The 105182-nt window shown below is 40.6% G+C and overlaps 1 protein-coding gene across 1 annotated transcript; it reads left to right on the forward strand.

The window, feature by feature from the left end:
- Window positions 1-8394: 8394 nt before the first annotated feature.
- On the forward strand, window positions 8395-100387 carry ahrra (aryl-hydrocarbon receptor repressor a). Its single transcript, XM_074693692.1, has 9 exons — window positions 8395-8611; window positions 8972-9067; window positions 11328-11509; window positions 77721-77839; window positions 85402-85491; window positions 93296-93437; window positions 93619-93752; window positions 94642-94850; window positions 97504-100387. The coding sequence occupies exons 2-9, from the start codon at window positions 9006-9008 to the stop codon at window positions 98636-98638; spliced, it is 2073 nt and encodes a 690-aa protein (XP_074549793.1). The 5' UTR covers window positions 8395-8611; window positions 8972-9005; the 3' UTR covers window positions 98639-100387.
- The last annotated feature ends 4795 nt before the right edge of the window (window positions 100388-105182 follow it).

Here is a 105182-nt window from a genome sequence, read left to right on the forward strand (position 1 = left end):
TGTATGTTGGAGATTAAAACCACTTCCCGCATTCGGTTTCACAAATACACTGACAGTGATATAACAGACAGATGAGATGCATAGTAGGGGAACTGTCACAAATTTTGAGTGTCTAATAGTCCACTAGTAACATTTCATCTTACTTGAAAAACATTCATCAGCCAGAGTCTTAAATGAAAATTAAATCTTATAAAGTTACAACAGGTTTTGCAACATTGCTGCACTTCTCGAATAAACAGAAGTAGAATCCTGAGATCTAAAATGTTCCATAATAGAGGCTATTTTCTGTCAGAAGTGTGAACACACTTAAGATTGTAGTTGAAGTCTGGTGTCCTCTAAACGCTCAGCTCTCTTACCAGCTATCTCAGTTTGTGGCCATCACCCTCTGGCTGTACAAGCTAGCGCGGTTTCCACGTTACCTAGGGCAATGACTTTACTTTAGTGTGTGTGTGTGTGTGTGCGTGTGTGTGTGTGTGTGTGTGTGTGTGTGTGTGTGTGTGTGTGTGGGTGTGTGTGTGTGTGTGTGTGTGTGTGTGTGTGTGTGTGTGTGTGTGTGTGTGTGTGTGTTTGTGTGATGCCTGGTAACGCTCAGACCATGATTTGGTGGGTAGTAGAGATTGCAGAATTGAGCCCTCTGGAGCTTTTCACTCTGTGCACACTGACCACATATTTTACGCTCTCCCTCTCTCTGGGGTTGTGTCTCGTACCCACTCTCTGCCCTTTCTGGCTGCAGACCCATCATCCATCACACTGAACAAGCTTTAAACAGCTGTTAATTAAACCTAAAGCGGGGGACATAACCATCATAGTTTTGTATATTGTTTGTGCAAACGACGTCCAAACAAACAGTTGCTGCCTGACCTCACATCAGCATTCCTCTGTCAACATTCATCCTTGCTAAAGTGACTCAGTTGCTCATTTCCCAGCATCCTCAGGGTTTCACAACAGGCTGCTTCTGTGTCCTCTCCTCCCACTCCTCTCTTCCACCGAACCACAAACAGCAAGAGGCAGTTTATAGACACACTGAGGACAACCTCCATCTGACCCTGGAGTGACCCTTTGAAAAACCCATGTCTGAGTGTCGACAGAGGATTATTCTCAAGAAGTTCTGAGACAGTTTCCCCTCAGAGTGATTGACACAGCACTCAATACTGAATGCATACAATCAACAGCTGTCAAACAATTACTCTTTTAACCACAGTTTCTTTGTTTTACTAGCTAATCATGATTGATTGCATTTTAATTGCTTTTTTTAAATTGATTTTTGCCCCCTGAACCTGTTTTAAGGTCTTTATAACAATGTAAAGCATTTTTTACCAATAGAGGAAACTTTTGATTACTCAATGAATTTGCACTCTCTGGGTTTTCCAGTTTAGCTGCTTTCTTTGTTATGGTCCTTGTATACATAAAACTGTTCTCATACTGCGACAGTAAGACATATGACCATCATAATGTACCTTAGACCTGATTCTTCCACAGCGTTGACTGACCTGGGGTCATTTTCCAACCATTTAGCAGCGCTGTTGTGAGCTTCTTTGATTTCTCATCCTCAGCTCTGTGCTGCGGCTGCCTGCTGACATGAGTCTGATTATCTGCACCTGTATGCTTAGCGCATAGGTGCTGGCTCTAACTCAGTGCACTTCAGTAATATTTGGATTCAGTTTGACTCAAAGTGAAGATTACTTTGATTTGCCAGCTGAGCTGTCATAGGTATTTTCTAAGTAAAATGTGACTTTTAAAAGCACAGTGTTGTCATTATTTCCCATCACTGAAGCAACAAAAGCAGTAAGACTCAGTTTAACCTACGGTGAGCTGAAAGGGCCAACAAAAACACACTACCTTCCTTTCAGACTGTAGTTGCATCAAAATCAACATATTGATGCCGACAGCTGCAACTAAGATATAAATGCACACTGTGCTCAGAAAAACTAAAGTGAGTACTGATCAACTCAAAATCCTTTTAGGAACGGTTGTTTATGATCTGTTACACACCATCCAGAGTATGCACTACTTTAAAGACATTATTAAAGAATGGAGAAAATGAAAGAAGCTAATGGCCAGAGTTCCATGTTTACATATTTTTAGGTCTAACCAAGTCAAAAAGATTCAAATTTGATGTAGTTAATTGTTTTTCAGGTATGAAACAAACTGTGTTTGCTACAACATGATCCAGGTAAGATGCACACAAAGTTCATCCACTCAGATTTCTTGTGATTGGGTCTAACTGGCCCAGGTTGTGTCTGAAGTAGGAGTTGTTTACCAGCACATCAGGTATAGGTCTTGATTGGATAAGCATGTAATAAGAGCCAGCTGATGGCATGAGTGTTCAGTCACAACTTGGTTTATGTGGTCTTCCTTGTATACTCTGCTCACCATCTTCATTCTCAAGAGACACTGAGGTTGACTGTTTACCTTTCACTAGAGTAACGTAAACATCAAGAGGAAGGCTTGCTACTTAGCATAAGGAGGCTTATGAGAAGAAAACAACAGCTTTCCTGGTGTTTGCAGAAGTGATTTGTGATGCTCTACCTTGTAATGAAGCGATGCACAAATTTAAGAAACAGCTGTTAACCATTCCATGATTTTATTGGGCCGGGTTCTGAAGTTTTTGGTCTACCTCTACCTCCTTTTGATAGTTTGTTGGTTATTTTGTGTGACTTTTTTAGTTTTAGAATAGAATAGAATAGAATGTATATTATAACTAAAGTAACAAAAGAAGAAAGAAAAAAGAAAGCCGTGAAGTACTTCTGTTTTTTTTTTTAAGTAGTTTTCTTCTCCTCTTGAGGCCAGACCTGACGAAGCTTGACTTCTGACTAATCTGCATCATTTCAGCATTATTTTCAGCAAACGCAAAAGCTGTTAATGGCAAGAAAACCTGTTTCTTGTCCAGCTTCCTACCACTGAAGGAAAACGGAGCGAAGCCTCGGTGAAACTTAATGTTTACAGCCAAAGTGATATCTTCTTAAAACTGATGAACAAACAGAACTGTGGTGGATGTCATGGACAAAGAAATGACGGGCTAAATTTACTTTCAGATGCAGACACTGCACTGAAAAGGAGTCTAGGCTAGGAGCTTTTAGTGCTAACTGGCTATTCCTGAATATCTGCTAAGCAGGCATGTGTGCCCAGAGGTGAGTATGGCACAGCTCCTTTAGAGGCAGATTAATGTTAAGAACAGAGATTGGTTTGGATCCAGGACAATATTTTTGTGTAAAAAACATGCTTTCATCACACTCTTCTTTTCAAGGATTACACAGCTTGTAGAGCCTGTGAAGATTTTTGCACCTTTTAGTGAGTGAGTCCCTGAAGTTTGAAGAAAAAATCAGGTCCTAGTCTCAAAACTTCAGATTTGCCCTTTTAGCCCCTCAGAGTTGTACAGCTCCCAAACCCGCATAAGATTTAAAATGACATCATTTGAATATCCAGATGGATAATCATGGATTTAAAAGTTTCACAGTGACCGTATTTTATTTGCAAACTGTTTGTCTGTACAGCCGCTTTGGACCTCTTAAATTTATCATCTAATATGTTCCAGGGTTGAACTCTCATGGTCCCACAAGGCCATAGCCAAGCTGTCCCTTGCCCTCAATAGAACAATCTCTTTGAATGTGGAATTAAACACTTTAGGGTCACTGTGTCGACGTTTGCTCCAGAATTCGTGGAGTGGATGAGTTATGACAGTAGAACTGTTTTATGTCTGACAGAATGTGTGTGCATGGACATGTATGTTCAAGGTATTTCCTGACTGACCTCACAGGACCTCCTGAGCTGGTCTTGTCCATTAAGAGCTCTGTGCTGTCATGGATTATACTTCAGCTTTACTAATCCTCAAAACACCGTTACTACTTTACAATCACACCAGCTTCAACAATGACCTCTGCTTCAGCTTAACAAGTTTACTTTTATACCTCTGGTTACCCAAAATTCCACAACCATGATTCACCTGTGTATGCAATAGCGTTTTTTTTTTTTTTTTTTTTTTTTACAGGTTTACTGATTTGCATCCACATGTTTGAGGACAGTAGGAATATAGTTTCTTTCTAATAAAAAAAAAGGCAAACCCTTTCTTAGATTTCAGTTTTTTGCTGTGTAAATAATACCTGTGTTTGCGTCAGGGCCCCCCTAAATACAGAAATAAATATAATTTTTTTTTACATCTATACCAATGCCAATTAATCTAAGGTCAGGCCTCATGCGCCTACATCTTAATGATTTGGCAGCATGGACCTTATGCTCATGTTCTTCAGTGTGTAAAGCCTATGCATTCAAATAAGGAAATCAATGCATACAAATATCAAATATTTTTTCTAAATTATTGTGATAGAGTCAGGCTTTCTTTGTGTGCTTCGGTGTCAGTGCTTTTGTTGCAGTAATAATGAAGCTGCACCTTATCGTGCAGCCTTCCAATGATGCTCTCTGTCCAGTATTGACCGCCCCATCAATAATGAATGTGCATTAGAATCAGACATGTCACAGCTCTGCACAGACATCTTAATCAATGGAAACCACACTATTGCACCTGGCAGATGGCTCTCTGAGGCTTGTTGGGCTCTGTGGTCATTATTCTGAAATGTGTATTAGACCACACATGCACACACACACACACACACACACACACAGTGGACACGGGTATGCTCTCACCCACACATACAAGGTTGCGTGCGAAGGTCTGCCCCTTCAGCGTTAGCACGGCTTTAAGCTCAGGCTAATCTGGATGGCAGCTTGGATAGGGTTTCTGGTGGATTTGCATTGATACCAAAGCTCCCTGTGGCTTTAATGGCAGCCACTGACAGTGTTAACGGGACCCCAGGACCTCTGCAGATCCTCAGCTCAACCTGTCACAACAAACAGTAACATCACCCATGATGGAGGCCTTTATACTTGGATAATCTTATTGGTCAACCTAATTTAAGGAGGCAGAGCTGCACTACGTCTTTGCTATGTCACACCACATTACCTGAATGAGTGAGATTTAGTGGGTGTAAACAACATGAGATAACTATAATTAATCAAAACAGGATGAAGTCATACAGATACAGTGTGTGCCTAATCTATCATCAGATAAAATGCATTTGTGGATATGTTTAAACCATAGACATGATTACATTCATTGTATCTGCTGTTGTGTCATTTTAACCATGGTCCCTCACATTTTCTATATTTAAAGATGGACATTGTTTAAGACATTTAGTATTCATAATCAAATCCTCAGTCACAAATGGCAGAAAAAAGCATGTTTATTCATCTGTTTATTTGGATCCAAGTAACTACAAGTTAAGTTTGCCACCACTATTTCTTTAGTCCAAGCAAGTTACAATCAAAAAACAGCAGACAATTTGTAATTAATGAATAATGGACGAACCAGAAACATCTAGGAACAGATGTTATTACTTCCCTGATAAATCTTATAAGTATCAAAACTTCAAGTTGTCATACTGAAAATTCACCCATACATGATTTTTATGTTGAGGAAAACATTTGCACAGATCCTTTAAATAATCACCCTTTATACCTCAGTTTTTCTTCTTTCTGTTTGTCGGCGAGTGTAATCGCATAAAAACATCCATGAGAGGATTCTCTTCTATGTCATTTTTATATCAAGAAGAAGAAGCCATGGGCCTGCATGATTAAGTTCATATAAATACACAATAAGAGTGCGTTCACTGGGGGAGGGTACACTTGACTGTTTGTAGTGTGTGAATTTGTACTCCAGGGGGCAGTACAGTAAATTGTCTTACTCACAAAATATTGTGCCTTTCATTCTCAGACTATTTAAGCCAGCACAGAACAGTGTTCAAAAGTAGTAAAATTTATTATGTTAAAATGCACATGTGCACGCAATAGAATGAACAAATAATAATCAAAACTGTACAATTCAGTCATTTTCAAACATATGGTACAGACAAAACATGTTGGGTAATGATTTGCTTTAAACTATGTATTTGTTTGGTTTGATAAGACACGGGCCTAACCTACAATCTCCATGTAAAAACATTCACCATAATAAGAGCAAAATCACAAGAATACAGAAATAAAGCTGCTCGTCCTGCAGCTATCTGCAGTAGGGGTTGTGCTTTGCAGCTAAAACGTCCTTGGCTGCTCATTCTTGCATTTGTTACCTGTTTTGTTACTTGTAAAAGTAAACATCTGACCATTTAGCCTACATAAGTCGGTGTGTTTTCAGTGGCTTAAATCAGGTTATTTTCTTACGTTGTAGAAAAATTTCAAGTCGTAACGAGAGAATCTGAGGATTCTGACTCACACTGAATCAAGCTGACATGACACCTATGTATTCCTCGGGCTATGAGCAGACGTGACCGTATGTACAACAGGGGTCATCAACGTGATGCCCGTGGGCACCTGGGCGCCGGCAAGAACTACATAAGGTGCCCGCGAGACATGTTCCAAATAGCACTGGTCACAATGGAGCTACTTCCTACCATTGTCCTTGTGTAATTCATTAATAATAATTGTGAAATTGTTAACATTGACCTGTGAGCAGTCTCTTCACATAGTATTATCACTTCTACTATGATTAGTGTTATTGAAAAGTGATCTGTGTAGTGTTGTTAAGGACGTCTGTCTCAGACAAGTAGCCCTTCGTGCCACTCATTTCCTGTGAGGTAGCCCTCGGTCTCAGAAAGATTGGTGACCCCTGATGTACAACAATAAAGGCGTGTATCGCATATGTCCACCATTAATTATTTATTCTAAAATATTTTACAGTACTGAAATCCAACGCACGCAGCATTTCCGGTTATTGATTTCAAAATAAAGCCAAGCACGCATTGATTTAGCAGCTAAAATCACTTTAAATTTAGCACAAATCTCTTTAAAAAGATCTCTCTAATCCTTTCTGGATAAATAACAAGTACTATGTAGCACACCCAACACTCAGCACAGTGCTTGGCGTGCCAGCTGACGGTCTTCTGCACGGAGTCAGGAAATTGAACGGCCAGATTGATTCGTTCACACTTACAATTTATTCCAATCACTGAAGAGATAATCCAGCTACACTGCTCACATTAAATCCATGACATATTCATGCATTTGATCATTACAGGAATTGTATTTCCGGCCTTTGTACGTAACTTAACGCATATTTTCCCAACAGGTCAGCTTGTTTTCGAAAACCACAATCCATCGAGTTCGTTCAAACGATCCACTTCCCATTCCAGGCAGCCTTATATTCAGGATGAATTCGTAGTTCTGCGTTCACGGGAGCCCTCCGGTCCGTGAGCTCCGTCGCCCGCGTGCATCCTCGATGTAGAAGCGAGGAGATTTGTGCCTCAGCTGCCCTTCGCGTGTGATCCCTCCTCCTCCTCGCGCTCCCCACAGAATGTGTGTGTGTGTGTGTGTGCTGCGCGCGGCTGCAGGCTCGGGTTGGGTAGGCTACTGCTGCCTTCATGGTCCGCCCCGCAAATAAGGAAACAATAAATTCATTTAAGTGGCGTTGAAAAGAAAATACTAAAGGCGAGAGAGTAGCATTCATTCAAAGTTATTTATGTAGACTAAACATTAAGACCACCAGATTTGCATTAAGAAACATTTAGACGTACGTTTACAATTTAATTAAATGTGACATGCAGGAATGAAAAAGGACTTGATTTGATCAAATTAGAACAATTAAAGAGTATATTTTCTAGTTTTCCTGGCCACTCAGCACTCAACACTTCTCTTCACATTCACACCCTTTTCCCACACACTGTAGCAGAGTCTGCTACAGACCTTCAGTATCAGCTGACTCATTTATACACATTAGCAATTGTCTTGCTCAAGTTCTTAAGCTAAAGTCTCCGTTATGATCAGTTAGTCAGTCTCCCAGTTTCCTATGAAGAATTTTCACTGAATAAAATGATAATCCTTGATAAAGAGTATTTTAATAGCGGTGGCTCACATGAATATTTTTACAGCAAAGGAATTTTGTTGAGTGCATGAAGTTCATTGAAACAAAATTCTTCAGGCTATAATCAAGCGCCTGGCTGTATGACAAATCAAATGAAGAAAAACAGGATAAATCCAAGTTAACAGGATAAATGCCAAGTTCTGTGTGTAGGGTATATTATTAGCAAACTATGTATCAGAAATATTTAGTCCCAGTAAAAGCTGTCCAAATAGATTTATTGAAACTCAAATGAACAGGGGGGACCTGAACGCAGCACATGCTAAGCCTCGCTTGTGTGTGTGTGTGTGTGTGTGTGTGTGTGTGTGTGTGTGTGTGTGTGTGTGTGTGTGTGTGTGTGTGTGTGTGTGTGTGTGTGTGTGTGTGTGAGCCCTCGCGCTCCGCTGTTTGTGAGGCACAGAGTTGCGTGCGAAGAGCTCGACATGTCATTCAGAGGAATCCGCCACCTGAAACGCGAGGAAGTGAAGGCGACTCAATTGGGTATAAAGCATCAGCCAACATCTGCCCCGAGCAGAGCAAAGCTGATGAAAACATCAGCTCGGAGCTCGAACAGGACCTCTGTGCTCTATTTTATTTCTGTTGGATTTATCATTTGGCTTCACCGAGCCGGTGCACCGGGGGAGAAGCATCTTTTTTGTACAACTTCAAATAAGAGTGACTCCACAGCAGCTCTATACTGGAATTAACTCAAATCCACCGAGATTTCGGGTCAGTCGCTGTTATTATTTGAAGCTTCGTCCGTGAAATTAATGGCATTATTGTTTTAAGGGAACAAGAATGACCAAAATATTGATTGGAGAAGTTGCACCATGCGGGATTCTTAAAAAAAATGAAACATACTATTCTCAGTTTTGTAGTGATTTATGTTTGAATATTTTTGTAAATCACATGCTGTTTTGTTTACATTTTGACTGAAGCTCATTTGGGGCTATTTTGCGTTAATATGGGTGCACTTAATGTCACTCTTCAACCCATAACGTGCACAAACCATAGTGAACGTGTTTTATTCTTACATGTGTAAAGTTTGCTGGCATTCAAGTGAACGTGCTGTGTGTGTCTCCCCTGCAGGAGCGCACCTGTTACCTCCACGGAGCGCAGGATCATGATCCCTCCTGGAGACTGCATGTATGCGGGCAGGAAGAGGAGGAAGCCCATCCAAAAACAGTTAAGACCCGCTGCTCATTATGATACCTAAGGTTATCTGTGCAGGGGGCACCTCACTCTCATGGCTTCTATACATTAGCAAATTAAAAAAAAAAAAAAAAAAAAACAGCTAGCAGCAGCTCTGAGGTGTGAGGATAAAACTGTATGACACTAAGTTTTTTATGTTATGTCTACTAAAGTCACTTACACTCCATCACAGAATCAGTTCTTGCCTTTTTAGTTCACATAATAAAAACTATTAAAAGGGTGTTACACGCTTCTATTTTAAGGAAGTTATTTATTCAAAAGATAAACTAATTCTATATGTGCCATCCATTTAATCCCTAATTCTTGGCAGTGAAGTTACATTTAGCAGTATCAGTTATTTTTATTTATTTAACTCTGTGTGTGTTTACAGTCAGAGTAAACAGCGTGTGAGTGTTTGATGGTGCTTTAGGTGTCTACACTTTAGAGGGCGACTTTTTTGGGGCAGTCTTGTCAGCTGATGTGATAAATAATAAATGGTAGGTTATATAAGATTTTAAAAGAGGACGAGGTAATGTAACAAACTCTGTGGCATTTATAAAGTTTTTATGTTTTTACCTTTGCTGCTGATCTGAGTGGATTTTTTTCAGCGTTGTTTATGCTGCACAGAAATAGTAAATTAAAGTTATAGTGTGCTGTTTCTACAGATATTATAGGACCTCAAACTATAAACCAAAGCCTCCACATTGATCTCTCTTTGTTAATCAAAACATGATTTTTGGACTTGCACAAGAAGTAAACTTGAACTCTGCAGAAGATAATCTCAGATTTTATGTATGTTTCTCAGAAGATTTTCAAACTAGTGGATGAAATACAAGTGCATGTGGATAAAGCAGAATAAAAGTCACTGCAATGGACAGAACCTCTCAAGTGTGGAAACTGGAGCTGACCGTTACGTGTTCAGATCATGTTAGGTTCAGCTGACGAGCTGTGGAACAACTTATTAAAATACTCAAATAACTCTAAATGTCAGAGGGCAGATCAGTCTGAACCTCTCAGAAGGATAAATCCTTAATATATTAAATAACTGTAATATCATTAGTTAGTAATGAGAAGTTCACAGCAACAGAGTGTCCAAATAATTTTTTTTGAGTGGATAGATACCCTGAAAGTCTTTTAAAGACATTTTATTAACTTAATTTTCCCATAATAAAGGAATAAATCACGTGAGGAGACTTATTATTGTAAGAAATGTAAATCAGTGTTGTGCATGGTGTACCCTTTAAACATAGTGTGGTTTATTTGGTCATATGTCTCAGTGTGGGCTGCCAAACTTAGCACGAGTCATAGAATGTGATGCTTTAATAATAAATATCAGTTAATAACGATAGGCATCTAACTCTCTGAAAAAAAAAATCTTATACTAAATGAAATGTAACTTTCTTTCTATTAATATTCCCTCATTATGAACCCAGATAAAAAAAATTCTAACTGAAGACCTGTGAGGCAGGAATATATGTTGAAGGCCTTATTTGAAAATTTTCAGCTGCACTTTGTTAGAATTTATTTTTTATGTGAAGATAAAGCAAAGCCAATAATCCCTGAAATATGAAGCTGTTTTAAATTTGTTTCCCGTCCTCTGTTTGTCATCTTTGAGTGGCTTTGTAGTGGCATGCCTTCATGCTGCAACTGTAAAATATTTCCACATCATCCATCATTTTTTTCCATTTTTTTTCAGGCGTCATGAACAAAATTTTCTGGACAGTGTTGAGTTTATAGTTTCTTGCTGGATGTTTTTGTTGTTCCCTAAAGTTAACCCTTGTTTAGAATACCTGTGACCTGGTGGCCTTAAGCAGGTTGATGATTTAGTGTCTTGCTTTCAGTGATAAAAACCAGTCTTGATGAATAATGTCGATATAAATGCAGAATCTTTGCCAGAATTTGGGTCTATTTAGAAAGTTTATATGGCTGAAGTATAGTCTTTTGGGCCTTGAGGCTCTGAGAGTTGACCTTTTTTGAGTTTTATGGGTTTGTTGTGCAGTTTTTAAGAGTTACAAACTAACTTTGCAATAAACACAAGCTGCTAAAAGTATTATTTGAAAAAGTATGTTCCTGTCCCTGAGCTGCTGTCAGTACCTGTTTGCTGAGTTAGTAAAATCTGTGTGAACAGAGAACTAAAATTACAGTTACACTGAGGCCTTTTGGCTTCAACAATTCTTGTTTTTCATCTAAAAGCATGACCCCTGACCATCATGGCTCTTTGTGTCTGTCCCCTCTGTGGCTGTGTCGTTATCAGGAAGCCGTCCTCTGCCAACGAGAAAACCAACCCGTCCAAGCGGCACAGAGACAGGCTGAACGCTGAGCTGGACCGGCTGGCCAGCCTGCTGCCGTTCCCTCCGGATGTCATCTCAAAGCTGGACAAGCTGTCGGTGCTGCGCCTCGCTGTCTCCTACCTCCGCGTCAAGAGCTTCTTCCAAGGTAGACACCAGAATTTACCATTAATACAAATAAAGTCATAGAAGCATATTTACAAAGTCACGTGGAAAGCAGTGTGCGACTCAAATTGATGTGTGTGACTCAGATTGATGTGTGTGTGTGTGTGTGTGTGTGTGTGTGTGTGTGTGTGTGTGTGTGTGTGTGTGTGTGTGTGTGTGTGTGTGTGTGTGTGTGTGTGTGTGTGTGCGCACTGTCTTGACTGAGGATATTTGCTGCCTTGATCTTATTTTGTCACTTATATTGTGCTGATGTTTTTGGCTGTTAATCTGCATGAACACTCAGTGGCTACCTCATTACATACACATGAGCATCATTTGGTAAAAATGCTGCTCTTAGGAAGTTTTTATTTTCCCGTTCTGTTTTAAAAGTTCAGATCCCTCCTTATTATTGTTGAGGTGGTAGCAGGCATGAAACATCTAATTGAAAGGTTTTTGCTCGTTTCATCTCATGTTTGGAGTTAAAAAGTATGAAGTCCATTAAGTTATCCAAACTATGGTGCAGATTCATCATAAACAGAGCTTTTTATTTGCTGTTTGATTTAAAGCCGGATGTAACAAAAACTTGCAGAAACATCTTTGTCATTATGTTCAATGAGGCAGCAGTACTGTTTTGTGCCAGATAAGATCTAGATGGAGTAAAATCAAGGCTTCAGCTCTTGAAATTTTGCAGTTCTTTACATATTTCCTTTTTTGGACACCAGAAATATCACTTGTATGCTCTACCAACCCTTAAACTTAAAAAGTCAAGCTGCTGTTGTGAGTGAAGGTTTAGTGTGCAGGATTCAGGCTGATGTTTGTGGTCGGACATGGGCTGAGTGGCTGATATGAAAGGAGCGTCTTCCAGCGTGTTCTGTTTTCATCATTACTGGATCAAAGAGGAGACCTTTCAATTAAAAAGAGATTAAAGGAGAAATAAGTCGTAGTGATACATCCCTGTTTAGTCATAATCATCTCTGAGAGTCTTAAATGATTATCGGATTCTCACTGACAAAACAAGGTGCAAAAGGTAAACAGCACAGTTTGCATCGTGTTTGCTGTGCAATTACGATTTTTCAGTCACACCCAATTGACTGTAATTGCTGAAAATGTGTGTTTAGAGGTGTCTCATCTTTCTGTTCCCGCCTATGATCTGTAGAGTGTTTTCTGGTTACAAGGTTATCATAACTTCAAATACTTTGATACTTTTCAATACAACATACTTTAAAATGATAATGTGTCAATTCAACATTACAAAGTATCAAAAGGTCCTGAAGCGCTTCAAAAAGTCAGACAGTTGAAGCTGCTGTGAGCCAAAGAGAAGCAGTGGTGGATTTACATAGAGACAGGAGCAAAGTTAGTGAGCACCACTGATGAAAACAAAAATGTCAAACTAAAAGTAAGACAAACTGTAAATGTTGGCCTTTGTTTAACGACTTTTTCATAGCTGGCAGTGTTTGAAGTGTGGTTTCTCATAAAAAGTTACTCAGTCATGGATCAGACACTTATTAGTGCTTCATTCTCCATTTACATCCTGTTTGTACATTTATTTATATTTTTTTATAATGTCTGAGATACACTGTTGAAGAATGTAAGCTGGATTTTATGAATCATACTTTCGCTTACGCTGCCCTTTCAGCTCCTCAGGAAAAAACAGACTGAGATCACAGTTCACAACACTTACAGCAGCTTCGTAGCTACACACACCGAGCAGGTTGTTAAGGGAGAATCCTTCGTATTTTGTGTAGCATCACTGTGCAGAGTAAGGCTTCAGTTAGTGCTTTATAATAGCTAATACATGCTTTTAACATTCATGCTAATGATCATCTATTTAATGATGAGTATGTGCTCCTTATGGAGAAGTGTTGGCAGTTTATTTTAATGAGAGTTTTATCGATTTATTGAGGATGATTTGTGAAAAGGTCAAAGTATCAAAGCAGATACAAGGTGTAACCTGTTTATTAACCTGAATCTCCATCGCCTCTTCGTGTCTTGTAGCCACATTGTAATTAAGAAGCACAATGAAGCCCACACTTGTTTTCCCACCCTCCTGCTGCCCACTGTACACCTCCCTTCCTCTCCTCGTGTTACTCCACGGTCTACTTCAAATATTCATGGGTCGCTTTAGAGCATGTGTCGTCCTCCAGTGGCTGCTTTTTCTTCACAGATCTCATTGGCACAGCTGGTTTTGCAGCTGGAGAGACGAAAGGTGGACTTTTGAATGTGTGTGTGTGGAGCAAAGGCATCACTCTGCCTCAGTGTGGATGAAGTCTTGTGACACTCACTGTCCTATGAAAGTCTTAGTGTTTGTTGAGGTGTTTTTTGAGACTCTGACCAGCTGAAAGATTTGCAGCCATCTTCCTCTCGACACATGTGGCTCTCCTCTTTCACCTTCCCCTCCTCTGATCCCTGCAGCCCCCTTAATCTTCATCATCTGCTGCCCTGCTATGGCATGGGGCCAAACAACTGGCATCCTGTTGGCCTGAGTCATGCAACATGCAAGAGTCAAACACACAAACACACACACACACACGTTAACTTGTTTTACCCTGAATGCTCATTTAGCTTAGCCATCACGCAGAGTCACAGGTGCTAATCGGACTTATTAAAGGTGCCTTTCCTGGATGAGGGATCACGCAGAGATAAACTCCACTACTGCTGCGTCGATGAAGAGTGATGCTGAGGAGGCTCAGTGCCAAGAGGGCGCTGTCACACTCCTCCATATAGGGAAACAGGAGGATCATTCATGTGTGTGAGACTGCTAAAAGTGTTGAAAGGCGTGTTGAAAGTGAGATGCGATGTTGCTGGTGTGTTGTTTGACAGCTTTAATAGCTTCCAGAGGTACAGGATGTTTTTAGGCACCTATTTAGGATGTTCTTCTCTGAACGCTTTACTTAATGCCAAAGCCCTATATTTGTTCGCTCCACCTCTGCTGGACGCCTTGTTATCAGTGGCAGTAGTGACCAGCTTAACTGCCCTTTGATGCTCTGCTAATGAGATTAATCAGAGTGGAACATGAGGGATTTTGGCATGTGCAATCTCTCCCTCCCTCCCTCTGTTTGGTCAGTGCACTCACTCCACTCGCACAGTTGCAGATTTTCAGCTGATCTCTCAGCGCGTAGTGTGGCCTGAGCCCTTTAAGATAAATCTAAGATGATCAGCGAGTACTTTTCCACATCCGTCCTGTGGTTTGGAACAACAGTCATACTTGTGTTTCTATTTTTTCAAACAGTGAGTCAGTCGCTGAGAACATGCTGTGAAACCACAAAATGAGCAACCTTAAGTTTCATTTGCATTGAGGAAGAATGAGTATTTTTCTACTTCTTCTGATGCACTTCTGCTTGTTGTCCACCAGGGGGGACTGAGGGAAGACTCAGTAATGACACACTAGGTTTGGCTGCAGGTTAGACTGAGCTGTTTGTATTGAGCATTAATAAAACCTGGATTCACAGACAAACTGGCTCCTTTATGGGATATTAATCTCATGCACAGAGCAGAGGAAGAGCTAAATCAGGGAGCAGGTGTTGTCAGAGAAGCTACCTGTTGTCTCTGTTGCGTGACTGCTCAAGGGTGGAGCTCAGCGAACAGTGTGTACCTATGAACTGTATGCAAATATCCCCCCAGGCTGTGTGTATCTGTGAGTGCGAGTGTGTGTGTGTAAGAGAGTGTGTGTTTGTAAATAAAAAGCAGCATCAGACAGAGATTCAGCTGGTTTCCCTTAGTCATCATCTTCCACAAGAGTCAGTTATGATGTGTTCACAGGCAAAGTGAGAAATATGATAAATGTGAGATACCTCACACTCATCTGGAGTGAAAAAAAAAAACAGAAATGGAGCAGTTTGTGCACAGCGAGGATCATATAAAGTTTCTTTGTTTAATAGAATTTAGTTCAGTCTGCCTGCAGGGTGCAAATATCCACAAAAACAAATACGTTTGTGTGATACTCGATATGCTATGATTTATTGCTCTGTTGTCAGCTATAAGATTGATGGCCTTATTGTCCATACATCCATTAATCAGTCTGAGTCATGGTCTTAAGAAAAAATGGACTGAAACATGAATTATTTCCATTTTCTTCCCCTTTTTTCCCACAACAGTGCAAGTCATGCTTTAACTGTTACAGAAATTTTTTATTCTTGTCCACGGAGGCTGCAGCTTACTTTTAAACCCCTTGCAGTGTCTGTTTGAGTCATGACAAGCAGCTCTGTTGGTGTCAAGGCCTTTTTAAGCTTGTACTGGTTCCTCATTGCTCTGGTCAAATGGTTGTATGTCAGTTTAACCAGACACAGCCTATACATCATTCTTCATTCTTTATTTACTGATTAAACCACACCACACTACCAGATGATAACTGTCATCTGTGACTGTTTACATCCAGGTGGTAGAGCTTCAGAGCGTTATGGCAGCAGACCTTAACCTGAGCTACAGCACTACAGCTGAGACATAACATGTGGGCAGCATTTCAGGCCTACAATAATAAAAATATTCTAGAATATATATATATATATATATATATATATATATATATATATATATATATATATATATATATATATATATATATATATATATTTTACCCCTTTTTATACTGTCAAGCCCTAATGAGTCTCATAGCTTCAGGTGCAGAGGCATTATCCAAAATGATGCTATTAAAAATGGCACCAAGTTAAACTTGCAAATAGACTATGAAACCTTTATAAATGTTGAACAAAATGTTTGTAGTATCTATAACTCATCAGACACAGTCTTACAGCCAAGCCTTTTACTTTTCCAAGAAGTTTGTCTTTGGTTTTGTAATGTTTACTGTAAACAGAGAAAATTACAGCTTTCACCTGCTGTCATAAAATTAACAACAGACACACCTGGCATCATCCTTTCTGCACACAATAAAAGGGAAAGCAATCATGTTTGAATATGACGATGTGTCAGGTAAAACACACCATGAAATCGGGTCACAGGCCCAGAAGGGAGGACCAATCCATAAATATTAAAATTGTGATAATAAAACAGAAATCCAAATGATCAGTGTGTATCCTGCAGCCTGTGAGTAGCTCTTTGTCCTGACTTCGATTTTAGGTCAGCATATTTATATTTCTAACATTTTTTGTGGATTTTTTAACCGAGTGTGTCCCTATGTGTGTACATGTACATGAATGTTTGTTGACAGCCCCCTCTCCTCCATGCTAGGTTTGTAATTGCTGAGCTTGTTAAATATTTACCCTGAGGATTAACTCCACCTTCTCCTCGCTCTTTCTGCCCCGTTTTTCTTCATTTCTCCTCCGGTGTGTGTGTGTTTTTTTGTCTGTTTTTGAGTGATTGTGTTTTGCTGCCCACTCTCATTATTAGTGACTGAACTCTAGCTCTGTTTTTAATCAGGTTATGAGCGTAATTCAGACAGGATCAGGTAATGAAAGGCAGAGCTTTAAGGGAATATTTCCTCTTTAATAAATTTGTTCTTATTTCTGCTGATGGGCTGACAGGGGGACGTTTTTTCAACTTCAGTCACAACCACCTCTCCCTTTCTTTCTCTTCATTTCTTTATTTTCCTTTATTCCTAATCATGTGTTTCTAGACCAGTTGATAAAAACAAGCTTCATGAGTTAGAGGTACTGAGCTTGAGGTTAGAAACAGAGGAAGAAAACTTGAACCAATGTTTGCTCCCTGCGTGAAATCATCTTCTTGAACTATCTGGAGAATAAGGAATGTATACTGTCATATTGTATATGAGATGTTACAGGGACATTAATTTGTGCCTTCAGCCTGCAGTATGAAAGAGGGCATTGTTAAAGTACCAAGGGCTGATGACGGCAGAGGCCTTATGACCCCATAAAGGGTGGAAGATCAACAGAAGAGTTTTAGACTTAAGTTTCTTTGCAAATGATGCTTTAAAACTGTTTAAAAAAATCTTTACCTTTCAAACTGCAAAGTTTCTAGAGCACGTTTTATCCCCCAAAACGGAGAAGTTCTGGTAAATCTTTGGTTTTGGAAATGTGTTTGGCTTGAAAGGCACCTCCTCCTAAGAAAAAAAAACAGCCTGTGAACCTGGGCAGACCTGTAACCATTAAATCCTGACAGGTACATTCAGGTTGATATCATGTAAGATATTGTCTATCTGCTGAGCGTGTGTGTGTGTGTGTGTGTGTGTGTGTGTGTGTGTGTGTGTGTGTGTGTGTGTGTGTGTGAATACTGTCCTTGGTGCTCTTTCAGACTCTCTACTCTGTATATTTGACGAGGTGCTACGACGGCTTATTTTTGTCGGCGTCTGTCACTGTCTGGGGTCTAAACCCTCATGGCTCTGTGATCAGATTTCCTATCACAGCCCTTTGAAAAAATCGCACCACGGGCACAGCGCCATGAGTATTTCTCACAGCTCCTATCTACTCTGCCCATCCTCCAGCCCTTCCAGTGGACCACCTCACCCTCAGTACTGACTCACAGGCGTATGCTTGTGTGGATATTTCAAGCATAGCATTTTTACTTTTTGCAGATTTTATATCAAATATCATCAGGAACTTTAATCCGAGTTGAATGAGTTCATTTTTTGAAAATTTTTATTGTTGTTTTGAGTTTGGGAGATGATGTGACCAACAGCACATTACAGTGGTAGAGAGAGCTGCAGCATTCCTTGATAATCTTGACCTAAGAGGGACTATATTCCACAGTAAAAGCTTTACTATTCAGTTTTCTGCTGTTGGGGCTACTTTGAAAATTGTTTTCTAAAAAGCTGCTGAGTTAGTTTGTTAAAAGAAGAAAATGTAAGGGATGGTAGGGCTGGTGTGCCATGTACAGAACCTTTATTCTGTGTCTTACTGATCAAAGGAGCTTTAAGCAGCCCCATTATGATCTAGCTCATGTCTCCCTTTCTCTTGACACATTTCCTGTCTCTTTTTTGAGCTTTTTTTGATCTAACAAAAGGAAAAGGACACAAAACATCTTTAAAAGGAGAAAGAGTAATTGAGGGTTACACACACAGCAGACAGGAATGTATCATCATAGGAGATTTCAGTTGAATTTCTGGAGATATTTGGTGCCTATGTCCTGAAACAACGCATTGGCACACAGCCATAGCTTCATAACAAGATTTCCAAAGTTGTCTCACAGAGTTGAAATCAGTTTTAAAATGCTATGTGTGGTTAAAATCCCCCTCCCCCTTTTTTGTTTTACAGGTTGTTACAATGAAAACATGAAACCTATTAATTGATATCTTATTGTAACTTTAGCAGCAGCCCTTCACTTGAAAATTTACTTAACTAAAAAAAAAAAAAAAAAAAAAAAAAGAAAATTTACTTAACTGATGTGGTTGGCTCTTCTTCTTCAGAGACCCAACTGATCGTTGACAAAGATTTAACCAGAAGACCCCACCCCCTTTTTCCCGCCTGAGTCCTAATTTTTTTCCTGTAATTAAAAAAAAACGTCTGGTTCATTCTTCCAGCTGCTACAGTTACATATCATAGTGTGGTTTCAACATTTAAAACTTTTAACAGGTGAATCTTTGCAGCCTTACTGAGTGAATGTAAAAACGGCTCCTACCAAAGCACATTACCCACTGTACAGCATCACAAAAACAAACTGAAAGCTCTCTGTGAGTTGCTCTGCAATGTTTTCAGTAAATAATTTACTCAGAAAATCATATAACCAAACAGTACATCACATCAACCCTTAAAGCTACCACCAAAACAAGCCTCCTGCCCAGATATGCTTGTGGTGTAAATGAGCCCACATCACAGAAAGGTTTATGTGTGTGTGTGTGTGTGTGTGTGTGTGTGTGTGTGTGTGTGTGTGTGTGTGTGTGTGTGTGTGTGTGTGTGTGTGTGTCTGTGTGTGTGTGTGTGTGTGTGTGTGTGTGTGTGTGTGTGTGTGTGTGTGTGTGTGTGTATATCTGTGTGTGTATCTGTGTGTGTCTGTGTCTGTGTATGGTGTGTGTTGTGTGTGCTTTCATTAAAGCTCCACCTTCCCTTATAGCTGTTTGAGCAGTCAGGGTGATGACAGTGAGTGAGAACACGTACACGCTGATGTGATGAGAGACTTTAGTCTAAGTGTACCATTCACGCCAATCTACTGCCGCACACAGTCCTTACAGCAGGGTTTGAATCTGCACCATGCTAATCCGTGGACGCGTGCCAGCCACTCTCAATACATGTGTTGTTTTCTGCTTCTAACTGCTGTCTGAGCTATAATGAAAGAGGAAGAGAAAGACCTCAGAGCCGCAGACTCACGCCAGGCGTACGCCACTCTTGACGTCAGCCGGTAGACAGGAGATGGTTTTGAAACTAACCCTTCATAGTGCAACACAGGAAGAGGGTATGCGGCAGAACAAGCAGGCTGGATCATTACTTTCTCATCTTTGAATGTTATGAGACTTCATAGATGTGAGCCGCCTCTCTCTGACTATTTGGGTTAATCCTTTTCATGTCAAATCTGTATCTAATCGAGTCAATACAGAGTTCAGGCCGCTGGATTTCCCAGAGAGGGAAGTGCTGCTGCGTGATAGCTGTTTCTGAATGGAGCCTTTGCTCAGGGGTGAAAATGGGTATCAGGTCACATTATAGTCGGACTTCGTGTTTACTAAACTCCAAGTGACCCCACTCTTTTTCCTTCCCCATACTCAGCAACCCAAAGGCAGACAAGACGGCAGGGCAGAGGCCAAGACAAATCAGCAGGCTGCATACAGAGCATAAATGAAGTGAAAAGGTTCAGCAGGAGAAAGGTCACCATGTGGTCAATGCTCCGTTGTTTTCTAAACAAATGTCTGAATCATTGCCTGCAACCCACAGCGTTCATGCTCTTCAAAATACTCAAAGATACTTTCCAGCTTGGTCACCTTCAGTACAGATCTGTGCATGTTGTTGTCCTGAGTCATCGTTTGGACACTCCTTGAGGCAAAATTTGCTTCTTTATTCACTTCTCTACTGAGGGAGAACAGATTAACCCCACCCTCAGCCAGCTCTCTGCAGAGCTTTAACGTTGACACACCTTTGAAGAGAAATTAGGCAAATGCCCCAGCCTTGGCTCACTTCTGACAGTTGAAGTGACTTTGTATATATCAGCAGCTTAGAGATGCTCTCACCAGCTCTGCTGTGGTTGTCTGGATTGCAGGACAGGATGTTGCTCCACTTTTCTCTGTCAAAGATAGTTAAGGTTCACTAGCTCCTCAGGCTGCCCTCCTACTGTGCCCAGTAACTGTCAATATTTCGCCACTTTCAAGACCAGCCTGAGACAGACACTAACCTTTTTACCAAGGAGTCAACTGGCAGTGGGGAGAATTTACAGATAGATTCAGTATGATGAGTGTAATCAGGACCCTTACAAGGCTGAACCCATATTGCAATACTTTCACGACCTTTGATCAGGATTTAAAATTATCCAACTGCTCCTTAAAGCTGCTGTTTATGCTGCTCTGCTACTGCCAGACACTCAGTTTAATTTACCTCCTGATTTGATAACAGATATGCTTTTATTTTGAAAGGATGCAAAGGTTTATTTATCTGGATTGTTATGTAACAGCAGCAAATAAAACCAGCCAGAGGAACAATAATCAGTTGGATGAGATAAGTATATAGGTTTAGCTTAGAAGAAAGGCTAGGAAAACTGAAATTATGAAAATGACAAAACAAACAAACAAACAAACAAACAAACAAACAAACAAACAAAAACAACTAAAATGCATCGGTGCCCCCAATGATACAAAAGCCATAAGGCGTTTGTACTGCAGCCAGGGCAGACAGTGCCCTCTGCTGTTTTAATCGTAATTGCGTCTCAGGACATAAAGTTTTTCTTTTCTGAATTCTGATTCTGATAAATAAAGGGATAGATATTCATATTTCATCTCTCTGCTGTCTCATGATGTGCTGTTGCATCCCTTACTATAGGAAGTGCGCTCTTAGGGTTTTGTGCCCTTTTGACAGTTTTACCCAGTTTTATGTCTTTATGGGAAACTAAACTAAACAAAGCTAACCTATATTAAGCTAAACGTTCGTTAGCTAGAGTTATGCACCTTTCAGAGAACACAGATCCACCTCTCACCTGTTGACAGAGTGTCATTTTGGTCTGGGTGGAGGTTTGAGAAACACCTTCAGCGGCTCCATCAAAGCATTCATCCTCCAACCAACACTGTTTCAATATTTTTATAATGTATGTTTGTTTGCTTGGACAGAGGGCAGAGCAAAAAAAGCATCAATGATATTTCTTAATTGGTTTGAACAGATGTTATGACTCCCAATAAAGCGCCTGTTAAAAGTGTCTCTTGATACTGATGTCAATCCTAGTATTTATGACATTGCTCCTGTAAGTCAGCTTCTTATTTGCACTGGTTTGGATAGTAACTAAGATATTTCAGCATTCATTTATGCTCCACCATCTAGTCAAATTCTCCAAATATTCGACATCTACAAAGCTGCTAATGTTCCTCTTTGATTCTTTCACAGAAACCCTTAAAGTTGACCTGTGGCACCAGTATCATCATAAGCTCTCAGGTTGTGACTGCACACTGAGAAATTGGCTGCTCGGCTCATTAACCCATTTGTTACGTCTGTCTATACCTTTTTTGAAGTGAACACTCAAACTCAGTGCAGGTCAGACCCTTTAACCTCTCCCTCAGCCCCCCGTCGTTTGACTCAATCTCAGTGTCAGAGGGGGGAATCAGTTAAACTTCTGCAGTGATTAGTCTCAACTGGAGGAGCCTCTGAATTTAATGCTTACATGCTGATTTTTAATGCTGGACAGTGGCATATTTGAGTCCTGCAGCACGCAATGCATCGAGGCCCAAAGGATGCTGGGACTCTAGCCACTCATCAGCCCATCATATCAGTTAAATGTCATGTGTCACAACAAGCCCGGAGACAGATACAAGCAGGCTGGCCAGTGCTTTTCTGGTGTTGGTGGCACGACATCTGCAGCCCTGCCTGAGCTCTCACATTACTTTAACATCATGAGCAACACAAGGTGATGCAATGACTGACATTTTTAATGAAGCAGTAATCCTCACAGGTCTTATTTCATCTATTTGTTGGGAGATTGATGAGTGCACTTGCATCTTCTCACCACAGACTTCTAAGCTCTTTGGATGCATATTGATTAAGGAAAATGCAGAGAGCCGATGACTCCCAACGTCTTAGTCTGTGCGTGATGCAACTGAAGCAGATCAAATTTGCTCTTATGCGTGATTATCATCTCCAAACGGCAGTACAGAATCACCCTGTCACCCCGTTTCATACATTTCTCTCCCCTCCTCCTCCTCCTCCTCCTCATCTTCCTCCCTATGGGGTTCTGCCCTTCTGTTTGTTTCACTGACCCCTGTAGAAAAAAAAATCACCTCTCATCTCCATGTGCTCCACGAAGAGTGCGTGATCAGGCTAAATGCCAGCGCTCAGGCTTTTCTCCTTCCTCTTTCCTACACATGCAATGTCTGTGATTCCGTGCAGCAAGTTCTGTATACAAAGGTAGATGTATGGCTGCTTAGAACACTTGCACTGCAAATGTTAATGTTTTCTCATTGTTATGACTATAAGCTAATGCCAGTGCTCAGGGTCTTATCATTCCTGTCCTGTATTTTGGCATGTAAAAGCCTCGCTCATTTATTGTTGCTGGAAAAAAATGGGTTACTTCATTGCAGTTGCGCAGATATTTGGTTTGGACTTAAACCAGTGACAGTTATATGTAGGATATTAATAAAGCATCTTATTATGTGAGTTTAACCACACTGAAGATACCAGTTTTAACTCTGTTATTCTGCATCATCTGGCTTAGTCATCAATCAAATCTAAGATATTCAAACCTGTTGTTTTTGATTTTTAAAGACACAGTATTAGTGTCAGCTGCTGAAAGGGATTAAATTTCTCCAGGAGTCTGTGACAGGACAGTTTTGAGTTAAAACTTGAAGCTGTCTAACTGAGGCTGGGTCAAAACAGCTGCAGAGGAAAGCTGCGTCTAACTACCGTTTTTATCAACTGCAGACTGTCTTCTAATCCTTTCTGTTTAAAATATATAAAAGAAAACATCCAAAGTCAAAAATGACATCTTGAAAGTTCTTTTTCCTCAAATTTAAAAGTCCTGTAACCAAAGATACTTCATCATTTACTATGGATAGGACAAGGATGGAGAAACTCTAAACAAATCACAAACTGGATATAGAAAAAGTTTGACTTTTTGCCTCAAAAACAGCTAAAACAGTTTTTTCATGACCAAAATGGAGAAAATTGATTTTCTTTTAGTTGCCTAATTGATTTATCTACTACTTGATGCAGCTCTAACTCACAGTGGGTGATTAAAGCTTTAAAACTACATCACCACATCCCTTTATATCAGGGCAATTTAGACCCAATTGCGACATTTTGCTAGTGCGAATAAGAATTAAGTTCAAGGTGTAAATCTTTTTAAGACTCTTGGGCATCAAATTTGATAAAATCTTCCAAGAGTGGTCAAAAGAAACTTTGTATTTGAAGTTAAATATTGCATTGTGTTGAATGTTACAGCTAACATACAGTTAATACCCGCCTAATGATTCATGCCAAATTACACATTAGTTGCATGTTGGCTCGGTCTCCCACCCTCTTGCATGTATGTTGGCCCTCCTGCTGTAATGAGTCACACAATAGCTGTTAACTAGTGCGACAGGCCAGCCATGCAAATCCCTTGTATGTGTGGAGAAGCATGAATGGAGGAGCCGCCTTATGCGTTTAGGATCCTCACAGCTAACTCATTAGTTGCTTGAATCAAAGGCATGACACTGGCTTTGTCCCTGCCTGGCCTCTCGTGCCACAGACACTGAACTCGCTTGAGTGGAGTTGGACTGTGTTGGCCTGGGGGGCCCGTAGAGCCCCCTGGGATCACAAAAGGCCATAAGTGAATTACTCAAATCAGTGCTGAGGGGGGCCCACCGTTAGACGCTAACTGTAACAGCTAATGGCGGCAGAGCAGCAATGGGAGGTGTGCTTTTTGTGCAAGAGTGTGTGTGAACAGACGGGCAGAGTGTGTGTTTGAGTTTGAGTGAGTGTGAATAGACAGCCAGGACTCATGCGGAGGGAGCAGAAGCCTTTGTTGGCCCAACACTATTGTTGGAAGCTGTCTAGTGTAATTACTGCCACAGCTACCGCCTAGCGCGCCCCTCTGCCTGCACCGAGCACACAGGGACGGGGAGGGGAGCTACCAGCGCTGAAAAGCCCCTGGAGTTTAACTTGAAAATTATATCATAGAAGACCTTTGAGTCTTTTCTGAGCTACAAACACTCAACAAATCCCCGAGGGGGTTTTACATGGTTTCTAATATGGTTAAAAAAAGAACACATGCAGCTCTATAGTCAGCTATGTTTTGTGTGAGGCGTTGGAGATAGGATGATGTCCCAAATGTTGATGACAACTGTTCTCTGTTTTGCTTAATATAAATATAAATAATCATAACATCCTTTTATCTTCAGGTTTAACTTTAGATTACATCAAATCAAATTCTTACTACTATTTTTTTGCCGTATGAAATCCTATCCCTACTTGTTCATTCTTTTTTATTGTTATATCTGTTCTTTGCACTTTTGTGGGCAGAGCAGTAGATGGAGGAGAAAACTGGGGCGAGAGACCCGAGACTGACACAGAAGAAGAAGAAGTTAAGTCATTTGATATCTGGATGTCAATCAGAGAGACTGATTGATCTTATGACATTGGCAGCTTAGTGTGCAGCCCCCAGGGTCCCACTTACTTCTATTGGAGTGACTAATAGTCAACATAAGTTAACTAATTAAATACTTTAATTAGGCTATCAACTTGGTCCTTTTGTTGAAGATGAAACAAAGACCTCTGAGGATAGTCATAATGAATTTCATTCCCTGGACTTTCAAACCAAGAACTTGGTGATTGTTGAAATGAGTAGCTTAGTTTGTAGCCCCTTCTGAACTTGCTATTTGAAGTGAAAACATAAGACAGCCACATTCCTGGTTTTGCTGAAAAATCCCCAACTTAATTTGATCAAAGCTCCTGAGAAGAGCTTTTATTAGGTTTTTTGACACACTAAATTTTTATAAAAATGATACCTCTCTGACCGTCCAAAACAAAAAGACAATCAGCAACAAGACTGATTCTGTGTTCAAAGTTATTTGGAGTCTCAAACTGCTCAGTGAGGGGTGGGTATCAGTCAAGCTAACAAACCACTACTGAAACATCGTATTTCCCGTGGCAGAGATATCCAACAAGTGATGTGTATTTGAGGTTAAAATAATGCAGGTTGAGTTCTTCTGTTAGAAAACACAACAGACACATACAGGACAACAGCAAAGAGATGTGGTAACAACATTTGTCCACAAGGGGCAGCAGAGCTTTAAATGAAGGAGAGACTCCAAAACACAGAGCTAATCGCTTTTATGGTGTCTCATCTCAAAGCCCCACACAGCTGCCATTTTTTACCAAAAGCCTCAGAGAATCTCAAATTTTCAGATTCTTTTTTGTACCATGTTTAGATTTCCTTAAGATTTGAAATCAATCTTAGAAAGTTAGGTTAAACAACTTCAGAACATGTAAGGTAATCCTAAAATGAAACTAATGGACTGTGGTTTCTCTTGACATCATTATTGTATATCTATCATGTGATAAATATTGGTATCTTTCAATAGACAAAAAGACATTGATCACATTTTGTTTCACATTTTTGAGCTGTTTTGACTTTAAAGCGTGCACACACTGTAGTTATTCAGAGGGTACGGGATGGTATTGCTACAATCAGGCATATTTCTCATTACAAACATTTGTTCTGCTTCTGGTTTGCAGTGTAGCTGTTCTATTTTTAAAAGCACATCACTCCAGAACCCTGAAAGCCAACTACAGTCGTTTTGGCTTCGATAAACTAATTTCACATTTATTCTCATCCCCCCTCACAACAAACAAATGGACTCTGTTGATCTCCATGCGAACATGCAATATGGCTCACAGATCCAGCGCTGCCCAGAGCCACATGTTGAAAGCACATTTGATAACTCATTAAGCCTCAGAACAGTCTTTCTTTTATTTGTTGTGACATGCAGGCACAGAAACAGCTCCCTGAGTTTAGGGAAAGTTTGGGGTCTGTTTATTGTGGGATTACTGGATTTGAGAAAAGTGAATCCACTTTATAACAGAGCTGGAATGCAAATGAACATGGGCTTATATTGGGCCTTGATTGGAATTGAGCATTGCAGAGCTAACCTAATCAATAGCAGCATCCAGGAATCAGACTTTCTTTATGCCAGGACTGTCTGTGGCCCTCTGTTGTCCTGCTTGCATGCTTAGAGACCAAACACAATGAGCTGATTGATAAAAGATTCACTCTCCTGAGCTGAGCATTGGCTGTCATCCTGGCTCAAATGGCCACCAGTTTCCTCCCAGTGAACACCCAGGACCTATTAGCTACAGCACAACCAATTTAACATGGCCACCCGCATAAAAAGCTCACTGGTGTCAGTAATGCGATCTGTTGATGGCTAAACCGAGCGGATGGAGAGGCTATTCACAGTGGCTGATGAGTGAACTCAGTGACACTGCTGCTTTGGCACGATGTGGATCAACACCACACACTGGTCACCAGCAGGGAGTTTCAAAGACAGCGCTTGCAATTTAAATGTGCTGCCAGTTTTGATATATTATTGTGGGTCTGAATGACAACAATAAATTCAAAACAGGTCAGTAGATTACCTCAGCTAACAGCTGGACAATAAGCTGTATCAGCCGTACTCAAATCTAGCATAGTATGTGGCTAATTTAAGCCAAGATATCTTACTACTGTCTTTTTCAGCCACCTCCAATTCACTGATCCAAATAAAACATCTCATTAAGCTACTATGAGCAACACTTACTCATTGCAAGCAGCCTTGGCCTTCTTTTTTGCTCATACTGTCTTAAGATAATATGTTTTATGTAGACTTGTGAAGTGTATGTGGCTTATGTTAGGAATAATGAGTTATATTGACCTGAAATTAGACAAATACAGTCAGTAAAGTCAGAGTTTTTGTAGCATAACCCTACAGTAGGGTTGTCCCAAATACAGACTTTTTAACCTTTATCCTGTACAATTTTTTCATGATATGTTTTGCTGATACCTTTCTCTGATAAACCCTGTACTCTGTTGGGTGATTCCATTGTAAATGATCAATCATATTTGTTGTATTAATGAGCCCTGTTGCTTCCTCCTCAAAGAACACACACTTAACAAATGTTGCAAGACGCTCTTTTAACTATCACTGCTTTCCAAAGAGAATTAGTCCCACACAGCTGACTTGTTTGCAACGTGGTTTGATTAACAGCAGCGGTAAAGCGTAATGGTGCTGAAAACATGGGAAAACTGGATCAGTCCCGATCCAGTAACAAAATGTGATATTATCTGACCCTCCAAAAATAGCCATACTAGGCGTCGATACCGATCTGGGAATTGGATTGGGACATCCCTATCTCAAAGAGTGTTTATTTAGACTTTTATTTTTTGCACATTGGGTTGAGATTGTTTTTTCTACTTTCAGATGAAAAATGAAATGATTAATCAAATCAAACACAGCTGTTATATCAATCTCTAAAAAACTGCGAAACTGCTCATAATCTGTAATTTTTCTGTAATTTTTGCACACAGAAGTTGTTGGTTTACAGCTGTAGGATTTGGCCAGCTTCTAGGTGTTACAAGTAAAGGTTTTGTTTTTTAAATTGGCACTAGACAACACCAGTGCCACACCACAAAAAGAATAAGCCATTAAATAAAGACAGCAGTAGCCCAGCACATGTGTGTCCTGCAGGGTTAAATAGCTGTTTTCGTCAGTGGAGTCAGCTGGCTTTGAAGATGTGATGTAACAACAGTCTCTGGTTTCAGGAAGGGAACACATAGACCCCAATCCGCAGCCTCACCTGAATGCATCATGACACTGGTATCCAACACCCACAGCTGAGCCAAAAAATGTGTAGAGTCCTGCAGAAATCACCCTCCTGCACTTTGTGCTTAACTAAGAACAACTGACTAATGGAGTGGTAGGATCATAGGAGTCAGGTTTTTCTCAGAAGGGTTACTAATGCACAAGTCTTCAGTGTGTGCCCACATCAGCTACCTGTTCCTCCTGCACATCAGACCATTTGTTGAGTCTGTCACCTCCGTTTGTCTTAACTGCAGCATGCCTCAGTGTGCAGCAGCAGCAGCAGCCAGTCTCTGTTTCCTAACGTAAATCGATACGTTTCCATGTGGTTGGAAAGATCACTAAGCAAAGGTGGCATCTGACCCGATCCAGCTCAATACTCTAACTACCATCAACCAGATGAGGTCCCCTTTCATCATGCTTGATCCCGGACAACAGGAGCGTGTTACTCGCCTGAGTAAAAATAGTTCCTTGGATCATGTCATACAAAGTTAAGGTGATTTAGAGCAGCTCTCTGAGGGGCTTTCTTTTTGAATATTGACTCAACATTTTGTTAATCCAGCCAACATATTTCAACAAAACATTGATTCATTTCACAGAGAGAGGAGCTAATAAATGAGGACTTGAGTATGTGAGGCAGGCGTGTTTTAAAAGGGTTCGTGTGGTTTTATTGGCTGGCGGTTTCTGCTGCACCCGCCGCTCAGTCTGAACTCTGATTGAACCCCAGCTCTCTGCTGAATTATGATCGAATGAGTGAATCTGACCGAACATTTTTATGGATGGAGACATGAGCAGAGGGTATACAGCAAGAGGTAGACAAGGTAAAGACGGTCTTTCCTTATGCTCCACAGGCTTAAACTCAGAGACATAGTGAGGCCGAACATCAGTAAGCAGCATGATGCTTTCTGACTTGACAGCGTCCAGGCGCATTGTTAAAGAGGAGCGGCTCTGCAGGGCCAAATGTCTCACCCAGGCAGCCAGGTACCCAGTGAGTCAGGATGGAGAAAGAGAGTGTGTGTTTGTGTGAAGGGGAAAGTGACTAAGAGAGAGAGAGACAGAGAAGAGAGAGGCGGTTGCGTGACTTGTGCTTGGCTCAGCTCTTCAGCCCCCCAGGCTTTATTTGTTAGCCAGGAGAAAGGAAGGTATATCTTAAGTGTTCAACAGTAAACAGAGCCACGGCAGAGTCCTAACCCTTACTGGGATTTATTTGAGATGTGTGTGTGTGTGTGTGTGTGTGTGTGTGTGTGTGTGTGTGTGTGTGTGTGTGTGTGTGTGTGTGTGTGTGTGTGAGTGTGTGTGTTTGAGCATGTATGCATGTGTGGACAGCAAAAATTAGGACTCATCATGCATCACTTTATTTTGCATTGTTTAAGTTAATGAGGATAAAAATTATGGGGGGGTCATTTAACCCCTTAATGCCTGAATTGACTAACAGTTATAAAAAAAGATTGTTTTTATGTGTTTTTTTTTCATTCTTACAGATGTTAAATTGAGTGGAGATTGTAAATTTTAGTAAAGAACACACAATAGTTAAAACTAAGCTTTATTATATTTACAGACAAGAGAAGTTCATCCCCTGACAAATAAATTGTGACATAATGGATCTGATACAATCTTTGGTATGTGTAGAATATGAATCAAAAATTAATAATGAGATACAAAGGTCTTTTCAGTTGCATCAAGACCTGACAGGGTATGTCGCAAATTTGTGACAACAGGCATCAAGGGGTTAAGCATAACCCTATATGTTTACACAGTTTACACACAAACACATGAAAGTGAATTAAATGACATGCCATGAGCCATGACGCTCATTTCAGGAGTATTTCCTGTATTTTTAAACATGCTGAAACCGGCAAATTCTTCACAGTTTCCTGATAACAATAAAAGTTTGGTTGCTGGCCAGTTTTTTTTTTTATATATATATTTGTGTGTGTGTGTGTGTGTGTGTGTGTGTGTGTGTGTGTGTGTATGTGTGTGTGGGTGTGTTTGTGTTTGTGCCTGTGTGTGATGGATTGCTGGCTCTCTCTGGAGGTTTTTACAAACATCACCAGCAGTACTAAATGCTCTCTGGGGGAGTTTGTGGTAAAAGCGCTCTGAGGATTTCTAAGTGGCTTAAACTGTTAAAATAAAGGAGGAAAACTGTGCAGGGGGTGAATAATAGAGGAGAGGAACGCTATTTCCAAAGTAGAGTTGGAGTCTTTTCTTGTTGTGGTTTTATTTTGTCTGTTTGGAACATTTTGGGCAGATCTTAGGCACCAGCAAGTGAAATTTGCACATTAAACACCTCAATTAAGACCTTGAAACTTTCCATCATGGGGTACTGAACTAATTTACTGTGACATTTCTTTTATTAAAGGAATAGTTCGACTAACTATTACATTTAAAAAATGGAACAAAATCCATAAACATGACAAGTGCCTTACTCACCCTCTTCTTTATCGGCTGTTAAGGAAATCAAAGCATAATAGCGTGTTTTAAGTAGAAAAATCTTGCCTGCAACAGTTTCAGTTTACTCTTTATCTCCATCATCCTGCAGGTCTTTGGATCCTGATTGAAACAAAATGCCTCTCAAAGTTTTTCTTTAACCCAAATTGGACTTTTCAAGTCATATGTGTTAAAAGGTAGATAACACTTTGACCTTGAACAGTCTTTCAACAATGCTTTGTGCATCTGTATAGAGCACCAGAGGGAAGCTGTAACAGAGCTTTAGTATGTGATCATCATTGATGTGAAAAAAGCCATCAACAGGGTTATCCCTAATAAGTTGTGCAAAATGTTTTAAAGGTTTCTCACAAACTATCAGAAGAGCTGCTGAAGTATTCAAGTTAACATCTGTAGAACAGGTAACATTGTCCTTTTGCATTTTAGCGTCATTAATGATAATAGATGAAAACAGTCAGCAAATGGGGCAGAATGCAGTCTGCCCAAGTTAATGGTCTTCTCACTGAAGTTTATCCTTAGTCTCTGTGCAGGTAGGTCAGCAGATGTCAGTAGCTAGCCAAATAGCCAATCACAGTTCAGGGTTTTGGGGTGGGCAATAGGCTAACCAGTCTCATCTCAGACTCAAACTTTACCTGACACATTGAGCCACACTTCTACCTGCAGCGCATGAAATCAGATCAATCAATCAATCAACCCCAGCTGCCTTCAGTCTTTGTCTTTTCATCTTCACCTCAGCTCAAACTCAATCTCTTTTTCCAGCGTTTTTCAGCTAAATATAACCTCTCTATTGCCAAAAAGCCCCAAAAATGTCCAAGAGTTTCCTCTGTCTGTCTGCAGGGATCTGTTGTCTGTCAGCCGGGTGCTTTGTGTTTGTGACCTTATTAGAAAAGAAGCCACAGGCACCGAGCCTCCGGACCTTTCAGGGACGAGCTGCGCGCTGATCTAATGACTTATTCATGGGGCACAATGGCACGACCTCTTAAAGACGCTACATGACAGAGAGCACAGGGATAGAGTCAGATCATCATATCAGGTGCAGGAGCTCATCACGGCTAATGCAACCAGATAAGTGAGCTCTGAGCAGGCTGGGTGATGGATAACCGGGTGTTTGTTGAATTCAGAAGCAGTGTAGCGGATATTTTTCGACAAAAGGGAGCAGAAAGAGAAGGAGAGAGGGAGAAGGAGAGAAGTGGAGAAAATGACAGAAAGAGGTGGTGAGGAGAAGTGTCAGACTGTGTTTCTGTCCCAGAGGATCGTGTTTAAATTGGCATGTTGCAGGGAGAGCACTGTTAGACTGAATTTAAACAGCTGCCGGCTTCACCCACAGCCACACACACATTACACACACACACATTACACACACACACACACACACACACACACACACACACACACACACACACACACACACACACACACACACACACACACACACACACACACACACACACACACACTCAGTCATGCACACACACACTGGGGGCCCTCCCCTGCTCTAAGTTTGCGTGCAGAGCCGGGAAATTCTCCATGCTAATGTGCCAGGGTTTGTTTTCATCATCAAATTGCAAATGTTTTAAATATGCATCACACACATTACACACACACACACACACACACACACACACACACACACACACACACACACACACACACACATACACACACACACACACACACACACACACACACACACACACACAAGCACACTAACTCTACCCACGTTTATCCAGTCGGGGCATTGACAGTCTAATACTTGTTTTCGTACAGTCTGTCAAATAAAAAGTTGAAGTAGCTTCCACCCATATTTATTTTGCAGACACCACTCCCATCATTTTTCACTCATATTTAATCTCCAACTTCTCAACCTTTAATACCTCTCTGCTCTTTCCCCCTCCAGATTAACACGTGTAAGGGCTTTCCACAGAACAATAAGAGAACAGGGAGATTACAGAGGAGTCTTTAGCTTGTGCATGGACACAGGGTAGCAGGAATACCCAATGATTACTCAAAAAACTCCAAGTCAACACGAGGTCATTGTTATGTTTTTAAGATGAGGCAGGGATATTTTTTATACTTTCAATCTAAATTAATTTTAGGTAGGATTATTCAAGACTTTCTAGGTTTTGTTGGGTCTCACGTGTAACATAAAAGTGTATTAAGCTTGAACAACCCATTTCAAACACCAACATAACAAAAACACACAAAATACATGATTTAGGCAGCTGTAGAGGGTTTTTTTGCTAAATCCAAAGTGTTGATTATTGTGAAGGTATTCAAAAAAATAATACCATTTATAGTTTTATTTTCATTTAAAGTACGTTCATTCCCCCTTATAATAATAGTAATACGTTCCCCATTTTTTTCTTTTGTAATCAAACATCAACAGCCTTAACTTATTGTGACAGTGTTAATGTGGAACAAGCCTCACCTCTATGGGCTCAAAACAAACAGACAAAGTAAGTGCTGCTTAAATTCAGTCGTGTTAATCTGAAAAATTAAAAGTGATAAAATTGTCACTCTGGAGTCTAACCCAGTTTCTCTCTGTCAAAAGTTAGCGCTGGCCCTGCAAACAGGCTGACACTGAAAAGATGTTGATGTGACAGCCTGTTCCGATGTTGAAAGAGAAGTAAATATAGCAGCAAAATCAAACCTGAGTCACATCCACTCCTCGTCCATACAGCTGCCACCTGCGTCATTTTCACAAACCAGGACTTCCATATCTGTCTGATTTAGTTCAAAAAGCTGTTTCACTTTTCTCACTGTGCTGTACCATCATATTGTACAAACTTTGGGTTTGAAGGGATGATGTTGAACTTTGCTACCCCTTGCTGTCAAATATTCGCTGGGAGCTTTATTTTGATTTTCTGGGGAGAAATAGCAAATCTTAGCTTTAAGTTATGGATAACCCAGTTTAGGATGAGGGAGTGTAAAATGCTTGTTGGCCCTGGGTTTATAAAGTCCAGAGAGTTATCATTATAAAAGTATTATAAGCCCACATGTGTGGAGTTACTTCAGAGCTTTGTTACACCCTGCAGATTAATCATTTTCCCCTTTCTTTCTTTCTTTCAAAAAAAAAAATATTATTTTCATCCTAAAAACAACACTACATCTCCATCCTAGGGCAAAGTCAAAAAACACAACAGCAGAGCACGTAAAGCAGCTGCTGTATCGTACACAGCTTACACTGCAGCTAAACAAATAAGACTTATTCTAATGAAGCCGCCAGCTCATGAAATTAAAACCACAACCTGAAGTCCTGCCGCAGGCGTGTGGGTTGGTTGAACCATTTTTAATCTGACTTTTAGGGGCCGTTTACATGGCAACAGTTTTAGGATGAAACACAAAAGTATTGTTGTGTATCAGCCTCTCCTTTACACGGTAACAGCATTTCAGTCAACCTCAAACTCAAAGTTTTGGAAAAGGCCTCCTGAGAAGATTTTTTCTGCAGTGCTGTAGCCAACATTGCCGTGTAAACAGCAGGCCAGCATTTTGTTTTCAGTGGAGACACCCAACTCTACTCTGGTGGAGATCTACCAAAAGCCGCTTATGGACAAGACAGTTATAGCTCCAACTATAGGCCTGGCATGCTCACTACAGCATTTTCAGGCCCTCTGCGTTTCCGCGTAAACACACAATTTTTTCCCTGCATTCACGCAAATATTATCTCTGCTGAATGTGGCATGAGCATCACGGCAATGGGCTGTTGACTCAATGCTGCAAAGAAAAGAGCCGCTGCAAGATCTGTATTTTTAATTTCTTTGAGCATTTTACGTGTCACAATGACAAAGTCTATCTATCTATCTATCTATCTATCTATCTATCTATCTATCTATCTATCTATCTATCTATCTATCTATCTATCTATCTATCTATCTATCTATCTATCTATCTATCTATCTGTAAACTGCTTCTAAATTCTCGATGGAGCCCATCTGTGATGTGGGAGTGTTTAAGGAGAAGGCATGGTCCAAAGTCAGGGCAACACCATGCTCATTTACCATAAAATCTAGCTGTACTTGACATTTGATCTTTTTCTCCTATCATCTCATTATTTCTTCCTCTTCTAATACTAAAGAGCAAAACAGACCTTTACAGAGCTGCACTCATCAAAAAAACAACTTCATCTTTTATGATTTAAGTTTTCTATGTCATTAATAGAGATTTGGACTAATGCTGCATTTAATAAGTACTTGCTCAACAAGGATGAGTTAATGCCCAGTTCAATATTTCATTAGTTACGTCATTGTTTTTTGGTGACTTGTCTGCCATCAAAAATTGTCATCACTTGCAGCCCTGCAGAATATACTAACTTTGTGTTTTCTTATGTCAACGTCACAACTATGGGCATTCTCCACATGTTCAGTTTTGATGTAAAATGAGCTCAGTTTTCCAGCTGGGTTCACCTGCCAACCATCCCCGAAAGGTTTGTGTTAGAGGCATTAAATAGATGTTAAATTCATACGAGCTAATACATGTAAGTTTAATTATGTTTAGACCTTCACCGCTTAAAGCAGGCATGTGTTCATATGAACATCTGTAAACACAAACAATAGGAGCTGCTAACAGAAGATGACTTATCTTCTTGACATTGTGCTCGGTGATATTTAAGCTTTCCTCTCATCATCCTCACTTTTAACAGAGTAAACAGCAATAATGACGTTTTTTTTTGAGAAGATGACAACAAAAAACATCTTCTGTAAACTGAAATAGACTCAGCGATTCCTACCATGAGTAATTTGAGGGTAAACAACAGATCACTGGAGACTCCTTCCTTGTGACTCATGAGCAACAAGTTCTCAGAAAGAGGAGAGAGAAAAGGGGGAGGGGGGACCATAATAACATCATTGTGGCTGTTTGAAGTCGCATCAGGCCTATTTCCCAGATACAGTAAGTACAGGCTGTCTGTATGTCTGCTGGCCTCTCGCCACTCAAAGGCCACATTCATGGAGGCGCTGCCGCCCTCACAGAGGGCAATTGGATCCACCGGATACCCTTCCCTTCTCACGCAATGTTGTGTAAACCCGGGGAAAATGACCTCAATATGTCCTAAACGAGTTAAGGATGAAGATGCCGCGCCCGCTCACATGTCTCAGGCATGATAATGTGCTGATAGTTTTATAAATACCCCCCCACACACACACTCTCTCTCTCTCATTCACACACACACACACACACACACACACACACACACACACACACACACACACACACACACACACACACACACACACACACACACACACACACACACACACACACACACACACAGGGGCAAAGATTGAGTGTGTCCATATCTCACTACAGCTGATGTTGGATGTCTTCAGAGGGCTGACAGATCATCTGCACCATCTGTTTCGTCCTTTATATTTCAGCAGAGCAGTTATCTGTACCCTCTTTTTGAAAACACACCACAGTACTTATGATGGCTTCAAGTTATTCTTCAAGTTCCTGGGAGGAGTTGTCATCTGCTGAATAGACGGAGAATTAGTAATGCACAAGACACATTTATGTAGCTGATACCAACCAGTGATAACCTGCTCCTGATGGGTGATAGTCAAATTAGCTTTTCAGACCTGAACCGTTTTAGAAACCAGGCTGTGAACATGTTTTTTAAAGGAAGTATTTTCTTTTTTTATGACTTGGTGTGCGCGTGCTTTCTGGCTTTTGTGTATCCAGCCTTAAGCGGATTCTTGATTAACAGCAACTTTTAGTACCTCTTCTTATTTCTTCTGGTCACTTTTGTGATGATGAGTTTCTGGTAACTTAGAGATTCTTTGTGTTCAAACTTGAGGACATTTTTCCTGCTCCAAAAACTGTTTTTAATCTCTGAAACACTACAATAACCAACCACGCTGATGCCATTTTACTCTCTGGTCAGGTTGTTGTAGCTGTGCTTGTTCTTGTTATATAGTCTTGACTGGACTTGATATACACGCTATATAATGAGCTGCAAAGCTAAGAGGACCACTGCAATATGGAGCAGTTATTTTTCTACGGTTGTTTTTGATGTCTAAAATCATGGCCAAGGGTTGTTGTATTAAAGTTGTTGTAAGTAAAGGTCATTAATCAATCACTCATCTTTTGGCATTTAAGACTCTTGAAGAGTGATTAGGTGCTTTAAAATCAGCAGGGTGTGATTTTTAAAATCAAAAACCCTAATGCAAGCATCTACTGGACAGAAACAGTGGATGGAAAAAGATCTTCTCTGTCCACAGGGGGCGCCACAATCAACACAAACTGAAAGTTCCTGACAGGAGGTTTAAATTAGAAAGATTGTTGAGAAGGATTGCAATTTTTTTGTTGTCAGAAAGCTTCACTGGAAAAATGATTTACAAAATCAGCTTTCAAATCCAGTTCAGACACAATAATGTAAAATAGCCTGACATAACTCAGCTGATTTATCTGTTGGATTACCTTAATTCAATCACAACTTTACTGTCTTTATTCGATTACTCTACTAATTTGATCTCTCTCTGCATGTTGTTCCCAATCAATCACTTCATTGTCGTCATTGTATTCAGACCTCAGGGCAGCTGGATATTTGATTTTATTTTTGTTTGGCCATCGTTGGGCATGTTAATCTTCCGTTTAATCCTCCCTCTCATGTGGAGCCACCACTCCTCGGCCTGCAGGCCTGGACAGCCTCATTCTGAGGACCTGTGGGTGTGGCTTCAGCCCCACTTGAACTCCTTCTCCTACGTTAACATTTACTCAAGTGACTAAAACTGATGACTTTATTTCTCCCTCTCACTTTACCTCTGTCGATTTAACGCCTCTGTAAACAGTAACATCACAAACAGGATCTTTTTGCAATGAGGTCACACTGTAATTAATTTATGATTCAATGAACGATTTTAACTCAGTGCTGTGGGTGACGGGGGAGGTGTAAAAGGCAGAAAAGAGGAATAATATAGAAGGAGAGGAGCCTTGTTGCATAATTTATGAGCATCATCACAATACTAAATCCTTTGTTCAAACGTCAGATGGACCAGTTCATGTAGAAACTCCCTTTGACCTAATTGGCAGCAGAGTCATATGATCACTCTAACGCTGTAACACAGTTCTGATTTCACACAAACAACGATGATCAGGACACGAGGTTGTATTTCTATCGGGGAGTTTTATGATTCTCAGAAATAATCAAAAGAGCAGCAGATTATAGAGATTACTGCCTGTCTGTCAGGCTAATAGATTCTCATGTAACACCTCCCGTGGTTTTAGTCAGCAGCTGGATGGATCGCAGAGTCAAACACCTGCCAGAATCCTTCAGGCCTGAGCCTTTCCTCTTGGCAGGCTGCTCCTCTCTGCTACTTCAGGTCCTACTCCTTCTCATGCAACCTCTGCGGGCCAAATCCTCCATCAGTTTCCAGCCCAAACCGAGCCTGCTCTGTGGCCTTCTCTCCACGGCCGCTGATGTCATGACAAAAAACACAAACTGAGATTTGATGAGCTGGAAAATCTCATTCTGGCTTGTAAAGGATTATTGTCCACACTGAGTGGAGTGAGTGTCAGAATGTCAGCTGTGATTATCCAGTCAGAGAGAAGGTAATGATGTTTGAAAGGTGTGTGTATATTCATTCATATTCATACATACGTTGGTATTGTTTATGCTAATACTCCTGCTCTACCTCCCTTTGCCAAAGCTGTAAATGTTAGCATTTCCAGCTAGCTTTCTGCCCGTAGCAATAAGATGACAGATCTGTACTTAAAGGGGCCTTTTACTTTATTTAGAGTCACACCTGTAGTAAAAACCTGCAGTTTTTCCTCTCTGCAAGGGAAAAGGTGACAGATTGTGTGGTTGTAGTCTTTAAGAGTGTTGGCACTGGTAGCAGCTAAGAGTTTAAAATCCACTTCCTGCAGCCAAAACTCTCACCCGACTCACATTCACCAAACACACCGTTGAACCCTAATCCAACCAACTTTGTCTCTTCTCATTTAACAGTGAAAGATCCAATTAAATCTAGACTGTTGACATAAGATATGAGTCCAAATTCACTGTTTACATCAACGCTATACGCTAACTACGGCGTGCATGTTCATGTAGAAAGCATTTAATCTGAATAATCTGATCAGATGTGTGTGGTCAGTCAGTGCCATGAATGATAGAAGAAGAATTTCCTTTCTGCTGTTTCAGGTGTGGTTTTCAGTATTCATAAAATGGAATTTAAAAAAAGTGGTTTCTTTCCATGACATTTGAAAAGTTTACTGAAACTTTGAAACTTTAAGACCAAGTTAAACTTTCAAAGTTGTTATGTTGCTGTTATGAGCTGTGCGAAAAGATGTGTGGCAAAAATCAGAACAGTAGTTGGTAGTTTTGTAGGTGTATTAGTGGTATCAGCAGGAATATTAGAGAAACTCTATTTAGACATATTTAAAGAAATAAAGAATAATTATATTTGGATCAATAGAATTGTTTCTTGGAGTTTCTTTTTAAGTTTTTATCTTTAACCTTTAAATATTTGCAACACAGGCTTGAGAATTTTTTGTAAATATTAAAAAAAAAAGGTAACTGAGGCTAAAAGTTTTGTCGTAAAATGTAGCAGCAGCAAAATTATTCAAGGTATTGTTGTTTTTTAAGATTAATTGAGACACATTTTTGGGTGGGTATGGGTTAACAGCTTTTGTTTTATGTTAAGGTGTAAATTGTGTCCTATGATCTTATAGAAAAGTCAGAGCAGTTTATGAAAGGATGAGATTTGGTTTTTTTGTGCACAGCATGCCAAGGTCTCCTTCATGTATGTGAGACACCAAACAAACCAACATCTGCAGGGATCTCTGAGTGTTGTAAAGCAGCAGTGTGAATGATTGCTTTGTTTTCATGTCTTCATGAACCCGTTCACTTCCCTCTGCCCGCTCTCTGCTCCCTCTGGCCCTCTGTCATCCTCGGTTACTGCATATTTCTCCCCGAGCTCTCCTGGTGGTGAGGAGGTGATGAGAGGCAGAGAGGTGTTAGGAGAGGCAGAAACAAGAGGACAGGGAGGAGGAAGATGGAGAGGCCGGGTCAGAGCAGGACAAGGCTCAAAGAATAAAACCGCTCCACAGAAACAGAGAGATGTGCTGCTCATAATGTCCGACAGGGAGGAAGAGAAAAAGCTTCAGTCCTCAGCAGCTCTGTTAGTCTCACTTAAATGATTCACTGGCAGTGTTTGGTGGTGTTGTGCTCCTTTGAGATGCAGTGGCCTGAAAAAGAAATCATTTTTTCAGTCTTTGGGATCTTCATTTTTTTCTTGCTCAGTAAAAACAAACAATATCTGTTGAAAAGATTTAGATCTGATTAGAGTCAAATCTGATAACAAGCTTTCCCTGGTGTTGTGTTCCCCCCTTGCAGCTACAGGTTGCATGAAGTGATTCCTGCAGCGGAGGAATGCTTTGAGCGCAGAGAGCCAAAAATAGACATGCCGACCCTTTAAAGTAGAGTGTGTAACATGTTGTGGCTGCAGGGGAGAGCCACACACTGCCTCTTTAAGGCAGGCTCTTGTGTCGTGCAGTGTAGTATTTCTGTAGTAGTATGTGTGCATATACCATGTGTGTGTGTGTGTGTGTGTGTGTGTGTGTAAGCATGTAACGCTGACTGAGCAGGCAAGGGATTGCGTGACTACAGCAGACGAGGCTGTGACCTCAGAAAAGTGGTTATGAAAACGATCTGTCGAAGCGAGCGGAGAAAGAGAGAGTGAGTGTAAGAGGAAAATGAGCGAGAGACAGAAACAGAAAGAAGGAGAGAGAGAGAGAGAGAGACCAGGCCTGCAGAAATGAGCTCATTTGTGTTATACTATCACTGAATGACACTGGAGAGCTGCCACACACTCATATTCCTCAAGGTATTCAATGCATATGCACACACACACACACATGGTTTCCCCTTATGCTGCACACACTCTCCTCCTCTGAGCTATACTTCAACAGAGCTGAGAGGGAGGACACTGTAAAGGCCACAGGGAGCGTGCAGCGTGCACAAACAGAAGCATAAAGTCAGAGATAAAAGATGAGCAGCAAAGGAAAATCTTTTTCTATGACCAGTGGAAAAAAGAGGAAAAGACGGGTTTTATTCTCCTGCTGAATGAGAGTCCAGGGGAAAAAATGCAGAAACATGGGAGTTTAAAATACAGTATATACATTTAAAATCATGAAACAGCTGCTCATTAAAGATTTTTTTTTTTAATATCCTGAGTGTATAAGTATGATTTTACAATTTTAAACTGACATTTTTCTTCCCCTGGTTTGAAGCAACATCAGCATTTTGCTGTTTGAGTTACTTTGCTTCACATATCAACTCAACTCAACTCAAACTTTATTTATAGAGCACATTTAAAACAACCAACGTTGAGCAAAGTGCCGTACAGATTAAAAGCAGCAAAAGTAACAGAATACAATACTAAGATATATAAAAACATAAAACTGGAGCAAATATAAAATGAAATAGAATAAAATAAAATAAATACAAAATTAATTAAAAAGTATGCCAGATGAAGATTGTTGTGGAAATTTTCCTGTTTCTTGTGAAGAATGAAATAGAGATTTATGCCGGCCAGCAAGGTTTTATTTTTCTTTGCAAAGAAGAGAGAGAGAGACGCCCCCCTATGGTACTCTTTACGCCCCTCTTTCTGCTGCAGGAATCCATACTGCAACAGAGCCTTGTAGTTGGGCAGAAGGTGTGAGAGGTCTGGACATAAGACAAAAGGGTCTGGAAGCTTCTTGAGGAATCAGGATATGGGGTGTCTCAAGGAAGCAGGATATGGGGCATCTCAAGCAGTGAAAACAAAGGCAATACAATTACTATTACACCTTTCAAGCTTTGACTAAAAGCCAGGGAGAAGAGGCGAGTCTTGAGGGATGATTAAAAATCTCAATTGACTTCCCAGAGCAGATATGTAAAGCAGGATGTTCCACAGGCAGCCGACACAAAGGCTCTGTCTCCTCTAGTTTTGAGTCTGGTTTTGGGGGTGACCAGAAGCAACTGACCAATTGATCTCAGTGTCCTGGCAGGGACATAAGGACAAGGAAGTTCAGTCAGGTATTTAGGAGCAAGGCCATGAAGAGCTTTAAAATCAAACAATAATTTTTAAAATCTATTCTAAAAGCAACTGGGAGCCAGTGCAGCAAAGCTCAAACAGGCAAAATATGGTCCTGGTTGCGTTTTCTGGTGAGAAGATGGGTAGCTGCATACTGAACCAGTTGCAGACGGTGTAAAAGTGAGTTCTCAAGTCCATAATACAAAGAGTTACAAAAATCCAATCAAGGGTTGATAAAAGCATGGATCATATCTTCATTTTCTTCTGCCTAATTTGAATAATGTCAAAACATCCTTTAAGCTTTAATAAAGACATACTGGCATGAAATTAAATAGTCTGCAGATAATTCTATTTAGCTGACAAGCTGTAGGAGCCTGACTTTTATGCTCTATAAATGCTCCAAAAAGATTGGCCCCCAAAGATATATTAGATAAATATACTGTTACCTTTGATAGATTATTATTTTGGGTTGACATTCACACTGGAGTAGTAAAAAAGTACTGACAGTAATTACTGTCAGCTGGTTGTAACGAAGCAGCAGCAAGAAATGAAGCGACATGAAAATGCAAAAAAACAAACAAACAAAAAAAAACAACCTAACAACAATGTAGTTTTTTAAGATTCCTGTTGAGGCTGGCTGCCACCACCGGAAACCACTGACAACAAACATGTTTACACCTGGTTCAAAAAGCAGCCTATCTCTGACAACATCATTCCTATATCGGCACACACTAGGGGGAATTTTCTTTTAACGACTAGGCAGTTTAGAGGATATTGAGATCACAAGTTAAACCAATCAGAGGCACAACGAGGCTGACTGGCAGGCGGGGACTTTAGCTGTTTGTGAGGAGTTTCAAAGCCCACCACAAATTCAACATGGCCCCCACCAACAAAAGGCTTCAGAACGCCATAACAGAAACAGACAGGTGGCGTCACAGAAAGGATGTCCATATTTTATACAGTCCATGATTGTAACTTTTTTCCTCAGAGTTTTAAAGCATACATACATACAAACAGTTCCCTGATGAGTTTGCACATTGAACCTAAAAATTGGAATCCAAGCAAGTGTTCATCTTGTTTTCATTAAAAATTGTATTATTAGATTTACATAACTAATTACATGAAGTAGCCATTTGAAAAAGCATAACATGGACACACCATATCACCCAAATTATTGAATACCATAAAGCTTGCTGTGACTTGAAACCCCGATGAGTATTTGAATAAATATTTCAGCTGCTGGCTTATGAGATATAACCTCATGCCTTATCAAACCTAATATGAGCCACATTCACCTGACAAAAAATAAAAAGATGTTGAGAAAATGCATTTCTAGCTATTAACAAAATAATTAAAATGTGTGGATCCATGACCTGTTAGAACTTCCAAAGCACAGTTCAGGGACAAATCAATAAAAAAATAAATAAAATAATAAAATAAAATAAAATAAAATAAAATAAAATAAAATAAAATAAAATAAAATAAAATAAAATAAAATAAAATAAATAAATAAATAGATAAATAAATAAATAGATAAATAAATAAATAAAAGAGCACGAGAATAAATAAAACTGTTTTCACACTAAATGATATAATAAAAGTACTTTTTTAATATTGTACTCCACACAGTGAAGTACAAATAAAGTGCACTGTGTTTTAATCCTGCAACCCTTCAAACTAGGAGGAGGCTTAATCAAATGTGAATGCAGCTGCAGTTGAGACCTGAGAGTTTCAAAAATAAATTGAATATATATGCTTTAAATAAATGCCATGCAGGTTTTGAGGTTCAACCCACAGAATATTTAGATCATTAAAGGTTCATTTCTTCCTGAATCAACAGATATTATGCTTTTTTATATTTCCAGTAAAACAATTAGAAGAAGCAGGTTAGTTTCCACTCTGTGACTCATACAAGACCAGAGAGTGTGAACCTACTCTGTCACCAAAGAAGATTTGAAATGGTTATTTACTCCATGTTTTTTAGTTTAACCCAGCAGAGAATTATTTTGTCCTTATTGTGTTTATGTCTGCAGAAATGTCCAGTGATATTTACAGGATGAATATATGTTTATACAAGAATGAAAAAATTAAAATATTCTCTTTAGAAAATAGTGAAAGAAGCAGTTGAAGTTTTTCTGATGGTCCAGCCACTCTGCCTTTAAAAAGAGCTTTGATAACATGAAGAAGGGATAAAGGATGGAGAGAGGGAGGGAGAGGAAGACGTATCGGTGTTGGGTGAGGGTTGCGTGTGAGCAGTAATGCTAGCCTTCAAAGAGCACAGAGGAGCACATTGTATCCATGCATGAGTCGCTCAACAGGGACAGCAGCATGATGGAGGGAGGGAGGGCACACCAGGACAACAGCCCAGAGAAAGATGGAGGGAGAAGAGGAGAACGAAAGAACGGCCCTGCAACATGACAATTGTGATCTTTGTTTTGAGTAGAGCTGCCAACTCTCACGCTTTTGGCGTGAGATACACACTTTTCCGCTCAGATTTCCCCGCAGTGTGGAGATCAGCGTACGGGTCAAACGGCAAAGAACAAACCTGAGAACTGGACTGTGCAAAAATATAAACTCGGAACGAATCAGCCTCAAAATATAAATGAGCTCCGTCAAAGAGTTTTTTTTTTTTTTTAAGAGTTTTTCTTTCCTTTGAAATACTACAACACAAACTCAAAAATATGACGTTTATTTTATAATCACAGATAAGCTCACAAAATTACTTTGTCAGAAGAGTACAGAAGCTTGGTGTAAGGCATATTATTTAAAGAGTAATGTATTAAGTTTCTTTTTTTTTTTTTACCTTAAACTCTGAGGAAATATCTTTTGATATCACTGCAGTGAAAAATACATTTATATTAGTTTTGGTCTAGATCCAAAGTATGGGGTTATAATAATGTATAAAGGATTCTAAAGTTTACATTGAATAGTCAAGAAAATAACTCAAAAGCCTGGCTAATAAGTTTAAGGTATTAAAACATTCAAATGATTTCTTTCGTAAAAACACGATTATTCACAAAATTTCTAATAGATGACAACAATTCGTAGCATATTTAGAATGTTATATTTTATACCAAGAAAGTTTCAGGTCCATATTGTAAAGGTAAAGCAACTCCTCACAGATTTCACATAAGTTAGGAATCAGAGGAATTAAATGATCTTGCTAATTATTTTTTTCAAAAGCAGACCTTAATTTTTCACAGCAACCTTTTTATTTTAATTTTCAATTTTTATTTGAACTTTATTAAACCAGAAAAATGACTTTTGAGATTAAAATCTCTTTTCCAAGACAGCAGCTGTTTAAAGTTTGTTTTTTGTAGTTGGCCTGGCATCCCAATGTACCCCAAATGTCCAGTCTCTAAAAAAGAGGAGGAACGCTCTGAGTCAGCTGAATGATTGGCCAGCAGGCTGTGTTTGAGGCTCAATTCAGTCAGTGACGGACAACAATACAGAACACTTTGGTTTTGTCAAGAGGAACATCTAGCAAAGCTGCAAAGGTGAACTTAACAAAGTACCAATTTCTTTAACCAACCACATCTTTACTGTTATTTGCTTCCAAATTTTAGTTCAATTTCTGGGACCAAAAAACTATTACTGGCCAAAAGAAGTTTACACTATGACAGGGCTATAAAGTCTTTTTGGGCCATTCCACCAAATTGGTACAATTTGCTTATTTCAACTCTCCAAAATTAGAGTTAATTTTTTTCAACTCTAAATCAGTTAATATACACATTTAACTACTCCAAATATGTACCCACCCATCTCAGGCAACTTTATTTAATTTTTTATGAGGTTTCTGAGCCAAAGATGGTTGCATTTTTCACAGTCCTGTTACCAAAGCTTGTGTTACACCCAAAAAGCATGTTTAAAAATTGTCATTTTATTTCCAGCTGCTTTTTTGCAGCACTTTGTGGTACCTTGGGTCCTTGGAAGTTTTATACTAACATTGTGAAATGGATATTAAATCTCAACAATTTAAGTCATTAAAACTCTAAAATGTAAAAATCTTAAAAATCAGTATCACGCCATCTCATCTTTAGGAGTAACACAAACATGTAAAAAATATTATGTTACGTTAGGATTTAGATTGTTAAATTTCATGGTAAGGTCAACTTAAAGGACACAGACACAGGCAACAAATGCTATTTTTCCAGTGTCCAAGGAAGTTTAAATCAATCGTTCAAATTGTTTTTTATTCAATATACAAACCAATCACTTGGCTTAAACAAATGTATTTTAAGTTGTTTTATCAGGCATTTTTACATTTTATGACCTAGGGATGCAAATGCTTTTGTTTGCATCCTTTTTTTGCAGTTTGGATTTGTTTTTTTATCTTAATATTGTTGAGAGTAACACTTAAAGTTCATGATGATGCACAGGTTCATTTTTTTCATTGTTTTTTTTTCTTCTTGTCTTAAAATGTCAGTTTTCTTCTGAATTTAAAATCTAATAATCCCTTTCCTCCATCGCTTTTTTTTCCTGCTTGTCATTAAAACTCTCCTGTTCTCTGTGCTGCCCAGATTATAAACATCCTTTTAGAAAACACTGCTTCTGTAGAGAGATCTGTGTGATGAGGTGAGTCAAGGTGAATGAAATATTACACCTGTGTGAAGCCTGAATCTCTGTTCTCTTGGTCATATGATAGCCTCCATAGAAAATTGTGGAGGGGAAAAAGTAGGCTCAAACTCTTGGTTTGGTGGCTGAAGCTAGTAGAGAAGCTTTGCATGTTCATGCCCAGTAGGTGACAACTGCACAAGTTGTTAAATCAGCCTGATTGTATATCTGTCAGTGAGAAAATGTTTTACAATCTCTCATTTCAAGTCCTCACCAGCACAGCTTCATTTGTTAAATCATGGCCCCATTTACAGTCAGGGGCCGAGCTTACTGTGGCCATTGAGATCCTTCTTCGACAGCCGGATCAATGTCTCATGGTAACAAGCAGCATTTCTTGAGGGTTAAATGTGGGAATTTGTAGTTGAGTGACAGGTTACAACTGGTTTGAAAAGGCTTTAGCACCAAGAATAAGTGGTTTAACTGGCATTTTCTATTCACTATTTCTATTCATCTCATTTAATAACTGAAGATATATTTCTGTTACAGACAAGACAAATTCACATGCTGAGATTCAGTCGTTGTTGTGCTTGTCTTTGATTTAATGGTGCAGAAAGGACTTTCCTCTCATTCCTGACCCAATCTGACAACTGTGTGTTTACAACCTGTAATAATTGCAGGCAATATTCAGCACCAAATTTAATACCACTGTAAGTTATGCATGTGTCTACCACTTGAACTGTTAACATAGAACTTACAAGGCCCTCTTTCTGCTTAACATATATTGTATAGATCAATGGCTTTTAATTGGTGTTAAAAACCAAGATGGTAGATATTTGTCTTATTTAAAGTCATTTAAGGGGAAGCCTAATTATACTGGTGTTATAATTGTGGACTGACAAAATAAGTCTCATACAGTTCTGAAAGAACAACATAAATATAAAAAAAGCAGTGTGTAGATCAGAATTTAAAGAGAACGGCAACAATTTCACACCACTTGTTATGAAAACAGAGGCCTTAGCATCTCCTTTAATTCTTACTCACTCTTTGTATCTGCTGATAAAGTGATGCCTGTGTGTGTGTGTGTGTGTGTGTGTGTGTGTGTGTGTGTGTGTGTGTGTGTGTGTGTGTGTGTGTGTGTGTGTGTGTGTGTGTGCGTGTGTGTGTGTGGTTTGAGGGTTAGTGCTGAATCTTGAATGTCCCTGAAGATGGTAAGTAAATCCTCTCTAAAACAAGAAGTGAAGCTTTAGAAACCAGCGTGATGTTTATCTCAATAAGAGTCATAGCTGCTGCATTTTCCAGTCCACTGGACAACTTGTACCGAGTGGGTTTCTGTGTGTGTGGCTTTCTGTCTTTGTGTGTGTGAGTGTGTGCAATATTGTCCCTCCCGCTGGTAGAAAAAAACAATACAAACACAAACTCAATACACACACATTGTGCCCTCTTCTGCAGGGTCAATATTTACAGTTCATCTTCTTCTGCAAAATCATTCTGTCACAAAGCCTCAGCATCTCTCCCTCCCCTCCTCCCCTCCTCCCTCCTCCTTCCTCCTCCCCCTCTCTGCTCTGCCTGTCACTTTTACTGTATGTTTCTATGGCTGAGCGTGATCACAGCCAATTATAGCTTGTTTTGAGCGTGCAGGGTATCCTGTGGAAGCAATACATTACTGCCAACTCGTGCCAATCCACCTCTCTCCCCATATGTGCATCCCTCCATCCCTCATGCTTGTACTACATGTATTCATTCATTCTCACACAGCTGTTGCATCCTCTCTGAATGGAGGTAAATGTGACTTTAATGGTTTAGTATGTACATTGGAGCATTCTGGGGCACAGTGGAGGATGTTTAATACCCTGCTCATGCACTCTAAAGAGGATTCTTGTGTTTTCGTGTCTTGCACAGCAGACTGGGATCTGGAGACCAGACCTGATGGAGATGCACCTTTTGTACATTTCCTCCCTGGATGTTGCAAAAGAGAGTTGTTTCAGAGTCACACGAGACAAATAAGAAGAATATCTCACACTCAGCATCAGAAACACCTGGAGTCTGATTCACACATGAGCCCAGTGTTATTGTGAGAGTGGACAGGAAGTCATAAAGCAGCTTGGTGTGAAGATACAGACAGAAGATGAGACTAAATCATAACTTATACTGTTGACAAAGCAGCTCCCCCTGCATACAGAAACATGCGCTCAGGTCCAAATTCTAAGTTGGTTTTAAGTTGGTTGGTATTTAGATCTGCTGTTGCTGGTTAAAGGCACAGACCTTCAGAAAGGGGGTGCAGAGGTTCAAAAGAAAAGCCACTTCCTCCCGTTGTGTGTCCGTTAAGGTGGAGGTGCTGGTGAGGAAGGAGGTGTTGAAACACAGCGACACAATGGTAAGGTTTCCCTCTGCTGCTCCACAGGAAGCTGTCTGCATGTACGCACACGTCCAACAGACAAACACACACACACAGAACAATGGATTCACACACGCTGCTGCTTTTTTAATTTACAGCCTCTGTTGTAAACAAAAACAGTCCATTGAGTCAGATCAACTGATGGAAATCCACACGTTAAGGGACCAAAAGTGGAGGAATGTTGGTGTTTGTGGCTTCTTCACTCTTCTCTCTTTAATCTATAGAAACTTTCAAGCATTTCTATTCAACAACTTTTCATAGATCTTTATATTTCACCCATAAACATTAAAACCAGGTCATTAATGTGGATTAACTCTACGTCACTTCCCCTCAGTCGTACTCTCTCTTTAATGCAGCCCTAATCAGGACCAAACGTCACATCTGATTTCTTCTACTCACCATCCTCTGGGTATTTCAGAGTAATCACTGCTGCCAAATTGGAGATGTAATGCTTATAAAATTGCATAATAATACTAGGCTCCAAAGATTAGTATAATCAAACCATAAAACCACATTTTTACCATTAACAGCTCTTTGAGCCCATTTCCCCTCCACACCAACCCCTAACACAAACCAGCTTTCGGTAACCTCTGGAGTCTGCAAGGAGGCTATTAAAAGTTATTTTTTTTAATACAATTTATGGCTTTAATGACTCTATATGAAGGTTGGGAACTGTTCCAGTGGATTGTTCCTGGAGGCAGCTGTGAAGTGAATTGTAATGGCTGCACACATCTTAAATGCACTGTAACAAATTCCTCTTGTAGGTCTTGTTTCTGTCCCTGGCAGGCTCAGGTGGTTTTTCTTTGTCTCTGACACCACAGAAAAGATCTCAGCTGAGGCAGAGCTTTGCAACAAGGGTCAACCTTCCTCTAAGGGTGAAGAATCACTATTTAACCAGTGTTAAAATGTTAACTTAAGAAGACACATTTTTCCTGAAGCATTTTAATTAGCCTTGAATTCTAAATATCCCCTCCCCCCTCAGATATTCAAATATTCTGATCATTTGGGTAAGTTGGACAGAAAAGGTTGAAACTGCAATGTGTACAAATGAAAATACTGAGCGATGTCCAGCAGTCAGATTTGAGACTGAAATGCTCCCTTGATCACCCCTTCATTTGGTGAAGCTACGGTGGCCTTCAAGGACAACAAGCTCTTGTGAGGCAAGAAAAGTCTTGTCCTCTATTTTTCAAATTTTCCCCATCTAAGACACAAACACAAATTGTTTTGAACTCCCTCCTCCTCCTCGTCCTCCTTCTACTTCTTCTTCTTCTTCTTCTTCTTCTTCTTCTTCTTCTTCTTCTCCCTCCACTGAGAAGCATTTTGCATGACCACTTACAAAAAAAAAAAAATAGTATGTTACTAGTCTGTTATGTGCTGCTGTCGAAATATGGTGGTGCAAGATGGCAGCCTCTGTAGGAGAGGACCAGCTCCTTACGAAGCACAACAACAATAAAATGATTGAAACAGTTTGTCACTCACACAAAAATGATAGGGCTAAAAAATTATATGATAAACTGATATGGTATGGATAAGCAAGTCCAAAATACCAACATGATCCCAAAGAGATGTAAAGTGGTGTCTTCTTTAAGTTAATGTCACAATATTTGGAGGATTTGTGCATGTATGTTGATGTTTTTGGACAAAGAGAGAAGTGTTTTTATTTACTCAGGCCGAGGCGCTCTGGTGAGCTTATAATACTCCAGGACAGCCCTCTCTAAAGCAACAATTACATGAATATTACACAGCATGCAGAGCCTGAAGGAAGCTGTCACATGTTTTTTATCAGCCATGAAGAGCTCACTTTGGCTCAGCTCAGTCAGATAATCCTGATCTGTGCTGTTAAATTGTGTTAAATTGTCTTTTTCCCTTTTCCTTCCTGCACATCTCTCCACTTCTCATCAATGGCTCTAAAAGTAGAAGACATCGCGTGTCCCTCTGCAGCGTTAAGTCTATTTAAGGCCTCAACTTATGTCAGGAAAAACTCAGTGGCTTGATGCTGAGCTAATAACGTCTGACCGCTTTCCCTGTGAGCTGCACAAGTGCTCCTCGGGGATAAGAGAGAGCGCGGCTGAGCGAGGTTCAGAGAGAGTGAGGAGAGGGAGTGGAGCAGTGTATGAAATGACCTCGCTGCCGTTGCGTGCCACGGTTTGTTTTCAATACTGGCCACATGTTTGAGCATTGCATAACTTCTCAGATGCGGTTTGTAAATCATGAAGTATTTTGGGGGTATGGAGGTGTGTGTGAGTGTGTGTGCTGACAGCCACCTTACCTAACAGCCTCAGCTTAGCTCTCTCCATGTAAATATCCTCCTTTATTAAAAGAGTCTGCGTCATAATGCAGTCTAAAAGCTGCTGATCACACCATTCAAAACGATGATTACTGAGTGGGAAAGTAATTTTCCGTCCTTTCAGACAGTTAATCTCTCCTCTCTGCTTCGCTCGGCTCCACAGCTGCCCGCCTGCGTCTCACTGTCCTCACTGTGTGAGCTCTGGCCCAATTAAAGGCTAATTAAAGGGCCAGTCCGTTAAAACAGGGCCTGTCTTTGTAGCGGTGTTTGCACAGGTGTTGTGCATCACATGTTGTCATGGTGTTAGGTTCAGACATCAAGGCAGCACACATTAGTGCTTCTGTGCACTTAAGACATGCAGACAACTTCAAGAGCATCTTTTCTTTTTCCTTATTGGGTTTAATTTCCAGACAGAAACTGTTGAATGGTCAGTCAAAGTGATGAACAAACAAGGCAACTAATCTGTCAACCTCCGCTGTGTTAAGACCAAGCAAGTGATGTCACATACTGGTTTCTGCAGCCGCATCCTGAAGCCTTATGACAGGGATAGCAGTCACTGTGTCAGAAATGCTGACTCACCCTGACCTCCAGCTAATTGACCTACAGGTAAAGAGGAGGAGCTGATGCAGGCTTTTATCTTCCTGTGACTTAGCTGCAACACACCCACATGTCAGTCAACTCAGCCATGCCCTGATTTGAGCAAATCCAAGTAAACTCCAAGCCCTCAGATTATCATAACGAGTGGGTTGTATCGTACTTGACCCTCTGCATGAATTAACACATAAATGACAATTTCGAGCTAACGATAAAAACCCTGTAAAATAAGTTAATTCTTTGATGCTCTTTTGCTTTTTGATACACCGTCTAGTGGGCACTTTGGGAACTACACTTCTGCATTTGCTTCACTTACGGAAAGCGGAGGATGCTGCTCGGTGTCTCAACATTATGCAGCCTTTTTTCTCAAGTGCAGTGATTTAATATAAATGAATATTCCATTGTAATCACCAGGTTATGCTGGCACGTGGCTTTCTGAAAAGCTAGCAGCCTCTGCTGACTAAACTGACATTTCTCTCACAGATTACAGGAGTCACTGGTGGACTGAACCATGCCAAGACCACAGCATTCTGGAGGGAATGGATACTTTTTAAAGATATACTTCATGAAGAGCTGCTGTGTCTCTTAAGATTTACAACCTGTAGGAGAGATAAATGATGGAAAAGTATAAGGAGCAAATGTTGAATCTGATTTTTTTGCTGTATGATGGTCATTTTTTAAGCTTTTCTGCAATTTTTCTCTCAAATGCAAAAAAACCACAACAACTTGACATGACTGCTTCTCTCCGTCCTTTCTTTAAGTTAGTAAAGAGTTTTTGGTTTTTGAGCTTTGGGCTGAACAAAAGGAGCTTTTTTACGTTGCATGTTTAACTCTGCAAGAACAAGTCTTTTATATTTTCTTGACAACAAAGAGAATTGATTTCCTCTGAGATTACCATCCAGACTTCTTTATACTTAAAATAATGTTCAGTTGCATCCCTCGTCTTGTTTTTGCTCTTGGCAGAGACTGGATCGCTCCTCAGGCTGAGGAAACCTGCAGCTTGTTACGTTTCATTACGGACCTGTTGAAAGATATTTCTCCTCCAGCAGGTCTCCTTCATGCAAAATAATCCACCTTCACAGAAACATTCCCTCCTCTAACCATGAGATTTTAACACCCTTCAAGGATAAAAATAAAGCTTCAGTGGTGAAAAACTTCAACAATAACAGGAGGAAACAGACTTTATTCATCTGCTCTGTACAGTAGACTCCAAGCTCCAGTGTGAAAACAGGCTGGAGGTGGAGAGCTGACCATTTCTCAGCAATGACATGTTTTGGTTCAGTCGACCATAATAGGCTGCTCTCTTACCCTCTGACACACACACACACACACACACACACACACACACACACACACACACACACACACACACACACACACACACACACACACACACACACACACACACACACACACACACACACACACACACACAGAACTGGTTTTTCTTGTCTGTGCTGGGATCTCTCGCAGACTGACCACCCACACAGCGGCTGAAACCTCCTCAGCATGTGAGACTCATCAGACTTTAAAAAAAAACAAAAAACACTCACAAACTTTTACTTTCTTCCTCAGGTCCTTGAAAAAAAAAACACTCAGAGGGATTTTCTTTGTTCAGACTAGATTGTGCATTTTTATTTACATGCAGTAAGTATGATTTTGTGTTCCCAGCAGCTGCGCCTAGAGCTTACATGGGATGTGCATTCCTGCTGACACACACACACACTCACTTACACACACCCAGACACACACACAGGTTAGAGCTGAGGATAACCAGACGGGGCTGTTACAGATATAAGAGGTCTTGTTTGGTCACGGAGGGAGCAGAGGTGGATTTAATGGAGATGACAGGTGAATAAATGGTCAAAATCCATTAACCCCCCCACGACAGCAGCTCACACCGGCCTCTGCACCATGAAATGTTGTCTACTGTATATGTAAATGTATATAGATATATGTGTGTAAGTGTGTGTTTGTGTGTATGTATATGCAGGGGCGTGGTTAAGCTCAGGAGTCCGACCCTCCTGCACGCGATGCCTGGGAATCCGTGCCGGTTGAGGATTTACTGAACACTCTTTAGGGAATCCCAGCGCTCTCTTTGCTTCCCACACACACACAGACACACACACACACACAGACACACACACAGACACACACACCTTTAGGATATAGAGCTGACATAAACACTGATCAGGTGGAATCACTCATACACACACACCAACACACACCAATACACACATGCACTAACTTCTGGATGCAGAACTGTCGTACCTGATACTGATCATACCAGATCACACACACACTAACACACACACAAACACACACACACTGCACTTGAGTCAGCCAGTCAAAAGCTGCACTCTTTTTCCTTTCCTTGTCAAGGTGTCTTTTATTTCCCACCTCATGAAGACTCTCCTCACAGTGCGATTAAAATTTACACCCCGCCCGAATGTGTAGGTGGAAGAGAAAGTAGATTATGAAAGCCGTGTAACGGTTTGTGTTCCAGTTGGCAGCGTTTCAGCTCCTCTGTTTGGCTCAGAGTCAAGAATAATATGCGGTATAAAAAGCAGCTAAGGCTTATTAACTCCATCAGTCTTTCATCAGCCTGATGGGCTCTCAGCTTTACATTCAGCCTGTGTGTGGAGCTGCGAAAGCTTCACTTTGTTCACTTGGATGTGTCCAAAGTCAGAGGAAAGACTAAACTTTAAATTCTTCATTCTGAAAGAAGATGAAGGTGTGAGGAGGAGTTTAATGAAGAAGAAGGTTGGAGTAGATGCTGGAGTTGTTTGGACACTTGTTTGTTTCATGCTTGTATTTGTTGGATCACTTTAAACACTCTCGTAGACCTGGCTCTACATCATATTTAACCCGTTAAATCTCCTCTAAAATTTCTCTTTTCTCAGGGTGGATGTTGTCTGTCTCTTCGGGGTCCTGAACTTCCTTTCTCATGGACATGAAGCTGTTTGAGTTGATGTTTTCGCAAAGTCTGGTCCTTTAATACTTAGATTAGAAAGCATTTCCTGGTTTTTGTCCGAGTTGCATGTTTTGTTTTATTATTTTTTAATTTGTTTGTTATTTTAACTTTGTAATTTGGTCTGTTGTTGGTTTCAATGAATCATTCTTGTCTTTCGTTAAATAACGCTTCCATAAAATGTTTCCTGGTGTACCCTGGTGTTTGAGAGCTCTGCTATGATAGCTCATTAAGCACATTACAGTTGTTCAGATGATTAGCACAGACAGAGGAAAGTCGACACATTCCCAAAATAACAGCACACAGGGTCTTATCACCGCCCCCCTCGTCATCTCGCTGCCTCAGTGATTCAGCGCTTTGATCGGAGGTGAAATTCTCTATTGTGGCACAATGAGAGTAAATGTTTAGACAGAGAGAAGCTGCCACCGTCAAAGCAGCAGAGGAGGAGAAGGGGTTGGAGAGGAGGGAGGAGGACAGGAAAGGAGAGGTGATGTCAGGCTGACTTTCACATCAGGGAAGTGTTGAAATCAGGGATGTGTTACAATATCCTCTGCATGTGCTGATGTGTTTTTCCTTGAATACACGGGTACATAAACAACACACATACAGAGAAAATAAATGCATCCAGCTCTTTATGTTTTGCACTTGGCTTCATAAAAAAGTGCAGTGAAGAGCTGAAGAAAGCAGAAAGAATCCACTAAATACTTTTGAATGATGAGGATTTAAATCATGCAGATTGCAGAGATCTGATAAAGTAAAGTTGCGCCTTTCATCCTCGTAATGTCTCTTTCAAAATGAGAAGTTATTAGTTCTTTGGTGGAAAGTGTCTCTAAATGATTAGCGTACATTAGCTGTCACTATCTCTCATCTGTGACCCATCTGTCTCTGCTGAACTCCAGCCAGACGTGATCAAGTTTAATACCGGTCCCGGTCCGCCTCAGTTAGGCTCTGTTGGTCCGACAGTGAAACTTGAGGCATGTTTGAGACACATCTGGATCTGTGTGAGTCTCCTTCACAGCGGAGCGGAGCCACAGAGGATTTCTGCTTCCTCCTAACACGTACTTTTTCATGTTTTATTGTCCGGTGGGAAAAAGTCTTTGAATCTCATTCTTTGCTGCTTTTATGACAGTTCCCACCCTGGATTCTCTTTATCTCCCCCCCTCGCTTTCCAGCTTTCTATTTTATTTTCCACAGTAAGAATTCATCTTTTCCCTCTTTAACCTTTTCCTTTGTTAGACAGTCTCAAGGGGGATTATGCTTGAACTGTAAGACTACATTTAGAAGGCCTTAAATGTCAATAAACAAGATTTCTGAGGACTGTAAGAGCAGAGCTCAAGTGTTTGAGCAATCATCCCATGTCTACATTGATTAGAAACACAAAGCTGTTTGTGAGGAAGAATATTTTGAGCTCCTGACTCTTCAAATGTCTGGTATTTTGGTTTTTATCTTTAATCTCATGGTGATTTAGGGGATAATGCTCACAGCTCTCTTTTAAATATGGCACCTTAAGAAAAACAGCATGTTACAGGAGCAGAAAAGACAGGATCAATAATCCATGGGCTGCATGTTTCAGTTTAAGCTTTAATATCACTGTCTTTACTTTCCATCAAGGATGCCAAAGTGCACATAACACACGGTTTCTAAAAGATTCAAGGTTATGTTTCAGTGTTTGTGGAAAATTTTGAGCAGGAAAGAATATTTCCACTCAAACTTTGCACAGAGAAAAAAAACCCTCCAGAGCCCAGTTTTAAAAATACCAGATAACCTTTAAGGCTCATCGTGTCATGCACACTGCTGAACCGCTCAGATCAGTGGCTTTCAGACTGCATGGTGCACTCTAAAATTTGGTCTGAAGCTGGATGTGTGTGTGTGCTTGAATGGACAGATTATAGCCGGCTATTTAAAGATGAGAGGCCGCAGTGGAAACAAAGGCTGAATGACGAGACCACACACTGTTATGGGAAGAGAGTGGTGGAGTATGTGTGTGAGGGAGAAACAGATCTCTTCTGCATCAGTATGTCTGGTCCTGTGTGTGTTGTGTGTATTTGTGTTTGTGCAGATTCAGGCATGCATGTGTGTGATTTGTCACTGATAATTCGGTTATCTGGCTCAGGATTCTTCCAGAGGCAGTGATATCATCAGCTCTGTTTAAACATCCCCGCTGTGAGCGCAGTAGGAAGCTGTCCGTCTTAAGTTACGCTCCAGGTGTCCTCTGGGCTCATCCTAACCGCTTTGGACAGAGACAAAGGTGTTTTGGCAGCCCCAAATGGCTTTGCGGTGCTCCTAATAATCGCTGAGGAAACAGATCGGCCGACTGCGGAGCTTCCTCTGAGCTCTCTCTGCTGCTCAAAGATTTGGATAAAGAGTGAAGACAAAACATCAGATTGACCCGTGACCTTCTCTGAATATCTTTTATGAAATGCTAATATGTCAGGAAAATAGCCATTGTTGTTTAGTCTTCATCCCACTGGGCTACTCCTTCATTTTCTGTCTTCCCTCCTCTCTCCTCCTCTTCTGCACAATGGAAAAAGCAGTCACAGTAATTAGTAATTATAAGCCGTGGCAGGCCATAAAAAGAATCATGGGGGGTGAAAAAGAGAAGAAACAGGTTTCTCTTTCTCCCCGTGCTGTTCTTTTTGACATGTAAAGCGTGTAAACTTGGCAGAACCAAATTTGTTGATTGCAGGGCTACTGATGTGACCCATCTGGGGCTCAAACGTTGTATTAAGTCTTCGCACGCTATTCCACGCCCCTCCCTCCGCTTGCTGCTCCCCCCCCTCCTCTGTCACATGAGAAACAGTTGCAGCTCTGTTGTTGGGTGAGGAGGATGTGGGTATTCTGTGTGTTTATTTTGTGTGTGTGTGTGTAACTGGAGACCGGCCCTCAAACGGACGGTCCAGACCCTGCAGCAGCTGTGAGCGCTGCTGAAGTGTCCTTGAGCAAGACGTCACATTCCTCTACTACTTAGACGTGAATGTGCCCTTGCTGGACTTCAGTTATGTACTTGAAGAGGATCAGGCTCTGGAGTGATGTGAGACAGTTTATGATGAAAGAAGTGGCACAAGATGAATATTTAAATCAAACTTCTGCAGCTTTTCAGCTGCTCAGCAGACATGTATTTATAGTGTTGTATATTTAAGTTACACAGATGATCACATTGATGACTGATAACACATTTTCCTCGCATGTGAATCTTTAACTTTTTCCATCCAGCGTAGTTTCTACATTAAGCAATTCCTCTTTTTTTGACATTAATAATGGGAGAGTGGTGTGACATGGGGGTTAAATATAACAGGTTAGATTTGAACAATGTGGTGAATGATCAAATGGGGCTCCCAACCTAGACCATTATGCTAAACCAACACCCCAAATTAGTGTTTCTGACAGTTTTACACTTGATTTTTAAATATTATTACTTTAATCAGGAGACATGTTTTGTCTTGTTTTATATCCTGGTTTGAATACTTGTTTTTTATGTTTATCAATGCACTTTTTCTGTCTAGTCAGTATCTTTAAGTGTAAAAAATAACCGGTCATTGTGATAAAACTATGATTGAAACATTATGAAGAGAAAAAACCCTTCACACTGGTTGCTCCAAACTTTTATTTTATCACATAAACTATTTTTTGACCTGCAGTTGTCTATCACTGAGTGCACCAACCATCCACCCATTACATGAAGCCACCTCAATCTGCTGGACCATTGTGTGCAGTGTGTTTTTAGTTTGTGTGCGCTCTCAAACAGACGACTAATATGGCGTTTTTAATCAGTGTGCCAAAATGTTGCAAAACAATTTCTCCCCAAACAGATCCTCAAAATGACCCATTTAAAACAAAATGTTTCAGCCTTTTTTTTTCCAAGACATACCTATTGTTAACATTCAAAACTATCTCTTCTGCCCTTGCAGCTTTCTGCCCACAGTTTTTAATCACTTAAGTTTCACATTTTTAATTGCCAAGTCATTACTTGAAGCTTTTTAGTGTTTTTTTTTCTGCTAGCACCTACTGTATGTTCAGTGTTTTCATCAAATTCAGTAGAAATGTGTTTATGTCACACCAGGCGAGCTTTTCAGCCATCTCTGGAGCTCACCTGGTGACTTGAGGTACCTTAGGAATAATTCAATATTCAGCAAAAAAAATCATACAAACTAGAGCTAAGATCCCAGGACACAGACGTTCTTGATTAAAATCTTTTGAATAACATGCATGCTTCATCTCATACAGCCAGTTTGAATGATGTCAGCTCAGAAAATCAATAAATCAGTTAAACCAGGCCATTCCTCTGCTCAGCTGGCAGTCATGGACACAGATCCATCAGATTTCACTACAGAGGGAAAAAAAGGGAAAGTAAGCCCCAGTTTACGCTGTCCTCATGAAACACAGAGGGGAGAGTCATGCATGCCTCGCGTGACTCGGTCACAGCGACACTGTGCTGTTTTTAAGCTGGTAATACTTTCCCAAATCAGAGATATTGCTTTTATTCCAGAGACATCCTGAAGCTATTCCGGAGGAATTTCTGCGGTCCTACTCATAAATCAAACCTCAGCTGTGAGCAGAAAATCCTGAAGCACTGAAGAGCGGACGTACGGAGCAGATCCAGAGAAATTGCTCTGCATGTTCTGCATTGCACACGTTTGCTTTTTATCTGCCTGAGAACCAACTCCTGGAAAAAGTAGACCTTTGAATACTTTTTAAATCATCTTTCTTTTTAAGAGGTTTATTTGGCCTCTAATGCAATTAATCTGAGGATAAGTCAGTGAGTAGGGTCAGAAGCTTCACAGAGTCAGAAACTCTGGTCTTTAGAAATCAAACCAGTTAAGAAACATGATAATTGCAGTTCGCTAAGTGTCCACTTGAGGCTGGCCCTGGAAGCACCAGAAACCACATACACGCCCATTCAAGAGAGCCGATCTTTGCAGCAGAAGTAAACATGTTAACAAACTGATAACCAAACTGATTTATAACATTTCTGGAGGAGGTGCTGGTGTTGAAAAAACTTCATGGGGCTCTAATCTTGATAACTTTTTCCTGTTGTGTCTCACACATGCAGTAGCAGCAATGTGCAACAGCTCTAAATTGATTGCCATAGGCTAAGATAAGTTTTACCTCTAGAAATAATAAATAGTGTCATAATGATTTGTATAGAATCCAAGGGGCAACATTCAGTTTAGAAAAATGAAGCCTATGCGGAAGTGCTAAAAGTTGCTTTTCATTTAGAATCTGCTTGAGGTTGGCTGCAGAACACACACACACTGTGTGGTGGGTGAATTTTTTTCTAGCTCTGCAGTTTGTAAGTTTTTCGTGTAAATGGTTTGATTGTCCAGTCAGAGACACGGCTCAGTTCACATGACTGTCTGACACGCTGTAGCTGTTCGAAAGGAAGCTCAAAGCCGGGTCATATCCAATATGGCTGGGTCTACAGTTTGGCTCTATTTCACGGTATCAGAGGCAGACGTGTGATGTTGCAGAGACTATGTCCATGTTTTATACAGTCTATGATTGACTCATATGGTAGAGAATTGTATCCTGCCCCCCTAATTCAGGCTCATAAGCCTGATAGTGCAGTTTTAACTGTACAACGGGAACTATTTTTTTAATAATTATTATTCCTGCACTGATCCAGAATCAGAAAGTCTGCACAAATATCAGGCCAATCAGACCAGTCATGCAGAATCCTTCCAGAAAGGAGTCAGGATTGAAACAGGCAGCACTAGAGTCACAGAGAGGAGGATGTGGGCGCTGGTCCAGCGGTGTTTCCCGCAGGTCTCAGCTGCAGGGCGAGTCTAAAGAGCCAGCGTGGAGGTTTATAAGCTGCAGAGCCCGACAGTGGTTTACTGACACAGGTTGTAATGTGAGCTTCATTAGTGTCGAGGCGATAATTGTAAGGTTAGTTTAAAAAGCGTGCTGAGCGTTAGGTCTTTGGCCTTCCACCTTCACAGTTGCTGTAAATCCCAACCTTTGACTTCCCTCCATGAATATTTTCAGAAATCCTCCACAAGTCTCGTCAGGAATCTGTGCCCTAACCGTCACTGTGTTTAAGTCCAGCTTTAGAAACATGGAGGCTAACTGTTTGATTACATTCCTGTATCCAGCTTGGAAACAAAGCTCACATGCTCATGATCTCATCCTGCATTTCTTCCAGGATTTCTCTAAGCAGCTGTCTTTATAAGTAATGCAAATCCCAACAAATCAAATTATATAATGGCTGCGCATTACCTACTGCTTGCATAAATCAAATTAGCTTTTGATATTTCCTCAGAAACTTTTTCCACATTTATTTCTGCCTCAGCTTTACAGACTTGCTCATCACCAGCTCCAGATTTGAACAAAATATATGAGTAAGAAGATGAAACAAAACACATCTTCAGCTCAGCTTTGGTGCAAAACTTCAAAACCTAAACAGATCCACAGTGCAGAGAATACATAAAAATAAATAAATAATAATAATAATAATAAAAAAACATAAAAGAAAAGAGTTTTATGTTGAGAACCAAAAAGTGTCTAAAAACCAGATACCTTTGGATCCTCCACTGCACCGACTGATGTGAAGCTGCGCTGCAGGTTAAAGGCAGAGAAACCTGTTAGTGATTGGGATTCAGGGACACAGAAACTTTTGGGTCAATTGACAGAGAAACTGGATTCTGTCTGCTGACCCCTGTGTGCCTGACTGCTTCTCTGTCTAAAACAATTCTCCTTTTCTCCACTGATGCACACACACATACACACATATAAACACACACTCCCTGACCACAGCCTCTGACTCTGCTTTCGTGACAAGCAGAGACTTGTTTTGGTGATAAAAGCAGCGTCAACCACACAGTGATGAGATCATAGACAGGTTGCTGCAAACTTAGCGGTGTACATGGAAACAAATAGTGTGGCTCATGAGTCTGCACACACCAAGCACAACTCCTCAGAGCTGCTCATTCACACAAATAAACTCACTTAACCACATCTGATGCATGCACAGAATCTTTGTCTTTGTTTCCCCAAACCACCTGCTGCAGATTTGGTGTTAGCTCCTTCTGTTGCATAAGTTTCCAGTCTGCTAGCTTCAGTAACACCTCTCAGAGTTAGGTAAGCTGGTATGAAAATGACGGCCAGGAGACACAGCAGCTCAAAGAACAGAGGAGTGGTTTCTTTGATTAACCTGTCAGGCCTGTTTTGGTATTTGTCCATTGAATTTTAGTTATTATGTAATCTCAGAGCCTCTGTTTGGACCAAAACATCTTTCTCATGTTTGATTTAAATTAGACAGAAAACTAAAGTCTTGTGTGGCTCATTCTTTTACAAGCCTCAAAGTACTGAACAGATTTTTATGTGATTCATTTAAAGATAATCCAATAATTTTGACACTCATGGGAGACAAATTAATAAAAAGAAAAAAAAAAAAAAAAGGAAAAAAGAAAAAAAAAAAAGAAACATTATATCAGAGAAAAAAAGCCATGTTACCATGACTCCAGAGTTTGTTATTTGAGTACACTGTAAAAAATATCACCGTAAAATTACAGTAAGTTACTGGTTAATAATTGCATTACTTTCACAGCAAGTTGCTGCAAATATTTTCACAGCAATTTACTGTAAGTAATTCACAGTAGTTTACTGTAATTGTTTCACAGTAGTTTACATTGAAACAACAACACTTTACTGTTAATTCACGGTTGCCAGGCCCAAGGAATTACCGTAAAACAGGACAAGCAGCCTATGCTGTGGAGCACAACCAGGCAGCCAGACAGCTAATGTCACTGGGCACAGCCAGGCAGTCAAGACAAGCAGTCTATGCTGTTGAGCACACACAGCCAGCCAGCGCAGTGGCCCATAGACAGCTAGCTGGTCCATGCCATGGAGCACAGACACACTTGCCCTGCGTGGTATCTGAATGTGCATCAGGGTCTCATATCCACAGTGTTGCCTCCTCACCCATGGTTTTTCCTTTCGGGTTTTGCAGATTATTGAGTTGAAACAACTGAAAAGTTTAAGTTGGACTGATGCAAAATGTTGATTTGAGAAGAATTAGAATATTTAGTTTATTTGACCTATGAAGTTGTGTTAAATGAACTAGTTTATTTCATTTCAAAGAACTTAATTTATTTAGGTGTGACCAATTGAAGCAATTCATTTAAGTTGGTCCAACTACTTCTTTTTATTAGTTGTACTAACGCAGAATTTCAAGTTGACATGATCCACAAAAATACATTTGAAACCTTAATCTAAAAATTTTGAGTTGGAATGATTAAAAAAATTACATCACCTCAAATGACTAGAGATTCCCTTTTCACAGTGTAAGCTGACATACAGTCTTTGTTTCTAACGTGATCTAAAAAAGATTTTGTACTCCTATTATTGACAAAGGAACAGTTTACATCTGTGCTGGGAGCTGGCCCACACGGTGACGCGCTTCATGGCCTCTGATGTGCGCCCCGATGGTCAGTCTGTTCTCCCGGTTGCTGAGGTAACAGAGGCTCCGACCGTCTCCGCTACCCGGTCTTTCCAGCACACTTTTTCCGCGCTGGCATGGATCATCCAGACCAAGCAGTCGCTGCGCCTTGGCCGCAATAAAAAAGCGTCAGAAAAGCAAATAAAAAAGCGTCAGAGAAAAGAGGAATTAATATGGTGAACTTCACACTAGTTCAAAATGACAATATGTAGATAAGGCAAAGGTGGAAAACAAGGGTACAATAACTTGACAGAATATGTTAAACTTACTTTGGTGGCATCAACCTTCAAAATGTTGAAAATATGCTGCACGTCCCACAATTCAGTTCAATTCAGTTGCTGTGTTTTTGCAGTGGATAGTCTTAATACAGCATTTCATGGTGAAATAATGCAATAAACTGCTGTAAAATCCTGGTAATAATTGAAACAGCAAATATCACAGCAGTTGACTGTAGTAATACTGTTGTTATTGTAAATTTTAAAATTACAGTCTTATATTGTAATTATTACAGTTAAGTCCTGTAAAGTTGTAATACAGCAATTTACTGTGAGAAAATACAGTGAAATATTGTGAAATCCTGGTAATTTTTTACAGTGTACATTTTAAATTAATTGATGATATATTTTTTCCATAATGGAATAAACTTTAAACTCATTGACATAATGTCCTGTAAATATTCAACAATGCAGATAAAAAAGAAATGAAAGGAAAAAAAGTACAAGAAGTCAAGAGAAGTAAATAAATACAGATAAAAAATAATAAAGGGCACTCCTTGATAAGAATGAGCCACTATAAGAGAGTTAATAAAAATATAAAGCAGAAGTCACAAACCACTTCTGTTTCCTTTACAGCTCCTGTGAGGAACTTTGAGCTTATGCAAGCTTTGGTGCCCCCTGTGGACAAAAGTGGTACCTCTTCTGTCATTACGTATTTCATCCTGGTAAATATCTTGCGCTACTTTTGTCAGAAACTGCTCTGTTGCCTGGCTCAGTTCAGCTCAGTGGGTTTCTCCTGCTCAAAGAAAGGTCAAATAAATAAAAATGAATGATTACAAGAGTCATGATTCTTTAAAAAAAAAAAAAATCTTTTTTTTTGCCTGCATTATTTTAACTTTTTCTAATTTAACACACACTGAGGCTTTGGATTGTAGAAACAAAAGTCTCTTTCTCCAGTTGATCTCCTGGTCTGAAATTTTCCCTGCAGCAGCGATTAAAGGCAAATAAAATAACCAAGTATAAATAAATAACCCTTCCTCTGACGGTCTAATTTGCTTTTTTAGATCACAAAGAGGCATTTGTGTTCATTTCAGTGAGTTTTATGACCAGATAAAATCACCTCGCTCAGAGAACACAGACTTAAAAGAGGATTTCGTTCATGCTCCTGATTTATTATCATTAATTGTGTCAGGATGTTGTGCTCCAATGAAGTGGTAATCAATCGAGAAACAGAAAGATCTCAGAGACGAGAAACTTCATGAAACTCTGATTTATTTTCTCTAGTTAACAGAGCTTTGCCTTGTTTCTGTATTTACAGTGTGTTACAGCATTCTCCTTCAGTAAGACAAAGTTTCTGTTGTTGCACATTTAGACTTTTGCACGTATCTCTGAATTGAGCATCCTTTCTGCATCCACAGGATGTTTCTCCTCATGCAGATCAGCTGCCTTTGTCAGCCACCATCTCCTCCTCAGGACATTCAAGGCCTCATCTCTTATTTTCTTGTGCCACACACACATCCAGCTTTCATGCTCTGTATTTATTATTCCCTCTAATAGAAGCAGGGCGCTACAGTTAGCAGCTTTACACGTCCGGTTTAGAAAATAGTCTTCCTATTGAGAGCGACAGGCTGTTTGGAGCAAGCAGACGATGTGTCGGTGTTTGTTTACACTCTGGAAATCTCTCTGGTTGGTTGGGAATTAAACACACACACAAACACACACACACTCACAAACATTCATATACAGTTGTAGCATCACGCTAACACCAGATGCCAGGAAGTGGAGTGGCGACAGAGTGGCATCCACAGAAAAGCCTCGCCATGCGTGACTCTCTTCTGACTCTGCCTCTTTTAGCAAGCTTGCGTGATCCCACCATCACTCCCATCATGCCCTCCGCCCCCTATATCCTCCAAACACACAAACACACACACACAGCTCACAGGGCCTGCTGGGCCATAGCAGAGGGGTATATGTCCTCCCCCCCTGAGCCAAATGAAGTGATCAGAGGAGCAGTGTGGGTATAAACAGGCCTGGATTAGAGCGATGACATGCGAGGGGGCACAGATGGAGAATATGAAGTGGGCGCTCACGACAGATCCAAACCTGACAGAAGAGATCTGATTGGACTCACCTGACTTTATCTCACCTGTTCAACAAGACAGGAAAATCAGGATGGTGTTGATCTGGTCACGAATGAGCTGGCTTCACAGTCAGGTTCTTAAAGCTCGCCAGTCAAGACAATTTATTTTATTTTGTTTTTTAGTCATTTTTTGTTAAATATGAGGTTTTATTACAAAAAGGAATCTGTGAAATTTGTTTTGTAAAATTTAATCAAAAATTATCTCAGTTTTTATCATAAAATCAAAAGAAGACATGGCAAGACTTTGCCCCTTTTTTTGAACGGAGCTGAAATGTTTGTCTGAGATGTCTTTGCGCTCCTCAGAATCTGTTCACTGTTTCAAATACTGATGAGAAGATTTAACTGTTTAGACAGATGTTAGCTTAATTATTCTGCATCTGATTAATAAGTTTGTTTTTCTTTTATCTTTAAATGTTTGTGCACAATGTGACTATCACAATGATTTGTTTTTCTATTTTCTGAAAGAAAATCAAATTATGACTTATATTTGTAAAAAGCACTTCTATAGGTATTTTCCTTTTAATGGCTCTAATTTCTTTGATCGTGCAAAATAAGATATTTGATATTTATACCGTTTTGGTTGAAAAGGGGGAAATTTCTGCAAGACTTAAAGTCAGGATTTAGAAATATTTCAGTTCTCATTGTCAGGATGGTCTGATGATTCAATAAATGAGGGATGGGGGAGCTTGCATTGTTATTCTTTGCTATAAGCAGGAACTTAGTAAATGATAATTATCATACTTTTATTGCTGTACTTAAAAAAAATTGTTTAAGGCTTTTAGGCAAAAAATGACTTTGAATATGTTTTCTGGTAGTTAAACATCTTAGAAAGGCCACATACAGCATTAGTGGTAAATGTTTATAACAGTGAAGGAACCCCAGACCATAAGTTCATGTGTTGCTCCGATAAAGCAGAGTCCTAAAGCTTCAATAGGAACACGCTGCTGTGCAGATTAAAGCAGAGCTTCCATCACTGACTGAACCTGTAAGTTAAAAACTTTCTGACTCTTGTTTTTAAAGAGCAAGCACTGTGTGCATAAACTCAAACCCCTTCCTCAGACAGACCGTAACCTTTAAATCTTGAAGTCATCCTTGTCCTCTGCTTTCTGTTTAAGTTTCGGATGTGAAATCAGCTGATGTTTCTGAGAACTCTCTGTGTTCTCCTGCAGCTGCTCCTGACACTGAGTGTGTGTGTGTGTGTGTGTGTGTGTGTGTGTGTGTTAGTGTGTGTGTGCGTGTGAGGAGGCAGATAATCAGATTACTGTCAGGTTAGTGTGTCGCTTCATAAATTAGCACCATCACAGGGCGGGATGTCGTGTGATATTGTTGGTGAGAAACCCTGGTGGCTGCTGGGGAATTAAACTAATGTTAGATTGTGCATCAAGAGCATGTGTTTATATATGGTTTACTAAACGTTGCTACTCAACTTTTTACAGTGCTTAGAGACATGATCTCAAACATGTTCCCTTTTGGGAACAAACTTTTTGCTTTTAGATAAAACTCTGTATTTTGAGTGTGCACTTCCTCTTATCAAACACACTGGTGCAACTGTTAGCGCTGTTAACTAACAGTGAGAAAGTTGCCGATTCATATCCTCTGTTGTTTGCATGCTGATGTCTAATCATCTGTCTGATCAGTTAAAGTCAAACAACCCAAAAGATGTTGAAAAATGTGACAAACTCTTTCCACCATCTTTTATTGACAGTGATAAGATATTTGTGATAAGACCAGATTTAATCCCAGAATCTGCTTTTGCCAAGAGGTTCCTCACACATTCACACGTGATCTTTGAGTTTCATCTTTATTTTGGATGAGTATTTAAGCATTTTTCCTTCATTGATTTGATAGCTAGAATAGAGACATGGGATATAGAAAGCAGGTTGACATGCAGCAAGAGGTCAAGGTCCAGAGTTGAACCAAGGGACCTCTCAGCACTTTAGTCTTTATGCCAACAGAAGGCCATGCTATAAGAGCACTTTTATAGCTACACAAACAGTCTCAGCTCTTGAAACATGATTTGATTTTTTTTAAGATATGAAGGAAAATGAGAAGTTACTCAAAAAAGGACAACATTAGATAAATCAGATAACATTAAAAAAAGATGCTTTTAGATTGCCTGATGATGTAAAGTTCCTGTATTTTGGGTTGATAAGTGAAAATCTTGTTTTGCAAAAAGATTCATATCTGTAAAATCCTTCTCATTGCCATGTATAACAAAGAGATGGTATGAACCTGAGCCTTCAAATCTCAACGAATGAATGGAAATATACAAAACAGAAAAGATGACTTTTTCTCTGAGACTAAGGGGAGCATCCTTTGCGAAAAAGTAAGAAAGATGGACAAATTTTGTCTCAAAGAGGAAGGAGGCTTCATCAGACTTACTTGAACTTTAATGGACTCTAACGAGAAAATGTCTTTCTCAAATGTGATGTGCCCTTTTATGTTTTACCTTTTGTTTCTGTCTTTGTCCTGTTATTCTGTATGAATGTAAAATTTGACTAAATTAAAAGTGTCCAAAAAAAGATACTTTTAATACTATGAAGAGAGGCCTTGAATATACTTAATGGCATTGCTCCAACCATGCTCCTGCTCCTACACACACTGAGGTGTCATGTAGCCTGTGAGTGTGTGTGTATGTGTGTGTGTTTGTGTTCTGACTGACAGCTTAATGACTTTCATGCATAAAGCATGATCAGCATCATGGCCATCACTTGATTCCTCTCAGCACATTAACCGCCTCACACCCATTTAATTACACATAGGACGACCTGCAGGAAAGGAAGCTTCAGGATTAAGTGTTCCTGGAGGTGTTGAAAGTCGAATAAACACCTTGAACCTGTTAGATTATCTAAAACTGCTCCGTCACAGAGCTGAAACAAACGTGTGGTCTAAGCTCACGAGGAGTCAAGAAATTGAAGATTCTTATAAAGACGTTTCTCGTGGTGGATTAATGGAGAAGAACAATAATCTGAGCTAATGCAGTTTTTTAATTTGAGCTGGTTTTATAGTCTCCATGTGAGCTTGATGTTCCTGTTTGTTGTGTTTTATTTCATTTTTGAGTCAAACTGCTGCTAACAGCTTGTTTGGATGAAAATGTCTCAATCTGAAGGGACTGCTGGTTAAAGAAGGATAAATAAGATAATTAAATAATGATGCTGCGGCTGCGTTACAATGCTCCTTCATTCATCATCATGTCACACACTTTGTTCTTGCTTTCTCTTCACCAAAACCATTCCTTCTTCAGTCAAACTCAGCAAATTGAACACAACTTGTTGAGGTCGTAAAGTCCCCTCAGTCACTTAGCGGTTAGCATTTGTTTAGCATTGCGTGCTACAGGAGCATTAGTGTAGTTTCCCGCCCATATGGATTCAGCCTGAGGGACCATCTGCCCATTATTATTTGCCTCAATGGGCCGAAACGGTACCATAATCTTTTTAACAGATTAGCCTCTTGTTATGGAGAGGCATTGTGGGTAAGGGGAAAAAAAGAAAAGCCAACAGGATCATTGATGAATTACATGAAAGGTGTGGATCTGTTCCAGAAACCTGCTGACTGTTTACAGCCACCACAAAAGAGGCGAGAAAACGAGCAGGATAATCTGATGCTGCTGTGCCGCGCTCTCTCTGTTATTTAGGATAATGTGAGTGACACTAGTTGGCACGCAACACGGCCTGCGTTTATCTGAGGTGGAGGTGGATGTGGCTCTGCAGACCTTGCTCTGCTCTGAGGCAGGAATGCAGAAAATACAGGGGGAGAAAAGGAATAATTATTCCCAAGCTGCCTCGCTGAAACATTTCCTTTTTCAGTCTGAATGAGCGGCTCAGGGCGTCCTCTGATGACGGAGCCAGCAGTGAATAATGCACGACCAGAGCTGTGTATAAACTCTCAATGCATGTTACTTCTACACATCACAAGTCAGCATTTCTTTTACCTTTAAGACCTTAGCTCCACTCACGAGAAACCAGAAAGCCATTTCCCTCCTGTCACCCCTCTGTGTCTGACTTCCATCTTCAATGAATTTAAAACCCTCCTTTCACCTCTGCATGCACATCTGTTTCCATGCTTTGTGTTTGTTTATACAGAACGAGAGGTTTTCATTTCAAATTTAACTCTAATTAAACTCAAAATCAGTCGAGAAAACCTGGACCTTAACTGTACACACCGGCTCTGCACTGACAGAACATTCGTGAAAGCAGAGACTGTTTCAGCACAGGAATAGATTGAGCTTTATTGTGGCCAGGTGGGCGTCCTGAATGCAACTTTTATTAAGCATCAGCTCCTTTGGAGAGCACCAAGCTCTGGAGATGTTCTCAGCAAAACAGGAATCCGAAGTAAAGCTATTTATAGAGCAAACACACACAGGCGTGCAGGAGCTGAGGGGTTTACTGTATGATGGGAATGTTGCACTCCTCTGCGTGCACACTGAAGAACTTTATCACCAGTTTACAACGGAGAATACCTCAAAACTGTACACCACAAGTATGCAAGGAGAGGTGTGATCCTCTTCAAAATAAAGTCACAGTGAGTTCAGTGAAAGGAGATGAATTTAATTGGCATTCATATGTGCAGGAGTCTCCTAAAATTTTCTATGAATAAGACTAAAATTTTATCCATCTTCACCAACTTTTTCCTTGCAGCCCCAGATAAATACCTGCAAAAACTCCAAAGAGACTAAATGTGAAAACACTGAAGTCATATCATGCAACTGATGCAAACCTGAAAGTGCAACGTATAACTGGATGAATAAAATCTGAGGTTGAAGGAGGGGAATTGTTTTAAAGACTGAAACAGAGAAGTGTCTTCCCATCTTCCCTTTATTGGCATAAATGTAGAAGTCTGTTGTCCTAGCGCAGGTCTCTGCTGCTGCTGCATTCTGCATCATGTAGCAAAGATTTTATCATGACCAAACATTCAGGGGTGTATGTGTGAGAGGTAGGCAAGAGTAAAGAAATGATCCCACCTAATGATGGAATTGACAGTTATAAAGACGTTATCATCATCAGCAAAACACCACAACATCACAAACAGACAGCACACTCTGTGAAGTGACAAAGCTGAGCACAGATCATAAAATCAAGAAGTGAAAAAGTGCGGGTTTTAAAATAAGCTAACAGGAACAACGCCCTGCAGATTCTATCTCCAGCTTTTGCTTAAGTGTGATAAAGTGTGCCCTCAGCTTCTGCACAGTGTATGTAGGATTTAGTGTTTGTTGCTGGGAGCTGCACGTGAGTGTGTTCATGGCATTGTCATGCAGCCTGCAGGCGGGGTTACTGCCAGGATAACTGTGACTCAGGGGGAGTTAGTGTCCTGATCTCACCCCTGCTGAGCTGAGGGTGGACGCCCGGCTGGTGGGACAGATCCTGCAGGAAAACTGGAGCGTCTTGTTGTCTTCAATTAAAAAAAGGCAAACTGCTGCATTCATTTGGGTACATTCAAATTAAAACCTCTCCTGTGTAACTGTCTCAGCTCACGCAACACATGCCTGAATGCAGCCTGTGTGTGTGTGTGTGTGTGTGTGTGTGAGGGTGCATCATCTTACACTGGAGCTCTCTCAGTCCATGTGCGTCATGTTAGTTTTTCTAATTGTCTGTATAAATCTTGCAGCACGTCAGCTGTGTTGTGTTTGGTATTTTTGGGCCACATGAGGAGTGTGTGGACGTGTTTTAACGGCTCTCAGTCTCTTTCAGCAGCTTCTTGAGTTCCTCTCTGCAGACAAACATCATGATCGTATAACACATGTGCTTCTCAATCACTCATATTCTCTATTTTTAGAAGCAATTAGATGACTCTCACATTATGATGGCTGTAATAGGCCTTGTGTGTGTGTGTGTGTGTGTGTGTGTGTGTGTGTGTGTGTGTGTGTGTGTGTGTGTGTGTGTGTGTGTGTGTGTGAGTGCAAGGCGCCACTTGTCTTTGCAGCACACAGTAGCAGCTCAGAGAAGTTGCTGCACAGGTCTATTTTGCTAAAGGGCTCATGTACGAACACGATGACGAGCGTCTGCCTGCCAACCAAAACACACAACTGGAAACAATCGGGTTTACATCTCGACCTCCGATCTGTGTGATCCCATTTGCTTTGTCATAATATCACTTCCCTTTAATTCTGTATCTCGGCCCACAAAGCTTTTGTTTTTGCTCTGTTCAGGAATCTTTTTTTTTGTTCCCAGAAATCCACTTCCCCAGGCAGCTCCAGAGGAACAGAAATCCTCCCCTTGCTCCCTCACTCCCTGCTTCGCTTCGTAATCTCCTTTGAAAGATGAATATTTGTGATTCCTTGCGTGCCTCCAACTAAAGTACTTTTTGTAGATGTTGTTTTGTTAACACACAAAAGGGAATTGCTCTTAATCCTTCAAATGTAATCTTATACAGTATGTCAGAGTGGAAACAAAACACTCAAAATAATATCTGGGAGATTAGAGACTCAATCCAACGTTAATGTTGTTATCAAAGATGATTGAAGAGCGAATCAGAGCATGGTGTATTCCTCCATCATCTGCAGAAGAGTCAGAAAAAAAAGACGAAGCTTCTGTTTTTGTTCACAAAGTTTTAGAAGATGCCAAAAAGTCTGTGCTCTCTTTCTGCTACATTAGAAAAACAAGAAACAGTGAGTCTTGGAATTGGCCGGGCCCAGATCCGGACATTTGATCTGTGGCATAATGAAGTATTAGCTTCCATTACAGCGCAGGCTTAACCTTTTTGCGGAGCACCATTGAGCGCTTGCCAGCAGTCATCAATATTTAACAGCTGTTGCTATTATGAAATTCTTTATGGGCTAATGTGGCTCGCCGGCTTGCACGCAAGGCCTTGGCCGGCCGCCAGCACCCTGTCAGGAGGAAGGGGGGGGAGATTGACAGACGGCTCGCTCGCGTGACAACCAGCCCTTGATCAGCCAGCCTCCCTCTCTCTGCCTCTCTGCTGTGGATTTCCTGCCTGCAGAGAGAGAGAGGCAGAGGCAGGGAGAAGGAGAGCGCTGAGGGAAGGGGGCGGGGACAGGCAAAGGAAGTGGCTGTAAGCCAACCCAACCTCAACACACACACATGCACACACACACACAGTTTTCTCTACTCACGCAACCCTTGTGGGAGGGGAGGGGCCTGCTGTGCTGCTCAGCAGCGCTCGCTCCCTCGCATGTTCAGCCCTGAGAGTCAAACACACGGAGAGGGCGTCCGCTGCCAAGAGATGGCACCCACGCTGCTCCAATCACAGATCACACAGATGTGTTCGCTGTCACAGCTTCACAACATCAGCCGGAGATGGTCAAACACCTAATTTTGACTTCTTTTATTTAACTCTTTTTATTCCTTTTGGTCATGGAGAAATATTCAGATTCTCCTTCTTCTTTTAAACAACAAATTAAGATAAAAAATATCTAATAACAAGTGAAAGTTCTGCATTAAATGTGTTGGTTCTGTATAACTGTAGGTTGTAAAAAATTATCTAAAAAAAAGGAAACTTTAAAATTGCAACATTTAAACTGAAATTCAATTGTTCATTAAGTTATCACAGTTATTAGAGGACTAAAGAACAAGTGGGTGTTTTTTGTTAATGCTGCAGCGAACTTTTAACTACAAAAACTCATCAAGGAGAACAGGTTGAGCTGATGGCAGCAGTTTGTAGGTTTCTTTCAATCTCCTTTCTCTTTGGCTTTCTTTTTGTTATTGAACCCTCTGTGACAGTCCATTAACTGTGTTAGCATTAGCTCACTTAACTCACTGACAGAATATAAATATGGCCATCACGTCTCTGTACCAGTGAAGCCAAAAAATGATCTCAGTGGATGCTGACATACAGAGCTTATCAGTATGACCAGGACTGACTGTAATGAACCAAACCATGTTTGACAGAGTTTAGAGAGTGGAAGTGTGGGCTTCACTCTGAGTAGCTGTTGTGCTGTCCATGGTTTCATGCAGTCTGTGGAGGAATTATTTTGCTTGTGTGTTTTTTTGGTAATAAATTGATAAAATTTCATATCTCATGTACACTCTCAGATGATCACTTTGGTAAATCAAAAAATATTTTTATTCTCTGCCTGACTTTGGTGAATCAGCCTTTATTTATCACAGTTATCACAGCCTCTAAAGGTTTCAAGTTATTGGCTGCAAAGTGATTGGCTACACTGCCAAAAAACTGAAATCTTATCACATGTTTTTGTCTTATATTAAAGAAAAATTGTCAGCTGAAAAAAACCTCTAGTTTCAAGTTGTGTAAAAACAAAAATGAGGTCCGAAATGCTTTTAACAATTAAAACAAACTATTCCAATGGAATGAGAAAAAAAAAATGCTTGAAAATTTGTTTGAAACTAGATTGTGCAAATACACGTAACTTTTCCCCCGTTCCATTGGCAGATTTTTATTAACTTGTTATAAGCAATTCAAACCTCATTTTTGTCTTTAACTTAAAACAATTTTCTGAACTTGTCAGGTGAATGTGGCTCATATTTGGTTTAAAAGATATTTTCTACTGAAAATAAGAAAGAAAATCACTGGATCAGAATTAATTTTTTACAGTGTAAAATGCACTGCTGGTAAATGTGATTGTTATAAGGACTCATACCCTTAGGCAGACAGAAAATCTAGTTTGACTTGAAACTGTCCGAATAAGAAGTGATAAAACACAAAAAGCTGCAGCGTGCCTGTATGCCTGAGGGTCCTGAGTTGAACCCTGGGAGCAGCAGCTGGCGTGGTGTCTCTGAGCAGCCATGTATAAAGAGTGAACCTGCTCTGAGAGGAACATGAGCTAAAGACCTGAACCTGGAGTAAAAACCAGGCTCCAGCTCCTGTCCTCACGAGTCATGAGGCGCTCACAGTCATGCAACGCTGTTTAAATGAACGTCATGACACGCCACTTTTCAGTCTGATGTACATGATCATATTTAAATATTCATTTATGCCATTTTCCTCATTTTCAGTGACATTTCTTTGTGTTTTACCTCCATTATCCTCGGAGTGAGAGCCTGTCAGTGACACTATGAGGCTGGAGGCAGGTTTCCTCTCGCTGTTCGCTCCACATGTTTCTCTCTCAGCTGTTAGCAGTCACACACTGACTCACTTCACCCTCTAGAGGCTGCACAGATTAGTACCTGGTTGGTAGAGTAGTGAAAGAAGTTCAAGTTCAGTAGCTTGACAAGCATGAACCTTGTCTTTCTTTGCAGATGTTTCCCCACTTTTTGAATATTCTTTTGTCTTTTGTCTTTTTTCTTTTCTGTGCTTTGACCCCAACATCCTGTGAAGACTATTCAGGCTCCACGTGTGTTGTAGGAGGTTTTCTCTGAGAAGCCTTCGAACAATTAGAGTTTAAATTGTGCATAAAGAAGTCTCCCTGGAGCTCAATATTTGGACGGTGGTCCCAATTTTACTGGAAATGGGAAGGACGTAGTTGGTTGACTGAAGGAGCGAGACACTTTGAGGCCTCACCCGTTGGCATCATCTGTATCCCTCGCTACCTGTCACTTTGTTCTTAACACCCCGTCCTGCTCAGACCACATAAACGCCTCACCATTACCTCCTCTGTTTTTCTTCTTCGACCAGAGAGAGGCCGAGACGCTAGCGAATAAAGGCCCATATTGTTGGCGGAGGAAGTGCCGCTGCCGATAATTAATCATGTCGAGTGTTTGTCTTTCCTGACACTGCATCCTCTCCAAGAGCTGCCGTAAGAGAGAAAACAAAAATACATGAGGCGATGAAGGAGGGAAATAAAGAGGCTCATTAGATTCATTTCCCTCTGCGCTAGTTTCCACTGATGGAGGAGAGGTTCGGTGTGTGGCTGTCTGAGGATGTTTGTTTATGTGTGCGCAGGCGATGACAAAATACTCAACGTTATTACCGGCAGTTATGAGTTTACGAAGCTGTCTGTCACAAGTCGTCACGCATTACGGCTTTTATTTTTCACCCGTATAGCCTGAACAAACCTGCTATAGCTGCACAGGAAATAAATGATTAAACCCAGTTAATCCTGACAAAATGTATGGATGGGTGCATTAGCTGTGCGTGCTGCAGAGTGGATTTAAGAGGAGCGAGGGACTCCCAGAGTCACGAAATCGGTCGTCGATCGCCTGCGATGTCGAGTCGAACAAAGAAAGGGTGGAGGAGGAAGAGGAGGAAGAGGGAGGAGGAAGAAGGCATGATGGGGGAGGGACGGACCTGATCCAAGGTTAAAGGGGAGGCATTAATGGGGTTGGTCTGCGGGGGTGAAGCAAGAATCAGGAGATACATACATTCATACTTAGATAGTTTTTCATAATGAGGGTATAGTGTGTGTGTGTGTGTGTGTGTGTGTGTGTGTGTGTGTGTGTGTGTGTGTGTGTGTGTGTTGCGTGACTAATCTGTGCCTGCTACAATGAGTGACGGAGCGTAGGGCTGATCTCTTGGAGTGAGCCACATGCCCCCTGACAGCACACCCATAAGAGAAACACGCAAACATGCTTCCAACACGCAATGGACACGTCACCAATGCACATGTGACAGTTCTGCACGCCACACTCCTATAGGCTAATTGCATGTATACATACACACACACACACACACACACACACTCCTCTGTAGAGTAGTAGGAGAGCCCAGGATGTCATGGAGGTGTAGTAAGTAATGCAGTGTGACATGCGTGCATTATTTTTACAACTTTTCTTCTTTGTTGGTGAAACGCTGCGCTGCAGAGTGTGCAGAGATCGCAGGTTCAAAACCTTCGTCTTCACCCTGTCTCAGTGGGATTATCTCTGCTGGGCTGAAATGAAGGAACATTAAGTATTTCTAAGTCACTCTGAGGCCCTTAAGGACCCTTCAGAGGCCCCTCCTTACGCTCCATATGTGTGGTTTCGTCATGTGTTGGCTCCCTCCTCAGAGAGGTCAGAGGTCATCGCTGCCGGTGTAGAGCTTCTCCTGCAGTTATTTGCTGCCTATTTTTCTTCTTTCTGTCCTTCTTCATCTTATCCTTGTTTCCATGTCACCTGCCGCTCAGAAACTTCACTGACGAAGAGTTGTTGGATTAATCAATCATTTGATGTCAGGGCTGTGTCCTGACTGGTTCAACATTTCCCAAACATTTTTGTTTCTCAACAAACAAGTTCACCTTATTTCAAATCTCTTTAGTCTTTTGTATCTCTTGAAACTCCTGCAGTTAAAAGTCTAACTCCAGTATATTTTGCTCTAGTAGAGTATCTCTCACTGTGAGTACAACTTATTGAGCATGTTGATGAAACAAATTGTGATGAAAAGTGAGTGTTTAATCATTATTAGATCTTTGGCTGCAGTTTCTTGTTGTCGAAACTTTTCTCACAAGTCTCCCTCCCCACACTCAGAGATAACCTGATGATGACTTTTAGATTATATTTGGTCAAAAAGTCAAACGCCATACACACAGCCAAATAAAAAAAAACATGCTCTTGTAAATTTGAGTTTATCATTGTACAGAATAGTTTCAGATATTTTTGCATAACCCCATCCTGAACATCTCCCCCTGGTTTCTGTATCTTGTTGTGTTCATAGCGTGATGTCCCAGTGCACCACTTCCTCGTCTGAGTGTGCAAATGATCTTCGCGTGTGCATGTGTCCATATCGTGTGAGAAGAATCCTGTAAAGTCATGAAATCCTCCTCTGTTTGTCTTGTTAGCCCAGCCCACCGTGCAGACTAATACCTGGAGTTAGCAGCATGGAGAAGAAAGGGAGTAATTCAGCTAATGTGTCGGCCACATGTGAGCGTGTCGGTCCAATTCTCTGACTGCTGATATCAGACAAACTGTTTCTGTCATCATCCCTGATCTTTGTCTCTGCTCTGATTGGGCAGCAGGTGAAAATATGGAAGATAAAAAGTTAACCTGTTAAAGTTTCTTGAATTTTACGTCCAGTCCTTGTAAAAAAAATAAATAGGCCCATGACACTTACTTTAAAAGGGTATTTCAATCTTCTTTTCTTGATTTTTGATGCTCTTTTCCTCTTCTGCCTGCACGTTACCACAGATTGAAATTGTTTTTTTTTTATTGTTTTTACTGAGCAACAAATTTTCACTTTGAAGTTCAGATGCCATTGATTTCACATGCACACTTAAAGATCTACAGCCAGAAGATGTTATATGCAGTTTTAACTTTTTTTTTTTTCCCTGTGCAAAAAGCTCCCAGAAAACAAAAACACAATTAGGGCATGCAGTATTGAACTACAGGGTACACATCTGATTCAAAGAAGATACAGACTTCAAGAAAATGTGTGTAGTTTGAGTAAAAAAAACCTTGCACGATGTATAGAAAGCAACATTGTCCTGTAACACATGCTGCTGAAAGCTTTGTGCGCTGAAGTGAGTTATCAATCACTCATGGTTTCTTTCTCTTTCTTACAGCGAGCCAAGAGAAGACCTCCAGGAAGCAGATCATCAGCAGCGCATCCTCTAACCCTGAGCCCAGGAAAGAGAGCATTCCACTAGGCCCAGGCATCAATGAGAGCAGCCTCCTGCTGGAGGTGAGAAACCACGCGTCTGTTACTGTGTGTGCTCATAAAACTGCTTCCTGGGCGCAGAAATGACCACAAGCCCCCGAATGAAGGGACTGTTTTTGTCTGGAGGGGAGAATTTGGATGGGAGGTTTTTTTTTCTTTTGTGTGTGTGTGTGTGTGTGTGTGTGTGTGTGTGTGTGTGTGTGTGTGTGTGCCCTTCGCCCCCTGCCCTGACCTCCTTTGCAGAGCGGTGGTGTTGCGTGACATCAGGGTGAGACGGTAGTGTCAGAGCTGATGAAAGAGGTGGGGATTCACACACGCTGGCAGCTTCAGAAGCCAGCCATGTGTGTGTACGTGTGTTTGTGTGTGTGTGTGTGTGTGTGTGTGTGTCTGCATGTATGAGTGCCTCTCTGTCTGAATGCATGTGGCCGTTGTGTGAAAGTGAGCAGAAGAGAGTGAGAAGAGCACACTAAGCCTGTCAACACTAATCAGAGCACTGAGGAGATCTGTGTTTTGTTGGTCGACCTTTGACCTCTCATCAGACTCTAATCACAAATTAATTATTGGTACAATTATCTCATAATATCACGCTAAATTTTGAGTCCCGCAGACATGAAATCAGAACACCCAGTCTGACTTGGCACTCATGTAGACTTTGATTTAAGAGTTGTGAAGAACTTTCTGGAAGTGAAATGTTTCTGTTGGAGACATCAGACGAAACGAGAACTGTGAGAGAATCAGATCACTGCTGCACACTCCACGTCCTGGAAGCTGTCTTTAAAACACGACACTATGCACTGATCAATGCACACACACACATGCACAGTCACACAGGGGCGAGTCGATCCACTGATGCTTCTGTTAACGTGTCAGGTTGTCTCAAAGGGCCTCTGAACAAAAGGAGAGATTGACCGTAGTGTTGAGCCGCCTCCCGTTGCGTGACTCGTCCTCCAGCAGGGCCCCACAACAAACTGTGCATTAGTTGGATCCCAAGAGAGGAAGGAGATGGATATATATGTGTGTATGTAAGTGTGCGTGTCTGGGGTTGTGTGTCTTTGCAGGGTCTGTCTATGTTTGTTTGTTTATCTGTATTTAGTGTTTGTTTGTGCACATGTGAGCTCTTCGGAGTGCATAGAGTTATGATAGTATTCATTGAAAGAGGCTGCCATCACAGTGTTGAAAACGTATACTGTATGATGTATTTGCAATATACAGTCTATAAATTATGCAGCCTCTACATAACAATAGTCTGCAGCCATGCAAGCTGCTCTCGGATGCTGCACGTAAGCAGAACATTGCTGTGAAATGAGTTTGTGCTGCTTTAAAACAATCTAAAGTAAAATAAAAACAAAGGTAGAGATTTTTCAGAAATGTGGGCATTTTTAAGCCCTAAAAATAAGAGATGTTCGGATGAGCCTTGCTCCTTTCTGTTTTCTTAATTATTTCCTCTTTTTTAGGTTTGATTGGTGCTATTTAAACACTTTTTAAATCATTTTTGGGCTTTTACTTTGATAGGTCAGTTTAAGTGAGGGGAAATGTAGAGACAGAGAGTGCACCAAATTCTGGTCCTGTGACAGATACAATGAGGGCTGCTTCTTAACAGCACTTTTTTTCTGTGTCACTGCGTGTTTGTGTCAGTCAGTGAAGTGAATGAAGCTTTATCTTTATCATTTATCTAAATCTGTTTATATTCAGTAAAAAATATTCTGAAGGATAAACTCCCAGTAAAGACCTTTCTGGCAATTTCATCTTCGTGTTTGTCCAATGAGCAAGTGACACCATGCACTCCCTGGCCCTTTGTGGCCACTTAGTACCAAACAGCATCCTCATCTTCAAAAATCAGAGTCTGTTTCCAGCTGCCGACACTACTTTTTGACCACTTGTCTCCCTCTGGCCCCCACACGGGCTGGGGAACTAGATGGGCATCAGGAGCCAGTACGTCAATAGAGTTATCGAGTAAGCAGCTCTCCTCCCTGATTCCAAACATCAGGAGGCTCAACAACCATCCTCATCCTGCCAACCCCCGCAGGACAGGGCTCTACATTCTCTATATGACCCTGTGGGAAGGCTGTTTGAGCTAGAACTCAACCCTCAGGTTAGACTGTCCACCTGCTCCAACCCCACATTGTGTCCTCTAACACGTCTTAACAAGAGGATAAAAGTACATTTAAAAGCAAGCTGACCTCTGTTATGAGAATGATTGAGTGGAGCTCTTAATGACAGTCTCTTAACAACAAGAAAGTTCAGATTTGTTAGGAGAATCAGGTTATTATTCATCTAAAAGAAGCAAAACTTATTCATTAACATAAAAGAATCATAAGTGACCAAAGATTCTCTCCTTCGTTGAGATCAAACATTTTATAGTCAGTAAACCAGACTGCGTATTGCTCCCACATCAGCGTGAGTGTGCAGGACGTGGGTGTGTGAAGGTTACATGTTTGTCATGACCTCATCACTGCAGCTTTTGTCTCAGACTAAAAACCAAAGAATTGGTGTAGAAACAATGAGACAGCTTCTCCTCCCCCTCCGCTGCTTCCAGATTCACTGAACCAATATTTTATTTTCGGCTCTGCGTGCAAAGCGCCTCTTAAGTTTTGTAAGTCAAAGCTTTCAGTCTCCCAGGGGCGGTTATGGGAGCCGGGGGCGTCGTAGCAGCAGATATGTGGCGGAGCAGTCCAGCAGCAGGTGCCTGTTTCCATTACGTAAAGACTTTAGTATGTGAGGAGCAGACAGAGAGACGGACTGAATCACGGCTCATAAAGATTATCATACAGTTTAGCAAACAGGTTAAAATACAGTTAACCAGACAGTGTTTGAGGAACAGACAGAAAGATGGACTGAAACACGGCTCATATAGATAAAGTATGTCTAGAATAGAGGAAGAATAAACTGCTTTCGAAATCAAACATTTCATCTCTTTCTTTAAGACTTCTTTTATCCTCATTTTTATTTCAGTTCTAACTTTCAATTTTTCAAGTTTTCTTTTTTTTTTTTAACATTCATTACCCTTTCATTTTCTTTATATCTTTGTTTTCCATTTTATTTCTTATTTCCTCATTTTGTCTGTCTTCTTTTTTCTTTCTCTTTCTTTCTCTGTCTTTTGTTTTAACCTTATTTTTTTTTCAGTTTTCCTTCTTTTTTTCCTTTTTTTTTCCTTTTTCTCTTTAATTTTTTGCCTTTCCTTCTTGAATCATCTTGTTTCTCCCAGTTTCCCTTTTTCCTTTTTAACTTTTGTTTCTTTTTATTTGTTCTTATCCTTTTTTTCTTTGCCTTCTCATCCATTTTTCCTCTTTATGTTTCATCCTTTTCTGAATTATCTTGCTTTCATTTTTACTTTTTCTTGTCTTATTTTTCTTGGGGTTTTCATTCCTTTTTTAAATTTTATTTTGTCTATTTCTTCTTTCCTTTCTACCATTTTTTCTGTCTTTATTGCATTATGTTCACTTTTTGCTTTTCCTTTAAAAAAAAATATATATATATTTTCTCCTTCTTTGTTTCTTCTTTTTGTCTGTGTTATCTTCCTTTTATTATATATTTTTTTCCATTTTATTCCTCTGTTATGTTTCATCTTTTCTTTATTCCCCTTTAGGTTTTAATGCTTATTTTCTCTTTCTTTCTGTTTTCCTGTTTTTCTTTCTCTGTCTTTCTTATTCAATAAATCATAGGCTGCAGTGTCTGTGAAATAAATATAAATTAGATTTTTTTTTTTTACCTAATCTGACCTCTTTGTAATGTTTCCGTACTCAAGAAGTATATAACTACTTTATCCAGACGTCATTCTTTCTTTGCCAAGTTTTCTATTTTGAAAGTCAATTACAACAATCAGCTCAGAAAATATACAGTCCTGACCTCTTCCAGATATTTGTTCCAAGGTCTTTTTATTCCAGGAGAATAAAAACGTCTGTCATTAAACAGAATTTTCTGCAGTAACTCAATAACCTTGGAGACAAGGGGAGAGAGGAGCTGTGGCTGAACAAGCCATCATGAACTCAAGATGTAAATGTGGCCTTTTTACAGCGGTGTGTGACCTGCTGAAGGGGACGCGACAGTCGAGTGTATTCATGCTGTTTCTGTGAGCTCTGTTTAGACAGATTCCAGGTCACTGAGTCAGAGCTGTGCATGCAGACTGCTTTTTCTGTTAAAGTAAACGGTGCAGGTCACTTAGGTCGATGTGAATGACTTTATATTAAAAAGAGAATGATTAATAAAACCATGAAAACCCTGTAAAAAATGCACCGCTATGATTCCTGATATCTCCCTACACAGGTGGTTTTGATAATATTGTCCAAACATCAGTTTCTTCATATTTTCCATCTTGACGTGTTGAATAAAATGCACTGTTTGCTTAAATATTTTACATTTTGACCCAACATGCTGTTTCCAGATGTTTGTGCATCCTCAAGTGACCAAGGCGTTGTTCAGGCTGCACGCAAACCTGATTTGTTTTTCAAATCAGGTCTCGGAGACAGACTTTCCACACATTCATTTACAGGTGGCCAGATCAGGGTTTGTGCCCAGACATCTCTTAACTACCTGCATAGGTCTCTTTTCTTAAAGAGATATGCAGAGCTCCTCTGTTCTTTATCCTCCAAAAGTTCGACCAAACTGCACTCATCAAAAATACCTGCAGCCTGATCACTACCAATCAGAGTTTTAACCAATCATTGACATCTTGAACTCGCTGCTTCAGGCACAATATTACTGTTAGCATGCTAACACAGCAATATTATCAACATCCAGAGTAACTTTAGATTTATCCTGAACAGATGTCTGTTAATGATGGTTATTTACCTGTTTGAGATGTTCCTCCGCTCTTGCTGCATTGGTTGTCAAATCTCAGACCTCTTAGACCTCACTCAAGACTGTGAATGGTATTAGAGTTTTTTTTTCTTTTTTCTTTTTTTTTTTGTTAAAATTATCAAAGGGGCTGTGAGGAGTTTGAAAGTGACCTTGAAAAAGTCTCCCCCTCATTCCACCCTTTAAAATGATATTTTCAGCCCCAATAAAGGTTATTTTGAAGTGCTACTTCGTAGCTTCCTGATCAGGTATTGGCTATTTCTTGGATTCATTTGTAGTGATGGTGGACAATGGGGCCTACCTGTCAGGTAGAAAAAGGACGAAAGAGCAGAAGAAAGCTAAACATGAGAGTGATAGAGCACAAGCTAAAGGCTAAAAGGACTAAACTGTTTGTAATAATTTTAATTCCATCCCACAATCAGAAGTTATTCTGCAGTTGTCTGTTCAAACTTGGGAGTCTATCAATAAAATGAAGAGTGAGGTTACGTTAGCTCTGCTTGGTAGATGACTGGCAGGACATAACCAGGATTTACTGACGTTACATGTTACAGACACGTCTCACAGCATCCGGCTGTCAGTAGCACTACATTTGGACGGCTATTAAACTACTGTAAGAACTGTCAGTTTGATTGTTGTCACTTTAGCCTACAGATAGTAGCATATGGTGCTAGTCGGCAGCTAGCTACATTTAGATGGCTACTGACGTATGGTACAAACTTGCAACATTTGCTTGTTGACGAGTTTCAAACGACAGCACTACGTAACCCACGTCTGGTAAAAAGTTGTCTTGAATAAAGGAAATTAATTCCAAATCAAATACACGCCTGGTTAAAAGTCACATCTTTACGACAGTGCATGAGACTCCAGGCCAGAAGGTGGCAAGGCAGTCACTTTAAAATGGATCCTCCTCATAAGAAGTTTTAAAACACTGTTCATTATTAAGTAACTACAAGTACTGTTCACTGTTTCCCAGTGCCATCAATTCTTTAAGTCCTAAAGATGTCCTGAAAAACAGAGGGTTCAGGTGAAGCGTCAGTATTTGACAGTTTGTTGTTTCATAGCTGGACCTATTTCTCCTCCTCACACTTTGATTTTCATCTCTGTGTCCTTCCACCTGTCTCCTCCTCACAGCAGCTTTGGGTTATGAATCTGTTGTTTTTATTAAGCAAAGGCGCTTTTTGATGCAGTGAGAGTGTAGCTTTGAAGTAGATCATAACAGAAATATCAAAGTATTGAACATTTTGACAGCCTTAGTTCTCACTCAGGTGGTTGCATCATCTGCTTGAGAGAGCGTGCTGTGTGTGTTTGTGTGTCTTTAACTGTGCACACAGGGGTCACCCGCTCTCCTGCATGTCATGAGTATGTGCAGGTTGTCCTTGTCAAACAACATCTTCATCCTCAAAATAAAAACCCTGAGTCATCCTCCCTCCCTCTGCTCCCAGCTCATCATATATGTTTCTCTCATGCTGTCATGTCAGGGTGAAGATATGTTCCTGTCACTGTGCTGCTGTGTCACAACATGACTCACACACCTCTGGGGCTCAGGACAAGCACACACACACACACACGCACACGCACACACACGGACACACGCACAGGTATCGGAGGGCTTCATGCTGCGCTGTGCTCACTGAGGCAATCAGATCACTGAGAGGAGGGAGAGAGGGAGGACATAGAGTGTATGAGTGTGAACTTGGAGGCCACAGGGATAACTAAAAAACACACACACACACACACACACACACACACACACACACGGGGGAAGACCTGCAAAGTCTCGCAGTAAAACAGAGGTGACAGACTCTGGCAGCAGCAGTCACGCAAGTCAAGTAGCCTTGGAGTTGTCACGCTATCCCAGCTGTATACACACACGCGCACACGCAAACTAATGCACACACTCTTTCTCGTCCCCTTCCTGTGTTTTCTTTCTTCTCCCACACTCTGTCCATTCCTCCTGCTCTCTCTGGAGCCGGTTATGTATTTATTTATATTTTCTTTTCACCAACACTTTTCTCTGAAAGCTACAGTGTGTGTGTGTGTGTGTGTGTGTGTGTGTGTGTGTGTGTGTGTGTGTGTGTGTGTGTGTGTGTGTGTGTGTGTGTGTGTATGTGTGTGTGTGTGTGTGGGAGGCAGTCTGTGTTTGTGTCTGGAGCTTCTCTGCTTTTAATCAGAGTGTTTGGTATCTGAATCAAAGCGTGTTTCCACTCAAACAGACTGAATTATCAAAGTTCAAACTTATGAAATCGGCACATTTAAAGAGAGAAAATCGTCACTCTCATCTCTGCTGCTTTAAAAAAAAAACCCTCATAAATCAAAATTTCAACAGAAAATATTCTAAAGAGACGTTCAAAAACAATATTTAGTTAGTTTTATTTGGCCCTTTGACTTCCTTTCCCATCTGTGTTTCATTCCTCCTCTGTGTTGTGTTATTCTATCTTTTGTTCTGTTTTTACTTTTATTTTCTCAGAACCATGGAAAGAATGATTTAAATTAAATATTTTGCTAAAATAGTTTGGCTGGGGTCAGCCCTGGCTTCGTTTTGTCTCCAGCTTGAAGGAAATAATTGCTCATTAAAGGATGTGTGTGTGCGTGCGTGTATGTGTGTGTCTGTGTGTATGTTGGATGTTATCATGTCGGCTGAACTAAGCTCTGCAAAGATAAAACACAATAAATGCAGTTGTTTGTGTTTGTCAATTATGCATCTGCTGCACTTGAGTTTATTTGCTGCATGAGCTGCTCTGAGTCACAACTTATTTCTGTCTTTCTCTCTCTCTCTGTGTTTGTGTGTGTAGTCTCTGACAGGCTTTGCGTTGGTGGTGAGCAGCGATGGCATGGTGTTTTATGCCTCCTCGACCATTGTGGACTACCTGGGGTTCCATCAGGTGAGTGTATAATGCTAAAGGTATCCTGCTGTATGGTGACTGTGTGACTCCACACTCTGATCAGCTTTCAGCGTTGTGATTTGTGCCAAATGTGCACAGCTTCTCTTTAAAGGATGTGTACTGTTACTCTTCACCTTGAAACAAACTGTCAGCCATCTAAGAACTTCCTGTCTGGGTCTGAGGCAAGGGACAACATCCGGTTAGTAAAAATGAAGCTTATGCGGAAGTGCTAAAAGTTGTTGTTTATTGAGAATCCGCTTGAGGCTGGCTGCAGAAAGACCGGAAGTCCCGTACACATCTAGCCATAAAAACTGACTTTTACAGCATTAAAAATCACATTTACAGCCTGGTTCGAAAAACAGATAGGGACGCTGATTTCACGATCCGCACACACTGTAAAGTGAGTGAATTTTTTTCTAACCCTGCGGTTTAGAAGATTTTAGGATTGTTTGATTGTCCAATCAGAGGCACAGCTCAGGTCAAGTGACTGATAGGCGCCCTGTAGCTGTTTGAAAGGACACTCAGAGCTGGCATCATATCAAATGTGGCTACATCCATGTTTTATACAGTCTTTGGTCTGAGGTCACCTGAAACCACACAACTGAGCACCCACAGGAAACAAGATGTATGAAAAATATAAAACTAATAATTTTCTTTGTCACATTCTTAGTGGAGGATGAAAAACAGATTATTCCCTAACCTAAACATATGTTTTACACCATCAACCCTGAGAATGTGGATGTCCTGCTTTGTACCCTTAGCCCACCTCTGAAAAAGAGCCACAGGTTGGACTCAAACCCGTGATCTGATGCACAGGGTTTTTCCTTTCACGTAGGGCACCTGCTCCACTGACCGAGCTCACCAGCCCCCCCTGATGTCAGCATTTCTTTCCATATTTGATGTGTGCAGCTTCTTTACATTCCCCATTCCTCAGTGGAGCTGATAAATCCTCCCTGCAGCCTCTCTCTCAGCCCTCCTGTCAGTTTGAACTCAACAAGTTGTTCAGATCTGACATTATTCAGTGAGTTCACCCTCAGCTGATCCTCTCTGTTCTCCTCCATCCCTCTTTTTCTGCTCTCTTTCATCTTACGTCTAATGAGCCGCTGTAGCCGTCTGTCTGATAACTGCATCTCGACGGCGGGTTGAACCCACTGTCACAGCTGAGAGGCCACAGGAAGGTGAAGACCTCTGTTTCACCCTGAGACACACTCTGTGGGTGTCTGTGTGAATGAATGTGTGTGTGTGGGCGCTGATAAGTCACCAACAGTTGAGCTTCCTTCCTCTCGGGCGGCTGAACCAGCCAGTCTTTAATTATGGATGATATCAACACGGGCTCGCCTGTCCTGCCGTGCTGAAATCATCCCATTCCTTCAAAACCATGAATAAAGTGCTTTTTACTGTTTAAATCCCTCCTTTAACCTCGAGTCTGCACAAACACACACTAACACACACAAAAAAACACTCACACACACACACTGACACTTTGGGGTAAAAATTCTTCCGCTTCAGCTCTCCCACTTGGCTTACAAGCAGACGGGGGCAGTAACCCAGCGCCATGAAATCGACATGAAAACCAAAGCGGTCTGAGAGATCCTGCCACAGTGTGTGTCAGTGTGTGTGTGTCTATGTGAGTGTCTATGGTATGAACTGGGTGGCACAGGAGGCAGACTGGACAAAGAAAGATCAATACATACTGTGCAAAAAATGTCAGGGAGCAAAATCAATTTGTCTGAACAGAAAGGAAAACCTGGGAGAAACTTCGACACAGCGTCACTTTGGGCTACATGCTAATGCCAGAAGGCTAGCATGCTCACAGACAGCCCTGGTGCAGTGAGCTGTCACAGCGTTAGGTTTTAACCTCATGACCACCTTGGTAAAAAAAAAAAAAAAAATCTCAAGACAACAATATTATTGCAATAATTATATATATGTATAAAAAACTTTTAAAATAGACAATACAAATCAGACTAAGGGAAGCTTAGGTAAAAGTTAAACAACATGTCAACTCATAAACTTTATTAGCTAACATGGTTGACTGTCTTGCATGTCATTTTATGTTTGTAATGATTTTCTGTTACTGTTATCAGCCACGTGACAGAAATTTCTTTTCCAACATAAACTGAGTTAGCTTCTGCGGGCTTTAAGCCTCCTCCCAGAGCCTCCTCCAGAGCTGGGCAATTCCTGTTTATGAGGGGTCACATGTGAAACATGAGTTGTGTCAGGGGGCCATACCAATACTAACATGGGCTAAATTCTGCTTAGTAATAACTTTTTCTTACCCATTTATTTTGATTACCTGCTACTGGTAACCAGAAGAATAAGGATATTATGTAAATATGTAGAATTGTGGCCCATGTCAAGTAGGAAAATACTCCTTCAGTAAGTGGGTAAGTGTTTAATTTTATTCCATTTTATTTTTAGCTTGTCTCCAAAAATACTAAAAAACTTCATTCAAAACAAACAAAAAAAACAACTAAACTAAACTAAACTAAACTAAACTAAACTAAACTAAACTAAACTAAACTAAACTAAACTAAAATAGCTTCATTTTACATCTTCAATCAGAAAAATCTAGTCTGAACAAGTGCAATGACGTCCAGCTGAATTTCTGAGGTGGCTGTGGACATCACTTGTCACTGTTCACAAGCGCAAGTACGTCCAAACAGATATAATGCAAATGTCACACTTTTCAAAATAAAAGCAACACGATTGTATTATCTGTGCAGCATTTTTTCTTTTTCCTTTTTCATTTATGTCCTAATTTATGATCAACTCTGCAAGAGTAAGACAGGGGCGCCCATGGGCTGTAATTTGCCTCGATCTGAGCTACAGGGTGCCAGACTTGTCAGCCATGTGAACTGTACCTCTAAATGGACAAACTCGTGATCTTAATATCTTCTAAACTACTGAGTTAGACCCCACCCCCCACCCCCAATATTCCTATACAGAGTTTGCCGTGACAGAAATTAATTATTCAGACCCAAGCCATTTTTTGAACCAGGCTTTAAGTAAAAATCTGTTGTGTCTTTTCGGCCTGGTGTGTATGTGTGTGTGTGGTTTCTGGTCTTTCTGCAGCCAGCCTCAAGTGGACCGTCAACGAACTGCAACTTATAGCACTTTCTCACAGACTTCTTTTAAAACCTGATGTTTCCCCTTGGTCATAACAGTCCCACAGTATTACAAAATGTTTATTTTCAGTAAAATGCCAAAACTTCGCTTTTTAACCAACTATCATCCATACTCTTGTACTGCAGTAGCCTTAGTTTAAAGTGCTTTGAAGTGAGTCTTCTTCCGCAGCTGCTTCTTGATTTTCCCGCCATTTGATTAACAAACTAGACAACAGCATTCAGAGCCACAGCCACTGTTGCTCTCTGCTATGACCAGTTAGATAAAGGCTTGTTTTGTTTTCAGCACAACACATACTGTATTTCTATTTTTTTGTTTTTAAGACGGTGGTTTTTAATTTATTTTAATTAGTAACAGCCCCCCAAAAAACAAGTTTGAGAACCTCCTCACTTTAGCTCGGGATGCTAACTTTGCTAACCAAAAACACTGCAGAAGGTGATGGGGAAGTTGCTGTAGGGAGTGACAAGTTAATGTAAGTGCCTTGGCTCCTCCAAATAGCTTGTGAACTTCCTTCATAAAGCCCAAGTTTGCTTCACTGACTTTGTATAAAGAAGGATGATATGCCTCCCTCTTCTGTTTTGTAAGAGTGAATCCAAAACACACTCTGAGACAGGACGTTTCACATGGACTGCACAGTAATCAGCCTTCAGCATCACACTGACATCCTGCCTGCGCTGATAAACACAACATTCCTTCCCACGTGTTTCTTGATTTCTCTTGTTATAGCATCACAAAAACACATGAAAATAATTCAACTGCTCCAACTGCTCCAACATTAAATGAACACATCAACAGATACCCACACACAACTTGCACATGTGTAAGAGTGGAATCAAAGCTATACCCTCCTTAATTTTTTCCTTTTATTTTGGCAAAAACCCAAACTCCTTGCTTTGTTGATGTCAGTATATCACTCCCAGAGCTGAACATAGTCTATGTGCCTGCCATCAGCAATGTAGGCTAGTTATGAAATGATACTGTCCAGAAATTCCTTCATCCCCAGTTCAGATCATACCATACCAACTTCATTTATAAAGCACTTTTAAAAACAACCACAGCTGTAAACAGAGCGCTGTAGAGGTAGATAAAATAAAAAGATAAAAACATGCAGCATTCACTCTCTGCCAACTCAAAGTGGGAGCTCTCCTGATTTAAAAAGTGAAAGTTCAGAAACCTTGCATGAAGCAGGAACCCACTGATTGTCCATGCACAACATCAATGTCAAATCCCTTCTTCATGTGAGTTGAAGATGTCACTTCTGAGAACTAGGAGCAAAAATAGAGGAGGCTGCTGAGCCTAAAATGAACCTGTTGTTGACAGTAAACAGTCGGATCTTACATAAAAAAATGATAGAATGTGAAGCTAAATTTAACAAACTGTGATAAAAAACATCCTCTTAGTTGTTCCCACATGTCCAGTTACTGCAAAGCATTTCAAATATTGGTTCCTTTTAAGTCACATTGTTTGCCTGTGAGACCTCGACAACATGTCACGTAACTCTGAGCCCACAATTGTAGTCAGAAGGACACTTATCCTGAATGTAGCACAAAGGGAAAAAGAAAGCTCTTCACTCTGCAGTACCACAAGAAAGCTCTGCAGAGGAGCAGAAAACCTCCACTGGCCTTTGATCCCGTTTGTTAGCGGGGCTGCTAGCCTTTGAAGGTCAGCAAAAATATCACTTATTCTCCATTTTCCCCCTCTCTTTTCCTCTCTGCCGTCTTTACGAGAAACATAAACAATAGTCACTCGATCCGTCTGCCTGACTGCCGGTAGGGAACCAAACCACAGGCCGAAGACGGTGGGAACAGATTGTGTTTTCAGAGGCAGGCGATCAAAAACCCTCGCGTGCCACCAGTGTGGAAATTATGGAGAGAGCGCGAGGGAGGAGGGAGGGAGGGAAGAGGAGAAGGTTGAACGTTTTAGAGAGGAATCTGTCATGGAATGACAGAAAGCAAAGCTATTGCTGGAAAAGAGAGAGATGCATGACGAGAGTGGGCTGGAACCCGACTCTTTATATGTGAGTGTGTGAGTGTGTGTGCTGGGCTGGACCGCTGTTCAGGAGCTGGTGTCACGCGATGTTTGACAAACACAGCTGCCCTCACTGGCCCTACAGCTGCCCCGAGACTCTCACTGTGCCGGCTGAGCGCTCCTGTGTGAGTGCATGTGCACATACAGCAGCTTTACATGTGTACACGCGTGTTCCTGTGACTTTATGAGTACAGTAGGGTCCTTGTGTGTGCCTGATGAAGGAAATTAGCACGCTCCATGTGAATCCTGAGGCAGGCTCAGTGTGTGTGAGCAGCTCCGACAGGACTCTCCTCTGAACTGTAGCCACCAGCTGCAAAAAGTCACAGAGTCAGAGAGAAAGATGATGCTGTTAACACGCAAGGTCCACTTCCTTCTAGGAAACCACACTCTGATAAAGAAAACTTAGAGCATGGAGTGTGCAGAAAAATTAACTTAGTGGGATTCTCAAAGTGATGTGAGAAGGCCCAAATCTGCCTTTTTGGATGATTAGCTACACTGGTTTCAAACCTAGGCTGTAAGAAAGAAACAGAGTTATTAAATAAGTCATCATACGATCAGAGAAGTTAGCCAAATTCTGATCTTAAACTTTAAGGCAGAGCCAGGTGGCCTCTTAGACAATATAGGCAAATGCTAAGGGTGCATACTGCAAAAAAACTGAAATGTTATCATATAAAGTGTTTTTGTCTTATTTTCAGCAGAGAATGACTTTTTAGTCTTCATATGAGCCACATTCATCTGCCCAGTCAAGAAAAGACGTCTTATTTCAATTTATTCAAAGATTAAAATTACGTCCGATTCAGTTGTAACAATTTAAAAAAAAATCAGCCAATGGAATGAGAGAAAAGTTACATGTATCAAGACATCAATCTAGTTTCAAGCAATTTTTGAGCAAATTTTTCTTGTTCCATTGTCGTTTTTTTCTAACTTGTTTCAAGCAATTCAGACCTCATTTTTTATTTTAACAACTTTAAACAAGAAGTTTCACTGGAACAGCTGAATGTGGCTCATATCAAGTATTAATAGACAATTTTTACTTCAAATAAGACACTTGATAAGGTTTTAGTTTTTTTGCAGTGGGGGGGGGCAAACTTGAGAAAAATAATTCACCTTAAATTTAATATTGATAAAACTAGTTATTACTGTTAACTCTTAAAAGAGAAAATCTCAAACTGATTACAATTTAAGTCTCATGTAAGTTGGGTGACGTGCTGTCTTATAAATTAAAGACAAAGGTAAAATCTCAGTCATGCTATTCAATTTCTTGTGTAAGTGTATGTAAATCGCCAATGGCGGCGAGTGCCAAAATCTCACCTTGAGCTCCACATTGGGTAGATCTGGCTCTGCTTTAAGGTCAGCGTTTTCCATCTATGTTGGCTTTCTTGTGCAAAATGTTGGCAGTGTTTCTTACATTGATGTCACTGTCACAAAAAGAAGTTAAGTTTTAAAGGAATCAACAGAAAACAAACTTTCTCAGCTGATTCACCCCCCTCATTAAACATATTCACAAGAAGTTTATGGCAGGGGCGGCATTGTGGGTGGGCCCAGAGGTCCCAGGCTCGCCCACTTTTTAGCAACCCAAACCCAAAACTTTTCTTTTAATTATTTTGTTTATTAATTCATTCATTTTTATGGATTTAAAAGGAGCGTTACGGGATATTTTTTCATTTCTTGCTCGTTTTGTTAGTGTTAGGGGGCCTGTCTTTGTAAAATGAGCAAGATTGGCAATTATTTTAAGCCTGCTGGAAAAAATGAATAAACAAACAGAGTATTGATGCATTAGGCCTCATGTTGTATAGACAAGACTAGAGAATGGTTTTGGGAACAGCTGTAGAGTTTCTTATTTCATTTTTTTATTTAACGGAGTTTGAAGTTGAAATTCAGCCTATAATTAACACAAAAAGCAACTATCAAATATAAAAGGTGCAAAAAGCAACCAAACTGCTTTGAAACCACAAAGCAGTGGTATATCAGTCAATCGTTTTAATTAATTTAATTAGAAATCCACCAACTTTTGTAATTTAAGGCCCAGCCAAAATAAGTTTAGCCCACCCAAACCTTAAATCCTGGCTCCATCCCTGGTCGTAAGTCGTCTTCATGTTCATTTAGTAAATTATGGTTCTGACTCATAAAGATCAAACAGAGAAAAAAACTTCTTGACCAGGATTCAGTTGTAACCCTGTCATCCAGATATGGTCACTCATGGCTGAAAAAAACATTATAAGGATGAAAATGACAAACTTTGGTCTTCAAACAGCAGACCACAAACCAGAGGGTGGTGTCATCGGGGTTGAATCCACTTTTTTACAGTCTGGGATAAATTTAACAGCTTTTGAAAATTGTCAGTCACTCCTGCCCAGGTCTAAAGTTACCTGGTTCAATGAGACATTTTGCAGAACTAAAGAACAGTCAGTATAAGACAAATGAGACACAGTCTGTATACATCCTTTCTTTTTGAAATTCTGTTTGTAGATCTGTTGTCTTCTTTCCCCAGGGGGTTTCCCTCCTTACAAGTGTCTCTGTACCTGATCTGTTTAGAAAATGAATGAGTGACATTGCTATGGCTACGATCACTCCTCATGCACTGCTCTCTGTGGTCTGTACGTGAAATGTGTTAGACTCGTTTATAACTCTTCCAACTGTCCCTCCACAGACTGACGTGATGCACCAGAACGTGTTTGACTACATCCACATAGACGACCGTCAGGAGTTCAGACGTCAGCTGCACTGGTCCATGTGCCCTCCACAGCACCAGGGGGCGACACACCAGGACAACCCAATACCCGCAGGGACAGGTGAGACAAGCTGCGCAGGGGTGACAAATATCATTATTAATTTTTTTGTTGTTATAAAAAGTTTGGCCAGATTTGAAAATAAGTAACACATTTTTTTTTTTATTAAAAATGTCTTACTCTGTCATACAAGAGACACGATCCAAGCTGTTTTTTCTTCCCCATCCCTCCTCCTACATCTCAGGTGAGGATTTCGTAGTGAGCAGCCTCTTCCACTCTCCAGAGGCCGGGGGAATCGCTCCTGAGCTCTCCTGCTTCCTCAACAGATGCTTCATTGCCAGGGTGCGATGCCTGTTGGACAGCACCTCCGGCTTCCTGGTGAGTGGTCTGAGCTGGAGGTGCCAGCTGAACTCCACAGCACCCCTCGTCATAAACAGAAATGAGCAGAATATGCATTCAAATAAATCTCGTGTCTGCTCTCTGGGGGAATACCAAGGCCTGTGAAAAGGATTATGACCCTGCTGGTGCAGAGAAAGTTGTGTACAGTTATTTATAGCTGCATTGGAAGTCATTATGAGGAGCCTGGACACAGGAGCTGATTCATCTCTCATGGCTATGACTGCAGCGGTTTGGAGACAAACAGTGGAAACACTGGAGGCCCTGATGGTTAAAAAACAAGAATATGGTCCAGTTACACTCTGTGTTTTCATCAGGGTCATCTGAGTTCACCTTTTCTCTTCTTACATCGGCTGCAAAACAGAAACTAATGTGTCACTTTCTGACATGATCATGGAGGCACTTGTTGCCAAGATGTTTTATGCATCGTGGAAACAACTGCAGAGATAAAAAAATCCGAAAGTCATGCACTAAATTCAGGCTGTTTGTGATTTAAAGAGCAAGAGGAGATAACAATTTGGTGCAGATCTGAAGGTAAAAATCTGTCTTGGTTGGAGCTTCCAGGATGCAGGTGGAACAAGTTTCAGATCCTCACATTATTTCAGGAAACCTCTTCCTCTTTAAGGAAACCAAACAGCTGAGACCATATTGAGGTAGTCCAGTCATTCGGGATGCAGAATGGTATTAAAGGGGGTTTTATTCTGCATACCTAAAGGCCCTGCTCTTCTCAATTAAAGGGAAATTTTGTGTAATGTTTCTTTATTCTGTGAGTGTATATGCACAAAGACAACCAGCACATTTTCACAAAGCGTGTCAGAAAACCACCATTACATCTCTTCAAACTTTTAACTCCTCTCCTCTCCTCTCTCAGACGATGCAGTTTCAGGGTCGGCTGAAGTTCCTCCAAGGTCAGAAAAAGAAGTCAGCCTCCGGGGCCCTCGTTCCTCCTCAGCTGGCTCTCTTCTGCATAGGTGTGCCCCTCCTGCTGCCCTCCATCACTGAGATGAAGATGAAGAACATGCTGATGAGGGGGAAGAACAAAGGAGGAGGAGGAGGCATGATCTCCGCACTGGAGCGTGGGTAAGACGAAAGAAAACTTCCTGAGTGAGAATCTTAAACCGTTAGACAGATGAGGAGTGTGCACATCAGACTTCTGAAACCACTGATCGCTTTAATGGGGAATGCCACTCTGTGATTAAAGGTCAAGCTTTTTCACACACACTTTCTATCCAAACACCATCAATGCAGCTTTCAGTGTGATGCATGTTGGCACCTTGTGATGTTGTTGTTTTGGCCTTCAGAGATCCACAGACATCTCTGCTGGGGGGGCTTGAAGTAAAGGTCAAATCACATCTTCATCATCATTTCAGTTTCTGTGAAAGCCCGGAGTTTTGGTGTTGATTTTTTATTTGGTTTAATGTAATTTAAAGGTAAAACAAACCACTCTGTGACTGCAAAAACTCAAAACAAAACTCCCCCACTAAGTAGAAGAAGGACTTTTGCATTGGTGCCTTTTTCAATTATTCATTTTCAGCGTTTCTTTGTGAAGAAACTGACCTCTTACCAAGCAAGAGGCCTGTTAAGAACAAATACTGAGCCTCTGTGCTTCATGGATCAGTAACAGGCCGAGAGTTCAGCAAGCAGGAGGAAGACACTGAGCATCCCCTTTTCTGTTCACTCTGCATCATACATGACAGGGCTTAAGGGTTTAGTCTTCAGTAAAATCACTATTGTTAACAGTGAAAGCAACATTTTTGTTCACTGTCAGGGAGTGTCATCCAACATAAGATATTAACATCACACCGACCAAATACAAAGGATTTCTGATGCTTCAGTACGGAGCCCCCAAGGGGACATGAAGGAAAAAAGAGATTTTCTTGAGATCTTGCAAAACTTTCTCGAGATTTCACAAAGATATCTAAGGATCTCACAAAAGTTTTGCAAAATCTCGCAAATGTTGTCAAAGGGGTCATGGGTCAGTGTATCACTTCGGTGTCAATAAAATCTAAAAAAACAAACAAGAGTGGAATGGGAGGTTGCTGATGAATTCAACCATAACTGCTAGGTCAGAGTAAAATCTGTGACAGGATAGTCCCCTTGCTTTAAATATTCTTTCAAATGTCTTTTGCTTATATGACAACCATGCCTACGTCAGAAAATTGATTTTATATCTTTATATTTGAGGCCAATCTCAAGAATTTTTTTTTGTAAATCTCTCCCACAGGTGCGCGCCTTCCATTGTTTTGTTTGCCCCAGAAGTAGATACACTGACCAATCACAACTGAGATAACATTTGCGAGATCTTGCAAAAGATCCTGTGAAAATCTTTGATTTTTTTTCCTCCATGTCCCTTCTGGGGCTCCGTATTTCAGTTTTTGATGAAGCAGAATATTTCATAGTACTGTATCTTCCATGAATCATTTTCATCATCATCATCATCATCATCATCATCATCATCATCATCATCATCGTCGTCATCATCGTCATTGAAACCTCAAACAGCCGAGACAGACCTAGTCAGGAAAAAATAACAGACTGCTTACCACAGCGTCCTTAAGAGCAACAGACTCATGATCTGTGAGCAGTTTATATGTTAACTGACAGAGTGAAAAGCGACAGAGATACAAAGAAAAATAATGGTTTTGTAAAGTATTGCAAATCTTGTGTGATTAAAGGTCTTAAGTGGTACCACATGTGATATTTACTCCTTAAAACACCCTGAACAGGAGAAGTATTACATTTGGAGGAATTTATCTTGAAATACACAACTTTTTTTTTTTGCATGGATTATTAAAATTGTTAATTTCAAACACGTAAAATATCATGAAATAATTCACCCAGCACCATCACCAACAGCTGATCTCAAGTTCAAGGATTTAAATTGTAGAATGAAGCACAAGACAGTTAAAAAAAATGCAGATTAAAGATCTGTTATTGCAACCAAACCCAGAGAAATAAACAGTAAAGCTTCACAGCCTCAATAAAAGTTTGAGTCACGTTTCAGAAAAATGTGTTGTTATAGTTTTATCTTTTTTTTTTTATTGAACAAAATCTTCAAACAGCCCAAAAATGTTTCACTCTGGTTGACTCACAGAGAAGGAAGTGGCAGAGTGAAATCTAAAAGTATGAGTCACACAAACAAATCCCTTCAAACCAGAAAGACCACATGAAAACACAGCAGAATTAAACAGAAATTAATATAAAATGTTAAAGATTAAATGAATCTTTTAAGGATCTTTGTACTTGACATGAACACACTGACAGCATGGTGATGTGTTGTTCAGTAAAGAAAACAATCAAAGCGTCTGCAGAGCAGATGGTAAATTAATCCTCCAAAATCAGGAGATCAGAAAAGACAATTTAAAGAGATTACCAGGTTATTTTATGAAAGCTGAGGGTTAAACATGTTAGAGTTTAGCGAGGGCAGAGTCTGAAGAGGAAATGAGAATATACAGTGTTGTTCTGCTCATCGATCTCTGGGTCCAGGCCTCGGAAAAGATGAGTCACTTCTGGAACAATACTCTCTTGAACTTAAATGAACCGAACGTACGTAGATGTTTGAGCTCTGAGTCATCGATGTGCAGGAAAACATTCAGTCTGTGGACATTCTCGTCCTCGAACAGACCACCTCCTCCAGCATGTCCCAGGGGAACACTCAGACTTTGTATAATCTGACTGACTGATGTGTTTTCTAATCATCTCTCTCACCTCTTCCTCCTCTTCTTCCTCACAGCGAGCGAGGAGAGCACCTCCGCAGACACTCCTTCAGTGGAGGAATGGGAGACATCGCAGACCCCCTTCTCCTTTCCTGTCCCACACCTGGTGTCACCCAGAGAGGACACCACACCCCCTGGACCCCGCTCTCCAAAGACAACCTCAAGTATCGCCCTGATGGCTACTACAACCAGGACGAGCCGCTCAACTACTGCAAGTCCTCCATGGGTCCACATAAAGTTGGGAGCCCGGGTCTGGGTGGCGGTTGGCCTCTGCGTCCAAACTCAGGTCCACTCAGAGCTGGTCAGGGCATCGGATACATCCCTCCAAACCGCCTGAACAAAACTGGGCCATACGGGAAGCCGTACCGCCTCTCCCCAAGCTGTCACAGCGGCCGAGGCAGCGAGGTGTTTGTCTCTAAACTCTACGGAAACGTCCAGATCCCCTCAGACCCTGATGCATACTGTGTGGATCTGGTGAAGAGTGAGAACGGGTACGGTGAATGCTATGAAGGTCACCTGATGCCGCCCATCAAGGTAGAGCACGACTCAGACTCCGAGAATGGCTGTGACGCCTACGGGCAACCCTGGACCAGTCGGGACCCCGAAGCCATCAACCGCCGCTACACAAACGGGATCTACGACCACACCTCAAGCCTCCATCTCAAATCAGAGGCAGATTATTACGATACGCAGTACTCACCCTGCCAGCGAGGGAAGGCAGGAATCAGCCCGCCGTACAACAACGGCAACTATCAGAACTATGCAGTCAACAACGGCGGCAACGCCAGTGGCCGTTTGTTGAAATGTGACAAAGACTTGGCCAACGACAACAACAACCAGTTTAGTCCTCAGAGACTCTCTCACTCAGACTCGCTATGCAGCAACCAACCCGTCAACCTCATGGACTCTCACCTCTATCAGCAGGACCCCCACAAGGCCTACATGCACCCGGACTACAACAAGCACGGCTCTTATGAGTTCAAAGGTCACGGACTCATCCACTCTATTAAGCGGGAGCCCATGGACTCGCCGCCGTGGTCCGAGAACGCTCACGACATCAGCCAGGCCATGATGGTGGGTCAGAGGAACGTTATGCCGTGTGTGATGAGCACCGGACACCACAAGTCCAGCCCCTACATTTACATGCCCTGAGAGAGATCAGCTGATGATTTAACCATCACACACACACACACACACACACACACACACACACACACACACATAAAGAGTCAGTGTGCATTAAGGTTGGGGCACCCTTGACACCAGCATCATCAAACAGACAGACTATGAACAGGGTTCCCAGGATGTCTCCCATCAGATCACCTCCTCTCCTGATGAAGAGGTCACAAACAGGCTCAGGTTTAGTGTCGCGACAATCACAAATGAACTTTCAATCCAGTTTATGGAGAGATGATTTTGTTTTTAGAGTACTTTTTTTGTAGTTGGTTCCAGGCACTTTTTTTGATTTTAGTGATGCTGAGATGAGTTATGTGTAGAGACACAGTTTCATTTTGTCGTATGTGATGTGCTCACTGGGCTTTGTGGGAAGAATTTTGCCGTAAACAAAAAAAAAAAAAGAAAAAAACTTGTTGAAAAACTTTGTTCACAGGAGGCGCTCTCACACTTACTGCTGGGTTTATAGAGAGACATGTCTGATATCAGGAGCGAATCAGTGATGAGTGTTTGAAGGGTAACCTGAAGGATAATCTGCCTTTATCGTGGTTCTCCATTTTTTAATGCTTTAACTGTAAATAACATCATTTTATCATCACCGCCCTTAGAAACGGCGGCTGCTTTCTGTGCAGTTTCATTTAGTTTGCAGAGGTTTGAATCAATCAAATGCAGTACAACAGACTTAAGTTTGTAACCAGGTGATATCTGATAATCAGCAGCTGCAGAAAATCTAGAAAACATGACAGTCTTTTCTATCAGAGCATCACTGTGTCCATGCCAGAGCTTTGCATGACTTGATGTGGGGAGGAATTGCTGCAACTGAGGACTGTTCAGTGTGGATGACCATCTGATGCATCCTCATTGAAATGTTGCTTTCAAATCTTACGTTCATGTGACAGAAAGTGTAAGAGTGTTTCAAATCAGTAGACCCTCTCAACAAAAGCAGTGTTTCCACAGAACAGGGTTCAGGTTCAGGAGATGCTGGTCCTCTGCTGCCTCTGTGTGTTACTCTCTGTGTTTGATGGATGGTGTTCATTCCAGATGAGATTGAGATTATTTGTGCTCTGCATTAGACACCAGAATACTCTGTGTTCGGTCAGAAAATGGTATCTGCAGTTGCACTTCTTCTTGATTTTGATTGGTCAGTGAGAGTGGCAAGACACTGCAGTCCCAAATTCATGCTATTTGAGTAAAATTACATCTAATTCACCCACTGGGATTGTTGTGTGTGTCTGGTGTGAACACAACATAACAGAATTACTAGTGTTGAATACACTTTGAGGTTGAATCTAAATTGGTCATTTACACCAACAAAATTACACTAATGAAAAAAACAAACATTTTAATCAACAAAAGAGCCATGGCTTGCTTGTTCTGTGGGATGAAAGGAGTTTTGGTCAGATTTTAGAGGTTTCAAAGAGAGAGGTGATTCAAGTTGAAAATAAATGAGCCTCTTAAGTGAGGCAGCAGCTTCACAACATTTTATCTAAGAGAATCATTTAAGCCGCGTTTCCATCAAGCAGACCAGTTCAGTTTGTCTCGGTACGGCATGCATTTTGTGGCGTTTCCGCTGACTTATGCCGGGACAAATCCCGAGACGTGCCGTCCCACTTTTTGGGACTCTTTTGTATGGGTGCCAGACTGAACCGATCCACTCTTGTAAGGTGGAGCTACAACACTGCAGACTGTTGATTGGTTGAAAGAATCACCACTTACCCCACGACAGCGGGGTAAGTGGTGATTCTTTCAACCAATAAACCCGTAAAATGCGGCTTTAGATGCTGAAATATGGGAGACAAAATACCAGGATGACCCTTTAAAGAGAGAAAAGTGTTCATTCATCAAGGTGGGTATGAGAATTTGAACCCTGACAGGGTGAGCAGGGGGCATCAACCAGTCTGAAAAGATCCTGATCCTCAGAAACTCATTCTCAACTATTTTATTTTATTTAATCAAAGCAAGGAAATAAAACATCAATAAAGTATGGGAGGTCCTAAGAAGTCATATCTTCTCCGAGCTCCAGATTTTGAATATAAAACAAAAGGTTAAATTCAAGTAAAGCACAGTAAAGCACATAAAGTTTAATATCGATGATGGTAAAAGCAGTATTTTAAAATAAATAACGACTCAGATCACGCTTGATGAGTGAAGGTCAAAGTATTTGTTTGAACTGAAGTAAAAAAAAATCCCTTGTAAAAGTTTGATGTTAACTCTTTCTGTGCATGGTCATTTCATCATCCTGGGTCATGAAACTCCTGATGAACAAAAAAACGATTGATTTTTCATCGTTTCTGTCAGAGAAAATGTTGTACAGTGTGGAGTCATGTTTCTGGAGAGCTCAGCATTTCATCTGGATGCAGCCATTGCCGATTTAAAACATTTCCTTTGAGATGAAAAACACTTTTCATGTCGTGTGTTTAGTCCGAAAGCATCAGACTTTGTCTTCACAGTCAGTATTTTTGCACAAATAAATGAAAAGCACCAAATTGATTCGATGTCTCAGTTCTGTGGAGCTACGCTCGTAGTTTCTGACTTGCACTACTGGGAGTAGTTCAGACGAGTTTTTTAATCGACACGCACAAGTGTTCATGGTGTCACTGTTTGAATCTGTCTTTTCTCTTTGTGTGTTCATTTCAATAAATGTTTGATGATTCGTATTTATTGTGAGAGACAAAAGTGCGTAATTTAAAAAAAAATACAGTTTGAAGGCTTTTTCTGTTATGGCTTTTTTCTTGCTATGTTTTTAATAATTGTTACAGACTGTCATACTTGTCTCATGGAGGAGGTAGCTGCAAGGTAGCGAACACAGTGTACATATGCAGTGTCTTCCAATGTTTCTACGTGTTTTTGCAAAATGGGACTTATCTATTAAAAGACTTTTCTTTGTATGGAAAACCCGTGAGTTGTCTTTTTCTTTCTTTTGCTGCAGACTATGAAACAACAAAGGAATTCACTCAAGTCTGGCAGGCAAATGAAACCTGATTTGATCACAATATCAAGAAAGGCTGCTTAAAGGTTAAAAGTGTGAGCTACGTTTTAAGCTGAAACCAATCAACAATGAAGCTTAAAGTCTAATTAGTATCTTAATTTGATACTTATCTAGGGTCACTTATTCCAGAAAAAATCAGAAAAATTAACTTTAAGGGGCTGTGAGGAGTTTCTAAGTGATCTTAAAAAATGCCTGATCGTAATACACACTTTAAAATGAGAGTTTTAACACCAGTATTGCAGGTTACAGGTAACTTTTAAACTGCTATTTCTTAGCTTCCCGATCAGTTCGAGCAGCACTGAATTGTTTAGGTCTCTATGACAACACCACACCAGCTGATGAAGTTTAGTAGTGAGAAGAGATAAGACACAGAGATCTGTGTTTTTTCTCTGCTGAAAACAAATTCTATGACTAATTTTGTAGTGATGGTGGACACAGGAGACTAACTGCTACAGCCTTAAGCTTGTGCACTTAGCTAAGACAGGAGCTAAAGGCTAAAACACGGGCTAAACTGTGAAAATGTCCATTCCAACTGACAGTCAGCAGTTATTCTGCAGTGGTCTACTCAAACTTGAGAGTCTATCAATAAAATGAAGAGTGAGGTTACATTAGCACTGATTGGTAGATGACTGGCAGTACATAGCTAACCAAGAATGAACTAAGGTTACACGTTACGAACATGTCTTACAGCACCAGACTGCCAGCTGCACTAAATATAGATAGCTACTAAACTACTTACAAACTGACAGTGTTTACTTGTTGTCATGTTAGCCTACAGATACGTCGAAGCACCGGGCTGTGGATGTAGCTAACATGTAGCCGGCAGCTTTAACATTTGCTTAATGTCGTGTTTCAAACCACAGTGCTACATAACTATACTGATTAATACCTTACCTCCGCATGTTGTATCCAGTAAAAGTTGTCTTGAACAAAGAAAATTTGTTTCGATCTGATCTCCATTTAATTACAAAACAAACACATGGCTCATTAAAAGTAATTTACGACAGTTTACAGAGGCTCTGGGCCGGATGGTGCATCTTTAAAGGCTCTGTGAGGGGGATATGTTTTGCATTGATTGCAGTAAATTGGCAATATTTTGGAGGACAAAGACAGTGTTTCCTGTGAGCACTATCACCCACTATCATAGCGACGTGAATCTTGCGAGGTGTGCATTGTTTTGAAGCAAATGATGGAGAGTTGAAGGCACAAATAAATATACAAAGCATTTTTTTTACAGTTACGTAAAACTAATGTTTGAATTGTGACAACAAGCAATATTCTATATTAGATTATATTCTACCAGTGCTCATCTACCAGCTCCAACCTCACCAAGCAGAGCTAACGTAACCTCACTCTTCATTTTATTGATAGACTCTCGGATTGGACATTATCACAAACATTTGAGCCCCTGTGTTCGCCTTTAGCTCTTTCACTCTCCCATTCAGCTTTCTTCTGCTCTTCTGTATTCTTTCTATTTGATGGTGAGACTCCACCATAACTACAAAATTAATCTAAGAATTCATTTTTAAAAAAAGAGATCATGCTTCTCATTTTATCAGTTTGCTTCACACTGGCAAACTTTGCAGACCAGCATACTGGAGTCACAGGAATTTTTGATCTATGTGGCATAAATGGATCAGTGTTTTTCTTAAGTAAGAAATTCAAATGCAACTTCAAGCAAATATTGAGTGTCAAACTTTAAAGTAATGCAGTGAGTTAACAAGTAGGCTAATGATTTTAAGCAAAGCAGGATAAGTTGAGACATTTACTGCACAGTGTGTTCAGGCTACAGGCATAAAACCAGGCTGGTGTGCCTCAGGACTCGGTTTAGGGAACACTGTTGTTCAAAGCTCAACAGTATTGGTCATATTGTTCCCAATTAAAATCAGTTTAAATGTGAGAAGCTTTGGATAAGGATTAGGAAGACTATGAGAAATCCAAATTGTTTATGGCAGATACATGATCAATCCCCTTACCCTGAGCTGAGGTGATAGATGGCAGGATATAAATTTACTGCAAAATAATTTTGTCTTGTCACATGAAGCATTACTCACCATCATTAACTGAAGTGATGTCGCAATGTGCAGCAAAACTGTTGCTTACGGTTATTGTTTTTTAGCTCACAACTTTCTATTAAGGTGGCTGTAAGACCTAAGATACAGCGATTGTCATCTCTGGTAAGACAAGAAAAAAACATCTTAGCAGGACTCAGGAGTAGATATGTTTTTCATGCTATGGTTAAACTGCTGTAATGGAGCATCAGATCAAGAGTAGTCAGTGTGTAAATCTGCCCCTTTCCTGTCCTCACAAGTGTTTCCCAGAGCTGAACATGTTTTAATTCCTTCGTCCACTTTAGATCCTGGTCTGTCTGTGTCTGCTGAATTTTTCACATTAATTGACTAAGGTCGCATCCTTTAGATTTGTGTCTCTATGAATGATTAATTCTCAGCAGAGTAGGATACGGTATCTCTATCCCTGCTGCCTGTATGATTAATGTGCTGTAAAGCTGGCGTGACAGCTCCTTCACACGATCATGGGAACCTTAAACTGTTTCTCACCATCATTTGGGGCATCAGCTGGAGCTGGTAGAGTTGGCACCACTGAGACAAGGAGGGAAGGAACAAAGGAAGTAGACAAGGAGTGGAGCGAAGGAGATAAAAATGTAGAAGCGTGGTCAGGTCCTGGCACTGTTGCTAAGTCCTCTGTAAGGACAGCAGCTATTGGCTGTCCTAGAAGCTGCTAAAATATGTCATCCCCTAACCTGCATAACTAGCTATTTGTTTGTAATTGTCATGGATGCTGTGGGAGAGAGGCATAACTTTGTGAAAGAGCCAAAAAGAGTAAAAAAAAAGTAAAAAAGTAGATGGTAAAGGGATTTATCACAGAAGCCAGAGTTATTGAGAAAAGATTATGAACCCGAGTCCTCAAAGTCAGAGTTGCAAAGTGAAGATGGAGGGCCGGGGGCTGGGCTGTTAGACAGAAAAACCAGGGTCGAATGCACTGGTCATAAAAAATTTTGAGTTCCCTGCGTTCCTGAATGAAGTCAATGTCTGTTTAAAGTGTGTGTCCGTTAAACTGTTGATCCGTTCATCATTGTTTAATCACAATCCTTTAGGCATAGACAGTTCTCCATCTTAAATCACACTTCCCATGAACAGTGTTAGTTCCCCTGGTGACACTTAGCTGTTCAACAATCAACCCAACAGTTCCGTGTCCAGTGCTGATGTTTGGCACACTCATGTCAACACAGGAAAACCAGAAAGAAGTGATCTCTTCCTCTCGTCTGAAAACCGTCAGATTAAGAACCCAAGGCTGCAGCCCTCAGATTTAACACTGCATTCAGGTCTTTACATGAACTCATATTTCACATTAGCAGGAGGATCTGAGGTGAAGAGGAGAAGAAACTGCACAATAATATCAACAGTAATGATCCGTGAAGACCCACAGATGGCAGGAAATGGTTTGGAGGCTTTAAACTGTGATAGGTTTACAGGGAGGTACACCAGTCGACCATGACGTTAAGACCTCCAACTG

Source organism: Halichoeres trimaculatus, unplaced genomic scaffold (assembly GCF_033239565.1).
Source record: "Halichoeres trimaculatus isolate MK-OKI-2021-1 unplaced genomic scaffold, fHalTri1.1 fHalTri1_scaffold_18, whole genome shotgun sequence".
Classification (NCBI taxonomy): Eukaryota; Metazoa; Chordata; class Actinopteri; order Labriformes; family Labridae; genus Halichoeres; species Halichoeres trimaculatus.

Bases quoted from the DNA above. Each gene is read 5' to 3' on its own strand.
- ahrra (XM_074693692.1), top strand. From the start codon at position 9,006: ATGATCCCTCCTGGAGACTGCATGTATGCGGGCAGGAAGAGGAGGAAG. The intron at 93,438-93,618 runs GTGAGACAAGCT...CCTACATCTCAG, and splicing joins CCCAATACCCGCAGGGACAG to GTGAGGATTTCGTAGTGAGC. The intron at 93,753-94,641 runs GTGAGTGGTCTG...CTCCTCTCTCAG, and splicing joins ACAGCACCTCCGGCTTCCTG to ACGATGCAGTTTCAGGGTCG.